General features: G+C 44.3%; 2 protein-coding genes across 3 annotated transcripts; both read right to left on the bottom strand.

The window, feature by feature from the left end:
* Nucleotides 1-10,135: 10,135 nt before the first annotated feature.
* LOC124046968 (transmembrane protein 229b-like) lies at nt 10,136-40,697 on the bottom strand. The gene is made up of 3 exons (XM_046367717.1): nt 40,519-40,697; nt 30,660-30,810; nt 10,136-10,907 (listed from the first exon to the last, which is right to left on the bottom strand). The coding sequence occupies exon 3, from the start codon at nt 10,706-10,708 to the stop codon at nt 10,136-10,138; it is 573 nt and encodes a 190-aa protein (XP_046223673.1). The 5' UTR covers nt 10,709-10,907; nt 30,660-30,810; nt 40,519-40,697.
* Nucleotides 40,698-50,524: 9,827 nt separating this feature from the next.
* On the bottom strand, nt 50,525-125,715 carry LOC124046675 (metastasis-associated protein MTA1-like). 2 transcript variants are annotated; one of them, XM_046367317.1, is made up of 18 exons: nt 125,561-125,715; nt 125,378-125,468; nt 115,378-115,445; nt 114,370-114,463; nt 92,598-92,730; nt 86,576-86,639; nt 85,531-85,648; nt 84,285-84,387; nt 82,966-83,065; nt 73,936-74,124; nt 65,476-65,609; nt 65,074-65,255; nt 64,585-64,736; nt 64,023-64,212; nt 62,562-62,651; nt 62,064-62,219; nt 55,567-55,715; nt 50,525-51,258 (listed from the first exon to the last, which is right to left on the bottom strand). In XM_046367317.1, exons 2-17 carry the CDS (start codon nt 125,403-125,405, stop codon nt 55,606-55,608), a joined length of 1,911 nt encoding a protein of 636 aa, XP_046223273.1. In that variant the 5' UTR covers nt 125,406-125,468; nt 125,561-125,715; the 3' UTR covers nt 50,525-51,258; nt 55,567-55,605. The 2 variants fall into 2 exon arrangements, with proteins under 2 accessions (XP_046223273.1, XP_046223272.1); XM_046367316.1 differs by having other exon boundaries at nt 125,378-125,672.
* Between the last annotated feature and the right edge of the window lie 15,183 nt (nt 125,716-140,898).

The following is a 140,898-nucleotide window of genomic DNA, read 5'->3' as shown; positions in this document are numbered from 1 at the left end:
CAGCTAACGTTTGTTTTTATCTACGTGTTTAAGCCAATAGATTTTGTAGCAATGTTCGAGTCACTCAAATATCACACGAATACACATAAGACATGGCAAAATGTATAGAATTCCAATAAAATTAGCTTTACAAATGCAAATTGTTCTCTGTACCCCATGACAAAATATGTAGAATTGCAGGGAATAAACTTTAAACCTGCAAAATGTTCTCTCCACCAACAAGAGAGTTGTGAACAGTTTGTGTCATGAACAGTGCTTGTGCACTTTGAAACAGACGTGGCGTTTGGGAGCCCCTGGCCTAGGCTACCCACCAGTTTGAGAATCTCATGTTCTAGAGAGCGCACACTTCACAGGCCTAGATCACCGCCCATTCTGAAATGTCAGTGACATAATATTACGTTTTGGTCTGGTATAGAGCTCTTGCTTGAGCTCATGTATCTGTGAGTGTTTAAGTTTTTGCCTCGGCCTACTTTGGATGATTTTTAAAAACTACAACCATTTTTGATGCCAAACTACAACTATTTTTGGAATTGAATTAGTGGGCCTACACTGTAGACCTAAATAAAACCATAAGCCCCCAAACTGTGTGTTCCGAAACCCAACATGCAACTGGCCTCTGACAAAACAACCCCGCTGATCTCATTATTTTGTAGTGAAAGAGTGACACCGTGTGGCAGAATAACGTTAATGCACTGCAACACTGTGCAGCTTGAAGTGGGCGAAAATTAGAAATGTCAAATCAAATCAAATTTTATTGTCACATGCACCGAATACAACAACCTTTCAGTGAAATGCTTACTTACAAGCCCTAAACCAACAATGTCGTTTTAAGAAAAATACCAAAAGATGTAAGATATAAAGTAACAAATAATTCAAGAGCAGCAGTAAAATAACAATAGCGAGGCTATATACAGGGGGTAAACGGTACAGAGTCGATGTGTGGGGGCACCGGTTAGTTGAGATAATTGAGGTAATATATACCTGTGGGTAGAGTGAATAAAGTGAAGTGACTCATAGATAATAACAGAGAGTGGCAGCAGAGTAATGGGGGGGCCAATGCAAGTAGTCTGGGTAGCCATTTGATTAGATGTTCAGTAGTCTTAAGGCTTGGGGCTAGAAGCTGTTTGGAAGCCTCTTGGACCTAGACTTGGCGCTCCGGTACTGCTTCCCGTGTGGTTGTAGAGAGAAGAGTCTATGACTGGGGTGACTGGGGTGGCTGGAGTCTTTGACCATTTTTACAGCCTTCTTCTGACACCGCCTGGTATAGAGGTCCTGGATGGCAGGAAGCTTGGCCCCAGTGATGTACTGGACCATAAGCACTACCCTCTATAGTGCCTTGCGGTCAGAGGCCGAGCAGTTGCCATACCAGGCAGTGATGCAACGAGTCAGGATGCTCTCAATCTTTTGAGGATCTGAGGACCCATGCCAAATCTTTTCAGTCTCTTGAGGGGGAATAGGTGTTGTTGTGCCCTTTTCACGACTGTCTTGGTGTGCTTGGACCATGTTAGTTTGTTGGTGATGTGGACACCAAGGAACTAAGCTCTCAACCTGCTCCACTACAGCCCCGTCGCTGAGAATGGGGGCGTGCTCGGTCCTCCTTTTCCTGTAGTTCACAATCATCCTCCTTGATCACGTTAAGGGAGAGGTTGTTGTTCTGGCACCACACGGCCAGGTCTCTGACTTTCTCCCTATATGCTGTCTTGTCGTTGTTGGTGATCAGGCGTTGTTGGTGTTGGAGTCGTGTCTGTCCGTTCAGTCATGAGAGAACAGAGAGTACAGGAGGGAAATGAGCACGCACCCCTGAGTGGCCCCCGTGTTAAGGATCAGCGTGGCGGATGTGTTGTTACATACCCTTACCACCTGGGGGGCGGCCCGTCAGGAAGTCCAGGATCCAGTTGCAGAGGGAGCTGTTTAGTCCCAGGGTCATTAGCTTAGTGATGAGATTTGAGGGCACTAGAGTGTTGAACGCTGAGCTGTAGTCAATGAATAGCATTCTCACATAGGTGTTCCTTTTGTCCAGGTTGGAAAGGGCAGTGTGGAGTGATTGCATCATCTGTGGATCTGTTGGGGCTGTATGCAAATTGGAGTGGGTCTAGGGTTTCTGGGATAATGGTGTTGATGTGAGCCATTACCAGCCATTCGAAGCACTTAATGGCTACATATTTGAGTGCTATGGGTCGGTATTCATTTAGGCAGGTTACCTTAGTGTTCTTGGGCACAGGGACTATTGTGGTTTGAAGACACTTGCCAGTTGGTCAGTGCATGTTCGGAGTACACATCCTGGTAATCCGTCTGGCCCTGCGGCCTTGTGAATGTTGACCTGTTTAAAGGTCTTACTCACATCGGCTGTGGAGAGTGATCACACAGTCGTCCGGAACAGCTGGTGCTCTCATGCATGTTTCAGTGTTACTTGCCTCGAAGCGAGCATAGAAGTAATTTACCTCATCTGGTAGGCTCATGTCACTGGGACCTCTCAGCTGTGCTTCACTTTGTAGTCTGTCATAGTTTGCAAGCCCTGCCACATCTGACGAGCGTCGCAGCCAATGTAGTACAGTACAATTATATCTTAGTTCTGTATTGACGCTTTGCCTGTTTGATGGTTCGTCAGAGGGCATAGCATGGTTTTCCTATAAGCTCCCGGGTTAGAGTCCCACTCCTTGAAAGCGGAAGCTCTACCCTTTAGCTCAGTGTAGATGTTGTCTGTAATCCATGGCTTCGGGTTGGGGTATGTACGTACAGTCACTGTGGGGACGACATCATCGATGCACTTATTGATGAAGTCAGTGACTGATGTGGTGTACTCCTCAATGCCATCGGAAGAATCCCGGAACATATTCCAGTCTGTGCAAAACAGTCCTGTAGCTTAGCATCTGCTTCATCTGACGACTTTTCTATTAACCGAGTCACTGGTGCTTCCTGCTTTAATTATTGCTTGTAAGCAGGAATCGGGAGGATAGAATTATGGTCCGATTTGCCAAATGGAGGGGGAGGGAGAGCTTTGTACGCATCTCTGTGTGTGGAGTAAATGTGGTCTAGAGTTTTTTCCCCCTCTGGTTGCAAATTTAACATGCTGATAGATTTAAGTTCCCTGCATTAAAGTCTCTGTCCACTAGGAGCGCCGCCTCTGGATGAGCGTTTTCCTTTTTGCTTATTGCGGTATACAGCTCATTGAGTGCAATCTTAGTGCCAGCATCAGTCTGTGGTGGTACGTAGACAGCTACGAAAAATACAGATAAAACTCTCTAGGTAGATAGTGTCGTCTACAGCTTATCATGAGATACTCTTCCTCAGGCGAGCAAAAGCTTGAGACTTCCTTAGATATCGTGCACCAGCTGTTGTTTACAAATATACATAGGCTAACACCCCTTGCCTTACCAGAGGCTGCTGTTCTATCCTGCCGATGCAGTGTATAACACGCCAGCTGTATGTTATTCATGTCGTCGTTCTGCCATGACTCTGCGAAATGTCCGGTTGGTAGGATATACATTCTTTTAGATTGTCCAATTTATTTTCCAGCGATTATACGTTGGCCAGTAGTACTGATGGCAAGGGCAAGATTACCCACTCGCCGGCAACCCTGTCTCTTTCCGCAATATATTTTCCGTCTCTTTCTCCTGCGAATGACGGGGATGAGGGCCTGTTCGAGTAAATCCCTCTCGTCCAGAAGCTCTTTTCGGTCATAAGAGACGGTAGCAGCAACATTTATTTCAAAATAAGTTAAGCAAAAAATGCTAAAAAACGAACAAAACAATATGGTTGGTTAACCTGTTAAGACTCTAGGGGCAGTATTTCATTTTGGGATAAAAAGACATGCCATGAACATCCCATGAAACGGCAGACTTCCTCTCCATCTTACACAAAGGCTCTTATTAGTCAAGTTCATCATATACTGTAGGTAGGATAACTGCATTGTTTACTTGTGGTCCTTCTGTAGCTCAGTTGGTAGAGCATGGCGCTTGTAACGCCAGGGTAGTGGGTTCGATCCCCGGGACCACCCATACGTAGAATGTATGCACACATGACTGTAAGTCGCTTTGGATAAAAGCGTCTGCTAAATGGCATATATTATTATTTATATATATTACTTTCTAAATGACCACATGATTTGAGCCGAGGAAATATGACTTTCCCATTTATCCTGTTTCACATCTATCTTGTTTTTTAAAAATGGTTTTTTACTATTTTCACAAGTATGTGGTAAAATGTCACAACTCATAGTACCAGAGTCAAAACAGATCATCAAAATGCTGGATTTTTTTTCAAAACTTTAAGCACATTTTCAATTGACTAAGTACAACACACCAAATCACACAATAACTTTTTCACCAAAACGAATCAGTGTTTCATCTAGAAATACCTTTCATATAATGTAATTGCCTTTCACAATGCAATGCTCACAATACTTTCCATATGATTCTCTTCTCATTTGTTAAAACACATTTCACTTAATCCAACTGTGCTTAATGGTTAATCACTTAAACGTTTGGTAAACCTATAGATTATAACCTGGTTTGTCTACTATATATAGATTTTAAACTGGTTTGTCTACTGTATGGAGATAGATCCACAGACGACGCAATCGCAACCACACTGCACACTGCCCTAACCCATCTGGACAAGAGGAATACCTATGTGAGAATGTTGTTCATCGACTACAGCTCAGCATTTAACACCATAGTACCCTCCAAACTGCTCATTAAGCTTGAGACCATGGGTCTCGACCCGGCCCTGTGCAACTGGGTACTAGACTTCCTGACGGGCCGCCCCCAGGTGGTGAGGGTAGGTAACAACATCTCCACCCCGCTGATCCTCAACACTGGGGCCCCACAAGGGTGCTTTCTCAGCCCTCTCCTGTACTCCCTGTTCACCCACGACTGCGTGGCCATGCACGCCTCCAACTCAATCATCAAGTTTGCGGACGACACTACAGTGGTAGGCTTGATTACCAACAACGGCGAGACGGCCTACAGGGAGGAGGTGAGGGCCCTCGGAGTGTGGTGTCAGGAAAATAACCTCACACTCAACATCAACAAAACAAAGGAGATGATTGTGGACTTCAGGAAAAAGCAGAGGGAGCACCTCCTATCCACATAGACGGGACAGTAGTGGAGAGGGTAGTAAGTTTTAAGTTCCTCGGCGTACACATCACGGACAAACTGAATTGGTCCACCCACACAGACAGCGTTGTGAAGAAGGTGCAGCAGCGCCTCCTCAACCTCAGGAGGCTGAAGAAATTCGACATGTCACCAAAAGCACTCACAAACTTCTACAGATGCACAATCGAGAGCATCCTGTCGGGCTGTATCACCGCCTGGTATGGCAACTGCTCCGCCCACAACCGTAAGGCTCTCCAGATGGGAGTGAGGTCTGCACAACGCATCACCGGGGGCAAACTACCTGCCCTCCAGGACACCTACACCACCTGATGCCACAGGAAGTCCATAAAGATCATCAAGGACAACAACCACCCAAGCCACTGCCTGTTCACCCCGCTATCATCCAGAAGGTGAGGTCAGTGCAGGTGCATCAAAGCAGGGACCGAGAGACTGAAAAACATATCACAAGGCCATCAGACTGTTAAACAGCCACCACTAACATTGAGTGGCTGCTGCCAACACACTGACTCAACTCCAGCCACTTTAATAATGGAAAATGATGGAAAAATATATCACTAGCCACTTTAAACAATGCTTCTTAATATAATGTTTACATACCCTACATTACTCATCTCATATGTATATGTATATACTGTACTCTATACCATCTACTGCATCTTTATGTAATACATGTATCATTAGCCACTTTCAACTATGCCACTTTGTTTACATACCCTACATTACTCATCTCAGATGTATATACTGTACTCTATACCATCTACTGCATCTTGCCTATGCAGTTCTGTAACATCACTCATTCATATTTCTTTATGTACATATACTTTATCCCTTCACACTTGTGTGTATAATGTAGTAGTTTTGGAATTGTTAGGTTAGATTACTCGTATTACTGCATTGTCGGAACACAAGCATTTCGCTACACTCACATTAACATCTGCTAACCATGTGTATGTGACAAATACATTTGATTTGATCTGAGACTGTAGTGAAGCGAAGTGGTTATTTACTCAACTCACAAATGTATTTTATAAAGTTATTTTGAAATCACCAGTTGTCATTGAGTGCTTTACAGATGCCCAGCCTAAAACCAAAGAGCAACAGATTTTATGGTCAAATAAATACATTTATTCCACAAACTATACACAATACATTGTTAAACTGTGTGGTATAATACAGTGCAGTATTTCATAATATTAGTTTTTTTTGTCGAACCAAGAAAACTAAAGTTTGTAAAAAAGTACACCTGACAATAACTTTGTTACACTAAATCTTAGGTTTATGTGGTGAGAGATCAGCCTCTCCCCCACCATCACTAAACATGCAGACACACACACACACACACACACACACACACACACACACACACACACACACACACACACACACACACACACACACACACACACACACACACACACACACTTTCCATTGCATATTTCATTTGTGTGGCTTGTAAATTCTCATTACTATAATTGTATCATCAAAGCAATGGATTTCTTGTATAAAGACATTAGCAGCACCCAATGTTCTAGGCCTACTGATAAGAGCGTCTGCTAAATGACTTAAATGTAAATGTAAATATACCGGTAGTTGTACATTAGCCTCAAATAACCAGTTAGGGCCTACATGTTTGAATACATTTTTAAATAAATAAATAAAAATACCTTTGGTGCAATTTTCACAAATATGTGGTACATTTTCACAACTGTTCAACAAAACTCAAAACAGATCATCAAAAAGGCAAGTTGTTTCAAAACTATAAGCTCACACAGAATGATACAATCACTTTTTCACCAAACAATCTGTGTTTCATCTAGAACCACATATTTACGCATTGCAGGACATGGCTCATAGACGGGTCATTTCGTTTCACAATGCAACGCTCACATCACTTTTTATATCATGCTCGTCTAATGTTTTCAAATACATTATACTATTACTTAATCCGACTGCTCTTAATTGCTCGTCACTGAACAGTTTGTTAAACCTATAGATTTGAAAGTGTTTTGTCTACCACAGATTTTGTACATAATGAAAATGTATGTCTGTAACTAGAAACACAAAGTTTGATATACCGTATACTACAACGCACAATAATGATGACTAGGATTTGACTTCACAGTAAGTTTTTAAAAATCTGATATTAACAAGATCAGAGATGTGATAACTGCATCCCCTATACAGTAAATATGTGTCCAGAATGAAGTTGCTGGGGTCTTTTTGATGGGGGGGGGGTCACACCGCTTAAATAAAATGGCATTGTAACTGTAATATATTCCATTTACATAGCATGCATTTTTATCCAAAGTGACAACAGTGAGTCTGTGAAGATTTTCAACTGTGACCCCAATGGGAATTGAACCCACAACTCTGGTGTTGCTTGTGCCGTGCTCGTATGAACTGAGCCACGTACAGGACCACTATAATACATATAATTAAAATTCAATACTGTAAAATACAATACATGATTACAATACAGGTAGAAGATGTATGATTGCAATCCCCATGAACGTACCACCCTCATTCAGGCCATGGATGAGGCATGCAGTGACATCAAGTCCAGAACTAAGGCTTGGATTCACCATGCCAAAATGAACAATGAGGACATTTACTGCCATGTCGATATGAGCCTATGGCCAAATTCTCAAGACAACCTTTGATGCAAACTAACTAATTTTTTTGTTTTTACATTCCTTTCAATTGGTTACAATACACCTACAGTATGTTGTAATGATTTTTGAACAATACATTACATGTTTTGAGGCCTGTTTGGCCCTGTCCGGGGGTGTCCTCGGATGGGGCCACAGTGTCTCCTGACCCCTCCTGTCTCAGCATCCAGTATTTATGCTGCAGTAGTTTGTGTCGGGGGGCTAGGGTCAGTTTGTTATATCTGGAGTACTTTTCCTGTCCTATTCGGTGTCCTGTGTGAATCTAAGTGTGCATTCTCTAATTCTCTCCTTCTTTCTTTCTCTCTCTCTGAGGACCTGAGCCCTAGGACCATGCCCCAGGACTACCTGACATGATGACTCCTTGCTGTCCCCAGTCCACCTGGCCATGCTGCTGCTCCAGTTTCAACTGTTCTGCCTTACTATTATTTGACCATGCAGGTCATTTATGAACATTTGAACATCTTGGCCATGTTCTGTTATAATCTCCACCCGGCACAGCCAGAAGAGGACTGGCCACCCCACATAGCCTGGTTCCTCTCTAGGTTTCTTCCTAGATTTTGGCCTTTCTAGGGAGTTTTTCCTGGCCACCGTGCTTCTACACCTGCATTGCTTGCTGTTTGGGGTTTTAGGCTGGGTTTCTGTACAGCACTTTGAGATATTAGCTGATGTACGAAGGGCTATATAAATAAATTTGATTTGATTTGATTACATTTCTGCATCAATGACTGTGAAAGATGAAAGATGTCTTCCATTTTCACACCTTTGATCACACATGGTATAGAAATGATGGACATTTGAGGTTCAGTACATTTGAATGGGTAGTGCAAGTGTAATGTGAAAACAGTGTAATGTACTGTAATTTATAGTACAGTAGCATGTTACATTCAAAGGGCAATTTTTAAACATGTGTTTTTTGCTTTTTTTACTATTGATTAACTGGTTATTAAAATAACTAAATTGAGAAGATATCATTGTTGTGTTTTGGTGATTAAGTCAATGTTCTCATGGTATTTCACAGTAAACTGGGATCTTTGGATCAAAGGTTGTGTGGTGAAAGATGTCTTCAAACAAAATGAATGCACAAAAAGTGCAGTACAGTTGGAGTTTTGTACGAAGAGTTTTGAAAATTCCCCACATACTTGTGGAAATAGCACCAGAGCGATTGAAAAAAAAAATACTATAATCGTCATCACTTTGCATTGTTGATCTACTGCTTTTGAATCCGCGTGAGGTATCCTGGTTGTCCCACAAACAGAATGTAATTCTATCTCTAAGGTCCCACATCTGTTTGTGCTGTCTTGTCAAATCCTATGGTTGTTGTTGGTGCCAATATAATCTCTGAAGGAACCCAGAACCAAATCTCGCACCAACTACAGGATTTGGATGTTGGGAAAGATTTGTGGTAATACAGTATTCATATGACACTTCAGATCAAGCGTTCAGGTGAAGGATCTTATCAATTCCTAGAGCACTACTCTACTGTAGGTTTTCACCCTAACCCTAGTCTACCGCACCTGATAATCCAATAATTAGCTGGTTGATAAACTGAACCAAGTTCAGCAGGTAGCCTCGTGGTTATAGTGTTGGGCCAGTAACTGAAAGGTTGCTAGATCAAATCCCTGGGCCGACAAGGTGAAAATATGTAATTCTGTCCCTGAACAAGGCAGTTAACCCACTGTTCCTAGGCCGTCATTGTAAATAAGAATTTGTTCTTAACTGACTTGCCTAGTTAAATAAAGGTTAAATACAATGACAAGTGGGGTTAGAGTGCAAATCCACAGGAGGGTAACTCTAGACATTACCAAGGTTCTGAACATAGAAATCCCTTTCATTTGGAAGAACAGTAGATACAGCCCACAGTTAATGTAGGTACCTGAGACATCATTCATATAGCATGCTAGGGCATGTGCAATACATACAGTACATTATAAGAGTACACCTAACTGAGTTGTAGACTACCCTAAATCAATTGCCTTTTGAAACAGACTGCAGTGCATACAGAACTCTATCACTAACTTTAGAAAAACATTCTCCACATGACAATGAATTGAAGCTATATTGCATTGCTTTAGGACCCAGTCAAATTTGATAGTCAATACAGAACTTACTTCAGATTGCAACCTGAAGCTACATAACTACAGTACTTTGAATGTTGCTAAATAAAAATTCAATGTACATTTCCCAGAAGGAAGAGTTACGATTCAGGAACCGTTTTCTGGACCCAGATTAAGCCTAGTCCTGGACTAAAAAGCACTTTCAATAGAGATTATCCCTTGAGAAGGCTTTTTAGTCCACTATTAGGTTTATCAGTGTCTTTAAAACTGGGCCTCAGTGTTCTTTGCTCAGTCCTCAGTCTACTTTCAGGAAACCATTGACCTCTGTACCTCCTTGTTCAACCCGTTGTCTCCTCCCCCCTCCTCCCCCATCTTCTCCCCCGCCTGCATCAGACTTGACGTCCTCTGTTCCGTCTGTGTCCATCCTTAGCCGCAGTGTGTTGCGTATAACCAGTTGCTCCGTCATGAACGACGCACAGAACCATGGCAGGGCGTACTCTGCCGTGATCAACCCCATGAAGTTATACTGAAAATGGGAATAATCCCAGGGACATGCCCCGAACTGGGTCAACAACAGCCCTGTACTGAACTCCCAGATGTACGTCCATAGGGTATAGATGAGGCATCGCAGCAGCAGGGGGCATTGGAGAGCTCGGAGGGCCAGGTACATGTGCTCCACAATGAGGATGCAGGTCCCGTAGATGAACAGAGCCCACACACTGGTAACACCAGGGAACTTCCAGTCGCGGTTGACCACAAACTCCCAGGCGGCGGTGAACATGACCTCACAGAAGTAGCCGTGGATGGCGTACAGGTACCAGCGACACAGGACAGTCAGAGGCACCGGCGTAGGGGCTGTGGTTGCCATTGTAGTAGGGGTTATTTGGAATCGCCACGCCTTCGTGATGAGGTAGTCGTGCCTGAGAGTTTTATACCCAAATGTCACTTTGAGACCTGAAGGATTTTATCTTGGTCTAATGGTTAGTTTGGTGTGTGAGACGTCCCCTGTTCAATTACACCATTATGACCATCCCTCTCCTTTTATCCCGTGGATGAGAAATACAGGTCTGAGAGGGATAAAGGAGAGAAAAGTGAGTTAGGCAGTGTGGCGTTATAAAACGAGACAGGAGTAACAGAGGTTCTCTGGCTCTCTAAAACCTACCTTGTGTCCTTGTGGTGATGGTGCACAGAGTATTACAAGGACTGTTTTAAGTACAGACAATAGGCCTATTGTGGAAAGTACACCGACTGCTAATGATTCAACTGTAGGTGGGTAGAGGACTCTGACCATTCCTTTCTAGTGTTGTTGGCTACCGGTCCTCAATCAATATCAGTTTGCATTTCAAACCATGTCAGTTTTCAATTCTAGAACCAGGAGAAGCAGTAAAACGAAGGATCATAAAATTCAGAATAACCTTTATTCACCAAATACATTTACACATACTAAAAATGTTTATTGGTGATATGGTGCTGCTAGTGATAGACGACATTTAGAGAGAGAATACAGAGTTTACACAACGTTTACATACAGTACCAGTCAAAAGTTTGGACACCTACTCAGTCAAGGGTTTTTCTTTATTTTGACAATTTTATGCATTGTTGAATAATAGTGAAGACATCAAAACTATGAAATAACACATGGAATCATGTAGTAACCAAAAAAAGTGTTAAACAAATCCAAATATATTTTATATTTGAGATTCTTCACACCCTTTGCCTTGATGACAGCTTTGCACACTCTTGGCATTCTCTCAACCAGCTTCATGAGGTAGTCACCTGAAATGCATTTCAATTAACAGGTGTGCCTTGTTAAAAGTACATTTGTGGAATTGATTTCCTTCTTAATGCCGTTTGAGCCAATCAGTTGTGTTGTGACAAGGTAGGGGTGGTATACAGAAGATAGCCCTATTTGGTAAAATACCAAGTCCATATTATTTATGGCAAGAAGGTCAGTCAATCTGGAACATTTCAAGAGCTTTGAACGTTTCTTCAAGTGCAGTTACAAAAACCATCAAGCGCTGTGATGAATCTGGCTCTCATGAGGACCGCCACAAGAAAGTAAGACCCAGAGTAACCTCTGCTGCACAGGATAAGTTCATTAGAGTTAACTGCACCTCAGATTTGCAACCCAAATAAATGCTTCACAGAGATCAAGTAACAGACACATCTCAACATGAACTGTTCAGAGGAGACTGTGAATCAGTCCTTCATGGTCAAATTGCTGCAAAGAAACCACTACTAAAAGACACCAATAAGAAGAAGAGACTTGGTTGGGCCAAGAAACATGAGCAATTGACATTAAACTGGTGGAAATCTATCCTTTGGTCTCATCAGTCCAAAAGTAAGATTTTTGGTTCCAACCGCTGTGTCTTTGTGAGGTGCAGAGTAGGTGAACAAATGATCTCTGAATGTGTGGTTCCCACCGTGAAGCATGGAGGGGGAGGTGTGATGGTATGGGGGTGCTTTGCTGGTGGCCATGTCAGGGATTTATTTACAATTCAAGGCACACCTAACCAGCATGGCTACTACAACATTCTGCAGCGACATACCATCCCATCTGGTTTGTGCTTAGTGGGACAATAATTTGTTTTTCAACAGGACAATGACCCAAAACACACCTCCAGGCTCTGTAAGGGCTATTTGACCAATGATAGTGATGGAGTGCTGCATCAGATGACCTGGCCTCCACAATCAGCCAACCTCAACCCAATTCAGATTGTTTGGGGTGAGTTGGACCGCAGAGTGAGGGAAAAGCAACCAGCAAGTGCTCAGCATATGTGGGAACTCCTTCAAGACTGTTGAAAAAGCATTCCTCATTAAGCTGGTTGAGAGAATGCCAAGAGTGTGCAAAGCTGTCATCAGGGCAAAGGGTGGCTACTCAAATATAAAATATATTTTATTTTAATACTTTTTTGATTACTACATGATTCCATTGGGTTATTTCATAGTTTTGACATCTTCACTATTCTACAATGTAGAAAATAGTAAAATAAAGAAAAAACATTGAATGAGTAGGTGTGTCCAAACGTTTGATTGGTACTGTACATTTTATACAACTAAGTAGAGTGAGCATAGAGCTATAGTCCCAAAGTTGACAGTGCAGGTCAGAGCATGAAACCAAGCCATGAGGTAGAAGGACTTCTCCATAGAACTCCAAGAGAGGATTGTGTTGAGGCACATATCTAGGGAAGGGTACCAAACCATTTCTGCTGACCTGAAGGTCCTCAAGAACACAGTGGCCTTCATCATTCTTAAATGGAAGAAGTTTGGAACCACAAAGACTATTACTGGAGCTGGACGCCCAGCCAAACTGAGCAATCAGGGGAGAAGGGCCTTGGTCAGGGGGTTGACCAAGAATCTGATGGTCACTCTGACAGAGCTCCAAAGTTCCTCTGTGGAAATGGGAGAACCTTCCGGAAGGACAACCACCTTCCGGAAGGACAACCACCATCAACCACCATCTGTCAGGCCAAAGTGTTCAATCTTGGTTTCACTAGACCAGAGAACAAGATTCTCTGGTCTAATGAAACCAAGATTGAACACTTTGGCCTGACAGATGGTGGTTGTCCTTCCGGAAGGTGGTTGTCCTTCCGGAAGGTTCTCCCATTTCCACAGAGGAACTTTGGAGCTTTGGAACTTTGACAGCATCGTCCAACAACCTGTTGGCTCTGTAGGCGAACTGCAGTGGGTCGAGGGAGTGCTGGTTTTGTGATGAGAGTACCAGGAGCTCAAAGGTTTTCATGATGAGCGAGGGGAGCGCTACAGGTCCGTAGTCGTTCTGGCAGGACATCTTTTGTTTCTTCGGGAGGAACACTGCATTGCGCTGGTGACTGGTTGAATACATCCGTGGAAACCGGGAAGAGCTGGTCAGTGCAGCGCTTAAGTGTGGCTGCATGGAGATACCTTATCTGGGCCAGCAGCCTTCCTGCTGTTCTGTTTTATAAAGAGTCTGTTGACCTCCTGCTCTGTGATGACAAGTGGTTGGGGAAGGGGAGAGCGGCCTTGGACAGGCTGGGGGAGGGAGCGTGGGGGGTTCCTGAGATGGCAAAGAGCTAGAGGAGAGAGGAACCTGGAAAGCAATGGGGAGGTAGGGGTGGGGTAGATGTGTAAGAGGGGGAAGTGGCAAGGAGGGAGATGTGGGTGTTATTGTCTTTGTGATTGAAAAGCCTTTGTGAGTCAAATCTGATATAAAGTTGGTTTAGTTTATTTGTCAGTGAGTCATCTGCTGCCGGGGGAGCTTTAGGTTTGTAGTTGGTCATGTATTTTAGATTCCAGACAGACAAGCAGCCGTTGTTGGAGGACTGCTGCTCTAGGCTGACTTTGTACTGATGTTTGGCTGCCCTGATTCCTGAGTGGAGCTTTTTCTTGGCCCCCCTGTTCCTGTTGTTCTTGTAGTCTTCCTCTTTGGCAGAGCAGTGAGCCCTGTAGGATTCCTTTTTCGCACTGCGGAGACCCTTAATATTACATATCTGGGACTATATGTATCAAGAGTCTGAGAGTAGGCGTACAGATTTCAGATCAGTTTTGCTTTTAGATCACAATTAATAAGATTGCATAAAGAGGGGGGACCTGATCCTAGATCAGCACTCCTACTCTGAGAAGCTACATATGGCCTCTGGAATCAGGCTCAACACAATGTTATCATATAAAGAGAGTAATCAAACAATCAATCAAACAAGAAAAGCGTCAGTATAGAGAAAGTGGAGTCGAAAGTCAACAACTTAAATGTGCAGGGTCTACAAATAATCACAGATTACAAAAAGAAAACCAGCCCTTTCGTGGACATCGACGTCTTGCGGTCACATCCTGACCGTAGAGATCCTTTTATTCTCTATGTTTGTTTGGTCAGGGTGTGACTCGGGTGGGAAAGTCTATGTTTCTGGTTCTTTGTTTTTGGTATGATTTGTTTTTGGTATGATTCTCAATCAGGGACAGCTGTCTATTGTTGTCTCTGATTGGGAATCATACTTAGGCAGCCTTTTTTTCCTTTTCTCAGTTGTGGGTTGTTGTCTTTGTTTTGTGGCATGTATAGCCTTAAAGAGTGTCACGTTCGTTTTGTTGTATATTGTTTTGTTGGCAACATTTAAAATTAAAGAATGTAAGCTTACCACGCTGCACCTTGGTCCGGTCATTTCCTTGACGACGATCATGACACTTCCAGACAAATTTTTAAACTTCTTTGCACGCTTTGAGGACAATAAAGTGCCACCGACACGGCCCGCTACCAAAGATTGTGGGCTCTCATTCTTCGTGGCCAACATGAGTAAAACATTTAAACGTGTTAACCCTCACAAGGCTGCCGGCCCAGAAGGCATCCCAAGCTGCTACCTCAGAGCATGCGCAGACCAGCTGGCTGGTGTGTTTACAGACATATTCAATCAATCCCTATCCCAGTCTGTTGTCCCCACATGCTTCAAGATAGCTTTCATTGGAACAGGAACAATGGTGGCTAAGGTAACTGTACTAAATGGCTATCGCCCCGTAGCACTCACTTCTGTCATCATGAAGTGCTTTGAGAGACTAGTCAAGGATCATATCACCTCCACCCTACCGGTCCCCCTAGACCAACTCCAATTTGCTTACCGCCCCAATAGGTCCACAGATGACGCAATCGCCATCACACTACCCTATCCCATCTGGACAAGAGGAATACCTATGTAAGAATGCTGTTTGTTGACTACAGCTCAGCATTCAACACCATAGTACCCTCCAAACTCCTCATTAAGCTTGAGACCCTGGGTCTCGACCCGGCCCTGTGCAACTGGGTCCTGGACTTCCTGATGGGCCGCCCCCAGGTGGTGAAGGTAGGAAAAATCTCCACTCCACTGATCCACAACACTGGAGCCCCACACTGGTGTGTTCTCAGCACTCTCCTCTGTACTCCCAAGACTGCGTGGCCATGCACGCCTCCAACTCAAATCACCAAGTTTGCAGACGACACTACAGTGGTAGGCTTGATTACCAACAACGACGAGATGGCCTACATGGAGGAGGTCAGGGCCCTCGGAATGTGGTGTCAGGAAAATAACCTGTCACTCAATGTCAGCAAAACAAAAGAGATGATCGTGGACTTCAGGAAACAGCGAAGGGAGCACCCCCCTATCCACATTGATGGGACAGCAGTGGAAAAGGTGGAAAGTTTTAAGTTCCTCGGTATACATATCACCGACAAACTGAAATGGTCCACACACAGAGACAGTGTGGTGAAGAAGGCGCAACAGCGCTTCTTCAACCTCAGTAGGCTGAAAAAATGTGACTTGTCACTGAAAACCCTCACTAACCTTTACAGGTGCACAATTGAGAGCATCTTGTCGGGCTGTATCACCACCTGGTATGGCAACTGCACCACCCAAAACCACAGGGCTCTCCAAAGGGTGGTGCGGTCTTCACAACGCATCACCAAGGGCAAACTACCTGCCCTCCAGGATACCTACAACACCCAATGTTACAGGAAGGCCAAAAAGATCATCAAGGACAACAACCAACCGTGCCACTGCCTGTTTACCCCACTTCCATCCAGAAGGCGAGGTCAGTACAGGTGCATCAAAGCTGGGACAGAGAGGTTGAAAAACTATTTCTATTTCAAGGCCATCAGATTGTAAAACAGCCACCACGAGCACAGAGAGGCGGCTGCCTACCTACAGACTTGATATCATTGGCCACTTTAATAATTGGAACACAAGTCACTTTAATAATGTCACTTGAAGAATGTTTACATATCTCACATTTATTCATCTCATATGTATATACTGTATCCATCACTATCTATTCTTTACTATCTATTGCATCTTAGCCGCTCTGTCACTGCTCATCCATATATTTTATACTTATATATTCTCATCCCATTCCTTTACTAGATTGTGTGTATTAGGTGTTGTTATGGAATTAGATATTACCTGTTAGATACCGCTGCACTGTCAGATCTAGAAGCATAAACATTTCGCTAGACTCACAATAACATCTGCTAACCATGTATATGTGACCAATAACATTTGATTTGAGTAACCCACATGGTCTGTGTGCATCACGTGCCCTTGCTTTCTGTAGTGTAAATACCCAGGTCAGACCAGAGACTGTATAAATAAGGGATGCCAGGCCATACACACATAGGCAGTAGGCACCACTAGTATCAGGTGTCTGGAGGCCCTATCATCCTTCAACCACTCTGTCATACAACCACTCTGTCATACAACCACTCTGTCATACAGGTACACAGAGCTGCTGCAGTGACACTGCCACACTGACAGTCATGTCATGACCGCAGTAAAATTCCACGTGCCCATTGAGTCACGGTAATGTCCTCTTATGCACTCTGGACTTGCACTGGTAGTATTCAATTCCCTAATGACAATCAGCCAGTCGAACTCTCCATGGACCAACCAGAGTGATGTCATCTGCAAACTTCAGTGGTTTGACAGATGCGATGTTGGAGATGCAGTTGTTGGTGTGGAGTGAGTAGAGTAGAGGTGAGTGCACACATCCTTGCGGCGCTCCGGTGCTGAGGGAGAAAGAGTCTGAAAGGGATTTTCCAAGCGTCACGTGTTGCATCCTGTTGGTCAGGAAGTCAGTGATCAACTGACAGATTGAGCTGAACATGTTCAGCTGGGAGAGTTTATCTTGTAGCAGTTCTGGGATGATGGTGTTGAACGCAGAGTCCAATATCCTTGTATACTGTATGTCTTTGGGTTATCGAGGTGTTTGAGGATGTAGTAAAGGCCCATGTTGACAGCGTCGTCCAACAACCTGTTGGCTCTGTAGGCGAACTGCAGTGGGTCGAAGGAGTGCTGGTTTTGTGATGAGAGTACCAGGAGCTCAAAGGTTTTCATGATGAGTGAGGGGAGCACTAAAGGTCCGTAGTCATTCTGGCAGGACATCTTTTGATTCTTCTGGACTGGAACAACGATGGAAGATTTGAAAAGGGCAGGAACAGTGCATTGCGCTAGTGTCTGGTTGAATACGTCTGTGGAAACGCCAGGACAGCGGAGTCAATCACCACCTTCCGGAGACACCTGAAACCCCACCTCTTTAAGGAATACCTAGGATAGGTTAAGTAATCCCTCTCACCCCACCCCCCCTAAGTTTTAGATGCACTATTGTTAAGTGACTGTCCCACTGGATGTCATAAGGTGAATGCACCAATTTGTAAGTCGCTCCGGATAAGAGCGTCTGCTAAATGACTTAAATGTAATGTTAAATGAGAGCTGGTCAGTGCAGCGCTTAAGTGTGGCTGCATGGAGATACCTTATCGGTGCCAGCAGCCTTCCTGCTGTTCTGTTTTATAAAGAGTCTGTTGACCGACTGCTCTGTGATGACAAGTGGTTGGGGAAGGGGAGGGCGGCCTTGGACAGGCTGGGGGAGGGAGCGTGGGGGGTTCCTGAGATGGTAGAGAGCTAGAGGAGAGAGGAATACCTTATTGTCTTTGTGATTGAAAAGCACTTTGTGAGTCAAATCTGCAATCTGCAAGCTGGTTTAGTTTATTTTGCAGTGAGGGTGTCTGCTGCCAGGGAAGCTTTTGGTTTATCAACTCAGCAAAAAAAGAAACATCCTCTCACTGTCAACTGCGTTTATTTTCAACAAACTGAACATGTGTAAATGTTTGTATGAACATAACAAGATTCAACAACTGAGACATAAACTTAACAAGTTCCACAGACACGTGACTAACAGAAATGGAATAATGTGTCCCTGAACAAAGTGAGGGTAAAAATCAAAAGTAACAGTCAGTTTCTGGTGTGGCTCACTACATATTCGTCGCCAGACCCACTGGCTCCAGGTCATCTACAAGTCCATGCTAGGTAAAGCTCCGCCTTATCTCAGTTCACTGGTCACGATGGCAACACCCATCCGTAGCACGCGCTCCAGCAGGTGTATCTCACTGATCATCCCTAAAGCCAACACATCATTTGGCCGCCTTTCGTTCCAGTACTCTGCTGCCTGTGACTGGAACGAATTGCAAAAATCGCTGAAGTTGGAGACTTTTATCTCCCTCACCAACTTCAAACATCAGCTATCCGAGCAGCTAACCGATCGCTGCAGCTGTACATAGTCTATAGGAAAATAGCCCACCCATTTTCACCTACCTCATTCCCATACTTTTTTTTATACTGTTTTTATTTATTTATTTTTCTGCTCTTTTGCACACCAATATCTCTACCTGTACATGACCTGATCATTTATCACTCCAGTGTTAATCTGCAAAACTGTATTATTCGCCTACCTCCTCATGCCTTTTGCACACATTGTATATAGACTGCCCATTTTTTTCTACTGTGTTATTGACTTGTTAATTGTTTATTCCATGTGTAACTCTGTGTTGTCTGTTCACACTGCTATGCTTTTATCTTGGCCAGGTCGCAGTTGCAAATGAGAACTTGTTCTCAACTAGCCTACCTGGTTAAATAAAGGTGAAATAAAAAAATAAAAATAAATAAAAAATTAACTACTGCAGTGCATCTCCTCCTCATGGACTGCACCAGATTTGCCAGTTCTTGCTCTGAGATGTTACTCCATTCTTCCACCAAGGCACCTAAAAGTTCCCGGACATTTCTGGGGGGAATGGCCCGAGCCCTCACCCTCCGATCCAACAGGTCCCAGACGTGCTCAATGGGATTGAGATCCGGGTGCTTCGCTGGCTATGGCAGAACACTGACATTCCTGTCTTGCAGGAAATCACGCACAGAACGAGCATTATGGCTGGTGGCATTGCCATACTGGAGGGTCATGTCAGGATGAGCCTGCAGGAAGGGTACCACATGAGGGAGGAGGATGTCTTCCCTGTAACGCACAGCGTTGAGATTGCCTGCAAAGACAACAAGCTGAGTCCGATGATGCTGTGACACACCGTCCCAGACCATGACAGACCCTCCACCTCCAAATCTCTCCCGCTCCAGTGTACAGGCGTCGGTGTAATGCTCATTCCTTCAACGATAAACGCAAATCTGACCATCACCCTTGGTGAGACAAAACCAGGACTCGTCAGTGAAGAGCACTTTTTGCCAGTCCTGTCTGGTCCAGCGATGGTGGGTTTGTGCCCATAGGCGACGTTGTTGCCAGTGATGTCTGGTGTGGACCTGCCTTACAACAGGCCTACGAGCCCTCAGTCCTGCCTCTCTCAGCCTATTGCAGACAGTCTGAGCACTGATAGAGGGATTGTGTGTTCCTGGTGTAACCAAAAAACCAAACGTTCCAAAAAAAGACAAAAAGTTGTTGTTGTCATCCTGTACCTGTCCCACAGGTGTAATGTTCGTATGTACAGATCCTGTGCAGGTGTTGTTACACGTGGTCTGCCACTGTGAAGACGATCAGCTGTCCATCCTGTCTCCCTGTAGTGCTGTCTTAGGTGTCTGACAGTAATTTATTGCCCTGGCCACATCTGCAGTCTTCATGCCTCCTTGCAGCATGCCTGAGGCACATTCACACAGATGAGCAGGGACCCTGGGAATCATTCTTTTGGTGTTTTTCAGAGTCAGTAGAAAGGCCTGTTTAGTGTCCTAGGTTTTCATAACTGTGACCTTAATTGCCTACCGTCTGTAAGCTGTTAGTGGCTTAACGACCATTCCACAGGTACTGTACATGTTCAAGCATGGGAAACAGCGTTTAACCTCTCTAGGGTACGTGGGATGCTAACGTCTCACCTGACCAACATCCAGTGAAAGTGCAGGGAGCAAAATTCAAACAGAAATTCTCATAATTACAATTCCTCAAACATACATGTATTATACACCATTTTAAAGATAAACTTGTTGTTAATCCCACCACAATGTCCGATTTCAAAAAGGCTTTACGACAAAAGCATACCATGCGATTATGTTAGGTCAGTACCTAGTCACAAAAAAACACAGCCATTTTTCCAGCCAAAGAGAGGAGTCACAAAAAGCAGAAATAGAGATGAATCACTAACCTTTGATGATCTTCATCAGATGACACTCATAGGACTTCATGTTACACAATACATGTATGTTTTGTTCGATAAAGTTCATATTTATATCCCAAAATCTCTGTTTACATTGGCGCATTCTTGTTTTGCCTCCAAAACTTCCGGTGAAAGTGCAGAGAGCCACGTCAATTTACAGAAATACTCATCATAAATATTGATGAAAATACAACTGTTATGCATGGAATTAAAGATATACTTCTCCTTAATGCAACAGCTGTGTCAGATTTAAAAAATGCTTTATGGAAAAAGCACACCATGGAATAATCTGAGTACAGAGACCAAAACAAGCAATACAGATCTCATGGAGTCAACAAAAGTCAGAAATAGCATTATAAATATTCACTTACCTTTGATGATCTTCATCATAATACACTCTCAGGAATCCCAGTTCCACAATAAATGTTTGTTTTGTTCAAGGATTTAGTACAGTAATCCAAATGCGCAGCCACAAGGTCCAGACAAAGTCAAAAAAGTAATATTACAGTTCGTAGAAACATGTCAAACGATGTTTATAATCAATCTTTAGGATGTTTTATCATAAATCTTCAATAATGTTTCAACCGGAGAATTCCTTTGTCTTTAGAAATGAAAGGGAACGGAACTAACTCTCAGGGGCTTGCGCCTGACTGAGCACATGGCCTTCTGGCAGACCTATGACTCAATCAGCTCTCATTCTCTCCCACTTCACAGTAGATGCCTGAAACAGTAGATGCTCTAAATACTGTTTACTTCTAGTGGAAGCCTTAGGAAGTGCAATATGACCCCACAGACAGTGTATATTGGATAGGCTAAGACTTGAAAACCTACAAACCTCAGATTTCCCACTTCCTGGTTGGATTTTTTCTCAGGTTTTTGTCTGCCATGTGAATTCTGTTATACTCACAGACATCATTCAAACAGTTTTAGAAATGTCAGTGTTTTCTATCCAAACCTACTAATACTACTCCTAGCATCTGGGCCTGAGTAGCAGGCAGTTTACTCTGGGAACGCTTTTCATCTAGATGTGAAAATACTGCCCCCTACCCCAAAGAAGTTAAACCCTTTACAATGAAGATCTGTGAAGTTATTTGGATGTTTACGATTTATCTTTGAAAGACAGGGTCCTGAAAAAGGGACGTTTCTTTTCTTGCTGAGTTTAGTTGGTAATGTGTTTTAGTCCGAGGCAGTAGGTACCACTGGCAGTAGGCACCACGGGTATCAGGAGACTGGAGGCCCTGGCAGGGATCCTTCAACCACTCTGGCATACAGCCACTCTGTCATACAACCACTCTGTCATACAACCACTCTGTCATACAACCACTCTGTCATACAGCCACTCTGTCATACAACCACTCTGGCATACAGCCACTCTGTCATACAACCACTCTGTCATACAGGCACATAGGACTGTTGACACAGCAACACTGGCAGTCATGAGTCATGACCGCAGTCAAATTCCACGTGACCATTGAGTCACGGTAATATCCTCTTATGCATTCTGGACATGCGTTGGTAGTACCCACTCGCTAACGACCATCAGATAGCTAATGGCCTGGTACTCAGGGCTCTATTGTCCCTTTAACCACTCTGACATCAATGCAAACGTATTTGAAAATCACATCAAACACTTATCATCAAAACAGTATTGTTCTTTTAAAACTCACATCACTGATGATCAATTTCAAGAAAGAAGTTCAACAACAAGTTGAAACTAAGTGGAATACATGGTCCTTGTGGATGTTGTTGCAAAGCCTAACACAATGATAATGACAGCGCTTTCTACGGTGATGATTCATTCAAAACTCCCATATGCATATTAGGGCCTATATATGAGCCCAAGCCCCACAAAAAAACTGAAATAAAATAATGATTGTGCCATTATATAATACCAGATTGATTTATTTTGGCAGAGATAGCATCTTGTGAAGTCATCTGGATTTTTACGATTTATTACAGACTTTATTTTTTTTAACTGATTTTAGGATGTCTTTAGTACATAATTGGTCTAACCTATACTCCGGAATTAAACAAATTCCAGTAATCACCTTTGAGTGTGGACTGTATTATTATGCATACTGGATGGGCTGGTTACCTTCTGCTACCCTCCAAACTTTCTATTCATGAGTCTGGGGGTGAACTTATAGGCCTATGCTATGCTGTTGGTTCACCTACAATTACATAGAATTTGTATTTGATTTTGTATAGCCTAGTAAAAAGGCATATTTCTATAATTAATAGGCTGACACATTACCTTTAGCTGCAGAATACAGTGCCTTGCGAAAGTATTTGGCCCCCTTGAACTTTGCGACCTTTTGACACATTTCAGGCTTCAAACATAAAGATATAAAACTTTTTTTGTGAAGAATCAACAACAAGTGGGACACAATCATGAAGTGGAACGACATTTATTGGATATTTCAAAGTTTTTTAACAAACGAAAACCTGAAAAATTGGGCGTGCAAAATGATTCAGCCCCTTTACTTTCAGTGCAGCAAACTCTCTCCAGAAGTTCAGTGAGGATCTCTGAATGATCCAATGTTGACCTAAATGACTAATGATGATAAATACAATCCACCTGTGTGTAATCAAGTCTCCGTATAAATGCACCTGCACTGTGATAGTCTCAGAGGTCCGTTAAAAGCGCAGAGAGCATCATGAAGAACAAGGAACACACCAGGCAGATCCGAGATACTGTTGTGAAGAAGTTTAAAGCCGGATTTGGATACAAAAAGATTTCCCAAGCTTTAAACATCCCAAGGAGCACTGTGCAAGCGATAATATTGAAATGGAAGGAGTATCAGACCACTGCAAATCTACCAAGACCTGGCCGTCCCTCTAAACTTTCAGCTCATGCAAGGAGAAGACTGATCAGAGATGCAGCCAAGAGGCCCATGATCACTCTGGATGAACTGCAGAGATCTACAGCTGAGGTGGGAGACTCTGTCCATAGGACAACAATCAGTCGTATATTGCACAAATCTGCCCTTTATGGAAGAGTGGCAAGAAGAAAGCCATTTCTTAAAGATATCCATAAAAAGTATAGTTTAAAGTTTGCCACAAGCCACCTGGGAGACACACCAAACATGTGGAAGAAGGTGCACTGGTCAGATGAAACCAAAATTGAACTTTTTGGCAACAATGCAAAACATTATGTTTGGCGTAAAAGCAACACAGCTCATCACCCTGAACACACCATCCCCACTGTCAAACATGGTGGTGGCAACATCATGGTTTGGGCCTGCTTTTCTTCAGTAGGGACAGGGAAGATGGTTAAAATTGATGGGAAGATGGATGGAGCCAAATACAGGACCATTCTGAAAGAACCTGATGGAGTCTGCAAAAGACCTGAGACTGGGACGGAGATTTGTCTTCCAACAAGACAATGATCCAAAACATAAAGCAAAATCTACAATGGAATGGTTCAAAAATAAACATATCCAGGTGTTAGAATGGCCAAGTCAAAGTCCAGACTTGAATCCAATGGAGAATCTGTGGAAAGAACTGAAAACTGCTGTTCACAAATGCTCTCCATCCAACCTCACTGAGCTCGAGCTGTTTTGCAAGGAGGAATGGGAAAAAAATTCAGTCTCTCGATGTGCAAAACTGATAGAGACATACCCCAAGCGACTTACAGCTGTAATCGCTGCAAAAGGTGGTGCTACAAAGTATTAACTTAAGGGGGCTGAATAATTTTGCACGCCCAATTTTTCAGTTTTTGATTTGTTAAAAAAGTTTGAAATATCCAATAAATGTCGTTCCACTGTTGATTCCGTTGTTGATTCGTCACAAAAAATACAGTTTTATATCTTTATGTTTGAAGCCTGAAATGTGGAAAAAAGTCGCAAAGTTCAAGGGGGTCGAATACTTTCGCGCATTTCCATCTCTTCCTCTCTTTCCTTCATTCCTTTCTCCAGCATACAGAAAGAAGGGCTGTCAAACAGTTTAATGAAATATGTTTTGTTGTGAAAACATGTTACTATTGATGTTCCCAAACAGATTTCACTTGGTTTCCCAAATTAAGCACTGGTTAGCTGCATGAACAGGGTTGGAGAGCCCATGGCATACAGAGCACTGGTTAGCTGCATGAACAGGGTTGGAGAGCCCATGACATACAGAGCACTGGTTAGCTGCATGAACAGGATTGGAGAGCCCATGGCATACAGAGCACTGGTTAGCTGCATGAACAGGATTGGAGAGCCCATGGCATACAGAGCACTGGTTAGCTGCATGAACAGGGTTGGAGAGCCCATGACATACAGAGCACTGGTTAGCTGCATGAACAGGATTGGAGAGCCCATGGCATACAGAGCACTGGTTAGCTGCATGAACAGGATTGGAGAGCCCATGGCATACAGAGCACTGGTTAGCTGCATGAACAGGGTTGGAGAGCCCATGACATACAGAGCACTGGTTAGCTGCATGAACAGGATTGGAGAGCTCATGGCATACAGAGTTTGGGGCGAAATATCACAAGTCCCACAGATAGATGAGATGGCGCCGACTGAGATGGCCGCCTCGCTTCGCGTTCCTAGGAAACTATGCAGTTTTTTGTTTTTTTACGTGTTATTTCTTACATTAGTACCCCAGGTCATCTTAGGTTTCATTACATACAGTCGAGAAGAACTACTGAATATAAGATCAGCGTCAACTCACCATCAGTACGACCAAGAATATGTTTTCCGCGACGCGGATCCTGTGTTCTGCCTTACAAACAGGACAACGGAATGGATCGCATGCAGCGACCCAAGGAAACGACTCCGAAAAAGAGGGAAACGCGGCGGTGTTCTGGTCAGACTCCGAAAAAGGGCACATCGCGCACCACTTCCCAGTATTCTTCTTGCCAATGTCCAGTCTCTCGACAACAAGGTTGATGAAATCCGAGCAAGGGTGGCATTCCAGAGGGACATCAGAGACTGCAACGTTCTTTGCTTTATGGAGACATGGCTTACTGGGAAAACGCTATCCAGGGCGGTGCAGCCAACGGGTTTCTCCACGCATCGCGCCGACAGAAACAAACATCTCTCTGGTAAGAAGAGTGGCGGGGGCGTATGCCTCATGACTAACGGGACATGGTGTGATGAAGGAAACATACAGGAACTCAAATCCTTCTGTTCACCTGATTTAGAATTCCTCACAATCAAATGTAGACCGCATTATCTTCCAAGAGAATTCTCTTCGATTATAATCACAGCCGTATATATTCCCCCCCAAGCAGACACATCGATGGCTCTGAACGAACTTTATTTAACTCTTTGCAAACTGGAAAACATTTATCCGGAGGCTGCATTCATTGTAGCTGGGGATTTTAACAAAGCCAATCTGAAAACAAGACTCCCTAAATTTTATCAGCATATCGATTGCGCAACCAGGGGTGGTAAAACCTTGGATCATTGTTACTCTAACTTCCGCGACGCATATAAGGCCCTGCCCCGCCCCCCCTTTCGGAAAAGCTGACCACGACTCCATTTTGCTGATCCCTGCCTACAGGCAGAAATTAAAACAAGAGGCTCCCATGCTGAGGTCTGTCCAACGCTGGTCAGACCAAGCTGACTCTACACTCCAAGACTGCTTCCATCACGTGGACTGGGACATGTTTCGTATTGCGTCAGATGGGAATATTGACGAATACGCTGATTCGGTGTGCGAGTTCATTAGATGGTGCGTCGAAGATGTCGTTCCCATAGCAACGATAAAAACATTGCCTAACCAGAAACCGTGGATTGATGGCAGCATTCGCGTGAAACTGAAAGCGCGAACCACTGCTTTTAATCAGGGCAAGGTGTCTGGCAACATGACTGAATACAAACAGTGCAGCTATGCCCTCCGTAAGGCTATTAAACAAGCTAAGCGTCAGTACAGAGACAAAGTGGAATCTCAATTCAATGGCTCAGACACAAGAGGCATGTGGCAGGGTCTACAGTCAATCACGGACTACAAGATGAAATCCAGCCCAGTCACGGACCAGGATGTCTTGCTCCCAGGCAGACTAAATAACTTTTTTGCCCGCTTTGAGGACAATACAGTGCCACTGACACGGCCTGCAACGGAAACATGCGGTCTCTCCTTCACTGCAGCCGAGGTGAGTAAGACATTTAAACGTGTTAACCCTCGCAAGGCTGCAGGCCCAGACGGCATCCCCAGCCGCGCCCTCAGAGCATGCGCAGACCAGCTGGCCGGTGTGTTTACGGACATATTCAATCAATCCCTATACCAGTCTGCTGTTTCCCACATGCTTCAAGAGGGCCACCATTGTTCCTGTTCCCAAGAAAGCTAAGGTAACTGAGCTAAATGACTACCGCCCCGTAGCACTCACTTCCGTCATCATGAAGTGCTTTGAGAGACTAGTCAAGTACCATATCACCTCCACCCTACCTGACACCCTAGACCCACTCCAATTTGCTTACCGCCCAAATAGGTCCACAGACGATGCAATCTCAACCACACTGCACACTGCCCTAACCCACCTGGACAAGAGGAATACCTATGTGAGAATGCTGTTCATCGACTACAGCTCGGCATTTAACACCATAGTACCCTCCAAGCTCGTCATCAAGCTCGAGACCCTGGGTCTCGACCCCGCCCTGTGCAACTGGGTACTGGACTTCCTGACGGGCCGCCCCCAGGTGGTGAGGGTAGGCAACAACATCTCCTCCCCGCTGATCCTCAACACGGGGCCCCACAAGGGTGCGTTCTGAGCCCTCTCCTGTACTCCCTGTTCACCCACGACTGCGTGGCCACGCACGCCTCCAACTCAATCATCAAGTTTGCGGACGACACAACAGTGGTAGGCTTGATTACCAACAACGACGAGACGGCCTACAGGGAGGAGGTGAGGGCCCTCGGAGTGTGGTGTCAGGAAAATAACCTCACACTCAACGTCAACAAAACTAAGGAGATGATTGTGGACTTCAGGAAACAGCAGAGGGAACACCCCCTATCCACATCGATGGAACAGTAGTGGAGAGGGTAGCTAGTTTTAAGTTCCTCGGCATACACATCACAGACAAACTGAATTGGTCCACTCACACTGACAGCGTCGTGAAGAAGGCGCAGCAGCGCCTATTCAACCTCAGGAGGCTGAAGAAATTCGGCTTGTCACCAAAAGCACTCACAAACTTCTACAGATGCACAATCGAGAGCATCCTGGCGGGCTGTATCACCGCCTGGTACGGCAACTGCTCCGCCCTCAACCGTAAGGCTCTCCAGAGGGTAGTGAGGACTGCACAACGCATCACCGGGGGCAAACTACCTGCCCTCCAGGACACCTACACCACCCGTTGTTACAGGAAGGCCATAAAGATCATCAAGGACATCAACCACCCGAACCACTGCCTGTTCACCCCGCTATCATCCAGAAGGCGAGGTCAGTACAGGTGCATCAAAGCTGGGACCGAGAGACTGAAAAACAGCTTCTATCTCAAGGCCATCAGACTGTTAAACAGCCACCACTAACACTGAGTGGCTGCTGCCAACACACTGTCATTGACACTGACCCAACTCCAGCCATTTTAATAATGGGAATTGATGGGAAATGATGTAAATATATCACTAGCCACTTTAAACAATGCTACCTTATATAATGTTACCTACCCTACATTATTCATCTCATATGCATATGTATATACTGTACTCTACATCATCGACTGCATCCTTATGTAACACATGTATCACTAGCCACTTTAACTATGCCACTTTGTTTACTTTGTCTACACACTCATCTCATATGTATATACTGTACTCGATACCATCTACTGTATGCTGCTCTGTACCATCACTCATTCATATATCCTTATGTACATGTTCCTTATCCCCTTACACTGTGTATAAGACAGTAGTTTTGGAATTGTTAGTTAGATTACTTGTTGGTTATCACTGCATTGTCGGAACTAGAAGCACAAGCATTTCGCTACACTCGTATTAACATCTGCTAACCATGTGTATGTGACCAATAACATTTTATTTTATTTGAGCAAGAGGCTGCATGCTCTTCGATCAGTGGTTGATGCAGGGAGTGAAACAGTAGCCTACCTGCATTATTGAAAAACGAACCGTAGGAAAGTGGACTCCATTTTTACTCTGCCCCTGTTCCTGCCCATTTGATAATGGAGCATTCTGAATCTAAACTAATTTGACATATTAGTAAAGACAATATTAAATTGAGAATAGTCTGATGGGTGAAAATATGATCACTCGATGAGAGAACAGCGACTTTCTCAAATCATCAAGAGCCTATAGTCACATCATGCTGCCCATGCGAGTTCAAACCCCCGAGCTGACAAGGTACAAATCTGTCGTTCTGCCCCTGAACAGGCAGTTAACCCACTGTTCCCAGGCCGTCATTGAAAATAAGAATGTGTTCTTAACTGACTTGCCTGGTTAAATAAAGGTAAAAAAATATATATATATATATATATATATATATATATTTTGATTTAAGACATTCCAGGAAGAATGGCCTTACTGAAGAGCTTAGTGACTTTCAACGTGGCACCGTCATAGGATGCAACCTTTCCAACAAGTCAGTTCATCAAGTTTCTGCCCTGGAAGAGCTGCCCCGGTCAACTGTAAGTGCTGTTATTGTGAAGTGGAAACGTCTAAGAGCAACAATGGCTCACCCGCGAAGTAGTAGGCCACACAAGCCCACAGAACGGGACCGTTGAGTGCTGAAGCAAGTAAAAATTGTCTGTCCGGTGTTGCAACACTCACTACCGAATTCCAAACTGCCTCTGGGAGCAACGTCAGCACAAGAATTGTTCATCGGGAGCTTCATGAAATGGGTTTCTATGGCCGAGCAGCCTAACACAAGCCTAAGATCACCATGCACAATGCCAAGCATCGACTGGAGTGGTGTAAAGCTCGCCGCCATTGGACTCTGGAGCAGTGGAAACACATTCTCTGGAGTGATGAATCACACTTCACCATCTGGCAGCAGTCCGGCAGACGAATCTGGGTTTGGTGAATGTCAGGATAACGCTACCTGCCAGAATGCATTGTGCCAACTATAAAGTTTGGTAGAGGAGGAATAATGGTCTAGGGCTGTTTTTCATGTTTTGGGTGAAGGAAAATCTTAATGCTACAACATACAATGACATTCTAGATGATTCTGTGCTTCCAACTTTGTGACAACAGTTTGGGGATGGCCCTTTCCTGTTTCAGCATGACAATACCCCCATGCACAAAGCAAGCTCCATACAGAAATGGTTTGTCAAGATCAGTGTGGAAGACCTTGACTGGCTTGCTCATAACCCTGACCTCAACTCCATCGAACACCTTTGGAATGAATTGGAATGCCAACTGTGAGCCAGGTCTAATCGCTCAACATCAGTGGCCAACCTCACTAATGCTCGTGGCTAAATGGAAGCAAGTCCCTGCAGCAATGTTCCAACATCTAGTGGAAAGCCTTCCCAGAAGAGTGGAGGGTGATATAGCAGCAACGCTGGGACCAACTCCATGTTAATGTCCAGGATTTTGGAATGAGATGTTCAACAAGTAGGTGTCCACATACTGTACACTACATGACCAAAAGTATTATGACTAAAGAGGCTTCACCTATAGCTTTTATTTTGACCCATAAGAGTAGGATTAGGTTTCTATTCTCAGCAGTTTCCTACTCTGAGACACGTTGTGGATACGGGGCCAAGGTATTGACCCCCGGCCAGTAACAGTTGTATGGCTTCCTAAGTCACTCTTTATTTATCCTGATTTTGGGATGCAGGTACTGGGTTCCTGTCATGTGCTGTATGCAGCAGCGGTTCACACACAGCAGCACAAAATGAAGTTGTTCCAAATTAATAGGAAAGATGTTTTGATTACTCCTGGACAGTCTCCTATGTGTTTTACAGTAGCTCTGATACAGTGAAGCCCTAGTGGAATACAGAAGGAATAGAAGAAATGAAACAGTGACCTTCCTGAGGTCACTGACTGTGAGAGTCATACCCACTGAGAGATAATAGCATGGAGGATTATATAGAAAACAACAGAGCGATGCTGATGGAAGAGAGAGAGAGATTTGGAGTGCTCCAGTAGGCATCAGTGTACTCTCCCCAAGGTGAATCCTAAACAAACACAGAGAGAGAGAGAGAGAGAGAGAGAGAGAGAGAGAGAGAGAGAGAGAGAGAGAGAGAGAGAGAGAGAGAGAGAGAGAGAGAGAGAGAGAGAGAGAGAGAGAGAGAGAGAGAGAGAGAGAGAGAGAGAGAGAGAGAGAGAGAGAGGGAGCAAGAGAAAGAGAGAGAGAGAGAGAGAGAGAGAGAGAGAGAGAGAGAGAGAGAGAGAGAGAGAGAGAGAGAGAGAGAGAGAAAGAAAGAGAGAGAATAGTTAGGTCTATATAATTTAGTCATTCTTTTCTTCATCAGGGGCGTGAGGCACACCAAAAATCTGAGGGGGCACAAAGTACGCGAGGATGGTCCATAGGGGGACTAGGCCATCCAACTAGGCCATCCAACCTGAAACTGTTTTTTTTCTGCAATCTAGAGCCATAATCATCACATAAAAATGTCTGCATATCTAAGTATACCTTTTGAGCCTCTGTATCCTCCTGACTGGCGATTCTTTAATTTTAAAGAAACTAAAGAAAAAATAAAAACAATATATTGCTTCTCTGCATGTCTGCTAAAATCTGGGTAAAACATTGAAAGGAATGTGAGTCTTATTCAGCACATTTAGTTATTGCTTGCTTTTCTCAAGTCTACCAACCTTGTCAGCAGTCATGCCAGCTATGATAGAGTAGCCAGCTTGTCAAACTAACTTGATTGATAGGCTGAAATGTCTTCTTGGTATCTAGTTATGAGGTTGGGAACCTATCTAGACTAGTTAAAGCCAACTTCATAAAATAGGTGGCTAGTAGTATTACAGAGAAACAATATGTATTTAATAGGACAAATCTGAGGGGGAACGTGCCCCCCCCCCCTTTGGACTTGACACCTCTGCTCTTCATGATGGGTATACATGATGGGTATACAGTACATACATATATAAATGACTTAAATGTAAATGTAAATATATAGTATACAGTGCATACATTGTTGCAGCGTGTTAGGGAGAGGTCCACATTTACATAATAGTTATCCGGGGGCAATGGGGTTCATTTGAGTCGGGGAGGTTTTAGTATCTGTTTTATTTTGTCCAGGGGAGGGTCATGTCATTTGTAATCAATTGAATGTCATATTGCTCAGGCTTTGAAAATGAGTTGCTTATTATAATATCTCATGTGTGCCCAATGATGCCCCTCATCCATGATTTTCTGCTGGGCATGCATTATCAAGTGCACCTGGTTTGGACTCAGTAAAATGATCCATAGCCTATACCGGCCTTTCTCTAAACCCTGTGTCTGTGGAGGAATGCGTGTCTGACTGCAGCATATTTGTATTAAATACGATTTGGGTGGGGGGGTTTATGGTCTGCGCCCTATCTGACTCAAATAAATACTTGTCATAGGCCTACCTTTGTAATGCGCTGAACTATGCATGCCGCAATAAAATAATTGTGTTGCCATGACTAAGTCTAGCTACACCAAAACACACACACACACACACACACACACACACACACACACACACACACACACACACACACACACACACACACACACACACACACACACACACACACACACACACACACACACACACACACACACACACACTCTCACACTCTCTCTCTGGATTTGTTTCAAATAACAGCTGCCCGCCAAAACCTGTGTGTTATATCATATTTGCCTCAGCAACGACGCCATCGAAAATGCGTTTAGAAACAAAGCATCCATATCCCAAGGATAAACCAGACCATTTAAAAAAAATGATTATCATAATTTGTAAGTCGCTCTGGATAAGAGCGTCTGCTAAATGACTTAAATGTAAATGTAAAAGAGATGAACCAATCTATCAAAAAAGATGCACAATAGTTTCCCAGACAATGAGAGTTTACTGAAGACGTCATACATACTCTGAAAACCTTGTGAAGACTTACAGAAAACGTTTGACCTCTGTCATTGCCAACAAAGGGTATATAACAAAGTATTGAGATAAACTTTTGTTATTGACCAAATACTTATTTTCCACCATAATTTGCAAATAAATTCATAAAAAATCCTACAATGTTGATTTTCTGGATTAAAAAAATAAAAAATTGTCAGTCATAGTTGAAGTGTACCTATGATGAAAATTACAGGCCTCTCATTTTTTTAAGTGGGAGAACTTGCACAATTGGTGGCAGACTAAATACTTTTTTTGCCCCACTGTATATTCACTACATGAAGAATGTCTTTATTTTAAAGAGTTGCCTCAGAATACAAATGCAGGTGAAATATTATGTGTTCTGAATGACTACATAATGGGACATGGATTATGATGGGACTGTTATATCGGGATCTGTAAGTCTACCGACGAGACTGCTTCTCAACCTATCCATGCAGGGAAGCGCAAGTGACAACTTCCCAGCAAACAATAAAAATGCTGATTTCAAGCCAAAAAACTGGGCATCTGGAGAGACCGAGAGGATAGAATAATTTTCGATATGCTCCCCCTATTCTCAATTCTGGCTGACATGGGTTATGTAGACATGGATCACATTTGTAAATTGATGAGGTCACATCTGAGCCAAACTCTGCTCAAATTCGAGGATTACCTCCCTTCACAATCTGATCTAAGCCCGGGAAAGCAGTGGATGTGTAATCCCTTCACCCGCACTTAAGCATGTCACTGGTTCTTGATGATAAACTATTGGAGCTGTCCAGACCAAGTCCTGCGCATTTGTTTTAATGAGATTCGCCTGTCGACATTCTGGCTGTTCAGAAGCAGAGAATACCCGCAACTCAGAGAGATGGCTGTGAAGACGTTAATCCTCTTTCATTCTACCGACTTACAGTGCATTTGGAAAGTATTCAGACCCCTTCTCCTTCTCTACATTTTGTTACGTTACAGCCTTATTCTAAAATGGATTGGACATGATTTGGAAAGGCACACACCTGCCTATATAAAGGTCCCACAGTTGACAGCTCTGGGTTGGCGCCCCCCCTTGGGTTGTGCCGTGGCGGAGATCTTTGTGGGCTTTACTCGGCCTTGTCTCGGGATGATAAGTTGGTGGTTGAAGATATCCCTCTAGTGGTGTGGGGTCTGTGCTTTAGCAAAGTAGGTGGGGTTATATCCTCCCTGTTTGGCCCTGTCCAGGGGTATCGTCGGACGGGGCCACAGTGTCTCCCGACCCCGCCTGCCTTAGCCTCCAGTATTTACGCTGCAGTAGTTTATGTGTCGGGGGCTAGGGTCAGTCTGTTATATCTGGAATATTTATCCTGTCTTATCCGGTGTCCTGTTTGAGGTTGTATGCTCTCTCTAATTCTCTCTCTCTTTTCTTTCTTTCTTTCTTTCTTTCTTTCTTTCTTTCTTTCTTTCTTTCTCTCTCTCTGAGGACCATGCCTCAGGACTACCTGGCCTGATGACTCCTTGCTGTCCCCAGTCCATATGGCCGTGCTGCTGCTCCGGTTTCAACTGTTCTGCCTGCGGCTATGGAACTCTGACCTGTTCACCGGACGTGCTACCTGTCCCAGACCTGTTGTTTTCAACTCTCTAGAGACAGCAGAAGCGGTAGGGATACTCTAAATGATCGGCTATAAAAAGCCAACTGACATTTACTCCTGAGGTGCTGACCTGTTGCACCCTCGACAACCACTGTGATTATTATTATTTGACCCTGCTGGTCAACTATGAACATTTGAACATCTTGGCCATGTTCTGTTATAATCTTCACTCGGCACAGCCAGAAGAGGACTGGCCACCCCTCATAGCCTGTTTCCTCTCTAGGTTTCTTCCTAGGTTCTGGCCTTTCTAGGGAGTTTTTCCTAGCCACCGTGCTTCTACACCTGTATTGTTTGCTGTTCAGGGTTTTAGGCTGGGTTTCTGTACAGCACTTTGTGACATCAGCTGATGTAAGAAGGGCTTTAAAAATAGATTTGATGATTTGATTTGACAGTGCATGTCAGAGCAAACACCAAACCAATTGTCCGTAGACAGTTCCAAGACAGGATTATGTTGAGACACAGATCTGGGGAAGGTTACCAAACAATTTCTGCAGCATTGAAGGTCCCCTAGAACACAGTGGCCTCCATCATTTTTACATGGAAGAAGTTTGGAACCATCAATGAAAATAGCTCCCCAAATACAGGTGTGCCAAGCTTGTAGCGTCATCCCCAAGAAGACTCAAGGCTGTACACGCTGCCAAAGGTGCTTCAAAAAAGTACTGAGTAAAGGGTTTGAATGGCATGCCCTGCTCTTGCTGATGTTGCTGAACCAATGACTGTGCTGTGTATCGTGGCACTTCAGGAGGCGAGTCAATATGTGACCAAAAAAAATGCAATATCTGTGTTCAATGATTAGGCCTACTAATGTCCTGTTCAGCTTGAGAGGGAGTGCGTGAAGAGGAGAAGGAGGACCGGAGGTAAGCTTACTATTGGTAGAATTTATTTTAATAAAAGATATGTTTCATTGCCCATAATGAAGCTATTTATCAGAGTTATTGAACTCACAAATAAACCATATTCAAGTAATTTACATACATTACTATGAAGCGGAAGCCACAGAGATGGACAGCACATGGGTGCTGGAAGTAGGCTAATTTGAGAAGACCTAATTCATTTAAAACAGTCTAATTTTAAGCTACTAACAACTAGAGGGCTTTGTGTTGGCGCCTATTTCTTCCTATTAAATAAAAGGTAGACCAACCTGTTTGACAGACTAAATTATATTCTACTATCCATAGATTTTGTCAGCCTATTCCTTCAGTCACCATGAACTCCTTAAATATATCAGTGTCAGTTAAGGGCTGAAGGTGTTAAGTTAAAACCAGGGCTCTATTTGAGTGGGTATGTGAGGGTATTGTGGCTTTTGTTTAGGAAAATCGCTAAAAGCATAGGTCTACCCTTTGTTAACTTAAGATTATTTTTTTTTTTAACTGATTATATAAAGTGATCTATAACGAGGCTGGATGGAAAATGCCGGGGAATGACTTGACTCCGATGCATATCAACAACAGCACTTTGGTTTGCCTCTGTGACATTCAGAGGCTGCGCTACAACCTTCTGTAGCTGAGGAGGAGACAACAAAAAATACTTTACTAGGGAAGTAAGGATTTTGTCACTATCAATTGAGGTTCGTCATCTCAACAGGCTATTAAACAAAATACTAACGCTAAATCTGTCAGAAGCAAGCAAGGTAGCCTAAAATTAATTATTTAGGCTATATTATTATTTCAATGATATTGCCTGCCATTTAAGAATTCAATTGTGAAACATTTGTGACACGCTATATGATGCCAGGAGCACTCAGCATTTCAACAACACATCAACAACAACATATCAAAAACACTTCAACAATACATCAACAACAGCACTTCAACAACACATCAACAACAACAGCACTTCAACAAAAATACATCAACAACACATCAACAACAACACTTCAACAACACATCAACAACAACACTTCAACAACAGCACTTCAACAACACATCAACAACAGCACGTCAACAACAACAGATCAACAACACATCAACAACAGCACTTCAACAACAACACATCAACAACAGCACTTCATCAACAACAGCACATCAACAACAGCACATCAACAACAGCACTTCAACAACACATCAACAACAGCACTTCAACAACATATCAACAACAGCACTTCAACAACATATCAACAACAGCACTTCAACAACATATCAACAACAGCACTTCAACAACACATCAACAACAGCACTTCAACAGCAACACATCAACAACAACACTTCAACAACACATCAACAACACATCAGCAACAACACATCAACAAAAGCACTTCAACAACACATCAACAAAAGCACATCAACAACACATCAACAACAGCACTTCAACAACATATCAACAACAACACTTCAACAACATATCAACAACAGCACTTCAACAACACATCAACAACAGCACTTCAACAACAACACTTCAACAACATATCAACAACAGCACTTCAACAACACATCAACAACAGCACTTCAACAACAGCACTTCAACAACACTTCAACAACACATCAACAACAGCACTTCAACAACACATCAACAACAGCACTTCAACAACATATCAACAACAGCACTTCAACAACACGTCAACAAAAGCACATCAACAACACATCAACAACAACACTTCAACAACCTATCAACAACAGCACTTCAACAACCTATCAACAACAGCACTTCAACAACACATCAACAACAGCACTTCAACAACACTTCAACAGCACTTCAACAACACATCAACAACAGCACTTCAACAACACATCAACAACAGCACATCAACAACACATCAACAACAGCACTTCAACAACATATCAACAACAGCACTTCAACAACACGTCAACAACAACAGCACTTCAACAACACATCAACAAAAGCACATCAACAACATATCAACAACAACACTTCAACAACATATCAACAACAGCACTTCAACAACACATCAACAACAGCACTTCAACAACACTTCAACAACACATCAACAACACATCAACAACAGCACTTCAACAGCACTTCAACAACACATCAACAACAGCACTTCAACAACACATCAACAAAAGCACATCAACAACACATCAACAAAAGCACTTCAATAACACATCAACAACAGCACATCAACAACACATCAGCAACAACACATCAACAACAGAACTTCAACAACAACACATTAACAACAACACTTCAACAACAGCACATCAACAACACATCAACAACAACACATCAACAACAGCACTTCAACAACAACAGCACTTCAACAACACATCAACAACAACACATCAACAAAAGCACTTCAACAACACATCAACAACAGCACTTCAACAACACATCAACAACAGCACATCAACAACAGCACATCAACAACACATCAACAACAGCACATCAACAACACATCAACAACAGCACTTCAACAACATATCAACAACAGCACTTCAACAACACGTCAACAACAACAGCACTTCAACAACACATCAACAAAAGCACATCAACAACATATCAACAACAACACTTCAACAACATATCAACAACAGCACTTCAACAACACTTCAACAACACATCAACAACAGCACTTCAACAGCACTTCAACAACACATCAACAACAGCACTTCAACAACACATCAACAAAAGCACTTCAACAACACATCAACAACAGCACTTCAACAACACATCAACAAAAGCACATCAACAACACATCAACAACAACACATCAACAACAGCACTTCAACAACAACAGCACTTCAACAACACATCAACAACAACACATCAACAAAAGCACTTCAACAACACATCAACAACAGCACTTCAACAACACATCAACAACAGCACATCAACAACAGCACATCAACAACACATCAACAACAGCACATCATCAACAACAACACATCAACAACAACACATCAACAACAACACTTCAACAACACATCAACAACAACACATCAACAACAGCACATCAACAACAACACATCAACAACAGCACATCAACAACAACACATCAACAACAACACATCAACAACAACACTTCAACAACACATCAACAACAGCACTTCAACAACAACAGCACTTCAACAACACATCAACAACAACACATCAACAACAGCACTTCAACAACAACAGCACTTCAACAACAACAGCACTTCAACAACAGCACTTCAACAACAGCACTTCAACAACACTTCAACAACAGCACTTCAACAACATGCCCTTCATTTTGCATTTAGGCTGTATTTAAAAAAAAAAAATAACTACTTAGAGTTAAATAACAATGAAACGAAAAATGTCTTATTTGCCTTTGAATTCACTTTAAGAAACATGTGTCTGGCCAGTGTTTGGTTTGAGGATCATGTGGTGAGCTAGCTATGCATGCCTAGCTTGTTAATTTAGCCTAGCAGATGCTCTTATTGAACCACAGTCAACACAAATCTGTTTTTTAACAACAATAAAATAGAATTAATTAGAAAATGATAGTTGCCAAATGAAAAATAAATTACAAGTGAATACCTGATGATATGTGTCTGCTGTGTTAATCAATTAATGGATTTTTCTCCAATTCATTGACGATCAGATACTTCAGTTGTTACTGGTTCTGTTGCTCTACATTTTTACACTTGATGGACAACTTTTCCAAACTTAGCCTATCCTATTTTTGAACATTAGCCTGTATAGAAACCACCACGTGTCTGGTGTTGCAGCATGCACTCATTAGTTTTCATGCTCTGTTGTGGTATTAACAAAAGCTTGTCTCCAGTCAGGTAAATGGATGTTGTATAATTACATGAAATGCATGAATAAAAGGTCATTATTTTCTCGGACCGCAAATAAGATGATAGATTCATGCAGTGCTTTTATTATAATGGATATCTTTCTACCCTTGTCGTCTGTGGTCTGCGAATCCACAACCTTCTGGCTACTTTGCCATGTGATGCTTACAAAACCAAGAACAGTTCCTAAAACGGCATACCCAAGGCTCTGGTCTGTCCTAGGAGGAGTGAGGGTAAACCGTAGTAGGCATGTTCTCTGCTATCCACTTCGTCTTAATTGAGGGAGGATCCTTTTTTCTCTCCAATTGTTCAGGAAGGGTCGGGAAAATATATATTGTATTTTACTGAAGGGAGGGCCATCCATTTGAATTTCTCCCATTATAAAGGATATCCCTCATTATAATATTTTTTATTATATATATTTATAAATAATGTACAGTCCCTTAGCAGTCTATCATTTTGCATCTATTTTTTTTAATGCAAACAAAACAAATGTATATGACTAAAATAGTATGCAAAGTTTAATGTGAAAATGTGGATGCGATTTGGTTATTTGGTTATTTGGTTATTTGGTAGGCTACTGTGCTGTGTGGAAATTAATTCAGTAAAATGAATTACTAGCCTGTGGCCCCGCCCCCTCTCTCTCGCTCTCTTCCTCTCTCTGTGTCATTAAGTTCAGGGACCCTGAAAGACCCTGATATGTGGAGTTAAATAACTAAGCCCTCCAACCTGTGACATGGTTTATATCCATGGGATTAGGAATCGTGGACACTCAAATTAAAAGCGGAAGAAGAAGGGTTGGCCACGACACCTTGACCAGGCTTGTGAACGAGGGGGAGGGGAGACCGCAGCATTACTGCGCGGATGCAAGATTCTCCATCTCTCCTATCCCGGTTCTAAATGCTGCATTGGCAAACTCACAAAGCCTTGCTGATAGTGGAGGAAATGTCGATGACATGACACAAATAGGCTACGGTGGCCTACCCTACTGAGTACTCCCCCAAATCAAAATATTGATTGCTGATGATGGCTTTGTGAGCATTTATTTTAGGCTACACTACATAATGCCAATGCGACAAACTGTTCCTATAAAATCAGTGTGAGAATAAACATGTGCGAATGTTATCTGGAGAAACTGGAAATATCGGGGAAAACGCTGGTTATAATCCTTATAGATAAACATGAATAGTGCTGTTCCGTGATGATTGCAGTGTTGTAAAATAAATTGGACAGAGTAAAAATAAATGACAGCGAACCGCGGGCACAAGCTGGCCCATATTTTATTTGGCTACATTTCATTCCATTGGTTCAATATGTCACTGCTGCATACCCATATTATCCTCGGGTCGTTTTGCAAGAGGAGATTTCAGTTAAATAAATATGAATTGCCGTAGTGATGAAAAAAGTAGTCTTGCACAATGTCCTGTCCATTAATTTAAAGTAGAACAAAAATTATACAAACCTAAACATCTTACCGTAATATTGTCGCTGCGGTGGTCCCACCGGATGCAGCACAGCCAATAATTTATGTGATATATGGACCAACAGTCCATGCGAAGTCTCACCGTCCTGCTACCGGCGCACCGTTCCCAGTCCCCCCACTGTCCGATCCTTCACCGACTGCAGTAGTAGCCACTAGCCAGGACAGCGGCACATGTTTAGAGACGGCTCGAGCACCGGCTCCACTCACGCGGTTCTTGCATCTTAACTCTTTCGTCACCTCAACGAACAGTGCCTTAAACACTGATTAGCACTCAGAGCTGGGTCTTGTTCAGTAAGGGAGAAACATTTTGAAACTTAGTGAGAGTGGAAAGGGGGGATACCTAGTCTGTTACACAACGGAATGCCTTCAACAGAAATGGGTCTTCCACATTTAAACCAACCCCTCTGAATCATAGAGATGTGGGGGCTGCTTTAATCGATATCCAAGTTATTGGCTTTTCTACCCCAGGTAACTAATTTGTCATGGGATATTAGAGGACAGAGCAGATCCTTTTTATGGCCACTAAACTCCAGGGACCCTGACCTGAGGTATTATTGATTGATATGATTTATTTAAGTGTCATACACCTACTACTAAACATAGTACCAATTTCCATGTACTGGAAACATGTTTTTTGTTTTTTTACAAATTGTGCAAATATACAATAATTGTACAGCCACAAACAGTACATTTCTCTTTCTCCTCCAGTCATTGTGAACAAATGGTGCAATCTCAAACACTGAAACAAAAGTTACACCTCTGCTCGTCCCTTAACCAAAATAACTTAGGGTTAGCACCAGAAATGAACAAAAAAAGAATGTCTCAGATTGCCATACAGAGGGCAATAAAACACTAGATCACACCGTAGGAAAATTGTCTCCTCTTCAGGCACTCTGTTGAATGTACCCGTATCTATAGCCAGAGGGAGGGTGACGGATCTGAGCTGTGCACAAACTGACCCATTGGCTTTTTGTTAGGTTCAGTTTGTTAGGTAAACCCATCTAGTACAAGGTCGGTCCCCCCCTTCACCTCCAGAACAGCCTGAATGGCACCTGGCCAGCAACACTGTTCAGATACGCTGTGGCGTTCAATAATTGCTCCATTTTTATCAAGTGTCCTAACGTGTACCAGAAAAACATTTACCACACCAGAAGGCTACACCACTGCCACGGATCAATGGACTCCTGCTGGATTCATTGCAGTTTATGCCAAACCCTGACTCTGCCATCAGCATGATGCAACAGGAACCGGGATTCGTCGGACCAGGAGATATTTTTCCACTCAAAAAAAAAAAAAAAAATTTCCAGACAAAAAAAGCTCTTATCTGACAAGCTTTTCAAAGATGTCTAGAAATGTATGTCACTCCCCTACTGCTGACTACAAATGATTTATAACATGGGGCTAACAACTCACTAAATAGCAAAGGATATGAACAAAATGTGCACGCGTGGCTACATGAAGCTCTCGCATTGATCTCAAAACACAAAGGGAAAGGGGGATACCTTGGTTGTGGTCCAAACACTTAAAAGACACACCCTCGTCTTATGCTCCATCACAATCCTTTTGATTTCACCTTTATTTAACCAGGAAGGCCAGTTGAGAACAAGTTCTCATTTACAACTGCGACCTGGCCAAGATAAAGCAAAGCAGAGCAACACAAACAACACAGAGTTACACATGGAATAAACAAACATACAGTCAAAAACACAATAGAAAAGTATATATACAGTGTGTGCAAATGAAGTAAGATTAGGGAGGTAAGGCAATAAATAGGCCATAGAGGCAAAGTAATTACAATTTAGCAATTAAACACTGGAGTGATAGATGTGCAGAAGATGAATGTGCAAGTAGAGATACTGGGGTGCAACAGAGAAAAAAAACAATATGGGGATGAGGTAGTTGGGTGGGCTATTTACAGCTGCAATGATCTGTAAGATGCTCTGACAGCTGATGCTTAAAGTTAGTGAAGGAGATATGAGTCTCCAGCTTCAGTGATTCTTGCAATTCGTTCCAGTCATTGGCAGCAGAGAATTGGAAGGAAAAGTGGCCAAAGAGGAGTTGGCTTTGGGGGTGACCAGTGAAATATACTTGCTGGAGCGTGTGCTGTGGTGACAAGTGAGCAGAGATTAGGCGGGGCTTCACATAGCAAAGACTTATAGATGACCTGGAGCGAGTGGGTTTGGCGACGAATATGAAGCGAGGGCCAGCCGACGAGAGCATACAGGTCGCAGTGGTGGGTAGTATATGGGGCTTTGGTGACAAAGCGCATGGCACTGTGATAGACTGCAACCAATTTGCTGAGTAGAGTGTTGGAGGCTATTTTGTATATGACATCGCCGAAGTCAAGAATCGGTAGGATAGTCAGTTTTACGAGGGTATGTTTGACAGCATGAGTGACGGATGCTTTGTTGAGAAATAGGAAGCTGATTCTAGATTAAATTTTGGATTGGAGATGCTTAATGTAAGTCTGGAAGGAGAGTTTACAGTCTAACCAGACACCTAGGTATTTGTAGTTGTCCACATATTCTAAGTCAGAACCGCCCAGAGTAGTGATGCTAAACGGGCAGGCAGGTGTGGGCAGCGATTGGTTAAAGAGCATGCATTTAGTTTTACTTGCATTTAAAAGCAGTTGGAGGCCGCGGAAGGAGAGTTGTATGGCATTGAAGCTTGTCTGGAGGTTTGTTAACACAGTGTCCAAAGAAGGGCCAGAAGTATACAGAATGATGTCGTCTGCGTAGAGGTGGATCAGAGAATCACCAGCAGCAAGAGTGACATCAGTGATGTATACAGAGAAAATAGTCGGCCCGAGAATTGAACACTGTGACAGCCACATAGAGACTGCTAGAGGTCCGTACAACAGGCCCTCCGATTTGACACACTGAACTCTGTCTGAGAAGTAGTTGGTGAACCAGGCAAAGCAGTCATTTGAGAAGCCAAGGCTGTTGAGTCTGCCGATAAGAATGCGGTGATTGACAGAGTCGAAAGCCTTGGCCAGGTCGATGAATACGTCTGCACAGTATTGTCTTTTATCGATGGTTATGATATTGTTTAGGACCTTGAGCGTGGCTGAGGTGCACCCGTGACCACCTCGGTTTCATCTCTGGAGGCATCAGTTAACCTAGGTGTGGTCTCTGCATGTGTGGGGGGTGGGACGAAAGAGCTATCTAAGGCATTTTGAGCGGGACTGAGGGCTCTACAGCGAATTTAAACAAAAACTAGCCAAGACAGCAGTAGACAAGGCATATTGGCATTAGAGAGAGGCATAAAGCAATCGCGGGTATTGATCAGGAGATTTAAGACAACAACGGGTAAATGGCGATGAATGGGCAGGGCGGGTCAGTTAGGTACATACAGGACCTGAGTTCAAGGCTGGGGCTGGCAGGTAAACAAAACAAGGTACCGTGTATTGAAACAGTCCAGGGGGCATCAGCTGTGTAGCCGACTGATCATGGGGTCAAAAGACCAGCAATAGGTGAGTCAGGGTGCTGTTCGGTAGTGACTACTACGCTAGGTGAGCAGGGGACACAACGTTCAGAAAAGCTAGCGAGCCGGGGCTAGTAGATGGTTCTTCAGCGATATCGTAACAGAATAGCCTGTTGAGACCACATCGGGTGATCACTGTAAGTCGCTTTGGATAAAAGCGTCTGCTAAATGGCATATATTATTATTATTATTATTATCACGTCAGTGGTCCAGTTGTGATGGATCGGCGGGGCTCCGTGTTGACAATACAGGAATCCGGTGATATGGTAGAGAGAAGCAGTCCGAGATGCTCTGGGTTAATATTGCGCTGTGCAGACTGGCAGGTCATTGTCCGAGCTAAGGCTGGCTGATGCCGGGGGGAAAAGGCGAGGACTGCTAGCCGTGGCTAACAAAGACTAGCAGCTCGTTAGCTGGCTAGCTCCAGTTATAAGGAATAAAAATAGCAGATCCGTACCACATTGGGTGAGGCAGGTTGCAGGAAAGTATATTTAGTTCGTAGATAGAAAGTGAGATTAAGCTATATAGGAAAAAGACAGGCTATTTACATGGGATAAGACAAAGCTGGTTGTCCAAATGATAAGCCAAGGAAGGGAAGTTTGCAACGTAAGGCCCTCAGCCCTCATTTTTAGTCGGCTTTGCGAGTGTATAAGTATGTTCACTCTGGGGCCTGAGACTCCTCATAATTAAAATCGTAACGATTGTAAATCCGCTAAGAAAAGTCAGTGAAAACTTAAAAACAACATCAATGGAGAAGTCAACATTACAAGTCAAACAGAAGGGAAATAAGTCAGACATTGTGCTACTTATGCACATGATGGCACAACTCCATCTAAGTAGACATGCAATCAGATTTCTATATTTTTAACCTTTATTTAAATAAGCAAGTTAGTTAAGAACAAACTCTTATTTTCAATGACAGCCTAGGAACAGTGTGTTAACTGCCTGTTCAGGGGCAGAACAATAGATTTGTAATTTGTCTGCTCGGGGATTCGAACTTGCAACCTTTTGGCTACTAGTCCAACGATCTGACCATTAGGCTACCCTGCCGCCTGTAGCGCATATAAAGCACCCACAAGTTACCAGGGGCTGAAAACACGGTCATCACCGGATGAACGAGTGATGAATTTCAGGCTAATGGTGGTCCATTTAAAAATGATTCCTGCCGCCTTCGCCCCTTGCCCTGCAAGTGTATACGCATTACAAGAGTCATCAGATAGGGTGTGTATTTCAAGTGTTTGGACCGTAGCCTCGTCAGTTGTACAACTGGATGCCTTCAACTGAAATGTGTATTCCACATTTAACACAATCCCTCTGAATCAGAGAGATGCCTTAATCGACATCCACGTCTTCTGCCCCTCTGTTCTCCTTGTGCGGAAGACATGGATGTCGATTAAGGCAGCCCCTCGTACCTCTCTGATTCAGAGGGGTTGGATTTTAAAAAAATAAAAAAGTTTCTACTCACGACCGCTAATGCTGTAAACACAGGCCAGTGTAAAGTAAATGGCACAGATCATATATAGGAATGGTCTATTTGCATAAAGGCCTGCTGCAGCTATGATTGTTTATGAGTACCGGCTGAGTAGTTCGTGTCAATGCAATAGACTCCTTCTCCGATGCGTTCTGCCTACAACCAAATACTGTTGCATAGTTTGTTTGGTTTCGGTATGTTGTATTTAAAGTGGCTAATATTGAGTGTTACGATTGGCAGAATAGAGGTAAACGTTGATAGTGTTAACAGGGAAAACTATAGAACAGTGGTCACCAACCTTTTCTGAGTCAAGATCTCAGAGTCAAAATGCAAGCCAAGATCTACCGCTCAGATTATTTTTTAACATTACTTAAAAATCGTAAAACTACGCAACATTAACCAATTAAAACAGTACTGTAACAATGAGGAATGTGCAGTAAGCTATAGGTCCAATACATTACCATCGCATATCGGCTTTGCTTGAATTGCCCTGCCAATGCATTGTTGTTCGTGCCATAATTATTATTTTGTCTAAATTAAATCTAAATTTGATGCAGACTGTATGATCACACCGGTAATATATCAGTTATTGTATTACTTGTGAAGCACAGCTGAGTGAGCATACATTTACATAATTAGCTTTGTATTTTTATTTTACTAGGCTGATGGTGCCTGTATCTGATGGTCGGTATCAGCGAAGGGAGAGAGGAGCAGACTGAGGGTCAGCCTCTCGACATCCCTCTGCTCTCTCTTTCCTCCGCGGACCAAAAAGGGAGTCCTTCAGCTCATGGCGAAACTGGAGTCGTTATTTCTGCCTCGTGTACAAATTACTGGTGTTACTCCTATGAGCAGAGAAAGTGAAATATTCCTCGACACTCATAAAAAACAGCATCTCTTTGCTGTATTTGTTGACCGTCTCTCTAGTCGTGATTTTAAACGTTTTCAAATCTCACAGTATCAACTTTGCTGTAGCTTTCTTTAATGCCTGTTACTTTATTGCAGACACCGTCATCTGTGCCATCCGATTGGCGGTAACTATATAATGCAGTTGATTTGCTCTCTGGGCCCGCCCGGAAAACAGCGTTTGTGCCTTCAGACACATGAAATGGTTCAAAATAGCACTGCTCTAGAAAGTTGAGTGAAGTTACAATCTCGTGCTTCTCTATGTGGCCTGATATTTCTGCGCTGCAGTCCCGGGGGAGCTGCACGGCAGCCTCGGTACCACTGCGCGCGCCTGCAGTTTGGCTCTAAGGTCCCAGTCGAACACTTTATTTTGTCATTCTGTGTTCAGGCATATTTAAAATATGAATATTTTAGTTGTCTGCTGTGTGAACAGTATAGGAATACCAGGTGGTAACAAGCAGAGGTACCCCATCCACAAATTATAGTCACTTTACAAGAGAATGCAGAGTTTAGCTGTTCATTTCATTTCAGAGAAACTTGAATTACAACCTCATCTCTACAACTGTCAAAGACAGAACAGAACCTCTGTCTTTCTCCTTCACTCAGACAAATTAGACATTAGGTGACCGCCAAGGCAACATTGATTTTGGAGGGGGCAGGGCTAGACTTCTGGAAGTACTATATTCCAGCAGCATACCACCCTGCATACCAATGCTGGCTTGCTTCTGAAGCTAAGCAGTGTTGGTCCTGGTCAGTCCCTGGATGGAAGACCAGATGCTGCTGGAAGTGGTGTTGGAGGGCCAGTAAGAGGCACTATTTTCTCTGGTCTAAAAAATATCCCAATGCCCCAGGGCAGTGATTGGGGATACTGCCCTGTGTAGGGTACTGTCTTTCAGATGGGATGTTAAATGGGTGTCCTGACTCTGAGGTCATTAAAGATCCCATGGCACTTATGGTGAGAGTAGGGGTGTTAACCTAGGTGACCCAAGGTCACCTAACAATCCCCAGTTTACAATAGGCTCATTCAACCCCCTCCTCTCCCCTGTAACTATTCCCCAGGTCGTTGCTGTACATGAGAATGTGTTCTCAGTCAACTTACCTGGTAAAATAATGGATACATTAAAAAAATATATACAGTTGAAGTCGAAAGTTTACATAAACTAGTTTTAATGACTCCAACCAAAGTGTTTCAACCACTCCACAAACTATAGTTTTGGTAAGTTGGTCAGGACATCTACTTTGTGCATGACAAGTAATTTTTACAACAATTGTTTACAGATTTCCATACACTAAGTTGACGGTGCCTTTAAACAGCTTGGAAAATTCCAGAAAATTATTTCATGGCTTTAGAAGCTTCTGATGGGCCAATTGACATTATTTGAGTCAATTGGAGGTGTACCTGTGGATACATTTCAAGGCCTACCTTCAAACTCAGTGCCTCTTTGCTTGACATCATTGGAAAATCAAAAGTAATCAGCCAAGACCTCAGAAAAAAAATTGTAGACCGCAAGTCTGGTTCATCCTTGGGAGCAATTTCCAAATGCCTGAAGGTGAAGGTACCACGTTAATCTGTACAAACTAGTACGGAAGTATAAACACCATGGGACCACGCAGCCGTCATACCGCTCAGGAAGGAGATGCGTTCTGTCTCCTAGAGATCAAATCAAAATCAAATCAAGTTTATTAGCCCTTCGTACATCAGCTGATATCTCAAAGTGCTGTACAGACAGCCTAAAACCCCAAACAGCAAGCAATGCAGGTGTTGAAGCACATTGGCTAGGAAAAACTCCCTAGAAAGGCCAAAACCTAGGAAGAACCCTAGAGAGGAACCAGGCTATGAGGGGTGGCCAGTCCTCTTCTGGCTGTGCCGGGTGGAGAATATAACAGAACATGGCCAAGATGTTCAAATGTTCATAAATGACCAGCATGGTCAAATAATAGGTCTGGGACAGGTAGCACGTCCGGTAAACAGGTCAGGAATCCATAGCCGCAGGCAGAACAGTTGAAACTGGAGCAGCAGCACGGCCAGGTGGACTGGGGACAGCAAGGAGTCATCATGCCAGATAGTCCTGAGGCATGGTCCTAGGGCTCAGGTCCTCAGAGAGAGAGAAAGAAAGAGAATTATAGAGAGCATACTTAAATTCACACAGGACACCGGATAAGACAGGAGAAGTACTCCAGATATAACAAACTGACCCTAGACCCCCGACACATAAACTACTGCAGCATAAATACTGGAGGCTGAGACAGGAGACTGTGGCAGACACTGTGGCCCCATCTGATGATACCCCCGGACAGGGCCAAACAGGAAGGATATAACCCCACCAACTTTGCCAAAGCACAGCCCCCACACCACTAGAGGGATATCTTCAACCACCAACTTACCATCCGTAGACGAGGCCGAGTATAGCCCACAAAGATCTCCGCCACTGCACAACCCAAGGGGAGATGAACGTACTTTGGTGTGAAAAGTGAAAATCAATCCCAGAACAGCAAAGGACCTTGTGAAATGCTGGAGGAAACAGGTACAAAATTACTTATATCCACAGTAAAACAAGTCCTATATCGACATAACCTGAAAGGCCGCTCAGCAAGGAATAAGCCACTGCTCCAAAACCACCATTAAAAAGCCAGACTAGTTTGCAACTGCACATGTGGACAAAGATCATACTTTTTTGGAGAACTAACTGTCCTCTGGTCTGATGAAACAAAAATAGAACTGTTTGGCCATAATGACCATCGTTATGTTTGGAGGAAAAAGGGGGAGAGGCTTGCAAAGCTGAAGAACACCATCCCAATCGTGAAGCACGGGGGTGGGCAGCATCATGTTGTGGGGGTGCTTTGCTGCAGGAGGGACTGGTGCACTTCACAAAATAGATGGCATCGCGAGGGAAGAACAATTATGTGGATATATTGAAGCAACATCTCAAAACATCAGTCAGGAAGTTAAAGCTTTTTCGCTAATGGGTCTTCCAAATGGACAATGACGGCAAGCATACTTCCAATGTTGTGGTAAAATGGCTTAAGGACAACAAAGTCAAGGTATTGGAGTGGCCATCACAAAGCCCTGACCTCAATCCTATGGAACATTTCTGGGCAGAACTGAAAAAGCGTGTGGGAGCAAGGAGGCCTACAAACCTGACTCAGTTACACTAGCTCTGTCAGGAGGAATAGGCCAAAATTCACCCAACTTATTGTGGGAAGGATGTGGAAGGCTAACCGAAACATTTGACCCAAGTTAAACAATTTAAAGACAATGTTACCAAAAACTAATTGAGTGTATGTAAACTTCTGACCCACTGAAAATGTGATTAAAGAAATAAAAGCTGAAATAAATCATTCTCTCTACTATTATCCTGACATTTCAAATTCTTAAAATAAAGTGGTGACCCTAACTGACATAAGACAGGGGATTTTTGCAAGGATTAAATGACAGGAATTGTGAAAAACTGAGTTTAAATGTATTTGGCTAAGGTGTATGTAAACTTCCGACTTCAACTGTATCTAAGGCACTGCATCTCAGTGCTAGAGGCTTAACTACAGACCCTGGTTCGATTCCAGGCTGTATCACAACCGGACGTGATTGGGAGTCCCATAGGGCGGCACACAATTGGTCCAGCATCATCCGGGTTATGATTTGGCCGGGGTAGGTCGTCATTGTAAATAACAATTTCTTCTTAACTTGCCTAGTTAAATAAAGGTTTTTAAAAAAGTCAACTTGGACTCGGCCTTAGCATTGATTTGACTTCACCAGGTAAAAACAGCTCTTATGGAATTGACCCATACCCTGAACCTGACATACAGCCTGGTCTCTAAAAAATCTGTCATCAACAGAACCTGCGTGACCTGGAAGTGGTTTAGGAGAGAGGGGGCAGGGCAAAACCTCTAGCTGTTGTATTTCGGTTAACACAAGCATTGACATCACCACCACTCATAGCACCTCATATAGGGATGCGTCCCAAATGTCATCATATTCCATATATAGTACACTACTTTAGACCAGAACCCTGTGAGCCCTATATAGTGCACTACTTTTGACCAGAGCCATGGTCAAAACGAGTGCACTATATAGGGTTTAGGGTGCCATTTGGGACGCCATCTAGCAGTTCCAGAACCAGAACAGTAATCCCACACAAGGCGAAAAAAATCTATTATAATTTTAATTACATCATTGAAGCATAGATGCATTACTTGTGAAAAAGGTAGAAAAAACAGCATGTTTCAGTTTTTCTCAATAAGTTAAACCTCTCTGGTCAAATAGGGTCGGGCCTGCTCACAAAACAGAATCAGAATCCTCTTGAAGATTTCAAAATAATAATAAAAATAACCAAGAAAGTATACTTATGTCATTGAAATTAATGTTCATCTCCTTGCCATGTTTAATAAACCTGTTAAAAAAAGATGCAAGTGGCTTATATTACAATACAGACGGTCCTTCTTTCACCCTTTTCCACAGGGGTTTTCCACGCAACAACGAAAGCAGTTTTCATGAAACTAAGTTTAATCTTTATTTTTATTTTTATTATCAACAATTAAACTTAAACTTCGGGTTATAGTTGGTAAAAAAAATTAAACAAAAAATAAACAAAATAATAACGATAATAATAATTACAGTAATGACAGTAATAACAAGAAAGGTTAAGTAATAAACACAGTCCTGTACAGTCAGGCAGTCTTCTGATAGGCCACAGCCTTAGTTCTATTCCTTCCATTCCAAAAGACAATTGGTTGGTTGGTCTTTGACAGTTTGCAGGCTCATGCTGATTGTGTGAGATGGTGGCCAATCATTGATGGTGCTGCGGCCTCCAGCCCTGCTCCACTCAAATCCCCCCCAACTCCATCTTTGGATGTGGAAAAATGCCTTCCCATTTCATTTACCTGGGGTAAAAAAACACAAGAAGAGGGTTGAGACTTAATAATCCACTATATGATTGTAGTGCACAATACTGTATTATTTAACACACTGTTAATTGAATACTTTTGGAATATCTAGTATTTTATAAGCCCATATGGACAAATGCATCTTAATATATAATATATTATACAATGGGTGGTTCTAATCCTGAATGATGGTTAAAACCGTATTCCAGCCGGTGTCTATTCCACAAGTTACCACCGGCTAAATCTATGACGTTAAAATGCCTATTTACCCTGTTCCATCTGACTGCGCAATCCACTGTCTCATCAGCCCAGCCAGGCAATTTATAAACTTGATCTCCACTATAACCCTAGACATTATCTCTAATTTATTTTAGACTAACATGTAGTTTTCAACAGCAGAGATTTGTATGAACCTTGCTGTCTGTCTCTCCGACATTTGCAAAATTGTTTCAATGTTCAAATTTGATCTCCAGTTGCCCCATAGTAATGAACGTGTCTGGACGAGACACACGGACAGGCAGCATTTCTCAGCGAGTCAAAATCATGAATCAGCTGGTATCATTTTTATTGATATAAACAAAGAAATGTCAATTGAAAAAAGGTTAAAAAAAACAAGGTGCAGCTAGTTTGCAGTTTTTCTAGCTTCAGTTTGAAGTGTTTGTGTTAGCTGTGTTGTTGGATAGCTCCTCTGAACAACAGCGTCCTAATGAGAGAGCACATTTTCTATGCCAGGCGAAATTACACCTCATTAGGTCATTATTATGGATGTATCCAAATTAATGTCACTAGAAAACAGCTTAAACAAATGAAAATGTATTTATTTTTTATTTCACCTTTATTTAACCATGTAGGCCAGTTGAGAACAAGTTCTCATTTACAACTGCGACCTGGCCAAGATAAAGCAAAGCAGTGCAACAAAAACAACAACAGAGTTACACATTTAAAAAACGTAGTCAATAACAAAAAAGAAAATAAAAATAGAAAGATATATGTACAGTGTGTGCAAATGTAGAAGAGTAGGGAGGTAAGGCAATAAATAGGCCATAGAGGTCGAAAATAATTACAGTTTAGCATTAATACTGGAGTGATATGTGTGCATATGGGGGTGAGGTAGTTGGGTGTGCTATTTACAGATTGGCAGTGTACAGGTACAGTGATCAGTAAGCTGCTCTGACAGCTGATGTTTAAAGTTAGAGAGGGAGATATAAGACTCCAGCTTCAGAGATTTTTGCAATTCGTTCCAGTCATTGGCAACAGAACTGGAAGGAAAGGCGGCCAAAGAAAGTGTTGGCTGTGGGGATGACCAGTGCAATATACCTGCTGGAGTGTGTGCTACGGGTGGGTGTTGCTATGGTGACAAGTGAGCTGAGATAAGGCGGAGCTTTACCTAGCAAAGCATATAGAAGACCTGGAGCCAGTGGGTTTGGCGACGGATATGTAGTGAGGGCCAGCCGACGAGAGCATAAAGGTCACAGTGGTGGGTAGTATATGGGGCTTGGTGATAAAACGGATGGCACTGTGATAGGCTACATCCAGTTTGCTGAGTAGAGTTTTGGGGTATATTTTGTAAATGACGTCGCCAAAGTTAAGGATCGGTAGGAAAGTCAGTTTTACGAGGGTATGTTTGGCGGCATGAGTGAAGGAGGCTTTGTTGCGAAATATGAAGCCAATTCTAGATTTAATTTTGGATTGGACATGCTTAATGTGAGGAGAGTTTACAGTCTAACCAGACACCTAGGTATTTGTAGTGCAGCTGCAAATGCAGCTACTTTACTGTTATTCTGGCTGAACTTTTTGACGTGACTGTAAGTTAGCCGTAGTTGGCTAGTTAGCAAACAAGGGATAATAATGTAGCCAGTATGGCAATGGAAACATTTAGAACAAACAACAGGGTCGCGTCCAGAGATACAGAACAAAAAGACTGAACGACTGGGTCGCGTCTCTGGCGACCGAACCGATAGATCGAACGACCAGCCGGCTTGGGTATCGACCCTAGATATCGGGACTGTATCTTGTGGAAGGATGAAATAGTATGACTAAATTCATTTAAATAAATAAATAAAAATATGTCAATCATTATTTAAATATGTTGGTAACCCGTTGTATAAAGTGATAATGCCCACGTCTCGGGCCTAACAACACCCAAAACGTTATATGCTCTGGTATTATCACCTCATTACACCACAGATCGTCATCCTGTCAACGGGACAGTTGTAAATCATGCAGCGCGTTGTGTCAAGATCTCAGATTTTAGAGAAACAACAAATTATCGGCTGAAAGATTATATATATGTTAATATAACCGCACTGTCCAATTTACAGTAGCTATTACTGAGAAAAAAATGCCATGCTATTGTTTGAGGAGGACTCCTAACAACAAAACCATTTTTTCACCGCGATAGTTTTGATAAATTCACCTCTGAAGGTGAAATGTGTACTTACATTCTGAAATCTTGCTCTGATTTATCATCCAAAGGGCCCCAGAGATAACATAGTGTCGTTTTGTTAAATAACATCCTTTTTCATATCCTAAAAAGGTCCATATAGCACGCACGAATGATTTTGTATTTCAAAGGAATCTGTGAAAATCTCACTCTAAACGTTGTTAGAATGAGTCTAATCACGTTCGTTGTCTATTCCTCAGAGATCCTAGAAGGTAGCAAGACTTCACTATTTCATTAGGGGTGTAGTATATCCTATAGGACACCATATTTGGTCAGAGAGCGACGCCTTCATGGCACACCGATGACGCGGACGGCCATCTCTTGAACGACTGTATCTTTGTGAAATAAGCAACAATCGGGGTCAAACAAAGCTAGCTAGATAGCCAATGAGCTGGGCTTTACGGGCCAATGAGCTGGGCTTTATCCTAAAACCTCGTACATGTCGTAAAATGTAGCTTCTAACCTAACAGCATGCCTTTTCATTTTGGACAAAAATTATAAGGATATTCAGAGTTATGAAGTTATGAAAACTGGTTGTTTTGCAAATGTTGAACTTATAATATGGCTACTAATAGAAAGCTAAATCAAAGTCCAAGTATACAGATTTGATGATATTCGTGCAGAAAAATGGAATATGAATGTGAATGTCTTCTTTACAATTTGCCCAAATGTACCTGGGGACTTCACACTAAAAGTCTTGTGGATCAGTCATACTCCAAGTTATCCATCTGAAACGTTGCACATACACTGCTGTCTTGTGGACACTATTAGAATTACATTAAGAGTGATGGCTATAACAGTGGCCTTTCTCTTGCATTTCAAAGATGGTGGTAAAAAAAACACTGGTTGGTTTTTTCTTTGTATTTTCTTCTATCAGATCTATTGTGTTATATTCTCCTACATTCAATTCACATATACACAAACTTCAAAGTGTTTCCTTTCAAATGGTACCAAGAATATGCATATCCTTGCTTCAGGGCCTGAGCTAAAGGCAAGTTAGATTTGGGTATGTCATTTCGGCGAAAATTGAAAAAAATGGGGCTATCCCTAAGATTGATTGAAAACAGGATGCATGTTTTGGAATATTTTTATTCTGTACAGGCTTCCTTCTTTTCACTCTGTCATTTAGGTTCATATTTTATTTTACCTTTATTTAACTAGGCAAGAACAAATTCTTATTTTCAATGACGGCATAGGAACAGTGGGTTAACTGCCTTGTTCAGGGGCAGAACGACAGATTTTTACCTTGTCAGCGCAGAGATTCGATCTTGCAACCTTCCGTTTACTAGTCCAATGCTCTAACCACTAGGCTATTGTGGAGTAACTACAATGTTGATCCATCCTGTTTTCTCCTATCACAGCCATTAAACTCTGTAACCGTTTTAAAAATCACTATTGGCCTCATGTTGAAATCCCTGAGCGGTTTCCGTCCTCTCCGGCTACTGAGTCAGGAAGGACGCCTGTATCTTTGTAGTAACTGTATTGAACATATAGAACACACAACTGGGTCGCATTCATACATATCGAACCAATCAAACTAACATCTCTAGCAACCAAAAGATGAGAAAGTATGAGTTATCTCTACTGGTAAATGTGTGCTTTAGTATTGTTTTCTTTGGCAACTGTGCTGGATAAACACCTCAGTTCTGTACATTACCTTGGAACAATTAACTCTGCAAAGGGATGAAGCGCCGTTCATTATTTCCAAGGTAATGTACAGAACGTCGCCGTTTATGCCTTACATAATATACCATATAGCAGACGGTTTTATCCAAAGCGACTTACAGTCATGCGTGAGTGTCTATAATATGTCAAATCAATCAGCAATCAATCAATTCGTCCTTGAATGAGAGGTTTCCTACCTTATATGAAGGTTGTAGTGAGGTGCCTGCTGTGGTCAGTCAGTCCAGTTCATGTACCTCGTCCTGCTGCATGGAGGCAGAAGCGGTCCTGCCTGGCTCAGCTGTTCTCTTGGCCATGATGTCCCACTGTGGGGCTTTGGGCTTTGTTCCTAGCAGAGGACAGAGGGATATTAATTCACACACAAACACACGCATGGCAAATGCACACAGCCACACTATGTAGTCTATCCTTAAGCCTTTGCCGCATTCATCACTTTGTGACTTATGCTGATGGAGCAGCAGCAATAAAATATGCCCTCTCCTGCCCCCTGGTGGTCTATAATATAATATAATAATAATAATAATATATGCCATTTAGCAGACGCTTTTATCCAAAGCGACTTACAGTCATGTGTGCATACATTCTACGTATGGGTGGTCCCGGGGGATCGGGACCACCCATCCCGGGGGATCGAACCCACTACCCTGGCGTTACAAGCGCCATGCTCTACCAACTGAGCTACAGAAGGTCTATGTAGAACTGCATGTCTGCCATGTCTCTGCCCTACACTGCAGGAGAGCCATTCTACCCAGTGACACACCTCTTGTCCCAAACCCCAACCCCGAGGACAGAAAGACATTGCTACAGACAGACAATTACAGACTCAGAATAAACAGGACTCTAATCCAACTGCTCTGTTCATACAACATATCAATGAGATTTATCCGAAACTTGCAGTTGCCTATACATGTTATTCATGTAGTAGTGCAGTCTGTGATGTGTAGCACATTTCTTGAAGCTCAGAGGATGTTTCCAAAACGAAGGAGAGAAAGACATGAAGTGCCGGTCAGACAGCACATATCCATGGAGACTTGGCTCACATCCAAACTCCAAACGCAGAGAAGATGTCTGTAGCTACTAGCTAGTCTGCACTGCAGAACTAAAACAACCACTCAGTGTAGGTAGCCTATTGACTTATCTCCCCCTCCACATATCAATCTCTCTCTGCAGGACATATTAACACACACTTTGTATTATTTTTTACATGTGCTCTTCCTTTCTGAACAGAGCATGGACATAGTCCCTAATGAGTGTGGTCTGGTCCAGGAGAGGAGGGTTGTTACCGGTGAGGTCCCACCGGACCAAACTACCCCTCTAGTCTCAGATAGTTCCTGGCTACCTTCCGTTACCATGACAACACCCACCATATAGCCTGGAGCTATATAAATGGATATACAGAGACAAAGAGAGACAGAGAGAGAGAGGAGATATGGAGATGAGTGAGCGAGACGGGGAGAAAGAGCGAGAGATATGGAGGGAGAGCGTGAGAGAGAGGAAGATGGAGGGAGAGAGATGGAGAGATGGATAGAGAGAGAGATAGAGGGGAGAGATGGAGATGGAGAGGGTGATGGAGAGACAGAGAGATGGGTGGGAGAGAGAGATGGAGAGGGATGAGAGAGAGATGGGGGAAAGAGAGAGAGATGGGGGAAAGAGAGAGAGAGAGAGAGAGAATAGAGCAGGGAGGGGGAAAAGAAACTGGAGAGGAAGAAGGTTGGGTAAGGAGAGTAAGAGAAAGAGAGTGAAAGGTGAAGAGTTGGTGAGAGAAAAAGTAGACATCCGTAACCACAATTACAGTAGTACAGTATATTGAGACTGAAAAGGAAACTGAAAGGGAGTGGAGGGGTTGAGTAAGGTAGTGGTGGGGGAGGGGTGGAGTAAGGTAGAGGTGGGGGAGGGGTGGAGAAAGGTAGAGGTGGTAGAGGGGTGGAGTAAGGTAGTGGTGGGGGAGGGGTGGAGTAAGGTAGATGTGGGGGAGGGGTGGAGAAAGGTAGAGGTGGTGGAGGGGTGGAGTAAGGTAGTGGTGGAGGGGTGGAGTAAGGTAGTGGTGGAGGGGTGGAGTAAGGTAGTGGTGGAGGGGTGGAGTAAGGTAGATGTGGGGGAGGGGTGGAGAAAGGTAGAGGTGGTGGAGGGGTGGAGTAAGGTAGTGGTGGAGGGGTGGAGTAAGGTAGAGGTGGGGGAGGGGTGGAGTAAGGTAGTGGTGGAGGGGTGGAGTAAGGTAGTGGTGGAGGGGTGGAGTAAGGTAGAGGTGGGGGAGGGGTGGAGTAAGGTAGAGGTGGGGGAGGGGTGGAGTAAGGTAGAGGTGGGGGAGGGGTGGAGTAAGGTAGAGGTGGGGGAGGGGTGGAGTAAGGTAGAGGTGGGGGGGGGTGGAGTAAGGTAGAGGTGGGGGAGGGGTGGAGTAAGGTAGAGGTGGGGGAGGGGTGGAGTAAGGTAGAGGTGGGGGAGGGGTGGAGTAAGGTAGAGGTGGGGGAGGGGTGGAGTAAGGTAGAGGTGGGGGAGGGGTGGAGTAAGGTAGAGGTGGGGGAGGGGTGGAGAAAGGTAGTGGCAATGTCAAATGGCTGTCAAATGGCTGTGGGATACACTAGTTCATTTAGCAGTTTACTGACACTGGCCATATTCAACGGGTGTTGTACACACGTCACGAGCCAGCCAGCCAGCCAATATTAGCCATGGCATTATTTTAAATTATTTCAGTGTATGAAGAATTCAATTGAACAAAGCAGAATAAATGTAAATATTTTCTACAAATGATCTGAGGGAGTACGTACATGCGGCTATTGTGTTGAGCGGTTAACAAAGAAATAAGTACTAGAGGTCGACCGATTATAATTTTTCCAAGCCAATGCCGATTAATCAGACAATTTTTTAAATGTATTTGTAAAAATGACAATTACAACAATTACTGAATGAACACTTATTTTAACTTAATATAATACATCAATAAAATCAATTTAGCCTCAAATAAATAATGAAACATGTTCAATTTGGTTTAAATAATGCAAAAACAAAGTGTTGAAGAAGAAAGTAAAAGTGCAATATGTGCCAGCCTAATCCGGGAGTTGATAGGCTTGAAGTCATAAACAGCGCAATGCTTGAAGCATTGCGAAGAGCTGCTGGCAAAACACATGAAAGTGCTGTTTGAATGAATGCTTACGAGCCTGCTGGTGCCTACCATCTCTCAGTCAGACTGCTCTATCAAATCATAGACTTAATTATAACATAATAAAACACAGAAATATGAGCCTTAGGTCATTAACCCACCGTTCCTAGGCCGTCATTGAAAAACATTATGTGTTCTTTAACTGACTTGCCTAGTTAAATAAAGGTGTAAAACAAATAATACTTTTTTTGTTTTAAATCGGCCAAATCGGTGTCCAAAAATACAGATTTCCGATTGTTATTACATTTACATTACATTTAGCAGACGCTCTTATTCAGAGCGACTTACAAATTGGTGCATTCACCTTATGACATCCAGTGGAACAGTCACTTTACAATAGTGCATCTAAATCTTAAAGGGGGGGGGGGGGGGTGAGAGGGATTACTTATCCTATCCTAGGTATTCCTTAAAGCGGTGGGGTTTCAGGTGTCTCCGGAAGGTGGTGATTGACTCAGCTGTCCTGGCGTCGTGAGGGAGTTTGTTCCACCATTGGGGGGCCAGAGCAGCGAACAGTTTTGACTGGGCTGAGCGGGAGCTGTACTTCCTCAGTGGTAGGGAGTTATGAAGTTATGAAAACTTGAAACCGGCCCTAATTAATCGTCCATTCCGATTAATCGGTCGACCTCTAATAAGTACTCCTATATGCTTAATTTAGAGTTATTAATGTAACTTTAATTGTTCTACAAACGTTGAGCTATATGTAACTCACCACCTGGATTCGGTCTTATGAAATTGTGTTTTTTACATTATATAAAAGTAGAGACTCAGAGCTACAAAATGGTATATAATACACTGTATTTGAAGAACAATGGGAAAGTAATTCTGATTTGAAAGTTGATCAAACTGTAAACTCACTTTTGAGAAAATCGCCTTTGAATGTTCTGCTAAAGAGCCATCTACACCTATTCAGCATTGTTCACACCCTCACCCTAACCTTTAGCCCCACCCATCTCGTTTCGCTCTCTAAGTGACGCTCTGGCCGATGACTTGTTTACCTCTGGATAACATGAAAACAGCCTAACCAGCTCTGCTGTCAACAATTTCATTACGCTTTTTTTGCAGAAGTTTACGGACACCGGCCATATTCAACGAGTTTTGTACACACGTCACTTAACGTTAGCTAACGAGCCAGCCAGCCAACGTTAGCTAGTGAAACAATAAACAGTGCCAACAACGCCACAGTTCTGGGAGCTAACCAACCATATTCAATGTTAGCTAGCTAACATTAGTCTCTAACTAGAACAGCATACGGCTCTGGGAAACTAATAATATTGTCAGCTAGGGAGCCTGCCAGCTAATGTTAGCTTGAAACAACTTTCTGTCAAAATTACAAAACGTGTAATATCTGAAAAGGTAACGTTAGCTAGCTAACGCTAGACTATCTTACCTGTATACATCATTGTGCATGGACGGGTCTCCCTGTCAGGAATGCCATGCCACGGTTTGAAGATGAAATCCAGAGACAGGTGTTTCCTCCATCTCATTAGCTATCATACTCTAATTCCACTGATTTCAAAACTTGACCCTCCAGAAAGTGGACAGCCACACTTATGCAGCTCCATTACACAATACATTTTTTTAAAAGCTGTGTTCGACAGGATTACCAACACAGACTGACCAGCTTCTATGGCAGACCAAGCTGAACGCCGCTTTCGGGATGTCCAGCCCACTCATTATCTCAGCCAATCATAGCGACTTGCGACAAATGCCTAGTTTCCTGAATCAGGTCACATATGTTTGGATGTTTAATACATTGTAAGACTGCATGATGAGACTAATGATGATTAGTTGCTTGAAAGGCATGAGCTCTGCCTGTTTTTTTTGTGCAGGCTGTACACACTCCAATAGTCTCTCATTCATAATTTGACAAGCACTTGATAATGTCTTGAATTTCCCGGCGGCATCCCCTTTGTGGCAGTAATGCACCCTAAAAAATCCATGCCTATTGCCTTCTCCCTGAGTGTGATGCGCAATCCGAAGCGTCTCTCATGGCTCTCCGTCACGTGATCAGGTCTTTCTCACAGGCTACAAGACAGACACATCGGGGACGCAACTGTGCATGTCCTTATCCAATTCCCAGGTGCATATTGAAGATATTGGATGAGCTGTCCACATTTACTTTTCGTCAGCCAACAAGATGAGTAGGCCTAACGAACAGGAAAAGAACTAGCCTATGTCAATCTACTATCACCATAGTACAGAATTTGACCTATGCTATGCAAGAAATAACGCAATTTAATAAAGCCCCTTAAACTTTAATGTAATTTAATTAAATATTCCAAACAGTCTAGGGCAGTTGTGGGATGCGATAGATCCCAAATTACTACAACCACTAGCATCAACAAAAACTTTTTTACGCAATGTGGCTGACGCAAACAGATCAGAACCATTAGCTTAAAATGTTGATCAACCATTAGGCTATTTCATCACATTATAAGCGCAGCAATGCACACATGTACAAATGTTGCATTAACCCGAAAACACCATCATCAAAAGTGACCGCACGTGCAATTATCCATGTAATTCTTTATTATTAAGGTGCATTTTATGGTGAAAATGATATTCACCAAACGTAAAACTCTCACACTGCATACAGTATGCCAGTTAGGCTCTACACCCCTTGTAAAGAAGATTAATGTGCTTCATTTTAAGAAGTTATTTGGCCACTTTAGTTGTGATACAAACCTTTTTAAAACATATAGGCCTATGGATTACGCTACATGAGGTGTGAGACTATGATTAGAAAAAGTCACACAAAAAAAGGTATTGTTTCTTATGCTGGGCATCATTCACAAGTGATAGGACAATATTGTCACCCATCACACTAGTCTTGATTTAATCTTGTCTTTACATATACTAAATAATATATGTGTGACATTTGTTATGATTTAGAATTGACCATAATCACGTACCTGTATCGAAACAGGGACAGCTGGAAAAAATACTTTTCATCTATGCACATAAATAGCCAATGGAGGCTGTTTTTCCCTGTGGTTTATTTTCATGCCAGCCAGGTAGGCTATACTCCTGTTGTAAAGAGAAGCAATGTGCTTAACATCAGGAAAGTTGAGAAATAAAGATAGTAGGCCTAACCTATAGAAAGCTGATAGGATCCTCCTCTTTTTAATAGAGGCCATCACTCTGTTTTCTGCCACAATTGCATAGCCTATAGAAATGTGGCGCAACATGAGCTCATGGGCTCTCATGAAGTGTTTGATTAGATTTTCGAAAACTTTTGCATTGATGTCAGAATGATTAGAGGGACAATAGAGTGCTGAGTACCAGACAGTTATTAAGTTTGGTAGGCTACTAAAGACCAGCAGCAGCATCAGAGCTTGGAGAAGCCTAATTACCGTGATTAAACGGTCATGTGGAATTTGACTGCCTTCATGACTCGTGACCGCCGGTGTGGCGGGAATATGGTCATCGCAACAGCCTTAGCCATGACCACAATGTCTTCCATCTACGTCATCCTCCTCCAGCCCCTCTCTACCTCTGACCCTCTCCTCGGTCTCTCACCGTCCATGCCGTTGTGCTGCTCGTAGGTGCGTTTTCCCAGGATGGTGGGTGATCCGTTGTTGAGGATGTTAGGCGTCGACTTGATGGGTGTCAGGCTGCCCGTGGTTACGGTCTGGCCGCGCGGGAGGTCAGGTTTGGGTGGGCACGGGTGGGCCTCTGGCCATGGAGAGAGGGAGGGAGAGAGAGACAGAGAGAGACAGAGACAGAGAGAGAGAGAGAGAGAGAGAGGGAGGGGAGGGAGGGAGGGAGGGAGGGAGGGAGGGAGGGGGAGGGAGGGGGAGGGAGGGAGGGAGGGAGGGAGGGAGGGAGGGAGGGAGGGAGGGGGAGGGAGGGGAGGGAGGGAGGGAGGGAGGGAGGGAGAGATGTTTGAGTTTAATCAGCAAAGTTCTGAATTTCAAATCAACACTGGCTAAAACAGACTATTATATTTAAAATATGCCATTTAGCAGACTGAAAATTAGAGACTTCTCTATAGATGGGTGAGAATGAGATTCCCACCAAGATATCGGACCACTGACTCCAGAGGCTTCCTGTCAACCGGCTTCAACGGCAATGGCTTTTTGGGCTCGTCTGGCAACCGCAGTGCACCTGGCAAACACCACAGCACAGGGTTAGTATGTGTAGCTGTTACATAAGACCTTTAAAAAAATAAAAAATACAACAGAAAAGGAAAATGGCATTTCTTATTGGACAATTACAGTCTCTCCCTGTTTTACTCGGTCTCCTTTGTGTGGTGCTTTAATGAACAGGACCCAGGTCTACTCTCAATAGGCCTTGATTTGACCTGTGTTGAGTGGGAGGTAGGAGTGGAGAGGGAAGGGAAGGTAAAGGTGGATTTTTTTTGTGGAGGATAGGCGTGGAGGATTCGACAATAGGGGTGGAGGATAGGGGTGGAGGATATGGGTGGAGGAGCAGAGGATAGGAGGATAGGAGTGGAGGAGCGGAGCGGAGGATAGGAGTGGAGGAGCGGAGGATAGGAGTGGAGGATAGGGGTGGAGGATAGGTGGAGGATAGGAGTGGAGGATAGGAGTGGAGGATAGGGGTGGAGGATAGAAGTGGAGGATAGGAGTGGAGGAGCTGAGGATAGGAGTGGAGGATAGGAGTGGAGGAGCGGAGGATAGGAGTGGAGGATAGGAGTGGAGGAGCAGAGGATAGGAGGATAGGAGTGGAGGAGCGGAGCGGAGGATAGGAGTGGAGGATAGGAGTGGAGGATAGGGGTGGAGGATAGGGGAGGATAGGGGTGGAGGATAGGGGTGGAGGATAGGGGTGGAGGAGCGGAGGATAGGGGTGGAGGAGCAGAGGTTAGGAGTGGAGGAGCGGAGGATAGGAGTAGAGGAGCAGAGGATAGGAGTGGAGGATAGAAGTGGAGGATAGGAGTGGAGGATAGAAGTGGAGGATAGGGGTGGAGGAGCGGAGGATAGGGGTGGAGGAGCAGAGGTTAGGAGTGGAGGAGCGGAGGATAGGAGTAGAGGAGCAGAGGATAGGAGTGGAGGATGGGGTGGAGGAGCAGAGGATAGGGGTGGAGGAGCAGAGGATAGGAGGATAGGAGTGGAGGATAGGGGTGGAGGAGCAGAGGTTAGGAGTGGAGGAGCGGAGGATAGGAGTGGAGGATAGAAGTGGAGGATAGGAGTGGAGGATAGGGGTGGAGGATAGGGGTGGAGGAGCGGAGGATAGGGGTGGAGGAGCAGAGGTTAGGATAGGGAGTGGAGGAGTGGAGGATAGGAGTAGAGGAGCAGAGGATAGGAGTGGAGGATGGGGTGGAGGATGGGGTGGAGGAGCGGAGGATAGGGGTGGAGGAGCAGAGGATAGGAGGATAGGAGTGGAGGATAGGGGTGGAGGAGCAGAGGTTAGGAGTGGAGGAGCGGAGGATAGGAGTAGAGGAGCAGAGGATAGGAGTGGAGGAGCGGAGGATAGGAGTGGAGGATAGGGGTGGAGGTAGAGGTGTAGTATGTTACTCACATTCCTGTTTGATTTGGGCTGTGTTGAGGGGGAGGTAGGGGTGCCTGGCGAGGAAGCGTGGTCTGATGATGTCCTGACAGACCCGTCGGGCGGCGCGCGTCACCTGAGTGGTCATCAGGTAGAAGGCCTGTTTCGTCTTTACAGCAAACTTGGGGCTCCCACTGTGACGCATTGGAACCCCGTGGGGAGACTGGATAGGAGGGGAGGGGGGTGGGAGAGAGAAGCCAGAGAGACAGAGTGAGGGGGATGGGAGAGAGAAGCCAGAGAGACAGAGTGAGAGGGAGAGGAGAGGGGTGGGAGGGAGAAGCCAGAGAGACAGAGTGAGAGGGAGAGGAGAGGGGTGGGAGAGAGAAGCCAGAGAGACAGAGTGAGAGGGACATGGAGAGGAGGAGGAAGAAGAGAGAGTTAGAGAATGGACAATCAGACAAGAGGAGTCCAACACAAAGAGTTGTAGGTTGACATTAAGGAGGGCCAGGAGTTTCTCCTGCTCAGTTTACATTACTTGGGAAAACCTTCTCATCCTAATCATGATCTCAGTTTGTGTTGTTTAGATGTTGTTTACCATGTTGTTGCGGTTGGGTCCAGGCCTTTCTCCTTCCAGTCTTGTTGGCATCTTCAGTCCTCCATACTTCTTCCAGTAGGTCCAGCAGGAGGCACATAGACGACACTGCATGTTGGGGGGACCCCACGAGTACCACTGATACGAACTGATGACTACACACACAGAGAGAGACAGAGACACATGGGGACAGACACACACACACACAGACAGACACATACGCAGAGACACGTGCACACACACACAGAGTTAGTGACATTCTTTAATCATTTAAGACTGAATTAATTAACACTAAAATAGCTCTGACTAGATTACACTGAGCTCACTCACTCGCTCGCTCTCACGCACTCTCTCTAACTCACTCCATTGTTAAAGGAGAGCCATAGAGGCAATGGTTTGGAGCCTTACTACAGTATGGAATGAATCACTCATTTCCATGCGGTCTAAATGAAGCAAAAACACTGAGTGTGGGTGGAGGGGAGTGGTACTCACTGTAGCAGCTCTCACAAGCACGGCCCAGTCCTGGGGTCTGTCCTGGGGGCACTGGTAGCACCCCGGGGACACCCACAGCTCCGACTGTGGCTCCAGCTGCAGCCCCGGAGCCGTTCACTAGGCCTCCCACAATGCCAGGCTTCACACTGTTAGCACTCAGCTGGTTGGGGTTGGGTTTGTTGCTATGAGGAAGAGGGCAGAGGATCAGAGTCTCAGAAATGCAACATACTGCAGCCAGTCCCATTTTGCTCCCTGTAAAGTATAAGCAATATGGTGGAAGCTCCATCACTACATGGCTTATGTCCATACAGAGCCTTCCGACCTGCAGACTTCATAAGAGTTAACGTTGGGGGTTTGGGAAGAGCTCATTAGGACCTGTTGTCTCAGTCTGTAGATACTCACTAGTTGGGGATGTAGACTTGCTTCAACTTGCTCTCTGCCTCTGCTGCTTTTAACCGTTTCTGCTGTACGTATCTGTCTGTGGTCTTCCACATGTAGTAATACTCTATGATACTGGTCAGGGACTTCCAGGGCAGCTGCAGGAGAAAACAAGAGAGACAACATTCTCAGCATAACATCTTAGTCATCATGCTTTGGGGCGGAAGCGTAGCCTAGTGGTTAGAGCGTTGGACTAGTAACCGCAAGGTTGTGAGTTCAAACCCCCGAGCTGACAAGGTACAAATCTGTCGTTCTGCCCCTGAACAGGCAGTTAACCCACTGTTCCCAGGCCGTCATTGAAAATAAGAATATGTTCTTAACTGCCTTGCCTGGTTAAATAAAAAAATACATTTAAAAAAAAAAAGCCACATCTACATTTTTTCTATTCAATACAATCTTTGTAAAGTGATATTTTACAGTTGAATTAAGACCGCTCTCTTTAAAAAGTTTCAAAGAGGTAACTGAATTGTCAGAATACCAGAGCTGGCAGGCCGCACCCCTAATGGCAACACGTGGTTTGCTGTGACTCTGGGCTTGGGTAGAACAGAGAACTACACTGACTGTAACTGACCACCAGGTGGCAGAGTGAGACACAGTGTAAAAACAGCAGAACCCTAATGTATTCCTTCCTCTCACGGTAACGGCAGCATAGATACTGTATGGCTATATATTTCTCAGCCAGTTGTATCTATCTCTATGGCTGAGAGAGATACACTACATGACCAATAGTATGTGGACACCTGCTCGTCAAACATCTACTTCCAGAGTGGCGCAGCGGTCTAAGGCACTGCATCTCAGTGCAAGAGGCATCACTGCAATCCCTGGTTTTCGAATCCAGGCTGCATCACATCCGGCCGTGATTGGGAATCCCATAGGGCGGCGTAAAATTGGCCCAGCGTTGTCCGGATTTGGCCAGGGTAGGCCGTCATTTGTTCTTAACTGACTTGCCTATTTAAATAAAACATGTCATCCTAAATCATGGGCATTAATATGGAGTTGCTCCCCCTTCGCTGCAATAACAGCCTCCACTCTTCTGGGAAGGCTTTCCACTAGATGTTGGAACAATGCTGCAGGGACTTGCTTCCATCAGCCACAAGAGCATTAGTGAGGTCGGGCACTGATGTTGGGCGATTAGGTCTGGCTCACAGTCGGCGCTCCAATTCATCCCAAAGGTGTTCGATGGGGTTGAAGAAAGTTCTTCCACACTGATCTCGACCAACCATTTCTGTGTGGATCTTGCTTTGTGCACAGGGGCATTGTCATGCTGAAACAGGAAAGGGCCTTCCTAAACTTTTGCCACAAAGTTCGAAGCACAGAATTGTCTAGAATGTCATTGTATGTTGTAGCGTTAAGATTTCCCTTCCCTGAAACGAAGGGGCCTAGCCTAAACCATGAAAAAAAAACAGACTATTATTCCTCCACCAAACTTCACAGTTGGCACTACGCATTTGGGCAGGTAGCGTTCCCCTGGCATTCGCTAAACCCAGACTGGTCCGTCGGACTGCAAAATGGTGAAGCGCGATTCATCACTCCAGAGAACGCGTTTCAACTGTTCCAGAGTCCAATAGCAGCAAGCTTTACACCACTCCAGACGACGCTTGGCATTGCTCATGGTCATCTTAGGCTTGTGTGCGGCTGCTCAGCCATGGAAACCCATTCCATGAAGCTCCCGACGAACAGTTCTTGTGCTGACGTTGCTTCCAGAGGAATTCGGCAGTGAGTGTTGCAACAAAGGAGATAATGTTTTTTACACACTACGCACTTCAGAACTTGGTGGCCCCATTCTGTGAGCTTGTGTGGTCTACCACTTCGCAACTGAGCCGTTGTTGATCCTAGACGTTTTCACTTCACAATAACAGCACTTACAGTTGACCAGGGCAGCTCAAGCAGGGCTGAAATTTTCCGAACTGACTTGAAAATGTGGCACCCTATGACGGTGCCACGTTGAAGGTCACTGAGCTCTTCTGTAAGGCCATTCTACCGCCAATGTTTTTCTACGGAGATTGCATGGCTGTGTGCTTGATTTTATATACCTGCTAGCAACGGCTGTGTCTGAAATAGTCAAATCCACTAATTTGAATGGGTGTCCACATACATTTGTATATATAGTGCATCTCTATGGCTGAGAGATATAACCATACAGTATCTATCTCTATGGCTGAGAGAGATATGACCATACAGTATCTATCTCTATGGCTGAGAGAGATATGACCATACAGTATCTATCTCTATGGCTGAGAGATATGACCATACAGTATATATCTCTATGGCTAAGAGAGATATGACCATACAGTATCTATCTCTATGGCTGAGAGAGATATGACCATACAGTATATATCTCTATGGCTAAGAGAGATATGACCATACAGTATCTATCTCTATGGCTGAGAGAGATATGACCATACAATATCTATCTCTATGGCTAAGAGATATGACCATACAGTATCTATCTCTATGGCTGAGAGAGATATGACCATACAGTATCTATCTCTATGGCTGAGAGAGATATGACCATACAGTACATATCTCTATGGCTGAGAGAGATATGACCATACAGTATCTATCTCTATGGCTGAGAGAGATATGACCATACAGTATATATCTCTATGGCTGAGAGAGATATGACCATACAGTATATATCTCTATGGCTAAGAGAGATATGACCATACAGTATCTATCTCTATGGCTGAGAGAGATATGACCATACAGTATATATCTCTATGGCTGAGAGAGATATGACCATACAGTATATATCTCTATGGCTAAGAGAGATATGACCATACAGTATCTATCTCTATGGCTGAGAGAGATATGACCATACAGTATCTATCTCTATGGCTGAGAGAGATATGACCATACAGTATCTATCTCTATGGCTGAGAGAGATATGACCATACAGTATCTATCTCTATGGCTGAGAGAGATATGACCATACAGTACATATCTCTATGGCTGAGAGAGATATGACCATACAGTACATATCTCTATGGCTGAGAGAGATATGACCATACAGTATCTATCTCTATGGCTAAGAGAGATATGACCATACAGTATCTATCTCTATGGCTGAGAGAGATATGACCATACAGTATATATCTCTATGGCTGAGAGAGATATGACCATACAGTATATATCTCTATGGCTGAGAGAGATATGACCATACAGTATATATCTCTATGGCTAAGAGAGATATGACCATACAGTATCTATCTCTATGGCTGAGAGAGATATGACCATACAGTATCCATCTCTATGGCTAAGAGAGATATGACCATACAGTATATATCTCTATGGCTGAGAGAGATATGACCATACAGTATCTATCTCTATGGCTGAGAGAGATATGACCATACAGTATCTATCTCTATGGCTGAGAGAGATATATTTAGTGGTGGAGGGTATACACCGTATACCCCTTGTGTTTCAGTGGGCATTGTGTATACTCACTTTTTAATCCCCATGATAGGTATCATAGTAGTGTAGTTGAGTTTAACAAGGCTGATGGAACAGATCAGATTGCTTAACAAGTTGAGCAACTATTATTTCTTGACATTTTATGGGCAGCAATGTGCAAACTGTGGTAGGCCTACGTGCAAATGTTAGAAAATGCTCACCGCACATGTGAGCGGTTTCTTGGACAGAGATGGAATAGTATCCGTTAGAAATGTAGAAAGAGGGGAGATCTAAAGGTGCAACAACTATCATGGGCTGCTGATATACAGTGCCTTGCGAAAGTATTCGGCCCCCTTGAACATTGCGACCTTTTGCCACATTTCAGGCTTCAAACATAAAGATATAAAACTGTATTTTTTGGTGACGACAGAGAACTGTATTTCTTGGTTTCATCAGACCAGAGAATCTTGTTTCTCGTGGTATGAGTCCTTTAGGTGCCTTTTTGCAAACACCAAGTGGCCTGTCATGTGCCTTTTACTGAGGAGTGGCTTTCGTCTGGCTTCTTTACCATAAAGGCCTGATTGATGGATTGCTGCAGAGATGGTTGTCCTTCTGAAATGTTCTCCCATCTCCACAGAGGAACTCTGGAGCTCTATCAGAGTGATCATTGGGATCTTGCTCACCTCACCTCCCTGACGAAGGACCTTCTCCCCCAATTGCTCAGCTTGGCCCGGGCAGCCAGCTCTAGAAAGAAAGAGTCTTAGTGGTTCCAAACCTCTTCCATTTCAGAATGATGGAGGACACTGTGTTCTTGGGGACCTTCAATGCTGCAGAAATGTTTTGGTACCCTTCCCCAGATCTGTGCCTCGACACAATCATGTCTTGGAGCTCTACGGACAATTCCTTCTTGGTTTTTGCTCTGACAACTGTGGAACCTTATCTAGACAGGTGTGTGCCGTTCCAAATCATGTCCAATCAATTGAATTTACCACAGATGGACTCCAATCAAGTTGTAGAAACATCAAGGATGATCAATGGAAACATTATGCACCTGAGCTTAATTTTGAGTCTCATAGCAAAGGGTCTGAATACTTATGTAAATAAGGTATTTCTGTTTTTAATTTTCAATACATTTGCAAATATTTCTAAAAACCTGTTTTTGCCTTGTCATTTTGGCATATTGTGTGTAGATTGATGAGTATTTTTTAAATGTAACTTCTTATGGCTGTAGGGGCAGTATTGAGTAGCTTGGATGAAAGGTACGCAGAGGTGCCCAGAGTAAACTGCCTGCTCCTCAGTCCCAGTTGTATTATTAGTATTGGATAGAAAAAACTATGACGTTTCTAAAACTGTTTGAATGATGTCTGTGAGTATAACAGAACTCATATGGCAGGCAAAAACCTGAGAGGAAATCCAAACAGGAAGTGAGAAATCTGAGGTTGGTTGATTTTAAACCCAGCCCCTATTGAATTCACAGTGGAATATGGATGAAGTTGCACTTCCTAGGGCTTCCACTAGATTTCAACCGTCTTTAGAAACTTGAATGAGGCTTCTACATCATGTCAGTGATTCTCTCGTTAACACAGGTGTGAGTGTTGACGAGGACAAGGCTGGAGATCACTCTGTCATGCTGATTGAGTTCGAATAACAGACTGGAAGCTTCAAAAGGAGGATGGTGCTTGGAATCATTGTTCTTCCTCTGTCAGCCATGGTTACCTGCAAGAAAACATGTGCCGTCATCATTGCTTTGCACAAAAAGGGCTTCACAGGCAATGATATTGCTGCCAGTAAGATTGCACTGAAATCAACCATTTATCGGATCATCAAGAACTTCAAGTAAGAGGGGTTCAATTGTTGTGAAGAAGGCTTCAGGGCGTCCAAGAAAGTCAAGCGCTAGGACCGTCTCCTAAAGTTTATTCAGCTGTGGGATCAGGGCACCACCAGTACAGAGCTTGCTCAGGAATGGCAGCAGGCAGGTGTGAGTGCATCTGCACGCACAGTGAGGCAAAGACTTTTGGAGGATGGCCTGGTGTCAAGAAGGGCAGCAAAGAAGCCACTTCTCTCCAGGAAAAACATCGGGGACAAACTGATATTCTGCAAAAGGTACAGGGATTGGATTGCTGAGGACTAGATTAAAGTAATTGTCCCTGATGAATCCCATTTCCGATTGTTTGGGGCATCCAGAAAAAAGCGTGACCATCAGTCCTGTGTCATGCCAACAGTAAAGCATCCTGAGACCATTTGACACTTATAACATGCTTGTAATTATACTTCAGTATTCCATAGTAACATCTGACAAAAATATCTAAAGACACTGAAGCAGCAAACTTTGTGAAAATTAATATTTCTGTCATTCTCAAAACCTTTGGCCACGACTGTACAGTTGAAGTCGGAAGTTTACATACATTTAGGTTGGAGTCTTTAAAACTCGTTTTTCAACCACTCCACAAATTTCTTGTTAACAAACTATAGTTGTGGCAAGTCGGTTAGGACATCTACTTTGTGCGTGACACAAGTAATTTTTCCAACAACCGTTTACAGACAGATTATTTCACTTATAATGCTTCTGATAGGCTAACTGACATCGTTTGAGTCAATTGGATGTGTACCTGTGGATGTGTTTCAAGGCCTAACTTCAAACTCAGTGCCTCTTTGCTTGACATCATTGGAAAAGCAAAAGAAAATCAGATTTTTTTTTGTAGACCTCCACAAGTCTGGTTCATCCTTGGGAGCAATTTCCAAACGCCTGAAGGTACCACGTTCATCTGTACAAACAATAGTACGCAAGTATAAACACCATGGGATCACGCAGTCGTCATACTGCTCAGGAAGGAGACACGTTCTGTCTCCTAGAGATGGATGTACTTTGATGCGAAAAGTGCAAATCCCAGAACAGCAGCAAAGGACCTTGTGAAGATGCTGGAGGAAACAGGTGCAAAAGTATCTATATCCACAGTAAAACGAGTCCTATATCGACATAACCTGAAAGGCCACTCAGTAAGAAAGAAGCCACTGTTCAAAAACCGCCATAAAAAAGCCAGACTACGGTTTGCAACTGCACATGGGGACAAAGATCATACTTTTTGGAGAAATGTCCTCTGGTCTGATGAAACAAAAATAGGACTGTTTGGCCATAATGACCATTGTTATGTTTGGAGGAAAAAGGGGGAGGCTTGCAAGCTGAAGAACACCATCCCAACCGTGAAGCACGGGGGTGGCAGCATCATGTTGTGGGCGTGCTTTGCTGCAGGAGGGACTGGTGCACTTCACAAAATAGATGGCATCATGAGGGAGGACAATTACGTGGATATATTGAAGCAACATCTCAAGACATCAGTCAGGAAGTTAAAGCTTGGTCACAAATGGCTCTTCCAAATTGACAATGACCCCAAACATACTTTCAAAGTGTGTGGCAAAATGGCTTAAGGACAACAAAGTCAAGGTATTGGAGTGGCCATCACAATGCCCTGACCTCAATCCTGTAGGAAATTTGTGGGCAGAACTGAAAAAGCGTGTGCAAGCAAGGAGGCCTACAACCTGACTCAGTTACACCAGCTCTGTCATTAGGAATGGGCCAAAATTCCCCCAACTTATTGTGAGAAGCTTGTGGAAGGTTACCCGAACCGTTTGACCCAAGTTCAACAATTTAAAGGCAATGTTACCAAATACTAATTGAGTGTATGTAAACTTCTGACCCACTGGGAATGTGGTGAAAGAAATAAAAGCTGAAATAAATCACTCTACTATTATTCTGACATTTCACATTCTTAAAATAAAGTGGTGATCTTAACAGACCTTAGACAGGGAATTTTTACTAGGATTAAAAGTCAGGAATTGTGAAAAACTGAGTTTAAATGTATTTGGCTAAGGTGTATGTAAACATCCGACTTCAACTGTATCTATGGCTGAGAGAAATATAGCCATACACTATTTATATCTATGGCTGAGAGAAATATAGCCATACACTATTTATATCTATGGCTGAGAGAAATATAGCCATACACTATTTATATCTATGGCTGAGAGAAATATAGCCATACACTATTTATATCTATGGCTGGAGTAGACATGCAGTATTATCTTTTCTGCACTCAATAGATGCCTGCCTGATCATCTCTGAGTTGAGTCTCACCAATAGTTACATTATTATGAGCCTTTAACAGGTCCTCTCAGTCTAAGCATCGTTTCCTTTACATTTGTGAGAGTAGTTCTAAAAATAAATAATGCAATCTGATTTGTCCCTAGTGGTGGACCAGGCTGGCAAGCTGTAGCCCGACAATTCCCCTGACGATTTGGTGATATGCACATCAGAGTTTCCTTGTGGAGGGTAGTCCAAGCCAAGGCAGCAGAACAGTACCTGTCTGTCTGTCTGCCCGTTGTCTGTCTGTACTCACAAAGTCCTGTTGTATGTCTGTCTGTCCGTCTGTACTCACAAAGTCCTGTTGTATGTCTGTCTGCCCGTTGTCCGTCTGTACTCACAAAGTCCTGTTGTATGTCTGTCTGCCCGTTGTCCGTCTGTACTCACAAAGTCCTGTTGTATGTCTGTCTGCCCGTTGTCCGTCTGTACTCACAAAGTCCTGTTGTATGTCTGTCTGCCCGTTGTCCGTCTGTACTCACAAAGTCCTGTTGTATGTCTGTCTGCCCGTTGTCCGTCTGTACTCACAAAGTCCTGTTGTATGTCTGTCTGCCCGTTGTCCGTCTGTACTCACAAAGTCCTGTTGTATGTCTGTCTGTCCGTTGTCCGTCTGTACTCACAAAGTCCTGTTGTATGTCTGTCTGTCCGTTGTCCGTCTGTACTCACAAAGTCCTGTTGTATGTCTGTCTGCCCGTTGTCCGTCTGTACTCACAAAGTCCTGTTGTATGCCTGTCTGTCCGTTGTCCGTCTGTACTCACAAAGTCCTGTTGTATGTCTGTCTGCCCGTTGTCCGTCTGTACTCACAAAGTCCTGTTGTATGTCTGTCTGTCCGTTGTCCGTCTGTACTCACAAAGTCCTGTTGTATGTCTGTCTGTCCGTTGTCCGTCTGTACTCACAAAGTCCTGTTGTATGTCTGTGAAGTCTTTTCCGTATTTCTCCAGGGCCTCTTCAAACAGGTTGGCCTCGGAGGCGCTCCACTCCTCCATCTCGTCCCGGCAGAGAATAGGTCCTCCCTGGGGAACCAGGGCTGCGATGGCCCGCGTCATGTCATAACCCGTCTTATCCAAGGTGTCCATGGCATGGAACTAGGGAGAAGAGAGGAGGGGGGGGGGATATTGTGTTGTGGTCAGTAGGCAGAAAACATGAAGAAACAGGGAGGTACCATCTGTATTTGTCCAATAAGAAACACTTCCGTGGGGTTTACTGTGTGCCCTAATTGAACATGTATGCCCCTGGATTTCACCTATACCCAGCCAACAAAACACACCCTTGTAACAAACAAACCAAGCAAAAGGTCCTTATTTTTCTGTCTGTCAAAGCCACCAAGGTTAATGGTGCTGCATAGTCTATTATGGATGTGCAATTATCTTGTCACTTGTCTTAGTCAGTGTGAAGGTCTCTCTATTCATGAGTGTAAGAGTTGATTTGTGTGCTGTGTGTATGTTGTTTTCATGTATATGTACGTGTGCTGTGCGCATGTTGTTTTAATGTATATGTACGTGTGCTGTGCACATGTTGTTTTCATGTATATGTACGTGTGCTGTGCGCATGTTGTTTTCATGTATATGTATGTGTGCTGTGCCATGTTGTTTTAATGTATATGTACGTGTGCTGTGCGCATGTTGTTTTCATGTATATGTATGTGTGCATGTTGTTTTCATGTATATGTACGTGTGCATGTTGTTTTCAAGTATATGTATGTGTGCTGTGTGCATGTTGTTTTCATGTATATGTACATGTGCTGTGCGCATGTTGTTTTAATGTATATGTATGTGTGCATGTTGTTTTCAAGTATATGTACGTGTGCTGTGTGCATGTTGTTTTCATGTATATGTACATGTGCTGTGTGCATGTTGTTTTCATGTATATGTACATGTGCTGTGTGCATGTTGTTTTCATGTATATGTACGTGTGCTGTGCGCATGTTGTTTTAATGTATATGTATGTGTGCATGTTGTTTTCAAGTATATGTATGTGTGCTGTGTGCATGTTGTTTTCATGTATATGTACATGTGCTGTGCGCATGTTGTTTTCATGTATATGTACGTGTGCATGTTGTTTTCATGTATATGTACGTGTGCATGTTGTTTTCATGTATATGTACATGTGCTGTGCGCATGTTGTTTTCATGTATATGTACGTGTGCATGTTGTTTTCATGTATATGTACGTGTGCTGTGTGCATGTGCTTTTCATGTACAGTACCAGTCAAAAGTTTGGACACCTACTCATTACCGACCATTTCCAATCCCATCGTACCTTCTCCACTATGCAATCTGGTTTCAGATCTGGTCATGGGTGCACCTCAGCCACGCTCAAGGTCCTAAATGATATCATAACCGCCATCAATAAGAGACATTACTGTGCAACCGTATTCAGCGACCTGGCCAAGGCTTTCGTTAATCACCACATTCTTATCAGCACACTCAACACCCTTGATTTCTGGATTCTTCACCTGGTTCACCATCTACTTCTCAGACAGAGTTCAGTGTGTCAAATCAGTGAGCCTGTTGTCCGGACCTCTGGCAGTCTCTATGGGAGTGCCACACGGTTCAATTCTCGGGCAGACTCTCTTCTCTGTATATATGAATGATGTAGTTCTTGCTAATGGTGATTCTCTGATCCACCTCTACGCAGACAACACCATTCTCGATACATCTGGCCCTTCTTTGGACGCTGTGTTAACTAACCTCCAGACGAGCTTCAACGTCATACAACTCTCCTTCCGTGGCCTCCAACTGCTCTTAAATGCAAGTAAAACTGAATGCATGCTCTTTAACCGATCGCTGCCCACACATGCCCGCCCGTCCAGCATCACTACTCTGGACTAGAGGTCAACAGATTAATCGGAATGGCCGATTAATTAGGTCCGAGTTTTCATAACGATCGGAAGTCGGTATTTTGGGCGCAGATAAAAAATAAATAAAAAATGTACACCTTTATTTAATCTTTATTTAACTAGGCAAGTCAGTTAAGAACACATTCTTATTTTCAATTACGGCCTATGAATGATGGGTTAACTGCCTCGTACAGGGGCAGAAAGACAGATTTTCACCTTGTCAGCTCGGGGGATCCAATCTTGCAACCTTAAAGTTAACTAGTCCAACGCAATAATGACTGCCTATTACGCAAATGCAGTAAGACAAGGTAAGTTGCTAGCTAGCATTAAACTTATCTTACAAAAAACAATCAATCATAATCACTAGTTAACTACACATGGTGGATGATATTACTAGATATTATCAAGTGTGTCCTGTGTTACATATAATCTGACTGAGCATACAAGCATACAAGTATCTAAGTATCTGACTGAGCGGTGGTAGGCAGAAGCAGGCGCGTAAACATTCATTCAAACAGCACTTTTGTGCATTTTGCCAGCAGCTCTTCGATGTGCGTCAAGCATTGCGCTGTTTATGACTTCAAACCTATCAACTCCCGAGATGAGGCTGGTGTGACCGAAGTGAAATGGCTGGCTAGTTAGCGCGCGCTAATAGCATTTCAAACTTCACTCGCTCTGAGCCTTGGAGTGGTTGTTCCCCTTGCTCTGCATTGGTAACGCTGCTTCGATGGGGTGGCTGTTGTCGTTGTGTTGCTGGTTCGAGCCCAGGGAGGAGCGAGGAGAGGGACGGAAGCTATACTGTTACACTGGCAATACTAAAGTGCCTATAAGAACATCCAATAGTCAAAGGTTAATGAAATACAAATAGTATAGAGGGAAATAGTCCTATAATAACTACAACCTAAAACTTCTTACCTGGGAATATTGAAGACTCATGTTAAAAGGAACCACCAACTTTCATATGTTCTCATGTTCTGAGCAAGGAACTGAAACGTTAGCTCTCTTACATAGCACATATTGCACTTTTACATTCTTCTCCAACACTTTGTTTTTGCATTATTTAAACCAAATTGAACATGTTTCATTATCTACTTGAGGCTAAATTGATTTTATTGATGAATTATATTCAGTTTAATAAGTGTTAATTCAGTATTGTTGTAATTGTCATGATTACAAATACCATTTAAAAAAAAAAGTTTTTTCTTAAAAAAATGTATTTTTATAAATCGGCCGATTAATCGGTAGCGGCTTTTTTTTTTGACCCTCCAATAATCGGTATCGGCATTGAAAAATCATAATCGGTCGACCTCTACTCTGGACGGTTCTGACTTAGAATATGTGGACAACTACAAATACCTAGGTGTCTGGTTAGACTGTAAACTCTCCTTCCAGACTCACATTAAACATCCCCAATCCAAAATTAAACCTAGAATAGGCTTCCTATTTCACAACAAAGCATCCTTCACTCATGCAGCAAAACATAACCTCGTAAAACTGACCATTCTACCGATCCTTGATGATGTCATTTACAAAATAGCCTCCAACACTCAACTCAAAAATTGGATGCAGTCTATCACAGTGCCATCCGTTTTGTCACCAAAGCCCCATATACTACCCACCACTGCGACCTGTACGCTCTTGTTGGCTGGACCTCGCTTCATACTCGTCACCAAACCCACTGGCTCCAGGTCATCTACAAGTCTCTGCTAGGTAAAGCCCCGCCTTATCTCAGTTCACTGGTCACCATAGCAGCATCCACCCGTAGCACGCGCTCCAGCAGGTATATCTCACTGGTCACCCCCAAAGCCAATTCTTCCCGTTGGACCGCCTTTCCTTCCAGCTCTCTGTTTCCAATGACTGGAACGAACTGCAAAAATCACTGAAGCTGGACACATATCACCCTCACTAGCTTTAAGCACCAGCTGTCAGAGCAGCTCACAGATCACTGTATCTGTAAATAGCCCATCTATAATTTAGCCCAAACAACTACCTCATCCCCATACTATATTTATTTATCTTGCTCCTTTGCCTCCCAGTATCTCTACTTGCATATTCATCTTCTGCACACCTACCATTCCAGTTTTAATTTGCTATATTTTAATTACTTCGCCACCATGGCCTATTTATTGCCTTTACCTCCCTTATCCTACCTCATTTGCACACACTGTATATAGACTTTTTCTACTGTATTATTGACTGTACGTTTGTTTATTCCATGTCTAACTCTGTGTTGTTGTATGTGTCGAACAGCTTTTCTTTATCATCTTGGCCAGGTCGCAGTTGTAAATGAGAACTTGTTCTTAACCTCTTCAACCTATGGGGTCGCTATGTCATTATTGGATAAAAAAAATGTGCCCGTTTTAAGCGCAATATTTTGTCACGAAAAGATGCTCGACTATGCATATAATTGGCAGCTTTGGGAAGAAAACACTGACGTTTTCAAAACTGCAAAGATATTATCTGTGAGTGCCCCAGAAATGATGCTACAGGCGAAACTAAGATGTAACCTCAAACAGGAAATGAGCTGAATTTTTTAAGCTCTGTTTTACTATCGTCTCCTTATATGGCTGTGAATGTGCTGTGAACGAGTTTATGCTCTCTGCCGTTCGTCCAAGATGTCTGCAGCATTGTGACGTATTTGTAGGCATATCATTGGAAGATTGGCCATAAGAGACTACATTTGCCCGGTGTCCTTTGTCTAAATTGGTGCGCAATTGTCAGTGGCCCTCATTTTACCATGCGATACAGAAGGAGAAGCACACTTCCAGGAACGATACATCATTGAAGAGATATGTAGAAAAACACCTTGAGAATTGATTCTAAACAACGTTTGCCATGTTTCAGTCGATACTATGGAGTTATTTTGGAAAAAGTTTGGCGTTTTTATAACTGAATTTTCGGGGGGTTTTTGGTAGCCAAACATGACGCAGAAAACGGACCGATTTCTCCTGCACAAATAATCTTTCAGGAAAACTGAACATTTGCTATCTAACTGGGAGTCTCCTCATTTAAAACATCCAAAGTTCTTCAAAGGTAAATGAGTTATTGAATGTTTTTGCTGGTTTTTGTGAAAATGTTGCCTGGTGATGCTAACGCTAAATGCTAACACTAAATGCTAAATGCTAATTTTGCTATGGTAGAGAAGCATATTTTTGAAAATCTGAGTTGACAGTGTTGTTAACAAAAGGCTAAGCATGAGAGCTAGCATTTTGATTTCATTTCATTTGCGATTTTCATGAATAGTTAACGTTGTGTTATGGTAATGGGCTTGAGGCTGTAGTCATGATCCCGGATCCGGGTTGGTAAGTTAACTAGCCTTCCTGGTTAAATAAAGGTGAATTTTTCTTTATTTTTACTATTTTAGACATTGTAGAATAACAGTGAAGACATCAAAACTATGAAATAACACATATGGAATCATATAGAAACCAAAAAGTGTTAAACAAATGAAAATATATTTTATATTTATACCTAGATGCTTGTTCTAGATCCCAAGAAACAACAGATTCTGTTGAATCTGACAATTAATGTTGGGGGTTGCACAGTCGTCTCAAATAAAACTGAAGGACCTCGGCGTTACTCTGGACCCTGATCTCTCTTTTGACGAACATATCAAGACTGTTCCAAGGACAGATTTTTTTCCATCTACGTAACATTGCAAAAATCAGAAACTTTCTGTCCAAAAATGATGCATGAAAATTAATCCATACATTTGTTACTTCGAGGTTAGACTACTGCAATGCTCTACTTTCCGGCTACCCGGATAAAGCACTAAATAAACTTCAGTTAGTGCTAAATACGGCTGCTAGAATCCTGACTAGAACCAAAAAAAATTATCATATCACTCCAGTGCTAGCCTCCCTACACTGACTTCCTGTTAAGGCAAGGGCTGATTTCAAGGTTTTACTGCTAACCTAAAAAGCATTACATGGGCTTGCTCCTACCTATCTTTCCGATTTGGTCCTGCCATACATACATACATGTACGTTACGGTCAGAAGAAGCAGGACTCCTAATTGTCCCTATAATTTCTCAGCAAACGGCTGGAGGCAGGGCTTTCTCCTATAGAGCTCCATTTTGATGGAATGGTCTGCCTACCCATGTGAGAGACGCAGACTCGGTCTCAACCTTTAAGTCTTTACTGAAGACTCATCTCTTCAGTAGGTCATATGATTGAGTGTTGTCTGGCCCAGGAGTGTGAAGGTGAAGGGAAAGGCTCTGGAGCAACGAACCGCCCTTGCTGTCTCTGCCTGGCCGGATCACCTCTCTCCACTGGGATTCTCTGCGTCTAACCCTATTACAGGGGCTGAGTCACTGGCTTACTGGTGCTCTTCTATGCCGTCCCTAGGAGGGGTGCGTCACTTGAGTGGGTTGAGTTACTGACGTGATCTTTCTGTCTGGGTTGGCGCCCCCCCTTGAGTTGTGCCGTGGCGGAGATCTTTGTGGGCTATACTCGGCCTTGTCTCAGGATGATAAGTTGATGGTTGAAGATATCTCTCTAGTGGTGTGGGGTCTGTGCTTTGGCAAAGTGGGTGGGGTTATATCCTGCCTGTTTGCCCTGTCCAGGGGTATCATCGGACAGGGCCACAGTGTCTCCTGACCTCTCCTGTCTCCGCCTCCAGTATTTATGCTGCAGTAGTTTGTGTCGGGGGGCTAGGGTCAGTCTGTTAGTCCACCTGGCCATGCTGCTGCTCCAGTTTCAACTGTTCTGCCTGCGGCTATGGAACCCTGACCTGTTCACCGGACGTGCTACCTGTCCCAAACCTGCTGTTTTCAACTCTCTAGAGACAGAAGGAGCGGTAGAGATACTCTTAATGATCGGCTATGAAAAGCCAACTGACATTTACTCCTGAGGTGCTGACCTGTTGCACCCTCGGCAAGTACTGTGATTATTATTATTGGACCATGCTGGTCATTTATGAACATTTGAACATCTTGGCCATGTTCTGTTATAATCTCCACCCGGCACAGCCAGAAGAGGACTGGCCACCCCACATAGCCTGGTTCCTCTCTAGGTTTCTTCCTAGGTCTTGGCCTTTCTCGGGAGTTTTTCCTAGCCACCGTGCTTCTACACCTGCATTGCTTGCTGTTTGGGGTTTTAGGCTGGGTTTCTGTACAGCACTTTGAGATATCAGCTGATGTAAGAAGGGCTATATAAATAAATATAAAAAATTGCCACTCTTTGCCTTGTTGACAGCTTTGCACACTCTTGGCATTCTCTCAACCAGCTTCATGAGGTAGGCACCTGGAATGCATTTCACTTAACAGGTGTGCCTTGTTAAAAGTACATTTGTGGAATTTCTTTCCTTCTTAATGCGTTTGAGCCAATCAGTTGTGTTGTGACAAGGTAGGGGTGGTATACAGAAGATAGCCCTATTTGGTAAAAGACCAAGTCCATATTGTTGGACTAGTAACCGGAAGGTTGCAAGTTCAAACCCCCGAGCTGACAAGGTACAAATCTGTCGTTCTGCCCCTGAACAGGCAGTTAACCCACTGTTCCTAGGCCGTCATTGAAAATAAGAATTTGTTCTTAACTGACATGCCTAGTTAAATAAAGGTAAACATATATATATATATATATATATATATATATATTATGGCAAGAAGGTCAGTCAATCTGGAACATTTCAAGAGCTTTGAACGTTTCTTCAAGTGCAGTTACAAAAACCATCAAGCGCTATGATGAATCTGGCTCTCATGAGGACCGCCACAGGAAAGGAAGACCCAGAGTTACCTCTGCTGCAGAGGATACGTTCATTAGAGTTAACTGCACCTCAGATTGCAGCCCAAATAAATGCTTCACAGAGTTCAAGAAACAGACACATCTCAACATCAACTGTTCAGAGGAGACTGTGTGAATCAGGCCATCATGGACTAAAGGACACCAATAAGAAGAATAGGCTTGCTGAAGGGGGAAAAAACACGAACAATGGACACTAGACCAGTGGAAATCTGTCCTTTGATCTGATGAGTCCAAATTTGAGATTTTTGGTTCCAACCACCATGTCTTTGTGAGACGCAGGATAGGTGAACGGATGATCTCGGCATGTGTGGTTCCCACTGTGAAGCATAGAGGAGGAGGTGTGATGGTCTTTTGCAGGAGACACTGTGATTTATATAGAATTCATGGCACACTTAACCAGCATGGCTACCACAGCATCCTGCAGCGATTTGCCATCCCATCTGGTTTCTGCTTAGTGGGACTATCATTTGTTTTTCAACAGGACAATGACCCAAAAATCCACCTCCAGGCTGTGTAAGGGCTATTTGACCAAGAAGGATAGTGATGGAGTGCTGCATCAGATAACCTGGCCTCCACAATCACCCGATCTCAACCCAATTGAGATGATTAGGGATGAGTTGGACTGAAGAGTGAACGAAAGCAGCCAACAAGGGCTCAGCATATGTGGGAACTCCTTCAAGACTGTTGGAAAAGCATTCCTCATGAAGCTGGTTGAGAGAATGCCAAGAGTGTGAAAAGCTGTCATCAAGGCAAAGGGTGGCTACTTTGAAGAATCTAAAATATATTTTGATTTGTTTAACACTTTTTTGGTTACTACATGATTCCACATGTGTTATTTCAATAGTTTTGATGTCTTCACTATTATTCTACAATGTAGAAAATAGTCTAAATAAAGAAAACCCCTTGAATGAGTAGGTGTGTCCAAACTTTTGACTGGTACTGTATATGGATGTGTGTTGTGAGCATGTTGTTTTCATGTATATTGATGTGTGTGTTTGTGTGTACGCTGTAGCTCGGAGGCCTGTTTTCCATGTTTTATGTATGAGGTGCAGAATTGGGCCGGAACATGGCCACATGGGTCGTCTGGGGCCGCTGAAGCCTGCTCGTTACTGATACTCAGACATACACACGCAATATCACACACACGCTCAGTCACACAGAGATGCCCCATACACGCACACAGACACACATGCGCACGAATGCACCCACGCACACCCACTCACACCCGCTACTGAAGCTCCCAGCATACCCCTGGGCTAATAGCAATCCTGCCGAGCACTCACCTCTGGCCTGACCCTGACCTTATCTAGGGCAGTGGGCAATGTGTGTATGTGTGTGTGTCTTACCAGGGTGATGTCTCTAGAGGCAGCAGCAGCACTCATGTGAAGACTGGGCTGCCGGACAGAACTACTGCAGTCTAGAGCCCGCGCAAAGGTACCCACTGACCTGAGAGACAGAGGAATGGAGACAAGAAGGTGGAGAGAGGGAGGGATGACAGAGTGGGAGGGGGAAGGATGAGGGCGAGACAAGGAGGAAAAGAGATGGGGGAGAGAGACAAGGAGGGAAAGAGATGGGGGAGAGAGAAACAAGGAGGGAAAGAATTGGGGGAGAGAGAGAAAAGAGGAGGGAGAGACAAGGAGGGAAAGAGATGGGGGAGAAAGAGGGAGACAAGGTGGGAAAGAGATGGGGGAGAAGAGAGAGATAAGCAAGAGGAGTTTGTGTTAACCCTCCAGATTTAGATGTATGACAACATAGTGCAGAGCTAGGAGGAAGAGGTGGCAATAAACCTCTCCACCTCCACCAGACCGGTCTTTAAACCTCTCCACCTCCACCAGACCGGTCTTTTAACCCCTCCACCTCCAACCAGACCAGTCTTCTAACCCCTCCACCAGACCAGTCTTCTAACCCCTCCACCAGACCAGTCTTCTAACCCCTCCACCTCCCACCAGACCAGTCTTCTAAACCCTCCACCTCCCACCAGACCAGTCTTCTAACCCCTCCACCAGACCAGTCTTCTAAACCTTCTACCTCCCACCAGACCAGTCTTCTAAACCCCCCACCTCCCACCAGACCAGTCTTCTAACCCCTCCACCAGACCAGTCTTCTAAACCCTCCACCTCCCACCAGACCAGTCTTCTAACCCCTCCACCAGACCAGTCTTCTAAACCCTCCACCTCCCACCAGACCAGTCTTCTAACCCCTCCACCTCCCACCAGACCAGTCTTCTAACCCCTCCACCAGACCAGTCTTCTAACCCCTCCACCAGACCAGTCTTCTAACCCCTCCACCAGACCAGTCTTCTAAACCCTCCACCTCCCACCAGACCAGTCTTCTAACCCCTCCACCTCCCACCAGACCAGTCTTCTAACCCCTCCACCAGACCAGTCTTCTAACCCCTCCACCAGACCAGTCTTCTAACCCCTCCACCAGACCAGTCTTCTAACCCCTCCACCCGACCAGTCTTCTAACCCCTCCACCCTTATACCCCAACAGAGTCTATCTTACCAACGACTACCCCAAAAACCCTGCTCCATCTCCTCCTAGTCCCACCAGAGCTTTTTACATTTCCTATCCATCAACAGCAGTCTTACCAAGCTACTAGCACCTCCCGCCACAGTAGAGCCACAACCCTTCCACCATAGCCCACCGAACCGGACCCACTTACCGAGCCACAACCAGGAACTGGTCGATCTGTTTCTCTGTGAGAGGACTGCTGGGGTCCCACACCTTCTCCTCCAGCTTGGCCAGGTCCCTGCCATCCTCCTCACCTGAAGGTCCAGTTAGCACAATTACGCATTAGAAACCAGTTAGCAGTTACCCCATACAAACCAGTTAACACAGTCACCGTTAGAAACCAGTTAGCAGTTACCCCATACAAACCAGTTAACACAGTCACGGTTAGAAGCCAGTTAGCACAGTTACCCCATACAAACCAGTTAACACAGTCACTGTTAGAAACCAGTTAGCACAGTTACCCCATACAAACCAGTTAACCCATTCACTGTTAGAAACCAGTTAGCACAGTTACCCCATACAAACCAGTTAACACAGTCACTGTTAGAAACCAGTTAGCAGTTACCCCATACAAACCAGTTAATACAGTCACTGTTAGAAACCAGTTAGCACAGTTACCCCATACAAACAAGTTAACACAGTCACGGTTAGAAACCAGTTAGCACAGTCACCCCTTACAGACCAGTTTGCATAGTCACCCGTTAGAAACCAGTTAGCACAGTCACCCCTTACAGACCAGTTCGATTAGTCACCCGTTAGAAACCAGTTAGCACAGTCACCCCTTACAGACCAGTTCGCATAGTCACCCGTTAGAAACCAGTTAGCACAGTCACCCCTTACAGACCAGTTCGCATAGTCACCCGTTAGAAACCAGTTAACAGTCACTGTTAGAAACCAGTTCGCATAGTCACCCCTTAGAAACCAGTTAACAGAGTCACCCATTATAAACCAGTTAACAGTCACCCCTTATAAACCAGTTAACAGTCACTCCTTATAAACCAGTTAACAGTCACCCCTTATAAACCAGTTAGCAGAGTCAGTATATCCTGCCCTCTGGCCATCTCAAACACTATTGGGGGGACATGGCTCCTCACTAAAACTCACACTCTTATTCACACTCTTTGACATAACGTTGCATAATATAGCGACCAGTGCAGTGTGATAGACTCCCATGCCCTCCCACTGACTGCACCCTGAGATGAGATTGGACCCTGCTTGCAGTACCAAAGAGAATACTAGCCAAGAGGCTAATCTACAGGTTGGCGTGACACATTTTGCTATGGGAAATGCTAACAGTTCAATCTTTCATATGAGTGTCTTTGGCGTACGTACCCTAATTGCTCCTATAAGTCACTCTGGATAAGAGCGTCTGATAAATGACTCAAATATAAATGTACCCTCTTTGAGGAAGTCTGTGATGTCTGCCTGGTACTTGTTCCCCACCCTGATCTCCCCTTTATCAGCCAGAAGAGTCTTCTGCTGGGGGTCGTAGACCAGGGAGTAGAAGAACGCATCCTGGAGAGAGGGATGGAGAGAGGGAGGACAAGAGAGAGGGACAGATAGGGAGGAGAGAGGGATGGAGAGAGAGATGGTGAGAGGGAGGACAAGAGAGAGGGACAGATAGGGAGGAGAGAGGGATGGAGAGAGAGATGGCGAGAGGGAGGACAAGAGAGAGGGACAGATAGGGAGGAGAGAAGGATGGAGAGAGAGATGGAGAGGGAGGACAAGAGAGAGGGACAGATAGGGAGGAGAGGGATGGAGAGAGAGATGGCGAGAGGGAGGACAAGAGAGAGGGACAGTAGGGAGGAGAGAGGGATGGAGAGAGATGGCGAGAGGGAGGACAAGAGAGAGGGACAGATAGTAAGGAGAGAGGGATGGAGAGAGGTGGAGAGGGAGGACAAGAGAGAGAGACAGATAGGGAGGAGAAAGGGATGGAGAGAGAGATGGAGAGGGAGGACAAGAGAGAGGGACAGATAGGGAGGAGAGAGGGATGGAGAGAGAGATGGCAAGAGGGAGGACAAGAGAGAGGGACAGATAGGGAGGAGAGAGGGATGGAGAGAGAGATTGAGAGGGAGGTGAAAGGGATGGAGAGGGAGGACAAGAGAGAGGGACAGAGAGGGAGGAGAGAGGGATGGAGAGGAGAGAGTAAGAGACAAAGGATTCAAGAGGTTGAGTGGGGTTGTGTGTGTGTGTGTGTGTGTGTGTAGCAGCTAGTCTCTCGTCTTCTCATTACTGACTGTGAAAAGAACATTCTGGTTCAACACACTGAATTATTCATCCAGCATCAAGACACACACACATTAATTTAATATGGAGTACATTTAGACAGTACATCCCATTCTCCATCCAGCAGTTCTATGTGAGGACAGTGTGTGTGTGTGAGTGAGAGATTGAGAGTCAGTGAGAGAGAGAAGGGCAGTGTTTGAGAGGCGAGCCACCTACCTCTCGGTCCAGATAGGACTTCAGAGCCTCCGTCTCATTCAGCAGAGTGACACAACACTTCCCCCTGAGAGAGAGAGAGAGAGAGAGAGAGAGAGAGAGAGAGAGAGAGAGAGAGAGAGAGAGAGAAATGAGAGAGAGAGAGAGAGAGAGAGAGAGAGAGAGAGAGAGAGAGAGAGAGAAGAAATAGAGGCAGAAATGAGAGAGAGAGAGATGCAGAGAGGAGAAAGAGAGGCAGGGAAGAGAGAGAGAGACAGTGAGAGAGAAAGTGAGAAAGTGAGAGAGAGAGAGAGAGAGAGAGAGAGAGAGAGAGAGAGAGAGAGAGAGAGAAAGTGAGAAAGTGAGAAAGTGAGAAGTGAGAGAGAGAGAGAGAGAGAGAGAGAGAGAGAGAGAGAGAGAGAGAGAGAGAGAGAAAGAAAGAGAGAGAGCGAGAGAGAGAAGAAAGAGAGGAGAAATAGAGGCAGAAATGAGAGAGAGAGAGAGGCAGAGAGGAGAAAGAGAGAGGCAGAGAGGAGAGAGAGAGAGTCAGAAACAACCCCTTACTAATATTATATAATGAAGCACAGTACAGCCTATATTAGGGGTGTAACGGTTTACCAAACCCATGGTGCCTTCGGTACACAAGTTTCCCACTAGTAATTACCAGTTTGAGGGCCGGAATTTACCAGTCGTATGTGGTAAATTCCCACTTGCTTACACTGCCTAGTTCAGTGCAAGATTCGTACTTGTGCCTCTCATAAAGGGGGCGTATCTGTAGCACAGTACATCTCCCACTCTGGGGTAATGTGATGGACTGCCACTGATAAGCAAGCACAACTCATTGGAACCTTCGGCTTTGGTTTACCTATATAGAGCGAGTACTACCTGTTTGCTGAATTGGGTGCAAAAGGGAAGTTCTAAAAGGTGGCTCAAAATCTTTCATGAGGGCCTGAAAGCCCCTATTCTCACCCACCGAGAATGGATGCATATCCGCAGCTATAAACCAAAGGTTGTTAGAAATAAAAATATAGCCTACCTGTCGCTGTTGTAATTTCTTTGGCCCATTCAGAATCAGCTGCCCAGGGCTAATCTACTGGTGAGCCAAAATGGAGATTTAAACGAAGCCGGAGGATCCTCCAACTCTGGTTTATCGACCCCACCACTAGCCATCATAAAGAACTAGTTCCTGGCAGCGCCTCACACAAGGACAGTGTGAAATGTGTCAGTTAAGATGAAAATGTTGATTACGTGTGCATAGGCTGTTAGTTGTTTTACCGGAATAGCCTGAAAAAAAAATGTCACCTCAGATTTACTTAAGAGGCATAGGCCTACAACACAGAGTAGGCATAGCTTATCTAAAATAATGTATTCATTAGGATTCACAGTGCGGATCAATCAGAGGTCCCCAAACGGTTCGGTACGAATATGTGCACCGTTACACACCCAGCCTATATGTGTTCCCAGCCGTGAGAGGAAGAGTCGTCTATTTTCCAGGCTGCGCTAACACAAAAAAAGGGAATAGAGCGTACCTAAAGTGTGTAGCTAGCTGGTATAAAGGTGTATCTGATGTGTGACTAACTGGTCTAGTAGTAGATATATAATGTAGTGGGTAGTGACTCCAGCTGGTCTAGTAGTAGGTATAGAATGTAGAGGGTAGTGACTCTAGCTGGTCTAGTAGTAGATATATAATGTAGTGGGTAGTGACTCCAGCTGGTCTAGTAGTAGGTATATAATGTAGAGGGTAGTGACTCTAGCTGGTCCAGTAAGAGGTATATAATGTAGAGGGTAGTGACTCTAGCTGGTCTAGTAGTAGGTATATAATGTAGAGGGTAGTGACTCTAGCTGCTCTAGTAGTAGTTTTATAATGTAGAGGGTAGTGACTCCAGCTGGTCTAGTAGTAGGTATATAATGTAGAGGGTAGTGACTCTAGCTGCTCTAGTAGTAGGTATATAATGTAGTGGGTAGTGACTCCAGCTGGTCTAGTAGTAGGTATATAATGTAGAGGGTAGTGACTCTAGCTGGTCTAGTAGTAGGTATATAATGTAGAGGGTAGTGACTCTAGCTGCTCTAGTAGTAGGTATATAATGTAGAGGGTAGTGACTCTAGCTGGTCTAGTGACTCTAGCTGGTCTAGTAGTAGGTATATAATGTAGAGGGTAGTGACTCTAGCTGCTCTAGTAGTAGGTATATAATGTAGAGGGTAGTGACTCTAGCTGGTCTAGTGACTCTAGCTGGTCTAGTAGTAGGTATATAATGTAGAGGGTAGTGACTCTAGCTGCTCTAGTAGTAGGTATATAATGTAGAGGGTAGTGACTCTAGCTGGTCTAGTAAGAGGTATATAATGTAGAGGGTAGTGACTCTAGCTGGTCTAGTAGTAGATATATAATGTAGAGGGTAGTGACTCTAGCTGGTCTAGTAGTAGGTATATAATGTAGAGGGTAGTGACTCTAGCTGGTCTAGTAGTAGGTATATAATGTAGAGGGTAGTGACTCTAGCTGGTCTAGTAGTAGGTATATAATGTAGTGGGTAGTGACTCCAGCTGGTCTAGTAGTAGGTATATAATGTAGTGGGTTGTGACTCTAGCTGGTCTAATAGTAGATATATAATGTATTGGGTAGTGACTCTAGCTGGTCTAGTAGTACTGAGACGGCACTTGTGAAGGTGGTAAATGACATTTTAATGGCATCGGACCGAGGCTCTGCATCTGTCCTCGTGCTCCTAGACCTTAGTGCTGCTTTTGATACCATCGATCACCACATTCTTTTGGAGAGATTGGAAACCCAAATTGGTCTACACGGACAAGTTCTGACCTGGTTTAGATCTTATCTGTCGGAATGATATCAGTTTGTCTCTGTGAATGGTTTGTCCTCTGACAAATCAACTGTAAATTTCGGTGTTCCTCAAGGTTCCGTTTTAGGACCACTATTGTTTTCACTATATATTTTACCTCTTGGGGATGCTATTCTAAAACATAATGTTAACTTTCACTGCTATGCGGATGACACACAGCTGTACATTTCAATGAAACATGGTGAAGCCCCAAAATTGCCCTTGCTAGAAGCATGTGTTTCAGACATAAGGAAGTGGATGGCTGCAAACGTTCTACTTTTAAACTCGGACAAAACAGAGATGCTTGTTCTAGGTCCCATGAAACAAAGAGATATTCTGTTGAATCTGACAATTAATGACAATCTTAATGGTTGTACAGTCGTCTCAAATAAAACTGTGAAGGACCTCGGCGTTACTCTGGACCCTGATCTCTCTTTTGAAGAACATATCAAGACCATTTCAAGGACAGCTTTTTTCCATCTACGTAACATTGGAAAAATCAGAAACTTTCTGTCCAAAAATGATGCAGAAAAATTAATCCATGCTTTTGTCCCTTCTAGGTTAGACTACTGCAATGCTCTACTTTTCGGCTACCCGGATAAAGCACTAAATAAACTTCAGTTGGTGCTAAATACAGCTGCTAGAATCCTGACGAGAACCAAAAAAAATGATCATATTCCTCCAGTGCTAGCCTCTCTACACTGGATTCCTGTCAAAGCAAGGGCTGATTTCAAGGTTTTACTGCTAACCTACAAAGCATTACATGGGCTTGCTCCTACCTAACTCTCTGATTTGGTCCTGCCATACATACCTACACGTACGCCTACGGTCACAAGACGCAGGCCTCCTAATTGTCCCTAGAATTTCTAAGCAAACAGCGGGAGGCAGGGCTTTCTCCTATAGAGCTCCATTTTTATGGAACGGTCTGCCTACCCATGTCAGAAACACAAACTCGGTCTCAACCTTTAAGTCTTTACTGAAGACTCATCTCTTCAGTGGGTCATATGATTGAGTGTAGTCTGGCCCAGGAGTGGGAAGGTGAACGGAAAGGCTCTGGAGCAACGAACCGCCCTTGCTGTCTCTGCCTGGCCGGTTCCCCTCTTTCCACTGGGATGCTCTGCCTCTAACCCTATTACAGGGGCTGAGTCAATTGCTTACTGGGGCTCTCTCATGCCATCCCTGGAAGGGGTGCGTCACCTGAGTGGGTTGATTCACTGATGTGGTCATCCTGTCTGGGTTTGGCGCCCCCCCCCTCGGGTTGTGCCATGGCGGAGATCTTTGTGGGCTATACTCAGCCTTGTCTCGGGATGGTAAGTTGGTGGTTGAAGATATCCCTCTAGTGGTGTGGGGGCTGTGCTTTGGCAAAGTCGGTGGGGTTATATCCTTCCTGTTTGGCCCTGTCCGGGAGTGTCCTCGGATGGGGCCACAGTGTCTCCTGACCCCTCCTGTCTCAGCCTCCAGTATTTATGCTGCAGTAGTTTATGTGTCGGGGGGCTAGGGTCAGTTTGTTATATCTGGAGTACTTCTCCTGTCCTATTCGGTGTCCTGTGTGAATCTAAGTGTGCGTTCTCTAAGGACCATGCCCCAGGACTGCCCCAGGACTACCCAGGACTACCCCAGGACTACCCCAGGACCATGCCCCAGGACTACCTGACATGATGACTCCTTGCTGTCCCCAGTCCACCTGGCCGTGCTGCTGCTCCAGTTTCAACTGTTCTGCCTTATTATTATTCGACCATGCTGGTCATTTATGAACATTTGAACATCTTGGCCATGTTCTGTTATAATCTCCACCCGGCACAGCCAGAAGAGGACTGGCCACCCCACATATGCTCTCTCTAATTCTCCCTTTCTTTCTCTCTCTCTGAGGACCTGAGCCCTAGGACCATGCCCCAGGACTACCTGACATGATGACTCCTTGCTGTCCCCAGTCCACCTGGCCGTGCTGCTGCTCCAGTTTCAACTGTTCTGCCTTATTATTATACGACCATGCTGGTCATTTATGAACATTTGAACATCTTGACCATGTTCTGTTATAACCTCCACCCGGCACAGCCAGAAGAGGACTGGCCACCCCACATAGCCTGGTTCCTCTCTAGGTTTCCTCCTAGGTTTTGGCCTTTCTAGGGAGTTTTTCCTAGCCACCGTGCTTCTACACCTGCATAGCTTGCTGTTTGGGGTTTTAGGCTGGGTTTCTGTACAGCACTTTGAGATATCAGCTGATGTACAAAGGGCTATATACATACATTTGATTTGATTAGTAGGTATATAATGTGTAGAGGGTAGTGACTCCAGCTGGTCTAGTAGTAGATATATAATGTAGTGGGTAGTGACTCTAGCTGCTCTAGTAGTAGGTATATAATGTAGTGGGCAGTGACTCCAGCTGGTCTAGTAGTAGGTATATAATGTAGTGGGTAGTGACTCTGGCTAGTCTAGTAGTAGATATATAATGTAGAGGGTAGTGACTCTGGCTAGTCTAGTAGTAGGTATATAATGTAGCGGGTAGAACAGCTCTCGGTGTCTCAGCTGGTGTTTCAGTTTCTCTTATGTGTGTGTAGCAGGTATATAAGGTGTGATGGATTAAGGGTAAGGTAAGGTGTGACAGTGTCATGGTGTACCTGATGTGTGTGTAGCAGGTATATAAAGTGTGATGGATTAAGGGTAAGGTTAGGTGTGACAGTGTCATGGTGTACCTGGTGTGTGTGTAGCAGGTATATAAGGTGTGATGGATTAAGGGTAAGGTTAGGTGTGACAGTGTCATGGTGTACCTGATGTGTGTGTAGCAGGTATATAAGGTGTGATGGATTAAGGGTAAGGTTAGGTGTGACAGTGTCATGGTGTACCTGATGTGTGTGTAGCAGGTATATAAGGTGTGATGGATTAAGGGTAAGGTTAGGTGTGACAGTGTCATGGTGTACCTGATGTGTGTGTAGCAGGTATATAAGGTGTGATGGATTAAGGGTAAGGTTAGGTGTGACAGTGTCATGGTGTACCTGATGTGTGTGTAGCAGGTATATAAGGTGTGATGGATTAAGGGTAAGGTTTGGTGTGACAGTGTCATGGTGTACCTGATGTGTGTGTAGCAGGTATATAAGGTGTGATGGATTAAGGGTAAGGTTAGGTGTGACAGTGTCATGGTGTACCTGATGTGTGTGTAGCGGGTATATAAGGTGTGATGGATTAAGGGTAAGGTTAGGTGTGACAGTGTCATGGTGTACCTGATGTGTGTAGCGGGTAGTGACTCTAGCTGGCGGGACAGGAACAGCTCTCGGTGTCTCAGCTGGTGTTTCTGTTTCTCTGGCAGGTCAACTGGGTTCAACTCTGGGTTCTCCATCTCCTCCTCCATCTCTCCTGGATAGGGGTCAGAAGTCAAACACACTAACGTTAGTTAGGCGTGCGCACACACACAACGGGTGCACACACAGACACACACACAGTTCAGCATCTCCTCCATCTCTCCTGATATGGGTCAAAAGTAAATACTCACATCTGGTTAGCTCAACAGAGTTTTCACTAAACCAGTGGAATCTTGCCACACACATGAAAAATATATGTTTAAAAATAATAATAATATGGTTAATGTGTTAGAACAGTTAAGTCCCATCTACACAGAACAAAAATATAAACACATGTAAACTGTTAGTCTCATGTTTCATGAGCTGAAATGTAAAAAATCCCATATGCACAAAAAGCTTACTTCTCAAGAATGAAAAAAATGCTACAAATTTGATTCTATCCCTGTTTAGTGAGCGTTTCTCCTTTGCCAAGATAATCCATCCACCTGACAGATGTGTTATATCAATAATCTGATTAAACTGCAGGATCATTACACATGCATCAAGCACTCCAGAAAAGTGCAAGAAATTGCCCACGTTAAGAAACAAGGTTCATGAAGTCAATAACTTGCTAGTAACACATGATATTCATATTCTGACTATCTCTGAAACTCACGTAGATAATACCTTTGATGATACAGTGGAAGCAATACATGGTTATAACATCTACAGAAAAGACAAATGCCAATGGGGGCGGTGTTGCCATTTATATTGAGAACCACATTCCCAGCAAAGCTTAGAGAGGGGCTCATGTTAAATACTGTTGAAGTAATATGGCTACAGGTTCATCTGCCTCACCTAAAGCCCATTCTGGTGGGAAGCTGCTATAGACCACCAAGTGCTAACAGTCAGTATTTGGATATTGTGTGAGAAATGCTTGATAATGTATGAGATAAACAGAAGTAATTTTCTGGGTGATGTCCATATTGACTGGCTTTCATTAAGCTGCCCACTCAAGAAAAAGTTTCAAACAGTAACCAGTGCCTGCAACCTGGTTCAGGTTATCAGTCAACCTACCAGGGTAGTTACAACTAGCATAGGAATGAAATCATCAACATGTATTGATTAGAGGTCGATCGATTAATCGGAATGCCAGAATAATTAGGGCCGATTTCAAGTTTTCATAACAATCGGAAAACTGTATTTTTGGACAATAATTTGTCCAATAAAAAAAAGAAATGTTTACACCTTTATGTAATCTTTATTTAACTAGGCAAGTCAGTTAAGAACACATTCTTATTTTCAATGATGCCCTTGGAACGGTGGGTTAACTGCCTCGTTCAGGGGCAGAACGCCAGATTTTTAACTTGTCAGATCGGGGGATTCAATCTTGCAAACTTACAGTTAACTAGTCCAACGCTCTAACCACCTGATTACATTGTACTCCACGAGGAGACTGCCTGTTACACGAATGCAGTAAGCCAAGGTAAGTTGCTAGCTAGCATTAAACTTATTTTATAAAAAACAATCAATCAAATGATAATCACTAGTTAACTACACATGGTTAAATGATATTACTAGTTTATCTAGCGTGTCCTGCGTTGCATATAATCGATGCGGTGCGTATCGTTGCTCCAATGTGTACCTAACCATAAACATCAATGCCTTTCTTAAAATCAATACACAGAAGTATATATTTTTAAACCTGCATATTTAGCTAAAAAGAAATCCAGGTTAGCAGGCAATATTAACCAGGTGAAATTGTGTCACTTCTCTTGCATTAATTGCACGCAGAGTCAGTGTATATGCAACAGTTTGGGCCGCCTAATTTGCCAAAATGTTACGTAATTATGACATAACATTGAAGGTTGTGCAATGTAACAGGAATATTTAGACTTATGGATGCCACCCGTTAGATAAAATACAGAACGGTTCCGTATTTCACTGAAAGAATAAAAGTCTCGTTTTCGAGATAATAGTTTATGGATTCGGCCATATGAATGACCTCCGGCTCGTATTTCTGTGTGTTATCAGGTTATAACTAAGTCTATGATTTGATAAAGCAGTCTGACTGAGCGATGGTAGGCACCAGCAGGCTCGTAAGCATTTATTGAAACAGCACCTTTGTGCGTTTGCCAGCAGCTGTTTATGACTTCAAGCCTATCAACTCCCGAGATTAGGCTGGTGTAACCGACGTGAAATGGCTAGCTAGTTAGCCGGGTGCGCGCTAATAGCGTTTCAAACGTCACTCGCTCTGAGACTTGGAGTGATTGTTCCCCTTGCTCTGCATGGGTAACGCTGCTTCTAGGGTGGCTGTTGTCGATGTGTTCCTGGTTCGAGCCCAGGTAGGAGCGAGGAGAGGGACGGAAGCTATACTGTTACACTGACAATACTAAAGTTCCTATAAGAACATAGTCAAAGGTATATGAAATACAAATGGTATAGAGGGAAATAGTCCTATAATAACTACAACCTAAAACGTCTTACCTGGGAATATTGAAGACTCATGTTAAAAGGAACTACCAGCTTTCATATGTTCTCATGTTCTGAGCAAGGAACTTAAACATTAGCTTTCTTACATGGCACATATTGCACTTTTACATTCTTCTCCAACACTTTGTTTTTTGCATTATTTAAACCAAATTGAACATGTTTCATTATTTATTTGAGACTAAATTTATTTTATGTATGTATTATATTAAGTTAAAATAAGTGTTCATTCAGTATTGTTGTAATTGTCATTATTACAAATACATTTCAAAATCGGCCGATTAATCGGTATCGTCTTTTTTTTGGTCCTCCAATAATTGGTATCGGCTTTGAAAAATCATAATCGGTCGACCTCTAGTATTGATCACATCTTTACAAATGCTGCAGAAATGTCCGTTAAAACAGTATCCACATCCATCGGTTGTAGTGATCACAATATAGTAGCCATATCGAGGAAAACCAAAGTTCCAAAGGCTGGGCCTGATATCGTGTATAAGTGGTCATACAATAAGTTGTGTAGTGATTCTTATGTTGATGATATAAATAATATTGGCTGGTTTGTGGCGTGTAATGAGGAGCAGTCAGATGCTGCACATGACACATTTATGAAACTACTTATTCCAGTTACTGATAAGCATGCACCCATTATGAAAAGTACTGTAAAAACTGTTAAATCCCCTTGGATTGGTGTTTGAGCAGATTCAATGCTATTTTACTGTAAACAAATTGACAACAGACTTTGAGCACGCTTATAGGGAAGGACATTAAACAAGCACAGCACTTAAACAAATTACTGATGATTGGCTGAGGAGAGATATTGATGATAAAAAGATTGTGGGGGCTGTTTTGTTAGACTTCAGTGTGGCTTTTGACATTACCGATCATAGTCAGCTGCTGGAAAAACATATGTGTTATGGCTTTACACCCTCTGCTAAATTGTGGATAAAGAGTTACCTGTCTAATAGAACACAGAGGGTGTTCTTAAATGGAAGCCTCTCCAACATAATCCATGTAGAATCAAGAATTCCCCAGGGCAGCTGTTTAGGCCCATTACTTTTTTCAATCTTTACTAACGACATGCCACTACTACAGCAAAGAGCTGCAAATGATTTCAGAATGGGTGGCAAGGAATAAGTTAGTCCTAAATATTTCAAAAACTAAAAGCATTGTATTTGGGACAAATCATTCACTAAACCCTAAACCTCAACTAAATCTTGTAATGAATCATGTGGAAATTGAGCAGGTTGAGGAGACTAAACTGCTTGGAGTAACCCTGGATCGTAAACTGTCATTGTCAAAACATATTGATATAATAGAAACTAAAATGGGGAGAAGTCCGTTCATAATAAAGCGCTGTTCTACCATCTTAACAGCACTATCAACAAGGCAGGTCCTACAGGCCCTAGTTTTGTCGCACCTGGACATCTGTTCAGATGTGTGGTCAGGTAGCACAAAGAGGGAGTTTATGCATGTCAATCTCTCCTGACTCAAAGTGGAGGAGAGATTGACTTAATCACTACTTGTATTTGTGAGAGGTATTGACATGTTGAATGCACCGAGCTGTCTGTCTAAACTACTGGCACACAGCTCGGACACCCATGCATACCCCACAAAATATGCCACCAGAGATCTCTTCACAGTCCCCAAGTCCAGAACAGACTATGGGAGGTGCACAGTACTACATTCGTGGCCAAAAGTTTTGAAAATGACACAAATATGAATTTCCACAAAGTTGGCTGCTTCAGTGTTTTTAGATATTTTTGTCAGATGTTACTATGGAATACTGAAGTATAATTACAAGCATTTCATAAGTGTCAAAGGCTTTTATTGACAATTACATGAAGTTGATGCAAAGAGTCAATATTTGCAGTGTTGACCCTTCTTTTTCAAGACCTCTGCAATCCACCCTGACATGATGTCAATTAAGTTCTGGGCCACATCCTGACTGATGGCAGCCCATTCTTGCATAATCAATGCTTGGAGTTTGTCAGAATTTGTGGGTTTTTGTTTGTCCACCCGCCTCTTAGAGGATTGACCACAAGTTCTCAATGGGTTTAAGGTCTGGGGAGTTTCTGGCCATGGAACTAAAATATTGATGTTTTATTCCCCGAGCCACTTAGTTATCACTTTTGCCTTATGGCAAGGTACTCCCTCATGCCGGAAAAGGAATTGTTCGTCAGCAAACTGTTCCTGGATGGTTGCGAGAAGTTGCTCTTGGAGGATGTGTTGGTACCATTCTTTATTCATGGCTGTGTTGTTAGGCAAAATTGTGAGTGAGCCCACTCCCTTGGCTGAGTAGCAACCCCACACATGAATGTTCTCAGGATGCTTTACTGTTGGCATGACACAGGACTGATGGTAGCGCTCACCTCGTCTTCTACGGACAAGCTTTTTTCTGGATGCCCCAAACAATCAGAAAGGGGATTCAGCAGTCCAATCCCTGTACCTTTTGCAGAATATCAGTTTGTCCCTTATGCTTTTCCTGGAGAGAAGTGGCTTCTTTGCTGCCCTTCTTGACACCAGGCCATCCTCTTGACACCAGGCCATCCTCCAAAGTCCTTCGCCTCACTGTGCGTGCAGATGCACTCACACCTGCCTGCTGCCATTCCTGAGCAAGCTCTGTACTGGTGGTGCCCCGATCCCGCAGCTGAATCGACTTTGGGAGACGGTCCTGGCGCTTACTTGCTGGACTTTCTTGGGCGCCCTGAAGCCTTCTTCACAACAATTGAACCGCTCTCCTTGAGGTTCTTGATGATCTGATAAATGGTTGATTTCAGTGCAATCTTACTGGCAGCAATATCCTTACCTGTGAAGCCCTTTTTGTGCAAAGAAATGATGACGCACGTGTTTCCTTGCAGGTAACCATGGGAGACAGAGGAAGAACAATGATTCCAAGCACCACCCCCCTTTTGAAGCTTCCAGTCTGTTATTCGAACTCACCGGTAGAGAGGCCCACAGTGAGGACAGAACCCCACCAGTTAGTGCACCATAGGAGAAAATAAAAGGCCCAGGAAGTCTTCGTGGAGCTTTTTCAAGGGAAGCGTCACAGCAGCTTCAACATCTGTCCACACTGTGTCACTACGGGAAGCAGAGATGAATAGCTACATGTTTACTCCTTTGGTAGACAGCCAAGAGGATCCACTAGCTTGGTGGAAGTTGCATCATATCCACTTTGGCTGTTGTAGTTTTGGTTCAAATAAAACAGTATAGATGAAAATGTCTTTTTCTATGCCGTTTTGCTTTCATATATGCCGTGCCGCTCTGTAGCCTATTGTTTAATGCACAAATGAATATTGTGTAGGCTTATCACCAAAAATGACCTAAATATGCAAAATTGCTTTAGTATGATGTCGGTGTCTGTAATTTTCTACTTTGTGGCTGTGTTAACTAGTGATGACCCTCTCCCGCCTCGATTTAGAGCCACGCCTCATAGTTGTGACACCTGTGTTTCGCTCAGAATTTAGGGTGAGGTTAGGGCACGACATATTAAACCAGAGAATCGAGACAAACAAGAGGATTAGATACTACAGGGATTGGTTTTCCAGGAAAACAGTGAAGACACCTTGTGACACTGCAGGTACCTGGCTCACTTAGGAATAAATAGGGATATAGATCCCTGCCTGGACTGGTGTGTTTCTCTATAACCCTCTTCTCTATAACACCTTCTCTCCCCACTCCCCTCTTTTCTATAACCCCCTCTCTCCCCACTCCCCTCTCTCTATAACCCCCCTGAAGGAAAGAGAGACTCAGGGGGACAGAGAGGGGTGGGGACCAGAAACCAGTTGAAGCATGATCCAGCTCATTTGGAGTTTCATTAGAGAAGGTGAGAGACAGAGAGGGAGACAGAGAGCAGAGCAGAAGCAATCAAAAGGGATTTTCAGGAGAAGGGATATAGGGCCAAAATCAATAAGTTCTCTCTCACTCACACTCATAGACTATTGAACACACACACCATCACAGAATGAACATGCACCCCAATCCAAGAGCCCCAGAGCCGATTCAATCTTACAGGCAGCCAGGCAGCCAGGCAATCCAAATCTGATATCAATTCAGTACAATAGATTCATAGTCACCATTGATGTCTATTGTTTAGTGAAACTAAGGGCCCAGAGTTCTAGACTTAGAATAGAAAGGCCTATTTAAAAGAGGCTAAAGGCGGCCACATGCTTCCCAGCCGAAACAGTTCAGAAGAGTTTGTGCATATTTTCGGACAACATTTTGACATTTTTGTTCGTTTTGGAGATCGGTTAGGGGTTTTTAGGCTGTTCGGGCACACACATTTTTGCTCAAGGGCCAGTCAAAGTTCAGAAGCCGAAGTCTACGCCCCTTCATCCGTGATTGGTGAACTGTTGGGGGTGACACAAGTTTCTGCTTCTTGTTGATTCTGCCCGACATTCAGTGTGGGTTCAACATGTGGAACGACAACTTGGAGCATCGATTGACCGAGGTACAAAAGTACCTTCACCAGTACGATTCTAGCCATGCATTATATAAAAACATGCATGTAAATGCCAATTCATGGAAAGAGATTGCAGAGAAGCTGAGGTCCGACCCAACCACTTATTCTGAAAATGGGGTAGGATTCGCAACAAGTTCGTCAAGGCAAAGAAAATACACAAAGGCCACAGTGGAAAGGCTACTCCACAGTGGAATGCCGGTAGAAAGGCTACTCCACAGTGGAATGCCGGTAGAAAGGCTACTCCACAGTGGAATGCCGGTAGAAAGGCTACTCCACAGTGGAGATGCAAGAAAAGCTACTCCACAGTGGAGATGCCGGTAGAAAGGTTACTCCACAGTGGAGATGCCGGTAGAAAGGTTACTCCACAGTGGAGATGCCGGTAGAAAGGCTACTCCACAGTGGAGATGCAAGAAAAGCTACTCCACAGTGGAGATGCCGGTAGAAAGGTTACTCCACAGTGGAGATGCCGGTAGAAAGGCTACTCCACAGTGGAGATGCTAGAAAGGCTACTCCACAGTGGAGATGCTAGAAAGGCTACTCCACAGTGGAGATGCCGGTAGAAAGGCTACTCCACAGTGGAGATGCCGGTAGAAAGGCTACACCACAGTGGAGACGCCGGTAGAAAGGCTACTCCACAGTGGAGACGCCGGTAGAAAGGTTACTCCACAGTGGAGATGCCGGTAGAAAGGTTACTCCACAGTGGAGATGCCGGTAGAAAGGTTACTCCACAGTGGAGATGCCGGTAGAAAGGTTACTCCACAGTGGAGATGCCGGTAGAAAGGTTACTCCACAGTGGAGATGCCGGTAGAAAGGTTACGCCACAGTGGAGATGCCGGTAGAAAGGCTACTCCACAGTGGAGATGCCGGTAGAAAGGTTACTCCACAGTGGAGATGCCGGTAGAAAGGTTACTCCACAGTGGAGATGCCGGTAGAAAGGTTACTCCACAGTGGAGATGCCGGTAGAAAGGCAACTCCACAGTGGAGATCCCCCCTCTTCTCATCCTCTCTCCAGACACTCCTAACCCCCCCTTCTCATCCTCTCTCCAGACACTGCTAACCCCCCCTTCTCATCCTCACTCGACACTCCTAACCCCCCTTCCCATCCTCTCTCCAGACACTCCTAACCCCCTTCCCATCCTCTCTCCAGACACTCCTCACCTCTCCCCTTCTCATCCTCTCTCCAGACAATCCTAACCCCCCCCCCTTCTCATCCTCACTCCATACACCCATGGATGAACACTGGCCAAAACTCCAGAACTCGATCCCCACCTGCATGACTTCAAGAGGACATGGAACGCACGACTGAGACCACAGTCAAATGAACAACTTGTTCTGTTGTTCAGACATCTCAGGAGTCAGAAACTAGACACTTTCATTTTATTCCAAAGACACTTGTTATTTACATGTCTTTTCATAGACATTTCTATTGTTCTGAAATATTTATATTCAGAAATGTGTAACTACACTGACACTTTATTCACTTGTTTTCATGTCGGTCATCAGCAGACACTTTTATTGTGGTTTACTTCAAGAAGTAAGAATAAAGGTTTATTTGTGTGCTGAAAAAGCTCTGTTGGCATTTATTCAAGGTGTTTCAATGCATTCTATTTGAATATCAAGTGCTGACAATGTACAGAAGAGCTGTGCCACAGGCTTTCTACCTGTGGCGTAGTTCAATCTAAATGACTACACACAGACCTCCCAGAATCAGGTTAAAACTCTACTGGCTCACAAAGAACTGAGTCTGTGCGGCCATCAAGAATCCTCATCCTTGCAGCCATGATGCCGAACGCTTGCAGCCATGATGCCGAACGCTTGCAGCCATGATGCCGAACGCTTGCAGCCATGATGCCGAACGCTTTCTCTTGACTCTCCGTCAACGAGAGTGAAAAGATCCAGGTATGCCCAGGTTTATTGAGATGGACACCTGTGAATGAGAGGTAAAAATTGAATGTCAGATATAGTGTATATTTCAGTAACCCCTCCCACCAAAAAACCATATCATATTCCAAAGCCTTGATAGAAATGGCATTTCTTAGAGGTTAATTAATGTATGCAGTAACAAGGGAAATTACAAGGGAAATCCAACATTCTATTATCAACATACCTGGATAAGGGCACATGAGGTTCTCATGTTGGGGGAAAGCTGCATCTCCCAGGAAAACATGAGGAGTTGGAGTTGTGGTACCTGGCAGGACAGCCCGCGATGGTAAATCGAGAGTCTTATGCAGCAGTTTGGCCCCAAAAGAACTCTTGTAACACTCCACCATAGCGCTCTGGGCCGTATGCCCCTACATCCACCATTGTGAACCTGTAGCGGGCATCTTCTGTCTCTGGATCTCGCCTATTATACAGTGCATTCAAAGTGTTAAGACCCCTTCCCTTAAATTTTTTTGACTTAAATTAAAACATTTTAAAAAATTCAATCTACACACATTCAATACCCCATAATGACAACACGAAAACTGTTTTTTGCACATTTTAAAAGTTACGTTATTTAAATAAGTATTTTTTATTTAACTAGGCAAGACAGTTAAAAACAAATTCTTATTTACAATGACAGCCTGCCGAGGAACAGTTAACTGCCTTGTTCAGGGGCAGAAGGACAGATTTTTATCTTGTCAGCTCGGGGATTCAATCCAGCAACCTTTCAGTTACTGGCCCAATGCGCTAACCACTAGACTACCTGCCACCCCAAAGGGCATTCAAACCCTTTGCTATGACACTCTAAATGGAGCTCAGGTGCATCCTGTTTCCATTGATCATCCTTGAGATGTTTCTACAACTTGGAGCCCACCTGTGGTAACATCAATTGATTGGACATAATTTGGAAAGACACACACCTGTCGAGATTAAGGTCCCACGTGTCATAGCATGTCAGAGCAAAAACCAAGCGGAGGTCGAAGGAATTGTCCGTAGAGCTCCGAGACAAGAATGTGTCGAGGCACAGATCTTGGGAAGTGTACCAAAAAAATGTCTGCAGCATTGAAGGTCCCCAAGAACACAGTGGAGTTCATCATTCTTAAACGGAAGAAGTGTGGAACCACCAAGACTCTTCCTAGAGCTGGCCGCCCGGCCTAACTTAGCAATCGGAGTAGAAAGACCTTGGTCTGGAAGGTGACCAAGAACCCGATGGTCACTGACAGGGCTCCAGAGTTCTTCTAGAGATGGGAGAACCTTCCAGAAGGACAACCATCTCTGCAGCACTCCACAAATCAGGCCTTTATGGTAGAGTAGCCAGAAGGAAGCCACTCCTCAGTAAAAGTTACATGACAGCCAGCTTGGAGTTTGCCAAAAGACACCTAAAGTGTCACGTATGAGGAAACCAGGCACCGCTCATCATCTAGACATTATTATCCCTTCGGTGAAGCATGGTTGTGGAAGCATCATGCTATGGGGATGCGTTTCAGTGGCAGGGACTGGAAGACTAGTCAGGATCGATGGAAAGATCAACAGAGCAAAGTACAGAGAGATCCTTGATAAAGTTCTGAGCGCTCTGGAGCAGGTTCTCAGACTGGGGCAAAGGTTCACCTTCCAACAGGACAACGACCCTAAGCACACAGCCAAGACAACGCAGGATGGGCTTCGGGACAAGTCTCTGAATGACCTTGAGTGGCCCAGCCAGAGCCCGAACCCAATCGAACATCTATGGAGAGACCAGAAAATAGCTGTGCAGCAACGCTCCCCATCCAACCTGACAAGAGCTTGAGAGGATCTGCAGAGAAGAAATGTGAGAAACTCCAAACACAGATGTGCAAAGCTTGTAGCGTCATACCCAATAAAACTTGAGGCTGTAATCGCTGCCAAATTGTGCTTCAAGAAAGTACTGAGTAAAGGGTCTGAATACATATGTACATGTAATATTTCAGTTCTAAAAAATTACTTTAGAAAATGTATGAAGGCCTGTTTTTGCTTTGTCATTTTGGGGTGTCAATAGATTAGGGATTTGTTTTTTAAATCCATTTTAGAATAAGGCTGTAACGTAACAAAATGTGGAAAAAGTGAAGGAGTCTGAATACTTTCCCGAACGCATGCATATCTGTTGCTAGGTACAGCAAATCTAGTAGATCCCAGGAATTTCGCACAAATTAAATTTGCCAGTCAAGTGTCTCTCTGGGGAAAGCTATTTCATTCTCCCGCGCATGTCTTCCTTGTTTGGGTGTGTCGTCCCATCCTTGTTTGGCCGTAGATGGCTAGTACCAGCTCACCATCCTCTACTGTCGCGGGGTAATATCCAGTTTTATTGTTTTTCAAGGGAATGTCTTTTGAGGGAGCCGATAGCCGAACTGAAGCATGCTGACACCTAGCGTTGCACATTTTGGGGAATATTCAGAGGTGGAAACTTTCCGTGGGAATTAACGGGAATATATGCAAATGTATATTAATACCATTTAAATGTAGATTTCTTTTGCATTGTATATATTACCATATGGAACAAACACTTTTTATGTTATAAGTAGACAATTGCAAATGATTAAATCCTTCCAATAGCAATACAAAAAATAGTTACGAACTAGTTTAATTAAATAGTTTAATTAAATGAGTTGACTCGTCACATGATGATTTCACTGAACACAAGAAAGGGAATATTGAATGATCCCAATGATCCATCGCATCTCCCAAAAACGTTTTCAACATACATCTGTAAAATTATAGTCTAGAAACTAAAGCTTTGGTTGTCTTCCTCTCAAGCTTCCATGTCTTCTCCCTGGACCTCCTCAATGTCCACCTCTTGAACATCAGACTGAGGCCTGATCTTCACGGTCACTTTCCAACCTTGTTGAGGATGGCTCGTTGTCAGGCTCAAAAACCCTCAAATTTGTCCGGATGGCCCCCAATTTTTCAACCCTTGCATTGGTCAGCCTGTTGCGTGCTTTGCTGTGTGTGTTCCCAAACAAGGCCCTGTTGCACTGAGGCGGCTGATGTTGGTGGGATTTGGAGGATGGAGGCAACAGGGGAAAGAGCCTCAGATCCACACAAAGTCCCTTCCACCAGGTGGCTGATGAGATATGTCGGCACGACTGCCATATTGAATCTCCATCCCAAAGCCCTAACTTGGATGTGTACTTCACCAGACTGCCAAGAACCTTGCCCTCATCCAGGCCAAGGTGGCAAGACACGGTAGTGATGACACCATAGGCCTTGTTGATCTCTGCCCTAGACACGATGCTCTTGCCAGAATACTTGGGGTCCAACATGTACGCTGCGGTGTGTACGGGCTTCAGGCAGAAGTCTTCACACTTTTTTGATGTATTTCAGAACTGCAGTTTCCTCTGCTTGGAGCAACAGTGAAGTGGGCAGGGCAGTACATATTTATTATCTTACAAGCAGAATCTGAACATCAGACAGGATGGCATTGTCTCCCTCAATCCGTGCAATGGCTACTGCTATAGGTTTCAGGAGTTGCAGGCTGCTTACCACTCTCTCCCAAAATACATCATCCAGGAGGATCCTCTTGATGGGGCTGTCCATATCAGCAGACTGTGATATGGACATTTCTTGGAGAGACTCCTTCCCCTCCAGGAGACTGTCAAACATGATGACAACACCACCCCAACAAATGATGCTGGGCAGCTTCAATGTGGTGCTCTTAAGTCTTCTCACTTTGCTTGGTGAGGTAGATTGCTGCTACAACTTGATGACCCTTTACATATCTAACCATTTCATTGGCTCTCTTGTAGAGTGTATCCATTGTTTTCAGTGCCATGACGTCCTTGAGGAGCAGAATAAATGCATGAGCAGCACAGCCAATGGGTGTGACGTGAGGGTAGGACTCCTCCACTTTAGACCAAGCAGTCAACATGTTTGCAGCATTGTCTGTCACCAGTGCAAATACCTTCTGTGGTCCAAGGTCATAGATGACTGCCTTCAGCTCAACTGCAAAGTAGAAACCGGTGTGTCTGTTGTCCCTTGTGTCTGTGCTCTTGTAGAATACTAGTTGAGGGGTGGAGATGTAGTTAATTATTCCTTGCCCACGAACATTTGTCCATCCATCAGAGATTATTGCAATACAGTCTGCTTCACTATGATTTGTTTGACCTTCAGTTGAACTCTGTTGAACTGCATCCAGCAAATGAGTAGATTAAAGCATGTCTGGTTGGAGGGATGTATGCTGGGCGAAGAACATTCAGAAATCTCTTCCAACACACATTGCCTGTGAGCATCAGACGTGAACCAGTTGAATATCTTGCTCGAGCTGTGTATGCGTCAGCATTTCTCTGACTACGTTCCATTGAATAAAAAAAAACATCTGATTCCAGGAAGACCATGAGCTGTTGCTATCGATAAGGTGTCTGATTCATCATTTTCACCTTGAATAGAAGTAGAGATTGCTTGTTGTGAGCCCTGAGGGAACTTTATGCACTTGGCCAGATGATTCTGCATCATTGTCGCATTCTTCACATTTGATTTGGCACAGTATTTGCAAATGTACACAGCTTTTCCTTCAACATTAGCTGCAGTGAAAGGTCTCCACACATCATATAATAACATAACATAACATAACATAATATGCCATTTAGCAGACGCTTTTATCCAAAGCGACTTACAGTCATGTGTGCATACATTCTACGTATGGGTGGTCCCGGGAATCGAACCCACTACCCTGGCGTTACAAGTGCCATGCTCTACCAACTGAGCTACAGAAGGACCACCAGATAGTGCCCGTGGCTTTTTCCTGTAAAGATAAGAAAACAGTAATAATAATACAATTCCATGTCCAGATAAATAGTTAAGCAGTTAGATTAAAACAACTCCTTTGGAAGATAAATGTTTTTAAATGAAACATGTATGGAAACAGGTGAATTAACACTCAGGCTCAAGCAAGCTAAAAACCCACATGATAGCAACTAACAGAAATTGTTAAGTTAAATTATTTTAAAACACACTTTGCTGTAGGATACTATTTACAAATTAACAAAAAAAATAATGTCATAAAATATATTCACCCCACCCAGTATTTTGTATCAAAACTTACCAGAAAGCATGTAGTCCTTGGCTCAGACAGTGCAGTGGTGTGGGCTCAATAGCATCTCATTAGTAGCATCTCATTAGTGGGCTCAATAGCATCTCATTTAGATAGAGAATCAGCTGTAAATGTGATGGAAGAATGCACTGTGCATGCAGAGGGTCGCAATTCCAATGAATTTGGGATAGTTTAACCAAAATATGTCACAATACCTAGAATTGCCTTTATATGCATCCCACAAAAAAGGTTCACTGTTAAGCTAACTTTTTGAGGAATTTAAGCAAAATTCCCGGGCTTAACTTGTCATGGAACATTTCTGGAAAGTTTTTTACCCTTTGCAACCCTACTGACGCCTTAAGTCATATGACTGGAGGGAAGGGCCAGAGGAGCCAAAGGCTATGTCAATCACTGGGACCGACCACTCAGGAGGCATCTCTGCCGGCAAGGGTGGGGCTAAGACACGTAGGGGCCCTCTGAGGTAAGGCTCTAACCAAATCATAGCAAGGAAAATATTTGATCTATGACTCACAGCACACACAGACAAAGACAAGCACACAAACAGACGAGAATACACACACACAGCCATTCTGAAATGATCCAGTCCAGCAAGGAGAAAGAAAGCCATCCAGTACTACACAAGGACAATATTCCACAGCCCCCCCCCCTCAATATTTTCCCAGTATTTTCCAAATGTTCCATTCTGAAAATGAATAACTATTCTCCCAGGTAACCCGGTAATTCCAGCCAAAACCAGAAGAGTCATTCTAAAGCATATAAAACCAATGGGACAGAATCATATGCCATTCCAATGTTATTATACATCAAATCTAAAATGTTCCAGTATCATTCGTTAGCATAACAATAATTCTAAAGTATCATTTGTTAGCATAACAGTAATTCTAAAGTATCATTTGTATCATTCGTTAGCATAACAGTAATTCTAAAGAATCATTCGTTAGCATAACAGTAATTCTAAAGTATCATTTGTATCATTCGTTAGCATAACAGTAATTCTAAAGAATCATTCGTTAGCATAACAGTAATTCTAAAGAATCATTCGTTAGCATAACAGTAATTCTAAAGAATCATTCGTTAGCATAACAGTAATTCTAAAGTATCATTCGTTAGCCTAACAGTAATTCTAAAGTATCATTTGTATCATTTGTTAGCATAACAGTAATTCTAAAGTATCATTTGTTAGCATAACAGTAATTCTAAAGTATCATTCGTATCATTCGTTAGCATAACAGTAATTCTAAAGCAATGAAGACATTGATAATCTCGCAAGGTGTTATTTGTTAACAAAGGCATAGGCTATTCATAGGAATGTTATGATAATTAAATAAATCAATCAACATCCGACATCCATAAAATAAATACATTTGGGATTTTCATCAGATTTGCTAAATTAGGGTTGGACCGAAAACCTACAGGACAGTAGATCTCCAGGAAGAGGGTTGGGCAGCCCTGCCATAGGCCTACCAACTGCAGTTCAAGGTGGCGAGTAAAGTTTCAGCATAAAAAATATGCTTAAACATAGTAAATACGGCAAGTACAACAGCACACACACTGAGCGTTGATGATTGATCATGCAGTTAGTAAAGAAGGCTGTGAGAAGCCAGATTTAGACATTGCATATAATGGTTCCATTTCACCCCATGCTGTTCATAGAAATAAATTATAATAATATACCGGTTTCTCCAAGTTATTTTACCCGGTTGCCGCTATTAAACACACAGAAAGTTTGGACAAGATACCAGGTCCTCTGATCTCGCAGGTCCTTGGTGTCGGTTTGGGCAGCTGGCTCCAGGATACAGCAGCAGCCCACCATGTACACAAACACACACACACAACCCAGCCCACCATGTACACAAACACACACACACAAACCAGCCCACCATGTACACAAACACACAACCCAGCCCACCATGTACACAAACACACACACACAACCCAGCCCACCATGTACACACACACACACACACACAACCCAGCCCACCATGTACACACACACAACCCAGCCCACCATGTACACACACACACACAACCCAGCCCACCATGTACACACACACACACACAACCCAGCCCACCATGTACACACACACACACCCAGCCCACCATGTACACACACACAACCCAGCCCACCATGTACACACACACACACACAACCCAGCCCACCATGTACACACACACACAACCCAGCCCACCATGTACATACACACACACACAACCCAGCCCACCATGTACACACACACACACACACACACAACCCAGCCCACCATGTACACACACACACACAACCCAGCCCACCATGTACACACACACACACCCCAGCCCACCATGTACACACACACACACCCCAGCCCACCATGTACACACACACACAACCCAGCCCACCATGTACACACACACACAACCCAGCCCACCATGTACACACACACACAACCCAGCCCACCATGTACACACACACACAACCCAGCCCACCATGTACACACACACACAACCCAGCCCACCATGTACACACACACACAACCCAGCCCACCATGTACACACACACACACACAACCCAGCCCACCATGTACACACACACACACACCCCAGCCCACCATGTACACACACACACACACCAGCCCACCATGTACACACACACACACCCCCAGCCCACCATGTACACACACACACACACCCCAGCCCACCATGTACACACACACACACACCCCAGCCCACCATGTACACACACACACACCCCAGCCCACCATGTACACACACACACACCCCAGCCCACCATGTACACACACACACACACCCCAGCCCACCATGTACACACACACACACCCCAGCCCACCATGTACACACACACACACACCCCAGCCCACCATGTACACACACACACACACCCCAGCCCACCATGTACACACACACACACACCCCAGCCCACCATGTACACACACACACACACCCCAGCCCACCATGTACACACACACACACACACCCCCAGCCCACCATGTACACACACACACACACCCCAGCCCACCATGTACACACACACACACACCCCAGCCCACCATGTACACACACACACACACACACACACACACAACCCAGCCCACCATGTACACACACAACCCAGCCCACCATGTACACACACACACACACACACAACCCAGCCCACCATGTACACACACACACAACCCAGCCCACCATGTACACACACACACAACCCAGCCCACCATGTACACACACACACAACCCAGCCCACCATGTACACACACACACAACCCAGCCCACCATGTACACACACACACACACACACACACCCCAGCCCACCATGTACACACACACACACACACACACACCACACACCCCAGCCCACCATGTACACACACACACACACACACACACACCCCAGCCCACCATGTACACACACACACACACCCCAGCCCACCATGTACACACACACACACACCCCAGCCCACCATGTACACACACACACACACCCCAGCCCACCATGTACACACACACACACACCCCAGCCCACCATGTACACACACACACACAGCCTACCATGTACACACACACACACACACACACACACACACACACACACACACACACACACACACAACCCAGCCCACCATGTACACACACACACAACCCAGCCCACCATGTACACACACACAGAACCCAGCCCACCATGTACACACACACACAACCCAGCCCATCATGTACACACACACACACACACACAACCCAGCCCACCATGTACACACACACCCCAGCCCACCATGTACACACACACCCCAGCCCACCATGTACACACACACCCCAGCCCACCATGTACACACACACACACAACCCAGCCCACCATGTACACACACACACACAACCCAGCCCACCATGTACACACACACACACAACCCAGCCCACCATGTACACACACACACAACCCAGCCCACCATGTACATACACACACACACACAACCCAGCCCACCATGTACACACACACACAACCCAGCCCACCATGCACACACACACACAACCCAGCCCACCATGCACACACACACACAACCCAGCCCACCATGCACACACACACACAACCCAGCCCACCATGCACACACACACACAACCCAGCCCACCATGCACACACACACACAACCCAGCCCACCATGCACACACACACACAACCCAGCCCACCATGCACACACACACACAACCCAGCCCACCATGCACACACACACACAACCCAGCCCACCATGCACACACACACACAACCCAGCCCACCATGCACACACACACACAACCCAGCCCACCATGCACACACACACACAACCCAGCCCACCATGCACACACACAACCCAGCCCACCATGCACACACACAACCCAGCCCACCATGCACACACACAACCCAGCCCACCATGCACACACACACACACAACCCAGCCCACCATGCACACACACACACACAACCCAGCCCACCATGCACACACACACACACACACACAACCCAGCCCACCATGTACACACACACACACACACACAACCCAGCCCACCATGTACACACACACACACACACACAACCCAGCCCACCATGTACACACACACACAACCCAGCCCACCATGTACGCAGTGTGTCATTTGTGACCCAGGTTGGGAGTAGGTGGAAGGACCCAGGTTGGGAGTAGGTGGAAGGACCCAGGTTGGGAGTAGGTGGAAGGACCCAGGTTGGGAGTAGGTGGAAGGACCCAGGTTGGGAGTAGGTGACTGGACCCAGGTTGGGAGTAGGTGACTGGACCCAGGTTGGGAGTAGGTGACTGCACCCAGGTTGGGAGTAGGTGACTGGAAGGACTTACTGCTGGTTCTAGCAGCATAGAGTAGGACAGAACAGAGGGCGTACTGCTCTCGAAGGATTCACTTTTTTCCAGTCAGGCCCTCAAAGCTACAGTCTACTGCACTCTGATAGAACAGATACAAGCAGCCCAAAACAGCAACAGCTCAAAGATACAGTTCACAGCTAGCTACAGCCGCTAACACTGCAGAGCCAGCTCTCTCACACACACGGATGAGTACACAGTTACGCTGGCCTGAAAATAGTCATTCACACACAGTTCTGCTTAGATGAGCAAACGTAAACAACCACTGACATTTGCCTAGACTAGTCTAGGACTAATACTGAGATATTAGCTGTGTTCGAATACCCATACTAAGATCCTGTATACTACATACTATTAGTTCATTTTAGTATGCTGTAAACTAACGGTATCCTTTCAGTTGAGCATACTAGCGCTTCACCTAGTCTACCGGAAGTTGATGCTGTTGCTATGCAACCTCTTGCTAGTATTGTCAGTTTATAAATTCAAAGCATTTCGCTCATGGAGTGTTCAGAGCGCACACTGGACGCTCTGGCCGAGGAGAATGGTTGATCCGAGCGTACTGACCTCAGAACGGCAGTAAAGCACCCAAACTAACTGGCTAAAGTTGGCTAACTATTCCCAGACACAAATGAGAGAACACATCACTCTGACCATTTTACTCACCCTAGCAGGGCTGGTTAGGCTGTTTTCATGTTATCTAGAGCCGTTGGTGACTGTAACCGTTCTGCTGGCAACAATTTAATTACACTTTTTTTTTACCAACATTTACTGACACCGGCCACATTCAACGAGTGTTGAGCGTTTGTCAATTCATCAGTTATTCTGAGCTCAAACGAGAATGCTATGTAATTGGAGTAGATAGCCAGAGCGAATTTACGAACAAATGCAAAAACGACTATGCCAAGCTATGACTGACGTGAATAATCAAGTCAATAAACATTGGTTAGTTAGTTAGATAGCATAAAGTAAATATACTGGCAAGTTCGATGTACTAGTAGCCAACCAACATAGCATACCATTAACATAAAATCACCCCATTCTGTACAATGCGCAACCGCAACATTCAAACGAGTCTACAAAGAAAACTAATGGGACTGTAGCGACTGTGTTGACGTCAAATTTGGGGGCGTGAACTAGGTTTCTATTCAAGCGTTGATCGACATGGTAACGGCTCTATAGTGTTGGAGAAAAGTTGAAAAAAATTGACCCTCCGTTACATCTTGACGTGTCATGTCGTAACGTACAGCACGCATAAAGCAACTATTTCTGTCTTACAATCTCTCTCCACCAGGTGTAGCACTTCTCTCATCCTTTAAAAACAAGAAATGGACAGTGACGGGGGTAAGGGGTGGGATACCTAATCATTTTTTTGCGTCATCATTGCATGCGATCATTGTTCTCAAAGCCGCTGTTTACTTCTAAGATCACTTTAGCACCGCCCTAAAATCCAGATTCAAATTCGACACAAACCTTCAAATAGGTATGTAATGACACGTTATATAAACTCTTTATAGTGTTTTATTTACATTTTAATAAGGTGATAAGTTGGACAAAAAAAGCAATTTTCCCACAACATCTGTCCTTGTCAACCCACGCTTTAGTTTCCCTTCCCCACCCGCCATTTTTAAAAAGACCCGACGGGGATCATTGCCTGCTTGAATTGGTGGTCCTGTAGCTCAGTTGGTAGAGCATGGTGCTTGTAACGCCAGGGTAGTGGGTTCGATCCCGGGGACCACCCATACGTAGAATGTATGCACACATGACTGTAAGTCGCTTTGGATAAAAGCGTCTGCTAAATGGCATATATATTATTATTATTATAATTATACCGAGCAGCGTTTAGGTCATGTAATTGATTCTGTTGGAAAGGGGAGAAATTGTGCTTTACAATGGTATTGACATTACAGTTGATCTGGAAGTATTACGTTTTTGGGGCGCTAAAATAAGAGCAATTGTACGGACCAAGGCGATGTACGAGTTTACGTTACAGCAGTATGTACCGGGTATGCGATTTGTAAGCTAACAAATTGTCAGCCAACATAATGTGTAATGTAACTTATTTGAAAAGTAATTTGTTTATTACATTACTCAACATTTTATTTACATTTGTTATAATTGGTTAAAGTAATAAAGATTAAATACAGTTAATATAGTTAAATTAATATATAAAGCAACGAATTTGTATACCCTCTCATCGGACTTCGGCTGCATATTTTTCGCCATTTTCTTCAAATCTGGAAACATTGAAGCCACGCCCATTTTCTGAAGAATTGCACTATGGGCCTTAAAAGCACAGGAATAGTGTCCACTGCATGTATACTTCGTATTTTGGTGAATTTAGTAAGACTTCCGGGAACTTTTGGCATACCAACTATATCCTCAATTCACATCACAAATAGTAGTTAGTATGAGTATTTGAACACAGCTATTGTCTTTCACTATACATGACAGAACTCAGATTTAAATGTGCCATTTCATTTTTTTATTTGACCTTTATTTAACTAGGCAAGTCGGTTAATTAAGAACAAATTCTTATTTTCAATGATGGCCTTGGAACAGTGGGTTAACTGCCTGTTCAGGGGCAGAACAACAGATTTGAACCTTGTCAGCTCGGGGTTGCAAACTTTCGGTTACTAGTCCAACGCTCTAACCACGAGGCTACCCTGCCGCCCCAACAGTTCAGTCCAACCATCTCTCTGCGAACTAGCCTATACAAGGGAATGAAGTGGCATTGGATGCTGAATGGTGCTTAGTCAATCAGTGTAGAGGGAACTGGTCTCTCTTGCAAGAGGTTTAATCTGAATGACAATAGTTTAACCTGTATAAAGGGGATTTGAACACTGACATTCAATGTTGAACAGTCACAGTGGTTAGCTGGTGAAGAAATAGTGGATTCTAACTGAACAGTGAACCGTGCGTGTCACTCACGTGCGTGTTTGTCAGCGAGGGCGATGAGCGTTGAGGAGATGTCTCTGCGTCGGTAGAAACAGACCACTTTAGCCTCCACGTTTCCATTGGCCGTCTGTAAACAATACGGGACAGAGAGAGAGAACTGAAAACGGAGGGTTGCCATGGTAACTGACCACAAGCCGTGCGCCTGCCACACCGTCATTGGTCACACACACAGAGAGTGTCGAGTTGGAGTTCAGGTTTGCTTACGATACCAGAACGAACAGAAACTCTGGTGAAGTCTGGTGAGCAACAGTAGAACTAGGCTAGGTTATATAATAACTATACTACAAGAAGTCATTTACATGCCAGTGTTGATTGATCAAAGTGGGGTGACTAATGATTTATGGTGTTAAACCTCGTCACCTTCTCAAACCATATTGGAGAAGATCCAAGGGCCCTCCTTTCTGACCTTCTCTTCCAATGCATTATTTTTTAGGAGTGGAAGAAAGAGGAAGCAAGGGAGAATATTTGGGAAAGAGCCACTGCTATGCCGGTCTGGGCAGACTGACAGTGGCGTGAGTGAGTACAGCAGTTTAGCCAGGCCTAGGGTCAGGTCTGTGTCCATCTATTAAAGGGACACTTCGGATTTTGGCAATGATTGGCACTTTATCTACATCCTCAGTCAGATGAACTCGTGGATACCATTTGTATGTCTATGTGTCCAGTATGAAGGAAGTAAGAGGTAGTTTTGTGAGTCAATGCTAACTATTATTAGCACAATGACTGGAAGTCTATGGGTATCTGCTAGCAATTGCGCTAGCGCTAGTTTGCAACTTCCTTCAAATGGCACACAGAAACATAAAAATGGCATCCACGAGGTCATCTGACTCTTGGGATGTAGATAAAAGGGCCAAAATCCCGAAGTGTCCCTTTAATCACAGCAGACAGACACTAGTCTCCAGTACCTTCAAACAGCCAAACATTGAGGACAGTTGGCACCTTTCTGGACTCGAGAATTCGCACACACACACAGCACGGTCTCACCTTGTTGAGCTCTTCTATCCGCCGGATCAGCAGTGGGTTACTGGATGAGTTTTCAAAATAAACATAATCTGTGGAGGAAGAGGGAAGAAAGGAGGGAGAGAGAACGTCAGTACAGTGTCTTAACAAAGTTACTCTGTATATCCAACTGACAGACAGTGGCAACTGGATTCTCACTGAGTGGTTTAGCCCCTCTGACCAATGGATGACTTCAATAGCTTGTTGTACAGTAAATCAAAACATGTGCAGACCCACAATTCAATATTTTTTTCCTTTTTCCATTTCCAGCTCCCTCTACCTCAGTCTGTGCTCTTGACCCAGCTCCTTCTCTCCCCTCTCCCATTGCTCTCCTATCCCCTCCCATTGTTCTCCTTTCCCCTCCCATTGCTCTCCTATTCCTTCCCCTCCCATTGCTCTCCTATTCCTTCCCCTCCCATTGCTCTCCTATTCCTTCCCCTCCCATTGCTCTCCTATTCCTTCCCCTCCCATTGCTCTCCTATTCCTTCCCCTCCCATTGCTCTCCTATTCCTTCCCCTCCCATTGCTCTCCTATTCCTTCCCCTCCCATTGCTCTCCTATTCCTTCCCCTCCCATTGCTCTCCTATTCCTTCCCCTCCCATTGCTCTCCTATTCCTTCCCCTCCCATTGCTCTCCTATTCCTTCCCCTCCCATTGCTCTCCTATTCCTTCCCCTCCCATTACTCTCCCCTCCCATCCATCCCCGCTCTCCCCTCCCATCCATCCCCTGCTCTCCCCTCTTGCTCTGCTCTCCCATCCCCTCCATCCTTTGCTCTCCCACCCCCAGCCCCACTTTCCCATCCGCTGCTTCTCTCCCATCCCCTCTATCCACAGCTCTCCCCTCCCATTGCTCTCCCCCTGCTCTCCTACCCCAATGCTCTCCTCTCCCCCTGCTCTCCCTCCCCTCCCATTGCTCTCCCCTATCCCTTCTCCCCTGCTCTCCCATCCCCCTCCAATCCCTCCTGCTCTCCCATCCTCCCCACTTCTCTCCCATCCCCCTCCAATCCCCCTCTTATTGCCCCCCACTCCCCCTGCTCTCCTATCCCCTCCACCCTGCTCTCCTACCACAATGCTCTCCCCTCCCCCACTCCTCTCCCCCTGATCTTGGCCCAGCTCCAGGCCCATAGCAGCCTCAGTACTCAGCCTGACATCCCTTTAGGCCCTGGGCTTGGTAGGGTGCCTAGTCTTAACCCTGCATGCGTCTTGGCTAACGTCAGATTATCACACCACACACTTGGTAGGCTGCCTGGAGCTAAACCCTCCCTCGTCTCCTCCACTATTCTCCTACTTCCATTCACTCTCATTCTCCTCCACCCCCCAACCTCCAGTCTACTCCCACCCCCTCAACCCTCCATAGTCTACCCTACTCTCACCCCTCCACAGTCTACCCCACCCCTCAAATCTCCCCCTCCACGCTCCCTAGTCGACCCCTATCCAGGCCTCCCATTTTCATGCCTTGCAGCAAAAGTGGCTGTTGTGCCATGAACATAATAATTATAATTCCATTCTCCCGTCTGCCAATCACCCTGTTCCGAAGCACCTCTCACTCATATGGCTCTTTCAGATATCTCAATTCTTATTAGCCAATGCCCGTCACATGATCGGGTCCTTCTCACAGGCATCGCAGCTCCGAAGTAGGCTACTAGTGAAGACAGATCGGGGAGGAAACGGAGCACATCCTTATCAAATTCGAAGACGGTAGAAGAACTGTCCACATTTGACTTTTCGTAAGCAAACAAGATGAGTAACAAACAACAAAAGCACTAGCCTGTCGATCTACTGTCCCCCATAGTACAAAAGTTGACCAATTCTATTAGTCAGCTTGTCATTCCGGGCGAGAAATAAATACACCAAAAAGGCTGGGACAGTTGTGTGATGATAGATTCCAAATGAATAAACCCACTGTGCATCAAAAACATTTTAAAAAACAATTACGCTGATGCAACAGATCAGAACATTTAGCTTAAAATGTTAATAAGCTATTAGGCTATTTCTTCACATTATAAGCGCAGCAACGCGCACAAGCCAGTAAGCCATGTCTATAAGCACGAATGTTCCAAAATGCAATTAGCGGGAATACACCGGTTCTCCAAATTGCGCCGCAAATGAGAGCAGTTGCATAAATGCGAGATTAAAATCTCCTTTAGAAATTTAGAAAGAGAGAAAATGTAGAAAGAGAGAAGATGTAGAAATGCAACAACTAGCAAAGGGTTGTTAATATCACTAGGAGTGTGTCTTTGGCTGCTGGACAACAAAGGAAAATTGAGAACATGAGAGAAATACTGGTTTAAATGGCATATGAGGAAGTGTTTATAAAACAATCCTCTTAACATTCCTATGGTCAAAACATGGTAAAACATATATATATATAAATATATAAAAGTCCAGGTTTTGAACAATTGCATTTATGGTTAAATAGTTTTTTTTAATATAAGTGCCTCTGCTCAGATTGCAAGGTGGGTAATGTGGTGCGGAACAGGCCCTTCTCTGCTATCTGAAAACAGTGGCGCTAGTACTACAGAATCAAGCCTTAGATGTCCATGTTCATTATCCTGCTTTCTAATTGTTAAACAAGACTGCTGTTTAGCCTGTGTGTGTGTCTGTAAATACATTTAAAAAGTCTCATTAAAGTTTGGCTACATTTTCAGGCACCTTCCTCCTGCCAGTGTCAGTGTCGACATGACAAACTGTAACCAATTCCCATAGGCTATCACCTACCCTTTGACCTGTAGGCTAATTACTTATGTACACTTACATACACTTGTGTTTTTCGTAACAGAACAGCTAGTCTTTTTTTAGTTTTTCAAATCTATTTAAAATTGGCAATTTTTGGTTAATGGCCTTGCCGGCATAGGGCCTTGCCCCTGAAAAATCACATAATTCCAGGCCTGCCCCATTCCCTCCAGTCCGAGTCTTCGTCTCGTCTGAGTAGGTCTCCACTCTCCCAGGAAGGGAGGAACACACACATACTTCAGGGTCCATGTAAACAAAGAGTGAGAGAAAGATGGGATGGGAAAGAGAGAAAGAGGGGCTCCTAGAAAACCAACAACATACAAGCAGAAAACTGTTATACAGCCAAAACACAGAACATGCTCCATGCAGACCAAACTGTCTGTCTGCCTACCCTCCTGCCATCTCAGCCTACATGTGCCCACAGCCAGCGTCTGCTACACCCACCCCTCCCCCACTGCCAGCCTCAGCCAATCACGGGCCCTCATTAACCGCTACGTCACAGTGCAGTCAAATATCCTCTGAGCCAATCATACCATGTTGCTGAGCTGAGACCCAAAGAGACAGTCAGCCCGCTCTGAGTGGAACCAAACCAGGCCAGAGTCAGACAGAAAGACAGACGTGTAGAGAGACAGACAAACAGAGACGGAATGAGAAAGAGCCAGACAGACATCGACTGACAGATAAGCAGAAATAAGTAAATACTTAAAAACAGACAAAGACATGGGCATAGGGACTAGCGGGAGAAACAGACGAGAGGTAGAGAACATCCTCCCACGCAAGTCCAGTCCACACTTACACAGCGGTATGTTCTTGAGGAGAGGAGCAGACACCACAGGCCATATCAGGGTCAGTCTCAGTGTGCAGGGATATGGTATGGGGGTTACTATGGCAATGGCAGTCAGGTAATTCAATCCCCCACTGAACCTATCACACTCTTCTTTTCCCACTTACTCTCCAACTCTCATATACACTCGGTCCCTCCATCTCACTAAAATAGGTCCTGCGTTTCCTCTTATGAACAACAGCCGAACATACTATGATAACCTGAGCTGTCCGTGACTGTTGGGAAATAGGTGGAGGCGATGCCTTCTATCAGAGACACACGGTGTCATGTTCTCTCTCTCTCTCTAGAACCTGCAGCAATCCTGCTGACAATCTATGCTGTGTGTTTACCACATGTGTGATGGAGTCTGTTCGGCTCCATGGAGACGCAGTGTGTGTGTGTACAGTTGTGCCCACCTCTGTGTGGCCGCAGGTCATTTGTTTGTCACCTAACCATCACACAATACGTTACTGATCTGCTGAGGAAATGTTTTACAGTTGTTTCTGCTGTTATATATCACATCTCCATCACAGTGACTGGCCATCGGGGGACTTGTCACTGAAGACAGTGATGCTCTTTGTCCTAACAGTGTTCTTCATAGAAACATCGATCCCACCATGGGCTGTCTCTGCATGACATGAAGCCTATTCTGATGAGCCAATCCCATTTGTCAGGAAGATGCCATGTGACCGTGCCATGGGGTTTTTTTTTTCACAGGAGAGCCAATCCAACTAAACACTTAGTAGAGCTTGTTCAAGCAACGAGCTGGATCCTCTCCTGGCCTTTGATCCCAGGGCCTGAGACTACACGGCAATTATGTGATAATTTAGTGTGAGCCAAGAAAATAAGCTGAAGATGCCAGGTAGATAATGCTGATCAAGCAACTCTGGTTAACTCTCTGATGTAAAGAGAAAGGGTACACTGGATTTTGTTAAGGGTAATGTTCAGGGACACTCAATGCCAGGACAACTCATCTGTTTTGGATATTATGATGGTACAGGTAACTGTCAAAATAATGGAAACATTTAAGTAAATGAGGGATACAAAGTATATTGAAAGCAGGTGATCCCACACAGGTATGGTTCCTAAGTTAATGAAGCAATTAACATCCAAACATGCTTTAGGATCATCTATAAATATGCTGGGGAGGCCATTATTTTGACTACCATGGCTAAGCCCCCATAGGATGGCAATGTCCCCATCGTCACTGAATGGTTTGATGAGCATGAAAACGATGTAAACCATTCGCAATGGCCGTCTCAGTCACCAGATCTCAACGCAATTTAACACTTACGGGAGATTCTGGAATGGCGTCTGAGACAGCGTTTTCCACCACCATCAACAAAAACACACACAAAAAATGAAATTTCTCGTGAAGAAGTGTCGCATCCTTCCAATAGAGTTCCAGACATTGGTAGAATCTACACCACGTGCATTGAAGCCGTTCTGGCTCCTTGTGGCCAAATGCCCTACTTATATATGTTGGTGTTTTCTTTATTTTGGCAGTTACCTGGAATGAATTAATGAATCTCTCTCTCTCTCTCTCACTCACTCACTAACTCTCTCTCTCACTCTCACATTGTACCGAAGAGCTAAGGCAATGACTGGGGCGGTAGGTCCAAACAGGAGACCTATGGTGAATGTAGATGGTCAGAAGAGAACCGTCCACCACTTGGTGCCTGGTTCCTCCCTAGTTTCCAGCCTTCTAGGGAGTTATTCCTGGCCACCGTGCTTCTGCATTGCTTGCTCTTTTGGGTTCTAGGCTGGGTAACTGCTGATGTAAAAAGAGTTTTATAAATGTTATTGACATGGAAATTCAAAACCATTTCCCTCCTTAAAATCTAGGCCTATTTTTACTATCTTGGTACTGATTGATTGGCCATAAATCAGAGCTTCTTGAGAAGCGGTCAAACAGTTCCATCATTCCTAAAATGAGTGTAAAGCAGTAGTGAATCTACTGTCAAAAGTTGCATTTCCAGCCATCAATTAAAATGATCTGCTGGAAACGGGGAGAATGTAGCTCGTCTCAGTGTGCACCGAGTGACTGTTTAACACAGAAGAGGAGTGGCTTCAATTCACCTGTTTCCACAACAACTCATGGGTCTCTTCTATACAGCAGCATAGGCCTGATTGCATGCAGACAGGCACAACTACACACACACAATCCTCACCATTTCAACACAGTGCCTGAACCAAACCGTAGGCTATTTTTTATGAAAGCTAGCTATCTTAACAGTGAGTTGTCTCACTTGTCTGAAAAACAACTTGCTCAGAACAGCCGACAGCCAGTTGACATGTATGAATAATAAGAGTGGGAAGACTAGGCTGTGTTGTTATATAGTATTGTCTGCTCCATGACTGGTCCCATTGACCCCATCTGTCACATTCACAATCTACAACTGGTGCTGCTGACACTGTTGTTGAGGTTATGGAATTTTGGATGATGGTTATTGGTCAGCAAAATGACCGTGGTCACCGTTAACAATTTTTTTATTTTTTTTTATTTTAAACAGAACAAAAATATAAAAAACGCAACATGTAAAGTGTCTGTCCAATGTTTTATGAGCTGAAATAAAACATCCCAGAAATGTTACAGACGCACAAAGCTTATTTCTCTCAAAATGTTGTGCACAAATGTGTTTGCATTCCTGTTAGTGAGCATTTCTCCAATGCCAAGATAATCAATCCACCTGACAGGTGTGGCATATCAAGAAGATGATTAAACAGCATGATCATTACACACGTGCACCTTGTGCTGGGGACAATAAAAGGTCACCAAAATGTGCAGTTGTGTCACAACACAATGCCACAGATGTCTCAAGTTGAGGGGAGTGTGCAATTGGCCTGCTGACTGCAGGAATGTCCACTAGAGCTGTTGCCAGAGAATGTAATGTTAATTTCTCTACTCTAAACCGCCTCCATTGTAATTTTTGAGAATTTGGAAGTATGTCCAACAGGCCTCACAACTGCAGACCACATGTAACCACGCCCAGGACCTCCACATCCAGTTTTCACCTGCGGGATCATCTGAGACCAGCCACCCGGACATCTGATGAAACTGAGGAGTATTTCTGTCTGTAATAAAGCACTTTTGTGGGGGAAAAAACTCCTGATTGGCTAGGCATGGATCCCATGTGGGTGGGCCTATGTCCTGCCAGGCTCCACCCATGACTGTGTCCCTGTCCAGTCAAGTGAAATTCATAGATTAGGCCCTAATGAATTAATTTAAATTGACTGATTTCCTTATATGAACTGTAACTCAGTAAAAGCAGACATTTGAGTTTTTATTTAGTGTAATTTTTGATATAATATATAGTGGGGCAAAAACATATTTAGTCATCCACCAATTGTGCAAGTTCTCCCACTTAAAAAGATGAGAGGCCTGTAATTTATCATCATAGGTACACTACAGACAAAATGAAAAAACATTTTTTTTTTCAGAAAATCACATTGTAGGATTTTTAATGAATTTATTTGCAAATTATAGTGGAAAATAAGTATTTGGCCAATAACAAAAGTTTCTCAATACTTTGTTATATACCCTTTGTTGGCAATGACAGAGATCAAACATTTTCTGTACATCTTCAAGGTTTTTACACACCGTTGCTGGTATTTTGGCCCATTCCTCTATGCAGATCTCCTCTAGAGCAATGATGTTTTGGGGCTGTTGCTGGGTAACACGGACTTTAAACTCCCTCCAAAGATTTTCTATGTAGTTGAGATCTGGAGACTGGCTAGGCCACTCCAGGACCTTGAAATGCTTCTTACGAAGCCACTCCGTTGCCTGGGCGGTGTGTTTGGGATCATTGTCATGCTGAAAGACCCAGCCACATTTCATCTTCAATTCCCTTGCTGATGGAAGGAGGTTTTCACTCAAAATCTCACGATACATGGCCCCATTATTTCCTTTACACGGATCAGTCGTCCTGGTCCCTTTGCAGAAAAACAGCCCCAAAGCATGATGTTTCCACCCCCATGCTTCACAGTAGGTATGGTGTTCTTTGGATGCAACTCAGCATTCTTTGTCCTCCAAACACGACGAGTTGAGTTTTTACCAAAAAGTTATATTTTGGTTTCATCTGACATTCTCTCAATCTTCTTCTGGATCATCCAAATGCTCTCTACCAAACTTCAGACGGGCTTGGACATGTACTGGCTTAAGCAGGGGGACACGTCTGGCACTGCAGGATTTGAGTCCCTGGCGGCGTAGTGTGTTACTGATGGTAGGCTTTATTACTTTGGTCCCAGCTCTCTGCAGGTCATTCACTAGGTCCCCCCGTGTGGTTCTGGGATTTTTGCTCACAGTTCTTGTGATCATTTTTACCCCACGGGGTGAGATCTTGCGTGGAGCCCCAGATCGAGGGAGATAGACATACAAGACTACTGACATCCATTTCCTAATAATTGCTCCCACAGTTGATTTCTTCAAACCAAGCTGCTTACCTATTGCAGATTCAGTCTTCCCAGCCCAGTGCAGGTCTACAATTTTGTTTCTGGTGTCCTTTGACAGGTCTTTGGTCTTGGCCATAGTGGAGTTTGGAGTGTGACTGTTTGAAGTTGTGGACAGGTGTCTTTTATACTGATAACAAGTTCAAACAGGTGCCATTAATACAGGTAACGAGTGGAGGACAGAGGAGCCTCTTAAAGAAAGTTACAGGTCTGTGAGAGCCAGATATCTTGCTTGTTTGTAGGTGACCAAATACTTATTTTCCACCATAATTTGCAAATAAATTCATTTAAAAAATCCTACAATGTGATTTTCTGGATTTTTCTTCTCATTTTGTCTGTCATAGTTGAAGTGTACCTATGATGAAAATTACAGGCCTCTCTCATCTTTTTAAGTGGGAAAACTTGCACAATTGGTGGCTGACTAAATACTTTTTTGCCCCACTGTATGTATGCATGTGTATATATATACACAACAATTTCACTGAGTTACAGTTCATAAGAGATCAGTCAATTGAAATAAATTATTTAGACCTTAATCTATTGATTTCACAACTGGGAATACAGATATGCATCTGATACCTAAAAATAAAGGGCCTTAGGATCTCATTGCGGTATTTTAGAGCATTCTAATTGCCATCAATAAAATGTAATTGTATTTGTTGTCCGTAGCTTATGCCTGCCCGTACCATAACCCCACCCGTGGGGCACTCTGTTCATGACGGTGACATCAGAAAAACACTCACCCATGACCCCATACATGTGGTCTGCGGTTGTAATGCCAGTTGGACATACTGCCAAATTCTCTAAAACGAAGTTGGAGGTGGCTTATGGTATATAAATTCACATCAAATTATCTGGCAACAGCTCTGATGGACATTCCTGCAGTCAGCATGCCAATTGCACACTCCCTCAAAACTTGAGACATCTATTGTGTTGTGTGACAAACCTGCATATTTTAGAGTGGCCTTTTATTGTCCCCAACACAAGATGCACCTGTGTACTGACCATGCTGTTTAATCAGCTTCTTGATATGCCATACCTGTCAGGCGGATGGATTATCTTGGTAAAGGAGAAATGTAAACACATTTGTTGACAACATTTGAGAGAAATACACTTTGTGCATATGGAACATTTCTGGGATCTTTTATTTCCATTTATGAAACCAACACTTTACACACAGTTGTGGTCCAACAAAAATTTCACACTAGCTAACAAGCTTGGTTTAAAAACTGTGGATTGACTAACGTTTGCCTACTAGATACAGTCCCCAATTTGTTGTCAGACTCCTGTTCAAATGTATTGCAGGAGAATGAAACACCTGACCCCAATCTTCAAACTATAATCAATCCCCCAACACTAAAATATCCAGGTGAGTTGGATAGCTAGACTCAGGTAAATTAACTCAACCTGAACCTGAGTAGACTAAATTATAATTTATTTTAATTCTGATTGGCACCTTATTTAAGTTAGCTAACTTCAGAGACCAGCAGTAGTCATCCTGCCCTGCCTCATAACACTCGTACCAGAGATAGTATTAAACTAATTTAATACTAATTCCTTTAATTCTGACTCACTCTATCCAGAGCCAAATAACATGTTAGCAACCTAGCTAGCTAACGTTTGGTAGCTGACTGGCAAGCCAAACTTTACTTTTAAAAGCGAATCGCGGTTGAACTATTTTAGTGAAAACAAATGCTGTTAGGCCTACCAAAGACGATCATATTGGTTTGTGTAACAACAATAGCGATACGGGATGGAAACAACAACAATTAAAACCCGGGGTCGATCCCTCGCGCTACGAGACTCCCCTTCATCACCATCCTCCTCCTCACACAGTCACCATCGTCTTCATCACTCTGACTGAAACACAAGGCGCTTTAGGAAATAAAAGGAAGGGTAAAAACATGCTGCAAATCCTGCGACGAACCGGACGAGCGCAACATAAAGGATACAAAATTGTCCCAAAATGTGTTCCCCCTTACCTCCAACCCGGTACATGTTCGCTGCCATGACTGCCCCGGGTCCTGGCGTCTCCAGGTAGGGTTAGCTGTCGCTGTGTTACCACTGCCGCCGCTGTGTGTTGGAAAATGGTGGATTGATCAATACGAAGCAAACTAGCCAAGAGATCTTAAAGAGACAGTACACGTTATTTCTCAACAACCTACTTCTCTGGGGCTACTGTATTTTAATTGAGTCGGACTTGGGTAACCCGCGTAAAATTTGGATACGGTTGGTAACAAAGCGGTTTCCCTTGGAGGTCGGTGCAGGAGCGAGGAGTGGGCAGACGCTAAATCGGCGGAATTGGGAAGGGGAGGAGGGCACTATTCAGCGTCACTGCCCTCTCACTACCCGCCTCCCTCACACAACACAACAATGCTGTTGCTGGTGTGACCTTGCTGGTTACTTACCTCAGACTCACTACTAGATGGAAAATGTATAAAGTATTCAACTGTTTAGCTGTTTGATTGAATTAAACTTTCATATGAGTAGACTACAATGGTTTTGTGTGGTCAATTCCTTTTAAATGTCTGTTAATCTCCCTTGGCCTCATTGCCCCATGTTCAAACGGAAGACAGAGACGGAGATGGATAATGTTGTCGTCTTAGGCTACATTAACTATATATAACAACCTCTGTTTTCAATGTGTTTTGTATTACTATCAGATTAAGGAGAGTTTCAAATCACATTAATTCTCTTCATCATTCATTTGTTTTCTAAAGGATAAGAGTAAAACAGAATTAGGCAACACGTCCTGAACTGTCCTGAACTGCTAGGCCAACATTGGCATCACACAACAGCTAATTCTGAACAGAATTGGGTAAAACGTCATTAGGAGATGTGCTGTTTAGGATAGTTTGATAAAATAGTTAGGTACCCACTACCCACACAGTAGTCTTTCTGGTTTGGACAGCTTCAATGATGCCTCATCTAGAGAGCTGTGTTGTGTGATATGTCTGGGTCCAAGCAAGGAGATTATTACTATGAAAACATGTCAGAGGCCAGGGAGATAGACAGGCAGGAGGGAAGGCAGACCGAGACAGACACAGAGATGGACAGGCAAGCAGACAGACAGAGAGACAGAGGTAGACAGACAGGCAGACTGACAGACCAACACACCAGCAGAGAGGCAGAGAGAGCCAGACAGACAAAAAGACAGATGGACGCAGAGAGACAGACCGACAGAGACACAGATAGATAGGACATTTTATTGCAGAGATTGTCTCCTAGGTCTCTGGTTCTTCCTCTGATGGTGTACTGAATCTGTACTGTGTTTGGCGAGGTGGTTTTAAATATAAATGGGGGCTTGGAGGAAGTCTGTGGTTAACATCTGATCTATATCATATGGAAACCTCAATTACTAAGCCAAGTGTATAGGGACCAAAATCTGCAGTCATGTGACCATGGTAAGCCAATCACAGGTCTCTATATATTTTTTTACCTCAAATGCACTCGCAGTGAAGTAGTTCTATGTAACAGGTATAGTATTGTCTACTTGCACATTCAATATTAAGTAACATTGTGTGTTAGTGTGTTAGTGTGTGCGCTTGTGTATGTGTGGGCTGTAGGGTGGCACTTCTATACATTTACTGACATTGTTGTCCAGTTTATTGGATTTACAACCAGACAGCATCCTCTTGTGACTACACTATCCTAGCCTGCATTCATCAACAGGATCTAATCCAAGACAATCTGCTCTCAAATCTAATTGTATTTGTCACATTCTTCGTTAACAACAGGTGTAGACTAACAATGAAATGCTTGCAGGCCCTTCCCAACAATGCAGCGATAGAGAAATAATAGAAAATTAATAACAAGTAATAATAAATACACAATGAGTAATGCTATATACACGGTGTACCAGTACCGAGGTGATGTGCAGGGGTATGGGGTAATTTAAGTATACAGAATATGTACTTATAGGTAGGTTTAAAGTGACTAGGCAACAGGATAGATACTAAACAGTAGCCGCAGCGTATGTGATGAGTAAAAATGGTTAACTAACAGCTATTTGGTTAACTATTTAACTAACTATTTAGTAGTCTTATGGCTTGTTGGTACCAGACTTGGTGCATTGGTACCTCTTGCCGTGCAGTGGCTGGAGTCTTTGACTATTTTAGGGCCTTCGTCTGACACTGCCTGGTATAGAGGTCCTGGATTTCAGGGAGCTCAGCCCCAGTGATGTACTGGGCTTTACAGTTGCCATCCCAAGTGGTGATGCAGCCAGTCAAGATGCTCTCAATGGTGCAGCTGTAGAACTTTGAGGATCTGAGAGCCCATGCCAAAACTTTTCAGCCTCCTGAGAGGGAAGAGCCATTTTCATGCCCTCTTCACGACTCTGTTGGTTTGTGTGGACTGTAATAGATCCTTAGGGATGTGGACACAGAGGAACTTGAAACTCTCCACCCGCTCCAACACAGCCCTGTCGATGTGAATGGGGGCATGCTCGGTCCTCTGTTTCCTGTAGTCCACGATCAGCTCCTTTGTCTTCCTGACGTTTAGGGAGAGGTTGTTGTCCTGGCCAGGTCACTGACCTCCTCCCTATAGGCTGTCTCATCATCGTCGGTGATCAGGCCTAACACCGTTGTGTCGTCAGCAAACTTAAGGATGGTTTTGGAGTCATGTGTTGTCACGCAGTCGTGTGTGTACAGGGAGGGGACTAAGCACATACCCCTGAGGGGACCCCTCAACGTGGCGGATGTGTTGTTGCCTCCACTTACCACCTGGGGGTGGCCCATCAGGAATTCCAGAATTCAGTTGCAGAGAGAGGTGTTCAGTCCCAGGGTCCCTAGCTTAGTGATGAGCTTGAAGGACACTATGGTGTTGAACAATGAGCTGTAGTCAGTGACAACACTGAAGAAATGACACTTTGCTACAATGTAAAGTAGTGAGTGAACAGCTTGTATAACAGTGTAAATTGTTGTCCCCTCAAAATAACTCAACACACAGCCATTAATGTCTAAACCGCTGGCAACAAAAGTGAGTACACCCCTAAGTGAAAATCTAATTTCTTCAGTGTTGTCACACGAAAAGATATACTCAAATATTTACAAAAATGTGAGGGGTGTACTCACTTTTGTGATATACTGTAGGTGTTCCTCTTGTCCAGTTGGGATAGGGCAGTGTGGAGTGCAATAGAGAATGCATCATCTGTGGATCTGTTGGGGCAGTATGTGAGTTGGAGTGGGTCCAGGGTGTCTGTGATGAGGGTGTTGATGTGAGCCATGACCAGCATTTCAAAGCCTTTAATGGCTACAGATGTGTGCTATTGGGCGATAGTCAATGCTATTGGGCGATAGTCAATGGAAAAGGCTGATTTTTATGGAATATCTACATAGATATTGGAAAGAGGAGTGGGAGGCCCCGGTGCACAACTGAGCAAGAGGACAAGCGCATTAGAGTGTTTAGTTTGAGAAACAGACAACTCACAAGTTCTCAACCGGCAGCTTCATTAAATAGTACCCGCAAAACACCAGTCTCAACGTCAACAGTGAAGAGGCGACTCCGGGATGCTGGCCTTCTAGGCAGAGTTGCAAAGAAAAAGCCATATCTCAGAATGTCCAATAAAAATAAAAGATTAAGATGGGCAAAAGAACACAGACACTGGACAGATGAACTCTGCCTAGAAGGCCGCATCCCCGAGTCATCTCTTCACTGTTGATGTTGAGATTGGTGTTTTGCGGGTACTATTTAATGAAGCTGCCAGTTGAGGACTGTTTAATTGCTGTGCTAGCTGTGCTAACATAATTGCAAAAGGGTTTTCTAATGATCAATTAGCCTTTTAAAATGATAAACTTGGATTAGCTAACGCAATGTGCCATTGGAACACAGGAGTGATGGATGCTGATAATAGGCCTTTGTACACCTATGTAGATATTGCATTAAAGAATCAGCCATTTCCAGCTACAGTAGTCATTTACAATGTCTACACTGTATTTCTGATCAATTTGCTGTTATTTTAATGGACCAAAAATGGCCTTTTCTTTCAAAAACAAGTACCCCAAACTTTTGAACGGTATTGTAGGTATTACAGAGTGGTTCAGAGAGAGGTTGAATATGTGAAGGAAGACACTTGCCAGCTGGTCAGCGCATGCTCTGGTAATCCGTCTGGCCCTGCTGCCTTGTGAATGTTAACCTGTTTAAAGTCTTACTCTCATCGACTATGGAGAGCTTGATCACACAGTCGCCCTGAACAGCTGGTGCTCTCATGCATGGTTCAGTGTTGCTTGCCTCGAAGTGAGCATAGAAGGCATTAAGCTCATCTGGTAGGCTCACGTCACTGGGCAGTTTGCGGCTGGGTTTCCTTTTATAATCCGTGATAGTTTGCAAGCCCTGCCACATCCGACGAGCGTCCGAGCCGGCGTAGTAGGATTCGATCTTAGACCTGTTTTGACGCTTTGTCTGTTTGATTGCTTGTCTGAGGTCGTAGCGGGAATTATAATAAGCGTCTGGATTAGTGTCCCGCTCTTTGAAAGCGGCAGCTCGAGCCTATAACTCAGTTTGGATGTTGCCTGTAATCCATTGCTTCTGGTTGGGATATGTTCAGTCTGTGGGGATGACTTTGTCAATGTACTGATGTGGTATACGCCTCAATGCCACCGGATGAATCCCAGAACATATTCCAGTCTGTGCTAGTGAAACAGTCCTGTAGGCAATTTGAACAAGAAGAAAGTTTGTGTACATGTTTTGTGGGGAACTGGGAACTGTGAATATGAGTTCCTGCATCATGCTGTTTGTTTGCTTGGCTGCTCTCTGGCTGCTGTACAGATGCTGTCTTTGATTGCCTGGCTTCTCATCCAGATTTTGTGATGTCAGAGCTCTGTACAATCCAGCTGTTTTCCCTAATGAACCACACTGAGTCAGGCAGTGACGTTCGATTGGCCAGAAAGATACTGCCCCCATTCCAAGTTGACTATATAACAGTCACTTTGTGCTCATCAACCAATGATTACATGCCACGCACGCTTCACAGTTTATATGTTTTGAGATCTGGCAGGTGACTGTAAGATAGTCAGCCTGGAACTCAGCCTTGATGACCTCTCCCCTATCTCTCCTCTCCCCATAACCTTGTCTGTGACACGCTCATAGTCAGACAACTGCGAGAGACAGAGGAGAAACAGACTTCCCGAGCCACAGCCTGTTCCCCGCCGCGCCTGTATTATAGCGGAATCCCTACATCCAGATTATTGTTCCTCCACCATGCCTCACTCCATTCTGTACTGGTGTGTGTGTGTGTGTGTGTGTGTGTGTGTGTGTGTGTGTGTGTGTGTGTGTGTGTGTGTGTGTGTGTGTGTGTGTGTGTGTGTGTGTGTGTGTGTGTGTGTGTGTGTGTGTGTGTGTGTGTGTGTGTGTGTGTGTGTGTGTGTGTGTGTGTGTGTGTGTGTGTGTGTGTGTGTGTGTGTGTGTGTGTGTGCCCTGACTCACGTAGAGGAAATGTATCATTAAATTACTCATGCCAAATCTGTGGAATATCTCAGTGGGCGACGGATCTGTGGAATATCTCAGTGTGCGACAAATCTGTGGAATATCTCAGTGGGCGACAGATCTGTGGAATATCTCAGTGGGTGACAGATCTGTGGAAGATAGCAGTGGGCGACAGATCTGTGGAATGTCTCTGTGGGCGACAGGAAATGTAGCAATAATACAGCTGCATTTCCCAACATTATTTTGAGCATGATAAAAATCAATAGAAACCTCTTAGGGCCCCAATTTCCCCATCAGTTATTATTCTACAGATACAATCCTATACCAAGGACACATGATACAGTCCATGGTGTGTGCTATTACTAAGTATACACAGCAGTTATTGAGTAAACCACCTAAAGTACAGAAGAAGCTCAATGGTACTGCCATATTGTTGCAATGAAGTGCATTGTATGCAACTACATATATCAGACAGCAGTGGGCACTATTGTCCTATCCTATTACTTCCATACGATATGATATACTGTACTTTATTTTTCCAGTTACATGGAAATTAATTCTGTGACATCAGCATACAAATACACAAACACAACACACTATAATAGATGCAGTACAGAAAACTGGAAAGTTAGTAAACAAGTTACACTTACATTTACACATATTCAAAGTGTGTGCAGCCTCCTGACCGTATAGTGGGCCTGAATCTCGGTGTTATGTCCCACTGTTCAGCAGCCCGATGGCTGATGGAATGAAGCTAGCCTTGCTCCTATTCTTACTGAAGTGAGACCCTTAAGTGGGACCCTACAGTAGGACCCTTAAACTCCTTACCGGAGGGCAGCAGCTCAAATCATTGGGCAAGATTACGTGTGGGGTCCTCTATGATGTGTTTGGCCTTGTCTCTTGTCCATTTATCATAGAGATCTTGAAGCACCCTGCACTGCAGCCTGCAAAGCTTGGACCCCAAGTTCACAGTCCGACTGAGGGTACCCTTATTAGCCACCATACCAGGCCACTGTGGGTTCGATCCCCGGGACCACCCATACGTAGAATGTATGCACACATGACTGTAAGTCGCTTTGGATAAAAGCGTCTGCTAAATGGCATATATTATTATTATTATATTACTTCCCACCATACCAGGCCACTGACTGCTCACCGTACCAGGCCACTGACTGCTCACCGTACCAGGCCACTGACTGCTCACCGTACCAGGCCACTGACTGTTCACCGTACCAGGCCACTGACTGCCCACTGTACCAGGCCACTGACTGCTCACCGTAGGCCATTGACTGCTCACCGTCAGCCCTTGCTTTGACCAGGCCACTGACTGCCCACTGTACCAGGCCACTGACTGCTCACCGTACCAGGCCACTGACTGCCCACCGTACCAGGCCACTGACTGCTCACCGTACCAGGCCACTGACTGCCCACTGTACCAGGCCACTGACTGTTCACCGTACCAGGCCACTGACTGCCCACTGTACCAGGCCACTGACTGCTCACCGTACGAGGCCATTGACTGCTCACCGTACCAGGCCACTGACTGCCCACTGTACCAGGCCACTGACTGCTCACCGTACCAGGCCACTGACTGCCCACCGTACCAGGCCACTGACTGCTCACCGTACCAGGCCACTGACTGCCCACTGTACCAGGCCACTGACTGTTCACCGTACCAGGCCACTGACTGCCCACTGTACCAGGCCACTGACTGCTCACCGTACCAGGCCACTGACTGCCCACTGTACCAGGCCACTGACTGCTCACCGTACCAGGCCACTGACTGCCCACTGTACCAGGCCACTGACTGTTCACCGTACCAGGCCACTGACTGTTCACCGTACCAGGCCACTGACTGTTCACCGTACCAGGCCACTGACTGCCCACTGTACCAGGCCACTGACTGCTCACCGTACCAGGCCACTGACTGCCCACTGTACCAGGCCACTGACTGCTCACCGTACCAGGCCACTGACTGCCCACTGTACCAGGCCACTGACTGTTCACCGTACCAGGCCACTGACTGTTCACCGTACCAGGCCACTGACTGCCCACTGTACCAGGCCACTGACTGCCCACCGTACCAGGCCACTGACTGCCCACTGTACCAGGCCACTGACTGCTCACCGTACCAGGCCACTGACTGCCCACTGTACCAGGCCACTGACTGCTCACCGTACCAGGCCACTGACTGCCCACTGTACCAGGCCACTGACTGTTCACCGTACCAGGCCACTGACTGTTCACCGTACCAGGCCACTGACTGCCCACTGTACCAGGCCACTGACTGCCCACCGTACCAGGCCACTGACTGCCCACCGTACCAGGCCACTGACTGCTCACCTTACCAGGCCACTCACTGCCCACCGTACCAGGCCACTGACTGCCCACCGTACCAGGCCACTCACTGCCCACCGTACCAGGCCACTCACTGCCCACTGTACCAGGCCACTGACTGCTCACTGTACCAGGCCACTGACTGCCCACTGTACCAGGCCACTGACTGCCCACTGTACCAGGCCACTGACTGCTCACCTTACCAGGCCACTGACTGCTCACCTTACCAGGCCACTCACTGCCCACTGTACCAGGCCACTCACTGCCCACCGTACCAGGCCACTCACTGCCCACCGTACCAGGCCACTGACTGCCCACTGTACCAGGCCACTGACTGCTCACCGTACGAGGCCATTGACTGCTCACCGTACCAAGCCAGTAAACAGAAAGTCAGCACACTCTCTATATATCTGGTGCAGTAGTTGGACAGTATCCTGGTGTTGACATTCAGTTGTCTCAGTCTGGTGCAGTAGTTGGACAGTATCCTGGTGTTGACATTCAGTTGTCTCAGTCTGGTGCAGTAGTTGGACAGTATCCTGGTGTTGACATTCAGTTGTCTCAGTCTGGTGCAGTAGTTGGACAGTATCCTGGTGTTGACATTCAGTTGTCTCAGTCTGGTGCAGTAGTTGGACAGTATCCTGTGCAGGAGGTACAGTCGTTACTTTTTATTGATGTTCGGAGAGTTGGCATGTAAAGAGAGTGTGCTGTCCATGATGGTTCCCAGGTACTTAAAACTCTCCACTCTCTATCTCTTCACCACCCAGGACTAGGTGGCTCACTGGGTCTGCCTTCCTCTGGAAATCAATAAGCAGTTTTTTTTTGTTAATTTTTTAAAATGTGAGATTGTTGTTATGGCAACAGTCATGAACCCTGTTATCTTCTGTTTGGAAATGTAGTGTGTCATCCAAGAGGTCGACATAGGCAGTGTTATCTGCATATTTCACTGCCAAGAACCTCAGGTCATTGGTGTATATGGAGAATAGCCCTGGAGAGATGACAGTTCCTTGGGGGGAACTGGTAGACGTACACAGAGGAAGGGATGTTGTGTTGTTGAACTTGACATACTTCCCCCTGTAAAGCAGGAAGTCCATCACCCGCAAGGTAATGCTGGGGTCCACCTGTAGGTGGGAGAGTTTGTGGTGAGGCTGTTAAAAGCAAAGAAGAACTCCAGCAAAAAGATGCACACATAATGGTGAGGCCTCCCCAGGTGTGTCACGGCACTGTGGATCACCGTCAAGACTGCATCCTTCACTGATCTGTTCTTCCTGCATGCATACTGCATTGGGTCAAGGGCTCCACCCACGTGAGACCTGAGACGTGTGAGTATCATGACTACCATGATGCACTAAGGTGCAGGTTCCTCTCTTCGTCAACAGAGGTCACAGCAAACACATTTTTCTCAATTGTCCTCATATGCTCCGTTCACAGCAGTGTTGAGTGGACAGCAGACAGGCAAGGCTGTTCAGGCGTTGCTGCAATCCCTGATGATACGGATATGACACTTCTGTCATTTATTTATGATGGTTTTTTTAGGCTGTTTGAGTCACACAGTCAGCGCTGTTTATCCTGAGGCCCAGGGCAGGCCAGCTAACAGAGCTGGGTCCTCAGCTGACCTCCATTAACTCTGACATCCTCTTATTCTTATTTATTGAGGCACTGAGTGTTTATTTCCAGCATTTTTGCCCTTGCCTTCCTGTTCATTTTCCTGTTGGTCTGTTAGATTAGGAGGAACAAAGAGTTGTGTGTACGTGCGTGCCTGCGTGCAAGTGCCTGCGTACAAGTGCCTGCGTGAGAGAGTGCGTGTGAATGGTGAAGATTTGTATGGGTGTGGAGAGAGAGACCATGGCAAGATAAGGGCAATGCCATGAAGGAGGGTGGTTATGTTAGGGTATGGCTAGTGGAGATCTCACTCACCACCAGAACAAGCATCTGGGTGATTCTCACAAACTTGGTATTACTCTTGGTAAATGTAGAAAATATATATATTTTTTGTAATGGATAAAATAGCATCTTAAATTATTGTATATGTTAAATTAATCATCTTAACTGTTCAGATTGAATGATTTCTACACATTTGACCAAACCATGCACAAAAAAACCTCATTACCATTACACTTGTAAAGTTAGAAAAAAAACATAGCAAGGTGAAAATGTGGCAAATGTTTTGCCAATGCTAATTACATGTTTAAAATTGTATCAGTTATCTCATTACCGTAATGTGCCTCATGTTCATAACCTGGATTTTTACAATTATTATTTCTGTTTTAAATTAATATGAAAAATAAAGAGCAAATTGCACATTTTATGCATAGGTCAAATATTTTGATTTCAGTAATATTATTCAAGGAATATTTTATCATTGATGATGCATGTCGGTAATGAGATCAATGTTATGCTAGATGAGAGACCGCATTACGGTAATGAGCAAATGAGCAAACGGTACTTCGTCAAGATCATTTTTTTTACCATATTAACTGAAGCGGTGTAAAAAATGGATTGCATAGCTCAATATCTTTTTCTGGTCCGCATTAGCTATTGAAGAAGCAGCTTCCTGGGGTCCGCACAAAACATAGAACATGATAAAATGCAGAACACTAAGGGACAGGAACAACAATACCCATTTGAACTAAGAACACTAAAAAACAATACAACTATTTTAGAAGTAAGAAGAAGAAGAAAGAGAAAATAAAGAAAAGTGAAGAAATGAATAATACTAAGAGTGTGTGTCTCCGCATTGTTTTTTATTGCTTGCCTGAGAGGTGGCAGGTAGCCTAGTGGGTAGAGTAACCGAAAGGTTGCTGGATCAAATCCCTGAGCTGACAAGGTAAACATTTGTCGTTCTGCCCCTGAACAAGGCAATTAACCCACTGCTCCCCGGTAGGCCATCATTGTAAATAAGAAATAGCTCTTAACTAACTTGCCTAGTTAAATAAATAAATGAAACCTGAGGTGGAAGAGAATTCCATGTAGTCATTGCCCTATACTGTACTGTGTGCCTCCCAGCCTCTCTTAGGGACTGTTAAGAGACCCTTGATTGCGTGTCTTGTGGGGTATGTATAGGTTTTGAGCTGTGTGTTAACTTGGCTGAACAGACAATTCTGTACTTTCAGCACATCAATACTTCTTACAAAGACCAGCAGTGATGCAGTTAATCTCTCTTCCACTCTGAACAAGGAGAGTCTGACCTGCACGTTATTGACATGTGTACATTTGAGGGCCAGACGTTCTGTTCTGAGCCAGCTACAGCTTTTTTACTAAATGTTTTGCCACACCTGACCATACAAATGCGACAAAGCCAGAGCTAGCAGGACTAGGTTGGTTGTGATGTTAAAAAGCAGAGGATCTCTTTATCACAGACAAACCTCTCCCCGTCTAACTCAGTGTTTTGTTTAGCAGTGGTGGGAGGTGAAAGAGTCATTGAAGGTGTGTTAGGGAAGATTCAGAATTTGTTGGTAACATATATTTAAGATGTTTAATATTCATCAAATGTGTGTAAGTTACTTCTCATCAGAATGGTATTTTTGTATAATACTGTGGCGAGGTTGCAGTTATCTGTTCTATGTCAAAACTAAGTTGCATGGGCCACAGAGAGGGGAGAGGTCAAAGTGTCATCATGTGTAAACATATCTTTTACTCCCTACCTTTTTCTAGTGGGGAAAGGAGGGTGGCAGTGTCTAGAATCATTCTTATGCTCCCTCTAATGTTGTTTCTATCTTAACCTATAGCCTCATTCTCTTCTCCGTGAGCTTGTCCAGGTTTGGTTGTATTTAGAGTTGGTGGTATCTAAATGACAATTTGATATATGCCTATTGATTTGGAGGATTGGTTTATGGTTCTGGGGTTTGAGAAAGGAGACAAAGCTGAACGATTTATTATGTCTATGCTGTCTGACTATGTGTGTTCTTTGCTATTAAAGGATCTCAGTTGCATTGTAAGGGGGCTCTCAGAGAATTCACTGAGAGACACTGAATTACCTGAGAGTCACAGGATTGCGATAGAGCTCATATAATTAAAGATGGACTTTTATAACTAACTCTGACTTGTGTGTGTGGTTTGCTCCCATGATTTAGTAAATAGAGGACATTTCCACGACAGGTGTTAAGGGTGGTGGTTGTTATGATTTTTTTTTCCCTTCAGGTTTTCACTTTTTTTAATAGAAAAACTAAATCGGATAACAATGCTTAAACCAGATCCCGAGAAGAAGAAAATAAACATTTAAATGTTGAGTGTAGTTACCCTTTCATTTAAGTGTGCATGCACCTAGCACTGTTGTTTGTGTGATGGAGTTATATTGCACATGCATCAGAAACTGTTTTAATCATTGCCATAACTGAACTTCTTATTACCGTAAGACCACCATATGGCATGGTAATGAGAATTGGGCATTATGGTAATGAAACAGCAGTGAGGTCAAACCTTAGAACCCAGTTCCTACATCTGAATATAAACCTTTTTTTTAAAACAAAACTACACTATATTTTATGTCTGTGACTCTTAGGATGACAAATCAGAGCAAGATTACTGAATGTAAGTACAGAGGTGAATGTACAGTTGAAGTCGTAAGTTTACATACACCTAGTCTTCCACAACCTTCCCACAATAAGTTGGGGGAATTTTGACCTATTCCTCCTGACAGAGCTGGTATAACGCAGTCAGGTTTGTAGGCCTCCTTGCTCGCACACGCTTTTTCAGTTCTGCCCACACATTTTCTATAGGGTTGAGGTCAGGGCTTTGTGATGGCTACTCCAATACCTTGACTTTGTTATCCTGAAGCCATTTTGCCACAACTTTGAAAGTATGCTTGGGATTTGGAAGACCCATTTGCAACCAAGCTTTAACTTTCCGACTGCTGTCTTGAGATGTTGCTTCAATATATCCACATAATTTTCCTCCCTCATGATGCAATCTATTTTGTGAAATGCACAAGTCCCTCCTGCAGCAAAGCACCCCCCCCCCCCTTCCCAACATGATGCTGCCACCCACGTGCTTCACTGTTGGGATGGCGTTCTTCGGCTTGCAAGCCTCCCCCTTTTTCCTTCAAACATAAAGATGGTCATTATGGCCAAACAGTTCTATTTTTGTTTCATCAGACCAGAGGACATTTCTCCAAAAAAGTATGATCTTTGTCTCCATGTGCAGATGCAAACCGCAGTCTGACTTTTTTATGGCGGTTCTGGAGCAGTGGCTTCTTCCTTGCTGAGCGGCCTTTCAGGTTACGTCGATATAGGACTCATTTTACTGTGGATATAAATACTTTTGTACCAGTTTCCTCCAGCATCTTCACAAGGTCCTTTGCTGTTGTTCTGGGATTGATTTGCACTTTTCGCACCAAAGTACGTTCATCTCTAGGAGACCAGAACGCGTCTCCTTCCTGAGCAGTATGATGGCTGCATGGTCCCGTGGTGTTTATACTTGCGTACTATTGTTTGTAAAGATGAACGTGGTACCATAAGGCATTTGGAAATTGCTCCCAAGGATTGTCACGCCTTGGTCATATTATTTTGTGTTTTTGTTATATGTTTGGGTAGGCCAGGGTGTGACATGGGTTTATATGTTGTTTTCGTATTGGGGTTTGTATTATTTGGGATCGCAGCTGATTAGGGGTGTTGTATAGGTTTGGCTGCCTGAGGCGATTCTCAATCAGAGTCAGGTGATTCTCGTTGTCTCTGATTGGGAACCGTATTTAGGGAGCCATAGTTTCGCTTTGTATTTCGTGGGTGATTGTTCCTGTCTTTGTGTAGTGTTCACCAGATAGGCTGTAATAAGTTTCACGTTCCGTTTGTTGTTTTTGTATTTAGTTTCAGTTATTTCATGTACCGTGTTTCTTTCATTAAAGTCATGAGTAACCAACACGCTGCATTTCGGTCCGACTCTCTTCCTTCAACAGACGAACGCCGTTACAGAATCACCCACCACTCACGGACCGAGCAGTGTGTAAACTGGCAGCGACAGCGACAGCTTCAGCAGCGAAAGGAGGACGTTATGGACGGTAGAGGCATGGAGTATACGACGTGGGAAGAAATCGACAGGTGGGCGGCCGACCCAGAGAGAGTGCAGGCGCCCGCCTGGGATTCGCTGCAGCAATGCGAAGAGGGCTATAGGCGAATGGAGTCAATAAAAAAGAGAAGGCGGCGCAGAGCGAAAACCGAAAGTCACCCCAAAAAAATTATTGGGTGGGGGCTCAGGGAGAGTATGGCTGAGTCAGGAGATAGACCTGAGCCAACTCTCCTTGTTTATCGTGAGGAGCCAAGGAGGAGACCAGAACCAGAGCCGATGTTAGAGGTGAGCGAAGCAGAGACTGTGAAGGAGTTCATGGGGAAAGTGGAGTGGAGAGTAATGAGGGAGTTGCTAGCTTGGTGCTATAGATACAATATTCGTCCGACGGATCGTGTCGGGGATTAGATAGCACCTGAGTTAGCGCTCTATACTCAACCTGAGGTGCGTGTTAGTCGGCTGGTGAAGTTGGTGCCAGCCTCACGCACCAGGCCTCCTGTGCACATCCCTAGCCTTGCACGTCCTGTGCCTACACTGCTCTCAAGATCTCCAGTACGCCTTCACGGTCTAGCCCATCCTGTGCCATCTCCACACTCCAGTCCTCCGGTGGCAGTTCCCCGCACCAGGCTTCCTGTGCGTGTCCTCGATCCAGTACCACCAGTTCCAGCACCACGCACCAGGCCTTCAGCGCGCCTCGCCTGTTCAGCGCCACCAGTGCCGCCAGTCTGCCCAGCGCCACCAGTGCTCCCACTCTGCCCAGCGCCGCCAGTGCTCCCAGTCTGCCCAGCACTGCCAGTCTGCCCAGCGCCGCCAGTGCCGCCAGTCTGCCCAGCGCTTTTCTCCTCTCCTTGCTCTGTCGGAGTCTCCCGCCTGTTTAGCGCAGCCAGAGCCTGTCTCCTCTCCTGCGCTGCTGGAGTCTCCAGTCTGCCCAGCACCGCCAGTCTGCCCAGCGTCGCCAGTCTGCCCAGTGTCGCCAGTCTGCCCAGCACCGCCAGTCTGCCCAGCGCCGCCAGTGCTGCCAGTCTGCCCAGCACCGCCAGTGCTCCCAGTCTGCCCAGCGCCGCCAGTGCTCCCAGTCTGCCCAGCGCCGCCAGTGCTCCCAGTCTGCCCAGCGTCGCCAGTCTGCCCAGCGTCGCCAGTCTGCCCAGCACCGCCAGTCTGCCAGGATCCACCAGAAGTGCCAGTCAGCCAGGATCTGCCAGTCTGCAGAGAGCTGTCAGCCTGCATGGAGCAGTCAGAGCTGTCAGTCTGCATGAAGCAGCCAGAGATATCAGTCTGTAAGAAGCAGCCAGAGCTGTCAGTCTGCATAGAGCAGCTAGATCCGCCAGTCAGCCATGATCTTCTAGATTTGCCAGACAACCAGTCTCTTCCAGATCTGCCAGACAACCAGTCTCTTCCAGATCTGCCAGACAACCAGTCTCTTCCAGATCTGCCAGACAACCAGTCTCTTCCAGATCTGCCAGACAACCAGTCTCTTCCAGATCTGCCAGTCAACCAGAATCTTCCAGATCTGCCAGTCAACCTGAATCTTCCAGTTCCGCCAGCCAGCCAGGATTTACCGGAGCCTACTACCTGCCTGGGCTTCATCTCAGTACTGGGCTTCATCTCAGTACTGGGCTTCCTCTCAGTACTGGGCTTCCTCTCAGTACTGGGCTTCCTCTCAGTACTGGGCTTCCTCTCAGTACTGGGCTTCCCCTCTGTCCCGAGCTGCCCCTCTGTCCCGAGCTGCCCCTCTGTCCCGAGCTGCCCC

Source organism: Oncorhynchus gorbuscha, linkage group LG10 (genome assembly GCF_021184085.1).
Source record: "Oncorhynchus gorbuscha isolate QuinsamMale2020 ecotype Even-year linkage group LG10, OgorEven_v1.0, whole genome shotgun sequence".
NCBI lineage: Eukaryota > Metazoa > Chordata > Actinopteri > Salmoniformes > Salmonidae > Oncorhynchus > Oncorhynchus gorbuscha.
This window is presented reverse-complemented; position numbering and strand designations above follow the sequence as displayed.

Excerpts from the sequence above, each read along its gene's own strand:
- LOC124046675 (XM_046367317.1), bottom strand. The coding sequence starts at position 125,405 with ATGGCAGCGAACATGTACCGGGTTGGAG. Across the intron at positions 115,446-125,377 it reads GAACATGTACCGGGTTGGAG|ATTATGTTTATTTTGAAAAC; the intron begins GTAAGGGGGAAC and ends CTTCCTCCACAG. Across the intron at positions 65,610-73,935 it reads CAGACATACAACAGGACTTT|CTGCCCTGGAAGTCCCTGAC; the intron begins GTGAGTACAGAC and ends TTTCTCCTGCAG.
- LOC124046968 (XM_046367717.1), bottom strand. The coding sequence starts at position 10,708 with ATGGCAACCACAGCCCCTACGCCGGTGCCTCTGACTGTCCTGTGTCGC.